Below are 121,896 nucleotides of genomic sequence, written 5' to 3'. Positions count from 1 at the left end.
AAGCAACAACACTGTTCCCTGGCTCCAGGCCAGGCCCCCAGGATGTGCGTCAGAAAAAGGTGATAAGTGAAATTCCAAAGCAATGTGAGTCACCAGGGAGGAGGAGAGGCCAGGACAGAAGTCAGAATGAGAGCCTAAGGGCAAACCAAAGGCAGGGCCCTGGGGCCAGGGGCTGGGCCGAGGTACCAAGAATGCTCACCTGTCCAAAGATGGGGATGGGGCCTCCTGCCCAGGTGGCTTATCTCTGGGCTCTGCACAGCCCTAGACAGGGAGGGAACTGACTAGGAGGCGGGCCTGCTGGCCCTACCGCTGGATACAGTAACCATGTCCCTCACCTGGCTCCCCATAGGCTGGGCTGTGGATTCCAGCCCTTCAAGTCCCTGTATTGTTTCCTCACACATTCACTCCCACTGACCTGACCCGGGACACCACTTTTGGACAGGGAATGGTGACAGCCAGCTGGGCCCCAGAGGAGAGGCAGCAGGTAAGTCTATGACTCACACCCTACCCGTCCAAGACCACCCCTGAGCCCTTTCTCTGTGCTTGGGAAAGAGAGGAAGCTCTAGCCCTGGCTGCTCCCCTGTCTTTACCTGGTCCCTCCCGGCACTAGTGCGTCATGCCATACTTCTCAGAATGCCATCTCCTCAGAAGGAGGGAGGTGTGAAGGCAGCACCAGGGATGGGTCGGGTAGGGAATCAGGTGTCTTACCCATTGCGGTGCAGCAGCCCCTCAACTGTGGCCCAGTACCCTGAGGCAGCCAGCCCCAGGGCAGGAAGTGGGGGGTTCCACCTGCAATGGGAATATCAGGGGGAGCGTCTACAGGCTCCACAGTCTACAAGCCACGAGCCAGTGGCAGGCCTGGGTTCCACTCTCTCCTGGTGAACCTGGCAGGAGGGAAGTGGAGGCAGGGGAGCAAGCAGATGACCCACCATGTCTCTCCAACAGCCCAATTCGTCCTTATGGATCAAAGCTGCTCAGGAGGGAGCCAGTAACAGCCTGTGATTCTGCTGCCACCTCGGCCCTCCTGCCTGCTCTATCTTCTGTCCCTCCCCAACCTGAAGGGCCGCTGCCAATCCCAGGGATGCCTCCACTCTGCCAGTTATCCTGCACCTGGCCTTTCCTTCCTGTGCACCCTGGGCCCTGGGCGGCCCCTTAATAGCTCCTCCCACTCCTGGAGCTCCCCAGTCCCTCAGGCAGTAGGATGCATTTCTCCAAAAAGGAACTGAGCAGCATCCCTAACCCTAATTCTCGCCCTCACAACTTGGTTCCTCTTTCTAGTCCCACCTGGCCAACCACTCTCAGGCTTGCCCAAGGCAGCAGAGTCCCCGGGCCAGCCTGCGGTCACTTCCTTGCAAAGGAGTAGCTGAATGAGAGTGCTCCTTTAGTTCTCGGAAGGGACCAGGCTGAGACTAAGGCTTCTTGGGACCTGAGGGTGTCCCTGCTAGGCTGTGATAACTCAGACAAGGGGCCAAGGCTGCGAGGTGGGTGGCCATGGGCCTTAGCAAAGGTGGAGATGGGCACAGTCCTCCCACAAGTGTCAGCCTGGCTGAGGGGCTGTGTGAAGTGACCATTTAAGGATCTATCTGACCATGTTTACAGTTAACCTTTGCCCTGGGCTCTAAGTTATATTAATTTTATGTCTTCTCCCTGTCCCCCCACATCTAGGGCATATTCCCTCATCTCCAGCTGTTAAGACCCGTCAGTTTCTCTCTTGGAGACATGTATATACATATATATATGTATATATGTCATGTCAATTGAGTTAAAAGCCTGTGCCTTGAGGCATGAAAACATTTCCACATTCCTGACTCCCTATGGGGCAAGGATTGCTGGGGTGGGTGTGGGCTGGGAGAGGACTTTGAGGCAAGTCTCAGCTGGTCCCTTCCTGCTTCTCTGCTTTCTGTCTCCCTGCGGCCACGGCCACGGAGCTCCTGTTGACCCTCTCTGATGGCAGAAAACAACATCGTAGGATAACCACATAGTCAGAAGTTCAAAACTGGGGGAGGTCATCCAACGGAACCGCCTGGTTTCATGAATGAGGAAATGGAAGCCCAGAGATAAGTCTGGTGCAGGGGCCATAGCACCAGGCCTGAAACAGCCACAGACTCCCCGTGTGAATTTGCACGGGCTGTTTTCCGCTCTGGGCCTCAGATTTCTCATCTGTAAGATAAAGAGGGTATTTTTATATGAGTTAAGAACAACACGTTAATGCTCTAAAATCAGGGCATGAGGTTGGAAGGGGCTCAGGGGCTGTGTTGTCTCTCCCGAGAGGCTCTGAGCCAGCTGCCGGATTGGAATCTGTGCTCTGTCCTGTTCGCTTTGCGACTTTCGCAAGTCACGTCACTTCTTGAAGCTTCCCTTTCCTCATCTACCAAATGGGGGTAATAATAGTGCCTCCTCAGAGGACTGTTTTGAAGTTTAAATGAAGTAGTACATGTAGCCCAATGCTGGGCATGTAGTGAACTCGCGATAAATGATCATCATCATTACTCTTAAGCTCCCCGATGACGAGGTGGCAGCATTATCATTTTATATCCCCACAAGCTCTGGCACAGTGTCTGGCACTGGTAGGAGCCTCACGTGCATGTGATAAATGAAAGAAAGGGTGGACCAGTGAGGGAGCAACCAAGTCTCACTTTTCTCCAGAGCCAGGAGGAGTGATGTGACTTGGGTTGCACGGGCAGGTCATGTGCCTTCAGCCTGGCAGGGCCACTAGTGGCCCATGCCGCCTCTGCCTGCAGCATGACACTGTGCAGGCCCTGGGGAGGTGGCGTGTGGCCAGGACTCTGACTGAAGCCTCCTGGCACCATGGCTCCCGGTCCTCTGTTCTGTGGGTATAAAATGGTGGTTGGAGGGATGTAAGCCACCGTCTGCTGGAGACCCTCTGCTGCCCCAGGGTCTCCTTGTTGGGGGTTGAGAGGGCAGTGCCCGAGTCTCCTCTTTAGGCTGTCTCCAGCTTGAGGATTGCACCCGCAGCTCAGGCTCCCACCAGCTCTCATCGGGCAAGAAAGAGTAGGTTGGGAGAAAGGTAGGGTGACCAGGGGTGAACTTTCCAGAGCATGTGGTAAGCCCCAGACTGGCAGACCAAGTTGAGGCATGCGATCAGTGGCCTTTGAGATGCCCTGAACTGTGTCTGCAAGGGGTGGAGCAGCAGCCTGCCACCCCTGCCACTTAGCCCCAGGACCTGCACCACAGGCTGTCCACTGGGCTGACCTGTGAGGCTTCCAACTCAGCACCAGCTGCTTTCCTCTCTGTGTCCCCGTGTCAGCCGCCCTGTGGTCTGGTCTGCCTCCCTTCTCCCCATCTCCCTGCAGGCCTTGCCCCCGGGGGCCAGTGAGCTGGGAACGACCACGTCCTGCAGAGCACTGCTTTGGCTGAGACAGGGTGTACTGGCCTCTGTATGAAGCCCATCCCCCTTTTCAGACATTTAAAAACCATGACCCTGGGAGGGGCTGCAATTTCCCCTGGTAGCTGGCTGCTGACTGGCTGGTGGGAGCTGAGAGAGGGCTGTCGGGTCCAGAGAAGGCCAGAGAAATACAGCTGCCCTGATAGTCCCTCACCACGGTCACCACCCCATGAAACTTCTGGCTTAGCACTCCTTGGCCCTCTGGCTGCCTGCCCCCGAGGACCATCCAGGGTTGAATAATGCCCAGGAGGGTCCCTCATGTCCTGTCTGTTTGCCTGTCTGCTGTCCTCCTCTCTGACCAAGCCAGAGCCGCGTGTGTGTATTTTTATAGAAATCTCTGCCCAGGAGGTGGGGGAAGGGAGAGGAGAGAATAGGTGGACAAAGAAAAGGCAGGAGAGGAAAGGAGGAGGAAAGGAAGCAGGCTTGTCAAGGTGGATGGAGGGGGTCCTCGATCCATCCAGAATTTTTGGGGAACACAGATTTTGGGGAGCTGGAGAACTCTCTTCCTCTGGTTATGAAAAAACAGGGCCAGAGACTCCTGGGATATCATCCAGGTCAACACCTAGTTTTTACTGAGGACGGGAAGGGGCGGGAATGCGGACTCCACTCCAGCACCTTTTACACCATTCTCTCTCTTGTGTTGTTAGAGTCCAAGTACTAAGTGGGCTCCAGGCTGGGGCCAAGGGTGCAGGGTGGCTCTGGAGGGGGTGGGTGGAGCCCTGTAAGGGGAGCCTAGGGCGCAGATGAGGACAGGTCCCTTCCTGGATTGCCCTGGACAATCCTCTGACCTGGATCACAAGCAGCTACAGCCCCAAACTCATGTCTGGTTACTGATGTGCAGCAATGCCCAAGGCTGGTCCAAGTTCAGGCTAAGCTGACCTTAACAAGAACACTGTGCCTTTAAGTGTTTACTGAACAAGCCCTGTCCTCTTGGTGGGGCAGCCTAATTTAAACCAGCCTCATTGCAAGGCGGTTTTGTTTTTAAGATGCCCTGTTCTGGGCCATGCATTCCTTTATCTGGAAGAAGTAAACAATAATACACACTCACAGAGGACCACTTCTGAGGGTCAACAAAAAACCATCTTGTCCCTTTCATTGGTTATTATCCCTGTGAGCTCTAGCAGAACCAACCACCAAGGGAGAAAAATGGGGGCTCCTGGACACACATCGTCCCTGCCCTCTCTTCCAGCCTCCTCCCTGCCCCCTCTAGAACACCACAGCCACATGGAAACCCATGGGGAACAGTTGGGGCTTTTTATCATCTTTATTTGTTAACAGTTCAGGCTATTTTTTTTTTCCATGCTGCAAGAGATGCCAATGCCTCATGAAAAAGTTGTGAAAAAAAAACCAAGTCTATTTTGGGGTGATCAGCCTCCTCAGAGCTTCTCACTTGCAGCTCTGCAGAGCTCCAGGAACGGGCCTGCCCTCTCTCTGGAGGTCTACAGCTTGTTTGAAGTGAAGGATCTTGGGCCTGGACGCACTGGCTAAGGGATACATGTTTGCCCTCCTCTTGCAACTTTTCTGCCTGTAAAACAGGGCAGAAGTAACAGCATGTAGCTTCTTTCTGCTACAGGCCTGCCTGATGGCAGTTTCTGGTGCACTGTCCTGAGAAATCAACATCCCAGAAGACTTGGGGTGGATCGTGCATTTCCCCAATGGCATCAGTGGTGGTGGTACTTGCAGCTCTTTAAAGACATAAACCAACAAATGCTCAAGTTTCTCTGCTGGACGAAGAGCTGCTTCAAAGCTGTAGTATGTTTCGTGGTGGCCTCAGCCAGCTGCGGTTTCCAGGAAGGAAGGCCAGGGTAGAGGGACTTGGGTGAGTGGGCAGAGGGGCCTGCATGCTCGGACCTCTGCCAGGGGGGCCTGGCTGTAGCCTGGGGGTGGATTCTTCAGTTCTGCTCTGAGCAGCCCTGCCAGCCCCACAGTGTGGCTGTAGGAAGGATGCAGGGGCTGGCCAGACTTTGAGGGTCCCTGGCAGAATTCTCACTCGTGTTCCTTTCACTGCCTCACCTGGCTTCTTCTTTTCCTCAGGAGACCCACAAGGCACCAGGGCCAAGGTAGGCATGGGATTTTTTGACCCTGGTGTGTTAGGCTGTCAGAATTCCACCCCCTCAGCCTTGCCCCATGCCCTCTCAGCTGTCTGCTCACCATATGTGACCCAGGTGGTGTAGGCACAAAAGGAAGTAGGGTCCCCCTTTACACAGGGGCACAAAGCATAGGTCTGTGACAGAGAACAGGCTGAAGTGGAGGAAGAGTTAGAAGGATCACACAATCTCAGATCTCAGTGCTGGAAGGGGCCACGAGAAGATATGTAGTCACCCCCTGTCTTCAGGCAAGTAATATTGTTATCCCCAATGGAAGACCAGAGAGATTAAGTTCCTCGCCCAAAGTCACACACCCAGTTCCTGGTGAGGGGAGACTAGAACCGAGGTCGGCACCAACTAGTGCAATGGCTGCTCCTTTGGTTTAGTTTCTTTTCTTTCTGGGCTCTTGGGGCTGCAGTTGCCCATATCCCTGCCCACACCGGGTTAGGGGGCCTCCTCTTCCCTTGGCTTTCTTCTGCCTTGTCGCCATCTGCCCCCGGGGGTTTGTCACCGAGATGCCCTTACATTCCCCTCTAATGACACAATGCCAACTGCTTCTAGAGGTGCCCAGCTGGCCTCTCCAAGCCCTTCCTTGATCATTCCCAATCTCTCCTGAAATTCTAGAATTTTCTTTGGCTGAACTGGTCCCAAGATTGTGATGGACCATTGAAGGAAGCTGAAGGTGGGGACAGTTGCAGAATTAGACTCTCTCTTTGTCTCTTACCATGTGTCTAATCCCTCTCCGCCCCCCAATCCCCCCAAAATAATTCCTTCTTCCATTCTTGGCCTTGGTGGCCATCAGCTGATATTTTGCTGAGTCCCAATTTGGGTCAGGAGCTGCTCCAATGAAAAGGATGACCCATAAAATACAGGCTTTCCATGCTAGAAACCCATATCAGATGTCAGTGCTGGAATGCATCTTGGAAGTCACCTGACCCAACCCTTGTACATGAGAAAGCTGAGGCCCAGGGAGGAGAAGGAATTGTCGAAGGTCATACATCTGCTTGAGGACAGAATCCAGGCCTCCTGATGGACAACAGACCACTCTTTCCAAGTTACCAAACCAGTTCAGAACGTGCAGATGCCCACAGCATAGGATGGACCCTGACCCTGGTTCTTGCCTCTTGGGTAGCCCCTTGACCCCCTGGGGTGGCCTCTGTCTTGGTCCCCAGGCTGAGTGTCTCAGCCCACTGGGCCTGGATAGCAGGAGCCATGCTCTTGCCCTGAGTAGGACTCTGTTTGGGCTGACCCACCTGGTGCTGCCTCTTTGGGTAACTCTTGCTGTGCTCATTCCTCCCCACACTGTCTTTCCCCGCCCTGCCCCATTCACTTCCATCCAGCCCAACTAGGAGCTCCGAGGGAGCACAGAGCAATGGCTGTCCGAAGGAAAGTCCAGTACGACCTGTGGAAGACCTCTCCGGACAGCATGTGAGTAGCCACCGGGTGGCGTCAACTCCTTCCCCTCTTTGGTTCCCCTCCCCAAACATTCATTCATCTGTCAAGCATTTGTTGAGCGTCCTCTGAGTGCTTGTTGCCTGACCAGCATGAAGGATACTCGTTTTTTTTTGTGTGAGGAGGACTAGCCCTGAGCTAACATCCGATGCCAATCCTCCCCTTTTTCCTTGAGGAAGATTGGCTCTGGGCTAACATCCATGCCCATCTTCCTCTATTTTATATGGGACGCTGCCCCAGCATGGCTTAACAAGCAGTGCTTCGGTGCGCGCCCAGGATGGGAACATGTGAACCCCGGGCCGCCGAAGCAGAGCCCATGCACCTAACCGCTGCACCACCGGGCCGGCCCCCTGAAGGATACTCTTTTGAATAAGCACAGTCCCTTCCCTAAAGAGTTCTCAGTATGGTGAGGGAGAGAGAGAGAGACCCAATGATAGAGCAGTGTGGTTGGTATTATTAGGGGAGAGCAAAAGAAGGAGAGAGCAAAAGAAGGGCAGGGAACCCAGATTTTGTAGAGGGTATTCATTGAAGGCTTCCTGGAGGAAGTGACATCTAGGCTGAGACTTGAAGGATGAGTAAGCACTATCCAGGTGAAGGCGGTGGGAAGAGGAGCAGTGTTCAGGCTGAGGGAACTGCTTGAGCAAGGCCCAGAAGAGTCCTGTCTCTTGTGGAGAACTGGAGGTGCCCCTCAAGCCCTGGGCAAGGAGGTTGAGAGACTCCAGGCTTCCCAGATTCGGCTCCTTCACCCTGCTGGGGCTCTGCATCTTGAGATGCCTCTGACTTTGCTCTTGGCCGCTTCTGAACTTTGTTGCAAATGCAGGGTGGTAACGCCATGTGTCTTAGACTCTGCATACCGCAGGGGAGAGGGGTGGAGCTCACATGACAAGGCCTGTTGGGTAGACTTCACAGAGGCTCGGGTGTTCCAGGACAGGGGTGGAGAGAGGAGAGGTTAGCAGCCTGCAAATAGTTGAAGGGCTGGAGCTGCCTGTGGAGCAGATGGAATGTGCAGGTTCAAGGAGGGCTCAGTGAGAGGAGTCTGCACAGTTGGGGCTGGCACTGGGGAGGGGCTTGCGGAGCAACATGGGGAGGAGGGTCTGGAGGACTGGCTGAGAGCCTGCTGCACGGGCACCTTCCTGAGAACCTTGGGTGGACAATTCTCTCCCCAGTCCAGGCCTTCTGCTCACAGGCTTCAGGAAAAAGGTGGCACATGATGTCCTTGAGGAGGGGGGTTATGGGAATAAATGGAAGGGGCACCCTTTGGGGACACGTTCAAGGAGTTTACGTCACTGGGAAGGAGGAGTCACAAGAGGGCTTTGGTAAGGGAAGAGATATTGGGGGAGGCAGGAGACTGGAAAGGAACCTGCCTCCAAGCTGCCAGGAGTCCATGCAGCCGGGCCTTGCCCCTCCAGGACGAGTAAGCCAGGCCGTGGCAGGGCATTGCCCAGGCCCACCTGCGGAAGGGCAGTGTGGAAGCCCAGCTAGCCAGTGATGTGGGGGAATCAACAGCTGGTTCTGCGGTGCTCCAAAGAACCACACCAGTGGTTGCTTGCTGCAGGAACTGGGCGGGGGGGTGGGGGCGCTGGCGTGTGTGTGCGTGCGCATGTACAACAGACGAAAGAAGGAGGCAGAGAGAGGAAGAGGCCAGGAGCCCCTCTGGAAAAACTTCCCACCAGGCCTGACATGAGAAGTTATCTGAAGCAAGGAAAATAGACTCCCCAGGGCTGGGGTCGGAGGGGTGCAAGGTGAGGGAGAGTGGGGAAGCTGCCTGTGCTGAGACGCTGCTGATGGCGGAGAGCTGGGGACTGGGATGGAGCTCAGAGTGGGCTGCTGACGTCTCTTTGGTTGCTGGCGAGGGACCCAGCCTCAGGGGTGGTCCTGTTTCCCAGAGCTCAGGCATTGGAGGGCTAGGCACAGATGAAGCAAGCATGGTAGCCAGATCACTGGCCCAGGAGCCACGATTGAGGCTGTCTTGAGTAGCTGGGAGGGGTGAGTTGAGGGTCAGAGTGAGGAGAAGGCCTGGCATTGGGGCAGAGGCTGAGGGCTGAAGCTTAATGGTGATCTGCCTCTCGTGTTGAGAATCTTCGATTGCACTGGGCGTGGGGAAAAAGCTGGGAGCTGGTGCCTGGAGACTCCGGTCACTGAGCTGGGAGTGAGAAACACCGGGGCTTCTTGTAGCTGGCCTGAGTGAGAGGTCTGGGCAGCCCCCCAGACAGCCCAGGGTGGACCATGAATGGGATGGTTTGACAGTGATAAAAGGCCTGAAGAGAATGCGGGTGGGGGAAGAGAACTGGTTTCAGAGGAGGAGGGGGTTTTGAGGAACTACGATAACAGGAGAGGGCGGAGTAGGGCTCTGACTGGGAATGCCTGAGAGATGAGGTGATTGGAAGGACTTGCATTTGAAGAAAAGCTGAAAGGGTATTGTGTGCAGAAAGCTGGCTGGGAATGAAATGACCTCCCCCAGCAGAGCAGCTGGCTCTGCCTGAGACATTTCACAGAATGTGAGCAGACCGATCTTACACCTTTGAACCCCCACAGTCCAGGCTGGCTGCCCAGTGAGGGATGCAGGCTGAGCTGGCTCTTTCTCCGAAGAGGGAAAGGGCATGGGCCCCAAAGCCACAGGGCTGGTAGCCCCATAACTTAGGGTAGAGGGCAGTTCTGTTTTCCTGCTCTGCACTGCGCTGGGGCTGCTGCTGCCAGGACCTGTGAAAGGTGAGGCCAACAGGCTGGCGCTCTGAAGCTGGGTGTGGGGAACAGGATGCTGGTGGGAGAGGCCCTGGCCCCCGCTGGCCCCTGGTGGCCCTCATGCAGAGAGCTCATGCGGTGCTTTCCTTTGGTGCAGGGACCTCTGGCACACAGAGGATGGGGTGAAGCTCTTCAACGCCAAACATTGGGGAAGAACATGCCTGTACCCAGTTTAGTTTCTTTCCTAAGCATGTATTCAAACCAATACTTTCTGTTTTATGGACAGTGAGTCCTCACCAGAAGTTTGAAGTAAGTAGCACCCTCAGTCATCCTTAACCTCTTCTTCAGCTCTAGGCAGATTCAGAAGGAGGCACTTACTGAACGTGGACCAGGCCAGGATGCATGCTTATCACAAACACCTTGATGGGCAACTTCCAATTATATACAATCACTGATGGGAAGCATGCTTCAGACCATACAAAATTCATTTTTTTATTTGGCTTTTTTTTGGCAGTGGATTTCTCTCTCTAATCATATTTTGCATAAACTAATATTAAAGTGGATTTACATTCTCAGAGCACAAGTTGGAGGTATGATGGAGAGGGTTAGGTGGAAGGCATGTCAGTCTGGGCTTTAAAAATTATCCAGAGCCAGCCCTGATGGCCTCGTGGTTAAAGTTCAGTGCGCTCCGCTTCCATGGCACGGAACCACACTACTCATCTGTCAGTAGCCATGCTGTGGCGGTGGCTCACATAGAAGAACTAGAAGGACTCGCAACTAACAACTAGAATACATAGAACTATGTACTGGGGCTTTGGGGAGAGAAAAAAAATGAGAGGAAGATTGGCAACAGATGTTAGCTCAGAGCAAATCTTTCCCAGCAAAAAAAAATTATAAAAAAATAAACATAAAAATTGTCCAGAAGTAATTGACAAGATGGATAAAACCAGACTACTGCTAATGTAATTACTAGCAGTCAAGATCATCCAAGTCAAACCAGCTTTGAACATGGAAACTTCCTTTGATGACTACTCATATTACAGATGTCATACCTTATAAACTCTCTATTTTACAGAGGAGTAAACTGAGACAGCCCAAGGGTGCATTAGGTACCGTCTCCTGGGCTAGTGTCTTCATAGCATTTCTTTCAGAGGTCAGAAGAAACTGGTGAACTCCAGGTGGCAATAGGATGGGGGCGGGATGGAAGCGGAGACAGCTGGAGAAGAGGGAGGGGGAGAAGGCCTAGATGGAAACAGGTACAGTGGTAGAGGGACCCACCCTGAAACTCATTGAGGGCCAGGCAGTTGGAGGCAGAGGCTGTAGCTGCAGGGGTGGTGATGGAGGGAGGAAGGCCCTCAAGTGCCGGGAAAACTCCCAAGCCGGCAGAAGGCTTGTATGGAAACGCTGTCTTCCTCTCCCTCTGGGCAGGTGGTGGAGGCCTGGGTTTAGAGGACAAGTAAAAAACGTCGAGTTTCCTCCCCTAAACTCGCATTCCTTCCAGGGCCGACCAGGATACCTCTCAGAGTTCTTTCTCAGCCTCCCGGAGGAAGGGGGAAAACCCCGTGGGAATCCAGCGAGGTTTTGCGCCTCGCCAGGTAGAGGGACACCACCTGCAAGCGGTGGTGAGGCGAGACCCTCCCTCCCCGCAGCGTCCCTCCGGGAGGGAGTGGGTGCGGGAGGGAGGGAGCGCGAGGCGCCGCGGGGCGGGGCCGCCGGGGCGCCCAATCCCCTTCTTACCCCGCCCCTTCCCCGTCCCCAGACCCCTTTCCACCAACCGAGCGCCGCGGTGGGCGGTGCCTGTCACGGCAGCCGGCCTGGATGCGATTGTTTCCCCCTCTTTTTTTCCTCCCTTTTTTCGTTTTTTTTCCTTTCCTTTTTTTGTGAATGAAAAAAGGAGGTCGCCAGCAGTCTCTGGGACTGCAGCGCTAGGCGTCTTGGCAGCCGCGCCTTCGGAGCGGCCCGGCGCGGAGCAGCGGCAGCCTCGCCCCTCTGCTCCGCTCCTGCGCGCCGCCTCCAGCCTCCGCAGCCAGAGGACCGGCTGTGGCGCCGCGGCCCAGCCGCCCGAGGTCGGCGCGGCCGCGCGCAGCCCGACTCCATGACACTGGGCGCCTGGGGCGCGGGGAGATGCTGATCCGGAAGAGGCAACGGCTGCAGTGCCGCGCGCGCGGCCGCTCCCGGCCCGCCGTCCGGCCTGGGCTGCCTTGTCAGAGTTTCTGATCTAACGCGACCCGGGCCCGGAGCCTGTAGCAGCAGCAGCAGCAGCGGGGCGGCGCCGGCATCGTCCTTACTTGCACGCGCGGAGTGACCCCAGACATTCCACTAAAATGAACGTGCTTAGCGGCAAGAGATGTGTTCCTTACACTAGAAATTACCCCGTCACATGTAGTGGTGTAAGTAAATGATTAATTTCTATTATGGCCGGGTTACAAACAGCCTCTGAAAACGCGCCGCTTCTCCTCCTGCGCCCTCCCGGGCCCTGTCTTCGCCCCTCCTGACTTCCCCTCGGCTCTCGCTCTCCCCTTGGCTATAGCTTAGGCTGTTGGGCTCTCAGCGCGGGGGGGACTAACCTTTTCCGGCTTTTTCTAGGGAAAGGAAGATGACTTGATTGCCTTGCGTGTCGTCGCCCTTCCCCTTACCCATTTTTTAATTTTAGTTTTAATTGTGTGTGTGTGCAGAGCAGCGTGTGAGGAAAAAAGGTCCAGAGTGGTGGAAGTGTTTCTGTTATAAACCAATGGAATTTGGGTGTTTTGCTCGCTGTTCCGGAGACGTTTCTTTCAACCCAACTCCACTGCAGTCTGTGCACCTGAGTTCTGGCAAACTGCTGGGAGAAATCCTTAGCGTTGTTTGTTGATATTTCCGCATTTTAGGTTTGAGAAGGCTTATTCTGTATTCAGGCTTATATTTTTTGTTAATATGACCATTCAAGTTCCCTTTGGGCCTTGCTGTTCAGTGGTTCTGCAGGGGAATTCATCTCTCTGCTTTTCCCTGTATTACAATGTCAGCGACCCCGTGGGAGCCTCCTTTAATTCGGAGGCCACCCCCTCTGCTCTTCTCTTCGCGATTCTCCCTTCTCTTCCCAATCCATCCTCCTTGATTTTTACCTTCATTTTCAGGATATTCCTCCCTTTTGCATTTTGTAAGATGCAGGATGTGGGATATTGGTTGCTAGGAGACAAGCCAGGCTCCCAGGGAGATTCTGTCGTTTCCTTGACAACCAGACTAGGGCAGCTACAGATGAACAAGCCTCGGATCAGCTGTGGGAGGGAAAGGGGGGCTTTTCTGGGCTCTGCAAAGAGTGTGTGTAGGGGTGTGGGGGTGGGACTTGGAGCCTGTGAGCGTTGTAGCTAATCTGAGCACGCCTTGCATTTTCACCTGGCCTGAGTACAAAGAGCTGGGAGAGCAGTGAGCAGGAGACTCTTTTTGGAGAGGGGGACAGGGATCATGGGATGGGGTGGGGAGTGAGCATCTAGGTGACTCTGGGATCATTGAGCGAGTGGAGTGTTTTGGGCATTGTGATATCCAGAGCAGGGTGGCAAGGAAGCCATAGTATATGGAGGTTAGTCAGGAGGCTCAGAAGGAATGGGGATGAGGCAATTGTGCAGAATAGTCTAGAGTCATTGAAGGAGAGTGCCAGAAGGAAAGGGGAAGTTAAGAAGCTCGTTGAATGGGTCATATCGTCATACATTAGCAATGATACAGGTAAAGTAGCAATATTCTAGAGCAAAAATTACATTACTGTTGGCACTGGCATGCTATCTTCTGTACAAGATCCTCGTTTAAGACAGGCCTGATTGGACTAAGAGTTCTCCTGGCTTAATTGGGCCAGTCTGTATCTTAAAGAGAGAGAGAATTACACATAGAGATATATAATCTAGCATTATATAATACCACATTACATAAGAAGACAAATACCTCCTTTCAGCCTAGGCTCCCTTGGCATGAATTCACCAAGCTTTAGGATACTTTCTTCCAGAGCCCTCATACCCATTTTTCAGAAGGGCAGACTGATGTCTAGAGAAGTGAAGTGATTTGCCCTTTCCTAAATATGACAATGAAGTTTGCCAGTCAGGCAGTTGGGACAGGGGTGGAGTGGGTGAGAATGATAAAAATAGGGAGGAAGTCGAAGCACAAGCAGAGGAGGCTGCAGGGGCAGCTGGGGAGTGGATAGGGAGGGCCATTCAGCCAAGCAGTAGCTGGCAGGTCTGCTGTCTCAACTCGCAGCGGTGCTATGGCTCTGCTTGTTGGTTGGCTGTCCTCTACTTAACCCTAGAGGTGTATAAGGTGTGTGTGGGTGTTTTAGTCGTAAACTCTCTGGTCTTGGACTGGCACTGCTCTGCTGGTGTTCTGGCAGCCTCCTCGCCATCAAGATACTCCTGGATTTAAGAACTGATGCCCCTCTGCGCCTCCTCATCTCCCCTTTTGCCTACATGCCTACATGCCACTAGAATCTAAATTTGAGAAAGAAGTTCTATTGGCTAGTGGGTTTTTTTCTTTCTCCTACAGCTGTACATATTTGTATTTGGGATTCTATCTGTTTTGTTCTTCAATCGATAAAACAGAAACCACAACCCAGATGATTCCTCCCAGCGCCAACACATCCTCTCAGCTGCTTGACTTGAGACCAGGAACTGTCAAAGTGGGATTCCCAGTTGGTCCTCAGCTCAGGAGAGAGAGCAGGGAGGAGGCAAGATGGTGGTTAGAATAATGGTTGCCTGTTGGGGAGGACGAGGAGGGGTGGAGGAGGGAGAAGGAACCATGCAGCCAATTGCCCTGGAGACTGGGATGGGGACCTGCGTGGAGACCCCTTGTTGTTCAGGGTCCTGATCCTGTAAAATTCTGAGAAGGAGGGGGCGCTTGTCTCATTGAAAAGTCCTTGCTGTACTTTTTGCTTAGGTTGCTGAGATGCATCCACTCGCGCAAATCCCAGTTGCCACCGTTACTTGGATATTTCAGCTCTGCATTCCTGCATGCTGGCATCCAGTCACAGCCTGGCAGGAATGGAGCAGCTCTCTTGCTGCTGGTGGTCTGGCTCTTGGGCTGGATGGCTCAGCAGTGAGGGCGTCTGGGCAGCCTCCAGGACTCTTCTGAGGTCAGCCTTCCTTGGTCTAGGAAGGATTCTTCCAGGTTGCTCCAGCCCCTAGCTGACTTCATGCACACAGGGTATATGAGCAGGGCAGGCCAACGACCCTGGTGAAACCAAGCTTCCCTATAATGCTTGCCCTGCACCTACTCTTTCCCCTTCCCCTCAACCCTTCCAGGAGGGTGGATGCCAGCTGGGAGGCTGCCAGTGAAAGCCCCCTCAGGCCTCCTAGTGACAGCTTTTTAAACACAGATATGACATTTTGACTGCAGAGGGGCCTTCTGTTTGTTAAGTTGAGGCATCCTTCTCTGTGGATGGACAAACCACTTCCTCTCTGCCCAACACAGAAGGAAACGGAGGCAAGCATTTGCCCAGGAATCCAGGCCCATGTTTGACCCCCTGCTCGCCCCAGCAACGCTGTTACCCAGGCAGTCAATTTAGCGAGCATCCTTCCAGAAGTGTCAGGTGCCTGGGGGCTTCCAGCCTGAAATCCTCCCCACTGGGAATGGGAAGTGCAGAAGCGGGGCATGTCTCACTCTTCTGAGACTGTATGCAGGATGCTTGGAGGGCAGGCCTGGGTAGGGGATGGGAAGGCCCACTGGCCATGGAGTGTATTGTCACAGGCCCATGGTTACCCCCACTGCCATCTCAGAACTGGACCTGCAACTGAGTGAACCACTCAGGCTACGTACGTGACGGACCCAGAGGAGGGGAGGGGAGGCCTGTGGGCCACTCAGGTGCACCCAGTTTCTCCTCCCCACCCCAGAGAGACTGGGAGGAGAAACTCTGGCATCTCCATAAAGGGGACTGGGGGCTGGAGCTGGAGGACAGCCACAGGCAGGGTGGGGCGTGGAAATCCACAACCAGAGAGGGAGAGAGGCAAAGGTGGAAGCCAGGAGAGCTGCGCCCAGCTCTAAGTCCATTAAATTTTAAAGTGGCCCTGCCCTCAGGCATGCTGGGAAGGGTGGGGACCTGGCCTCACTCTGCTTCTCTCAGCTGTTTGTTGTTCTGCTGCCACAGCCCTGCTGGCGGGAGGAGGCGAGCGGATGATAAGTGAGCTTCCCAGGCAGACTGTTCTCTTTCTGGGAGAGTGGGGAGAGGCCCTGGGCAGGCTCCGCCTCGGGACCTCTCACAGGCCTCCCCCGTGCAGAAGCCCAGTTGGAGGATGGTGGCAACAGGAAGGGGACAAGCGGCGCCTCCTGTGGAGCTGCTCCTCTTGGCCTGAATGGGCTCCCGCCTCAGCTGTTGCCCAGAAAGCTACTCCTCTCTCCTCCTCTCTGATCCAAGGCTTGAAGAGGGGACAGCCCTGGCTGAGGAGAGCTGCTGGCCCTGGCCCTCAGGAAGCTGGTGTGCGAAGCTTCTCTCCTCTCCCTCAGGTCCCAATTAATGGATTCTGACATGGATTATGAAAGGCCAAACGTAGAGACCATCAAGTGCGTTGTGGTGGGGGACAACGCCGTGGGCAAGACCAGGCTCATCTGTGCCCGGGCCTGCAATGCTACCCTCACCCAGTACCAGCTGCTTGCCACCCATGTGCCCACGGTTTGGGCCATCGACCAGTATCGGGTATGCCAGGAGGTAAGCTTGCAAGGCTGCCTGGCTGGGGGTCCATGCTGTGCATCTGGGCTTCTTCCCAAGCTGTAGCTCGGTGTCGCCAAATGGGGCCTGTGCTGAGCTCACGGACCCCTCCCCTGGGGTAGGGTGGGACAGCTGAAGAGGAAGGAGTCCCTGGAGGGAGGTCTGAGAGGAGCCCTCCCCAGGGGAGGGGTCCTTGCCTATTTGTCGGTTGCATGGCTGAGCTGGGGCACAGTGTCTTGTGCAGTCACAGCCCCCAATAATGGGGAGCATTGAGTGGGGGGCTTTGGAGAGCTGAGAGGGGGAAAGAAGCTGCCAGCTAATACCAAAAGATCAGAGGCTCGTAAACATACGATTTGCAGGTGAAGCTGGAACAAGGGCAGGCTCCCTAAGAGATCCCTTCCACACCTGTAAGAGTCTGCCCTCTTAGAGGCTCTTCCCTTCTGGCCAGCGGGAGGCTGCCCTGTTATTGAGTCTACAGAGATGGCCCCTGATTAAAGGTGTTGTGCATGGCACACAGAGGGACATCCTAGCTCTGTCCCTCCAGCCCCATGCTGCCTGGGACCCTGGGGGTGAGCTGGCACCACCCTGAGCTGACATGCAGGGACCCTAAGAACTGCTGGCCTTGATTCGCAACTCCACAGGTGCTGGAACGCTCCCGAGACGTGGTAGATGATGTCAGCGTCTCCCTTCGCCTCTGGGACACTTTTGGAGACCACCACAAAGACCGCCGCTTTGCTTATGGGAGGTAGGGATGGCCTCTGGCTGCCTGCAGGGAGCCAAGGAATGAGCAGCTCTGAAATGTAAACCGGGAGGAAACAGCACTGGCAGAGCCTGGCAGGGGAGGTGGCCCGGCCGTGAGAGGAGGCGGTGTGGACTCAGGAGGCCTGGTTGGTGTCCTAGCCCTGCTGCCTACTAGCTCTGTGACTTTGAGCATTTAGAACTGTTATGAGACAGTTTTTCTGAGCCGTGAGATGGTAAAAATGGTAATTTCTACTTCACAAGAAGCTATGAGGTTAAAATGAGAGTCTTTGAAAGCTCTAAAATGTTAAATTAGAGGACATAAATTAGGGGTACTCTTATTGTATGTTTTGTGCAAGCTTGTGTGAGCAGATCCACAGGACAGATATGGGACTGTGGGGGGCGGGTAGGGGTGGGTATGTGGGCTCTCCCTCATTTCAGGGGCAGGTAACCTACTGCTGCTTTCTCTGCCCATAACCTCACTCTCCCACCCCCAGATCCGATGTGGTGGTTCTGTGCTTCTCCATTGCCAATCCCAATTCCCTCCACCATGTCAAGACCATGTGGTACCCAGAAATCAAGCACTTCTGCCCCCGAGCACCTGTCATCTTGGTGGGCTGCCAGCTGGACCTGCGCTACGCCGACTTGGAGGCTGTCAATAGGGCCAGACGACCCTTGGCTAGGTAGGGGGTGCTGGTGCCTAGGGAGGGAAAGGAGGAAGATGGAGGGAGGGAAAGGAGAAAGACGAAGGGAAGTCTCCACGGCTCACTGCTCAGCCCTGAGGGAATCCACCCAGCCTTACATCTCTCCCTCCATTTGAAGCAAGCTCATGTAGAGAGCCAACAAGAGTGCTCATTCTTTCATGCACTCATCCATCCATTTATCCATTCATTCATCTGTTACACACTGTATGGGCAATACTGGGCTAAGTGCCATGAGGAGAGGAGAGCAGGAGGTAGTCTTTGCGTGAAAGGGGCTTATAATCTTGCTGGGAGAGGAACTTAATATGTGAACATGTTAAAAGCCGATGTGGAACATTGCATGCTAATTGTTAGAGAGGTAGGTAGTGCTACGACTGCTTTGAGCTGGGGAGATCACCAGGGCCTGGCACAGACATGGAAGGCTTCCTGGAAGAAGAGGGGATTGGAAGTGGGCCTTGAAGGACTGGTAGGATTTGGCCAGGCAGAAGAGAAAGGGCAGAGATTCAGTGAAAATGAGCAGGGCAGGAGTGGGGCCAGGGACGCAGACCCTGAGCAGAAACTCTCCAGCCTGGTGAAGAGTGACAGGCTCTGGAGCGCTGCTTCTCCCTGCACCCCCCGCCATCACCAACATGAGTGTGGTTTCCCTTCTTGAACCTACCAGACCTATCAAGCCCAATGAGATCCTTCCTCCGGAAAAGGGTCGGGAGGTGGCCAAGGAGCTGGGCATCCCTTACTATGAGACCAGCGTGGTGGCCCAGTTTGGCATCAAGGACGTCTTTGACAACGCCATCCGGGCAGCGCTCATCTCCCGCCGGCACCTGCAGTTCTGGAAGTCCCACCTCCGCAACGTGCAGCGGCCTCTGCTGCAGGCGCCCTTCCTGCCCCCTAAGCCACCTCCCCCCATCATCGTGGTGCCCGACCCCCCTTCCAGCAGCGAGGAGTGCCCCGCCCACCTCCTGGAGGACCCGCTGTGCGCGGATGTCATCCTGGTGCTGCAGGAGCGGGTGCGCATCTTTGCCCACAAGATCTACCTCTCCACCTCCTCCTCCAAGTTCTACGACCTGTTCCTCATGGACCTGAGTGAGGGGGAGCTGGGGGGCCCCTCAGGGCCAGGGGGCCCCTGCCCAGAGGACCACCGGGGTCACCCTGATCAACACCACCACCATCACCACCACCACCACCATGGCCGGGACTTCCTGCTTCGGGCAGCCAGCTTTGATGTGTGTGAGAGTGTGGAGGAGGGCGGGGGATCTGGTCCTGCTGGACTCCGGGCCTCAACCAGTGATGGGATCTTACGGGGCAATGGAACAGGGTACCTGCCTGGGAGGGGTCGAGTGCTGTCTTCCTGGAGCCGAGCTTTTGTGAGCATCCAGGAAGAGATGGCAGAAGATCCACTGACCTACAAATCCCGGCTGATGGTGGTGGTAAAAATGGACAACTCCATCCAGCCGGGGCCCTTCCGGGCTGTTCTCAAGTACCTGTATACAGGGGAGCTGGATGAGAAGGAACGGGACCTTATGCACATCGCCCACATTGCTGAGCTGCTCGAGGTCTTTGATCTGCGCATGATGGTGGCCAACATTCTCAACAACGAGGCCTTCATGAACCAGGAGATCACCAAGGCCTTCCACGTTCGCCGGACGAACCGGGTTAAGGAGTGCTTGGCAAAAGGCACCTTCTCAGGTATGGAATGTGCTTAGGGACTCACGGCCAGAGGGCAGGGGAGTTCCCTCGAAGTGGCCCTCTGAGGAGTCCTAGTTGGTTCAATTAGCATTCCGAGTCATCTCAGCTGCTGTGTCTGGAGGTGTGGTTGCTCTGCTCCCGAAGCCTAGTGCCCCAAGCCTGAGAGCTCGGTCACGTAGCACTCCAGTGCTTGTGGCTTCAGAAGGAAGCGGGTTGTTTGGGTGCACTGTCGCCCCTTAGGGCTGGGTGTCTCCCATTCTTTCACCACATCCTCACATGGTGCCTCTTCTCCTGGACAGATGTGACCTTCATCCTGGATGATGGCACCATCAGCGCCCACAAGCCTCTGTTGATTTCCAGCTGTGACTGGATGGCTGCCATGTTTGGGGGTCCATTTGTGGAGAGTTCTACCAGGGAGGTAAGGCTAGGGTGGGAATGGGTGGGAAGGAGAGAGACTTATACCCTTTGTGTCTGAGGCACCTGTCATTTGATGGTGCTTTCCTCAGCACTGACTATGTGCTAATCCCTGAGTGATGGGCCCAAGAGAAGTTTATGAGATGGTTCCCATAGCCAAGGATTTTACAATATACCAGGATAGGCAAATATAGCAACATCTTAACTTTATATTTTAGAAAGCACTTTCAATACATTATCTCATATCACCTCACGCATGCCTCTCACACATAACGTAGTGTTCCCACTTTATACACAGGGAAACTGAAGCCCTGAGAAGTTAAGTGACTCGCGTAAAGTTGTGTAAGTAGAAAGGAGAGGTTAGGACTTGAACTCAAGACTTCTGATTCCTTGGCTCTATACATTCTACCTTGCTTTCTTCCTGACACATGCGAAACAACTCGAAAAAATTCAGTGTGTCTCAAAGTGAATCCATCACTGTTTTAAAATGTAGGTTTTATTGTTAGTGAGGTATGGTGAAGCCAAGAGATCAGGAGAAGATTGCCATTGAAAAGATAGATTGTTATACTCACAGATCTCAATAGGAGGGGTTTGCACAGCATGAGGAGCCGCAGAGGAAAGCACCAGGGTTGGTCAGGAGGCAGAGGGAGGGAGAATGTGGACAAACCTTTACTGTGGTTTCCGTGGGAAGGAACATCCCGGCAGGGCAAGCAGGTGTAGGACAGCCTGGTTTGAATAATTTCAGTGGGCCCTGGGGCATAGCGGCTGTCCCGAGTCAGCTGGTACCTGGCCCTGAGGTGATCGTGGCAGGGAGATAGTGGCTGGAGTGTGCGAGCCCCATAAAGGAGGTGGTGGGGGTGCGGGCTCTGGATTGGTTGGTTTGCATGTGAAAGGCGTGCCCTCAGGCGGGTCCTTTACTATCCCTAGGAATTGGCTAGCCCTGGGAGGGGCAGTCGCTCTAGGGTCAGCAAGGCCCCGGATGTCAAAGCAGCAGAACACAGACAATAAAAGACATGCTTCGTGTAATCTCCTTTCCCTCTCATCAGGGCCACTCCAGTTCACCTGTTCTCTCCCTGATGCTGCCACTTTCTCAGTCACTGGGACTGGAAATGCAGAGTTGGAAGGGGCCTATCAGTGTGTCCTTAGAAACAGTCTCTTAAGTCTATTCTTTCCTTTGCATTCTCCCAGCCAAGCAAGGAGCCCGGGCCACGGGCCTTGGTGTCCTCCGTTTTCTCTGAACTCCTGTAACCTTAATTGTCCATCACTCATCCTTGCAGTTAACAAGGTACCACTTTGTGCAGCTGCTGAAAGTTCGGAGTGGCCACACACAGTTTTCCCAGATGGTCTGTGAATTCTTTTGAGTGTGTGGACCTAGGTCTTTTACTTCTGCCAAGCAGCCCCCTCCACGCTGGTCCCTTAGTAAGTGCTCACCAAATACTCTAATGGAAAACCTGACTAAGAACGATGCAGCATAGCATCCTGTAACACAGAAGAGGAGTTTCCTAAAATTTCTGGGAAGGAAGTCCCCGCAGAAGGCTAAGTGGGGTTGTTGAGCTTTGAGTCAGTCTCTGATCCTGGAAGGTGGTTGGGATTTGAATATGCAAAGTGTGAGAGAAGAACTGTCCAGAGTCCCAGGGGCCACCGGCCCAGGGCTCTCTTCAGCCCTGGAAGCCAGCTTTAAAGCCCAGGCAATTTCCAGTGCAGCTGGGGAGACTTGCATCTGATGAGAGCAGTTTTGTTGCAGTGCTGCTCTGAGGAGATCCCCGAGGCCCACAGCAGCAGCTTCGAGCAGCCAGCTTTGCTCCTTCCGTATCCCAGTTGCACTGCTCCCTGCAGGGCCAGGAGGGGCCAGGGGGTAGGTTTAGGTGACTAGAAGGGCTCTTTCAAGCATCCTCCAAGCCAGAATGGCTTTGGAATGAGGCCAGTGAGATCCAGGTCCTTTTATTTTTTATTTTTTAATTTTTTTTTTTTTGCTGAGATAGATTCACCATGAGCTAACATCTGTTGCCAATCTTCCTCTTGTTTTGCTGAGGAAGACAGACCCTGAGCTAACATCTGTGCCAGTCTTCCTCTATTTTGTATGTGGGATGCCGTGACAGCATGGCTGACTAGTGGTGTAGGTCTGCACCCGGGATCTGAACCCCCAAACCTGGGCCGCTGCAGTGGAGTGTGTGAAACTTTAACCACCTTGGGTCATGGTCATGGTCAGGGTCAGGGGTAGGTGTAGGGGTAGGATTAGGGTTAGGTCTAAGGTCAGGGGTAGGAGTAGGGCCACTGGGTCAGCCCCTCCAGGTCATTTTAAAAGCTATGAGAACCCTGCTTGCTGGTGCTGTCAGCAAATGGGCTTAGCGTAGGTTGTCGCTCTGGGAGACGAGCCGTTAGGGGGCTTCTGAGCTGGTGTAGGGGCAACACAGGGAGGGCTCCCTGTCCGGGGGAGACCAGCTCTGTGGGCCAGGGCCTTTTGAGCTTCTCAGAACTGACGGACTCTCCCTAAAGCTGGGCCTCGCTGCGGCCTGCTCTGTTCCTTCCCGCTGCAGGTGGTGTTTCCTTACACGAGCAAGAGCTGCATGAGGGCGGTGCTGGAGTACCTCTACACTGGCATGTTCACCTCCAGCCCCGACCTGGACGACATGAAGCTCATCATCCTGGCCAACCGCCTCTGCCTGCCGCACTTGGTTGCCCTCACAGGTGACTAAGCAGAGTGCTCAGGGACCTCCCCGGGAGAAGGCAGGGAAATCCTCAGGAGTCATTATTTCTTCCCTCACCTGTCTCCTCCCAGGGCACAGGCCGCCAGCACTGAGGGAATACGTTTACAAAAAGTGAAATATGTCGATGCGTATCAGGGTGTGGGTGAGGACAGAGGTGTAAAGAAGCGTGTTGAGGGAGACGCTTGCGGGAGTCACATTATGGGCTCTCTCCGAAGGTTATTTCAGTCCAACAAAGCGGTCTCCACTCGATGCCAGTGCCTGATGTTCCTGTCAGCGTGGCTTTACTCAGGCAAGCTCAAGAAGTCAAGAAGAATAGAATGCAGTTCCAGCTTCCCTACCTTTGGTTCCTTCCTCCGCCTCCTCTCCTTTTCCTTCTGCTTTTCCTTCTTCTCTTCCTGCTCCTTCTCTTCCACCTTCACTTACTTTTCTTCTTCCAGAAACAGACAACAAACAGTGACCTGCCACTCCTAATCCCTTTAAAAATTGTAAGAGCTGGAGCTCAGCTTTTAGAACGAACCAACCCCAGAGGCCCTCGGGCGGAGCAGGGACTGAGGCAGTAGGGAGACCAAGTGGTGGGCAGTCAGGGCCCAAGGGGCTGGAGAGGAGAAATGGCCATCCAGGTGACAGGGGTCTGGGCGGCGATGCAGGCAGACAGACGGCTCGTGTTGGTGTTGGAATTGGCATTTGCCTTGTGTTGATGTTAGCATTGGTACTGGTACTGGTGTTGATATCAGAGTGAATATTCTTGGGCAGGTCGTGGGGCAGAGAGCAGGGCCTCAGATATTGAGTTGAGGTTCAGGGAAGCACCCAGTGTCAGAGCCACTGGGGCCCTGGGCACATGGTAAAGATTAGGACTCAGATATGAGGGAAATAGCAATACCATGGTGAGAAATGAGTTATAAGGTGGGGCTTGGTTATAGGAGGAAGGCAGAAATTCTTGACCAGAACCAGAATACTAAGAGCTGAGCCTAGAGAGGGAGTCCAGGGGCCCCAATTGGGGACACAGAGGGCTTTAGGGCAGGAGCCAGAGAGAGGCTTCCAAAGATGACAGCTGAAACAGTGTGTCATCCACGGCTGTCTGTGGAAAGTGGTGTGGTCTTCCCAGGGCACATAAAACGGTCCAACTCTTGGACCGAGTAACTCAACTGTAGAAAGACTATCTCCAAAGAAATGACCCAAAGGAAAAAAATGTATACAGATGCTTCTCTAAGTTTATTTCACCATGGCAGGCAATCAGAAACAAGTCATATAAGCAGCATTGGTTAAGCGCACATGGTAGCCGCTAAAATTTCACAAGGTAGCCATTAAAATGTCAAATTGCACTGCTGCGTGGAAAGGCTTACAGAAAATAATGTTGAATGACTTTTCCCATGAAATGACCATACACGCTAGAAAACATAAAAAAATGTTTTGTGTATGTACTTTGAGGATCAGTGGAAAATGCAGAGCATGATATAATTGGTGATGCTTTATGTTTTGTGAGGTATACTTTCCATGAAGTTATTAATTCAAACTTAAAATTTTTTTATTGTTAAATATAACACATGTACGTGAAACATAGGTTTAGCTTAATGAGTTATTATAAGGCAAAATGACCCATATCAGGAGCTAGAACCTTGCTGGTCACAACAGAAGCCCTCTACCTGTCCCTCCCAATCACAGGTCCTTCCTCCTTCACTGGAGGAACCACTCTGCCTGTTACTCTTTTTTTTAGGGTACTTTTTATGATCTCACTTCCTTACTCTTCTTAATAGTTTTATCATCCAAATGTGCATCCTTAAGCACTATAGCGTGGTTTTATTTTTTATATATCTTTTAAGTTTCTTTTAGTCTATAGGTACCTTGTCCATTAAAAAATTTTTTTCCTTGCAATTTATTTATTGGAAAAAATCCACTAATCTTCTAGAAAATCTAGATTTTTGTTGATCACATTTCTAGATCATATTTCCTGTGATTTGATTTCTGCATCATATTTCCTGTGACCTGGTGGTTGGATCTACAGGCTAGATCAGATTCACATTCAGTGTTCTTTTGGTAAGACTACTTCTTAGGTTGTTTCTGTTTTCCATCAAGAAGCATAGATTGTCTGCTTTTGTCTCTTTTTGTGATGTCAGCAGTCATCGAGTATCGTTGCCTGGATCCGTTAATTTATGAGGTGTTGTGCAATGGTAATATTCCAGTTTAGTCATTTCCTCTTTGTTTATTGGTTGGAATACTTCTAAAAAGGGGAAACTTTCCCTCACCTACTGTTTGGTTATCCAGTGGTACAGTTCATATAGGAAAGGCAGGTGTATGCTTCATCTTTTCCTTTTATTTACCAGTTTTCAAGATAAATTTGGGGCCGGCCCCGTGGCTTAGCGGTTAAGTGCGCGCGCTCTGCTGCTGGCGGCCCGGGTTCGGATCCCGGGCGCGCACCGAGGCACCGCTTCACCGGCCATGCTGAGGCTGTGTCCCACATACAGGAACTAGAAGGATGTGCAACGATGACATACAACTATCTACTGGGGCTTTGCGGCGGGGAGAGAAGGAGGAGGATTGGCAATAGATGTTAGCTCAGAGCCGGTCTTCCTCAGCAAAAAGAGGAGGATTAGCGTGGATGTTAGCTCAGGGCTGATCTTCCTCACAAAAAAAAAAAAAATTTGTTTCCTGTCATCCTTTGAGGGTGACTAATTAGTTTTTTAAAATTTTTAAGTATTATTATGAACTGTTAGATTTGAGCATATGATTGGTTTCAATTAATTGCAATTATGTACTGAAGCTCAGGCACTGGGCTGCACCTTCAGCCAGAAGAAGTCTCTTCAGGTGGGCCCCAGAGCTGTTGAGCTTCCTGGTTATCTGCGATGACAAGATGTTCCAGGTTCTTCTGTACATTTCCTGCCCCAGACCTGGAATCAGCCATTTCTCTAAGAAGTCCTGGTTTCTTATAGTTGGAGATGGTGTTTCAAGGCTACAGTCTGTGCATTAGGGATGTTTATTGCTGCTGGGATATTGTTTCCATGGACTGAGCTGGGAAATATATTTATATTTTTAAAGATAAAATACCTCACGAGTTCATACTCATACAGGTAAAATTCAGGACTGAGAGTTTTACTTCTTCAATATAGATGTTTTAACACAGAATGCAAGGTTAGCACACAATTCGTTACAAAATTTAAATTCATACAAACAACCAGGTTTAATCCATAGTTCTAATTTGTAGTTCTCAGCAAACCGGAGACTTCATACCCTCTCCATCAGTATCAATGGCTGATTTCACTGGGGGCTTTCACCCTATGTATATCAGACTATTTGGTCCAACATGTGTAGCTTGAAAAATCCTCTTAGATGATTCTAATATCCTCCTTCACTTCCAATCCCCACTCCACTGGGAAGTCTTGCTCTAATCCCAGTTTCTTCCCTGGTGGGAGCAGATTTAAATCGCCTGTGGCCTTTCCTGGCCTGTTGGGACTTGCCCCCAGTCCTGATCTCTTTTTGCCCTGCAGCGGGCCCCACTGGGGGCTATAAGTGAGTGCATGTCCACTCATGTGGTTCTTCAGCTGATTCCTGGCTGTGTCTGTCACAGAGCAGTACACAGTGACTGGGCTGATGGAAGCAACTCAGATGATGGTGGACATTGATGGGGACGTCCTTGTGTTCCTGGAACTGGCTCAGGTATTATGGGAGGGGAAGGAATCTCTCTAACATTCTCAACTTTGCGCTCTGTCTGCCCCTTGGCAGAGAGTGGGCAGGGCTGGGAGGTGGTAGGTGGGAAGGGAACGCGTTGTCAGACTTGGTTCCAATTGGGCAGAGCCCATCTCATCCTCCATGCCAGAGGATGTACCCTGACATGACAAGAGGAAGGCCTGGCCCTGGGGGAGGGGACTGAGACTTCAGGCAATCATCGGGCAGGGAGGGAGCCCCAGTCTCCCGTGTAGACATTGTGGCCACCTGCCTGAGGTCATCTAAGGGATGTTGAGGGCTCTCCATCTAAAATTAACAGCTCACCTTCTGATTCTCAAACAAGCAAAATCTCCCACACTAGCCCTCAGAGTACCAGAAATTCTCCCACTAAAGATGAGTATATGAAGTTGAAGCAGGGCAGATTTGAGGCTTATTCACACACCTGGGAGAGTCATTGCTCCTAGCCTAGCTATCAACACCTGAGTGCAGACTGCTTTGGCTCCTGACTGGGAGGAGAAGGACATCGTCTGGGGATGATCTGAGGAGGGCGGACGTGGCAGGAAGCCATGAGTGAGGGCTATGGGTATCTGTGGATGTCAGAGCAGGACAGAGGAGATGTGATGGTGGTGGTGGTGGTGCCAAGGAGCACAGCAGTTGTTGTCTCCTCAGTTTTGTGTGGGATCACCTCTTTATGACCACAGGGCCTTTGCCCACCTTCTCCAAAGCTTTGGCTCTGAAGGTGACTGTAGGTGTCTATGCAGACCCCACCTCGGGGTTCCAGCACAGATGCTCTTCTGTCTGTCCCCAGTTCCACTGTGCATACCAGTTGGCGGACTGGTGTCTCCACCACATCTGCACCAACTACAACAACGTGTGCCGGAAGTTCCCCCGAGACATGAAGGCCATGTCCCCAGGTGAGCGTCCCCCGAGACATGAAGTCCATGTTCCCAGGTGTGCATCCCCACAGGACCTGCTGCTCCTCCTTCATGCTGAAGGGACCTTAACTTGGGTCCAAATCTCCGACTTCACCCCAGAGCACCTGGAGGCTGCAGAGATCCTTGGGCCTAACTTGACGTTGTGGGTGGGGAGCAGGAAAAGCGTTGGCCTGGAGGGCAGGGCACCTGGGGGCCTCGGGCAACTCAGTCTGCCTCTCTGGACCTGTTTCTCACAGGTACAAAGAGGATGCTGGGCTAGAGTTGGTGTTTTTCAGATTGTTTTGGATAGTACTCCACAGTAAGAAATGCATTTCATATTGTGACCCAGTACACGTATAGAAAAATATATAAATTGTTTTTAATGCTGCTTGTGACCTACTACGTTGATTTCACAGCCTAGGAAAGGGCACAAGTCACAGCTTGGACAACACAGGTCCAGATATCCTCAGGGGTCCCCGCAGCTCTGTCTCTCTTCATTAATGTCTCAGGTCCCGGGGCCAGCAGGGACTGACTGCCCGGGCTCCGGGCACAGGTGTCGCTGGCCCCTCGAGTTCCTGCCACTCAGTGTTCTTGAGGTTTTCCCCAGGTGCCCTCCACTCTGCTGGGACCCTCCTCCTGCCACCAGGGTGTCGCTGCGCGCCACCAGTGTGCTGGCCCCACTCTTTCCTTGTCACTCTTCTAGTGTTTTCCTTCTAAAGCGTAGCTCCAATTGCATCACTTCTCTGGTTTCAAACCTTGTGTGCATCCCCCACCCCCAGCCGCACCTTCCAGAATAAGTCCAACGCCCTCAGCCTAGCCTTCCTTCCGCTCTTGTCCTCCTGCAGCCCTCCCTTCTGTCTTTCCCTCAGATCCTCAGCTCTGCCAGATACCTCTACCCTCACCCCAGCCCAGCCCAGGACCTTCCTGTCCGCAGCTTTGCTCGCCGGTTCTCCCTCCCGCATTCTTGGCCTCAGCCTGGTTTATTGCCAGTATGCACTAAGCCCCTTTGAGATCTTCCCTCTGTCTTTGAAGCACAACACAGGCAGAAGTACCTCCCCAGCACTGACTGTCACCTCCTTCGCTGGGCGTTTGACTTTTGTTTTGTTTTGTGAGGAAGATCAGCCCTGAGCTAACATCCATGCCAATCCTCCTCTTTTTTTTTTTTTTTTTTTTGCTGAGGAAGACTGGCCCTGGGCTAACATCTGTGTCCATCTTCCTCCACTTTATATGGGACGCCACCACAGCATGGCCTGACAAGCGGTGCATCGGTTCACGCCCGGGATCCGAACCTGGGCCGCCAGCAGCGGAGCGCGCACTTAACCGCTAGGCCACGGGGCAGGCCCCATGTTTGACTTTCTTTAGGAGCTCTGCAGCTTGAGTCAGGGCTCTGTGCAGGCAGGGCCCCCATGGACCGGGTGTGTTCCTGCCAGACTGAAGGCCCTGCAGGTCCCCCTTGGACGCCCTCCACGTCCCAGTGCTCTCTTTCCCCTTCTTCTGCCATCGTTCTAACCAAGCACTACTGTGTTCTGCTCCAGAAAACCAAGAGTATTTTGAGAAGCACCGGTGGCCGCCCGTCTGGTACCTGAAGGAGGAAGATCACTACCAGCGGGCTCGGAAGGAGCGAGAGAAAGAGGACCATCTCCACCTGAAACGGCAACCCAAGCGGCGGTGGCTGTTCTGGAACAGTCCCTCCTCGCCGTCCGCTTCAGCGGCCTCCTCCTCATCCCCGTCTTCCTCCTCGGCTGTGGTCTGAGATGCTGCTGCCCTCTTCTGACCCTGCTGCTGTTGTCCCTACTTGCCCTTGCCCTCTGCTCTTCTGCATTGCCCCCTCCACCCTCCAGGGACAAGGGGACCCACATAAGCAGGAACCTGAGGGCGGAGCTGTTCTCACCAGCCAACACAGCGCAGCAAGAGACAACGGGCCTTGTGGATCAGAACAGGGACTCGCCGCACAGGTCCCCAGCCCAAGCAGGGCAGGAGACAGCAGCTGGGAGGTGGGGAACAGGGAAAGAGCTGAGAGCTCTGGCATCTTGTCTCTGGGCTGGAGAACTGTAGAGTACAGGGAAAACTCTCCCAGCCATGAGGCTGTGTGTCTTGGTCTGTGGAGGCAGCCCCCTCCCATTGAGCGGCAGTGTGCACGCAGGGAGTGTCCTGCCTCTATTGCCAAGTTTTTCCACCAATGGACTTGAGGGTTGCAAATGTTTTGTGGGCATTTCCACATGGAGCCTACTCAGATACCCACTGGAGAAGTCAGGGTAGAAATTAAGCCTTCAGAGCCCGACTCAAGGCTTCCACATCCTGGGCTGTAGCTGCCAGAAGCCACAGTTGGGAGGCTTGCACGCTGCCAGCCTCCCTCCAGCTTGTAGGCGTCCAGGCCTGGTAAAGGGCAGCAGAGGTGGTTCAGAGCTCTGGTCCTAGCAGCAGTGCCTCTTGGTGCAATGAGGAACTTCTCTCTCCTTCACTACTCAGATTTGGAGCTGGGAACCAAAGGAAACAGCTGGAACGGGGAGAAAGAAGAGAGTGATGGGGTCTGGGCGCAGCAATCCCGTGCTCCTCTGGGTTCTTCCCCTGCCTCTGGTTAGCACGGCTTCTTATGGAGTGGGGCAAAATTAGCAAAAAAACCCCAACAACAACAAACAAAATCATCACCAACAAAAACACTTTAGCCTCTCTTCCCTCAAAGAAAGAAAAACAGAAAAAGACCCTGTATAGCTTACATCTTTATAAAGCTAAACAGGGGCCCCCATGTTGATGAGATAAAGGTTTAGGTTGTAGAATTGATTCCAATGCCTGCCAAGAGAGAACTTGTCATCTGCTATGGCTGAGGATGCCCTGGCCCTGCTGGGGGGCTCTGGGGGCAGCACTGGCCCCACGCCTTCAGCATGAAGGATTGAGGTTTCAGGGGGCGGGGAAGGGGTGGTCTCAGGGCTCCCACATGGCATTGGACCTTTGCTCTGCCCATCATGAGAATGAGGTTATCCTCCTCACCTTCAGAGGGTGACTGCACAGGATGTGAATGTGTTGGGGGGGATTGGGGTAGGAGTCAAAGGTCAGGTAAAAGGGCCTTGACTTGGAGACGAGGAGTCCCTGTAATGAAGGATCACAGGACATGACCTTAGTGCTGGTTTGGGAAAAAAGGGAAGGAGAAAACGGGAGAATTGAGCAGGAGCGAAACCAAGGTCAGTCCACGGGGAAAAGCTGGGCCACACTGACCCTCTCCCTGCTTTCTAAACCTGATCCATATTCCACCCCCACACCCTTCTTAGACTTGAAAGACAGAGTCTCTCTGATGAGGGGTGGAGCCAGTGAGACAGTGAGCTCCTGGGCTCAGAGCTCCGGAGTCACTTCGCCTGAGAAAGATGCTTTAGGAAGTGGGGCTGGCTTTAGGTTCCAGGGCCCTGGGATGGCCTCTACCACCATGAGTCTGGCTTACATCTGGGATAGAGCACACCCAGAAACAGGAAACCTGCAACAATTCTGTGGTGCCGAGACCTAGAGATTTGATGTTACCTCCTCGTCAAGAGAAGGAGCAGGAGGTGGCAGGTCTAGAGTGACTGTGACCCACGTTGTCTGAGCCCCAGACTTCTTCAAGGCTATGGCTCCCTCCTCTCCAAGTCCTTCTCCAGGGTGGCTGGCTGGGCAGCCAGACGTGTGCTGCCCTCTCCTGACTGGTCAGCCTCCCTTCCACTGAGCCTGTAGACCATGGCTTCAGGGCAAGGCTGAGGGGGCCAATAGGCCGGGGCAGGAGGGAAGCGGCCAAGGGAAAGACCTTTGCTCTGGGGAAGCGGGGCAGAGGTGGGGCCACGGGGCCTCCCAGGAACTCTAGGTGAGAGTGAGGACCAGGTCCTAAAGAGCAAGAGGAGGGGAAATGGGTCCCCATGAGCTTGCAGGGCTGAGCCATCTGGCCCATTGATGAGGATGCAGACAGGCAGGTGGGGAGAGAGAGTGAAGGTGGCCCAGGAGGTGCAGGAAGCTACAGGAGACGGGCCACACAATGACCCCAGCAACCAGGGCCAGCTCTTCCCTCAGGGACCCACTGCCCCTTCCCAACTGCTCTGTCAGAGCCGGTCTGCACCACTCGGGGGCCCAGCAGACCCAGGTGCCACCCAGCTACACCACCTGGGGAGGCTGTGGGGGAGCCAGGCCAGGGCTGGGGTCCCTCTCCCAGGGGGAAGGGCAGGCAGGTGAGGGAAGGAAGGGACTGAATTCCAGTCCCTCAGGAACCTGGCACTTGGAAATCCAGAGTCAGAGCAGGAAACCCATCCATGCAGGGCAAGCCTGGAGGCATAGAGGGAAGAAAGGAAGGAGCAAGTCACACAGCAAGAATACACACCCTTGCACTTTTGTCACTCAGTTGCTTCAGAGGAGAATAGGGGGATGGGGAAGAAAAAAACCCTCACACCTCTTTTTATATAAGGTTCATATTTAATTTGGTCATGAATTCATAAATACGTGAGTATTTTGTAGTTAATGGTCTTTGTATTCTTTGATAATTCCAACAAATTCTTCAAAGGTGAGACTTTACACTGAAGAGAAGCTTGAAAGGATACCTAACCACTAATGAAACAATTATTAAATGCCTATCATGTGCCAGATGCTATTTGGCAGGATATAAAACAACACAAACAGTTTTCTTGAGAAATAACAAAGCTAGAGGCATCATGCTTCCTGATTTTGAACTATGTTACAAAGTAATTAATTAGTAATTAAAACAGCATAGTATTAACATAAAAGCAAACACATAGATCAATACAACAGAATAGAGAGCCCAGAAATAAACCCATCCATATATGGTCAATTTATGACAAAGGAGCTAAGAATATACAATGAGGAAAAGACTGCCTGTTCAATAAATGGTCTTGGGAAAACTGGACCATCTTATACCACACAGATGAATTAACTCAAAATGGATTAAAGACTTGAATGTAAGACCTGAAACCATTAAACTCCAAGGAGAGAACATAGCCAGTGAGCTCCTTGACATATGTCTTGGTGATGAGCTTTTTAATCTGACACCAAAAGCAAAAATAAATAAGTGGTACTATAATACACTAAAAAGCTTCTGCACAGCAAAGGAAACCATCAACAAAATCAAAAGGCAACCTACTGAATGGGAGAAACTATTTGCAAATCATATATCTGATAAGGGGCTAATATCCAAAATATAAATGGTCTCCGATTTACGATGGTTTGACTTATAATTTCTGCTTTACAATGGTGGGAAAGTGATACACATTCAGTAGAAACCATACTTTGAATTTTGAATTTTGCTTTTTCCGGGCTTGGGACATGCAGTACGATCCTTTTTCATGATGCTGGGCAGTGGCAGCTGCAGCTCCCAGTCTGCCACGTGGTCATGAGGGTGCACAGCTGACACACAGCCATTCTGTGCCCACACAACTGTTCTCTTTGTCACTTTCAGTATAGTATACATGAGACATTCAACACTTTGTTATAAAATAGGCTTTGTGTTAGATGATTTTGCCCAACTGTAGGCTAATGTAAGTGTTCTGAGCTCATTTAGGCTAAGCTAGGAAGTTCAGTAGGTTAGGAGTATTAAATGCATTTTCGACTGACGATGTTTTCAATTTGTGATGGGTTTATCTAGGACATAACCCCATCGCAAGTCAAGGAAGTTCTGTATATAAAGAACTTATAAAACTTAATAGCAAAAAACAAATAATGCAATTAAAAAATGAGCAAAAGATCTGAATAGACATTTTTTCAAAGAAGACATACAGATGGCCAACAGGTACATGAAAAGATCCTCAACATCATTAATCATCAGGGAAATGCAAATCAAAACTATAATGAGAAAGCACTTTGTACCTGTTAGAATGGCTAGTATCAAAAAGACAAGGTTCCAGTTCAAGATGGCAATGTAGGAAGATCCTGAACTCACCTCCTGCCATGGACACACTGAATTTACAGCTATACATGGAACAATTTCCTCTGAAAAAAACTAAAAACTGGCAGAACAACCGCTTCACATCAAGCAAGCGAGGGAACTCACATTGAAGCAGGTAGGAAACACTGAGACACAATCTTACCCTAAACCCCACCCCCTGGTGTGGGGACCCACAATCGGGAGGGAACTCAAAGCCCTGAGTTTCTCCCTGAGGAGTGAAACATTCGTACCCCTTTTTGGGCGCCTCAACTTTTAAGGCCAGTGCCTGAGAGAGGGGCCCCCAAAATATCTGGCTCTGAAGACCAACGGGGCTCCTGCTCATAAGACCCATGGGATTGTGGCAAACTGAGAACATCTCTTAAAAGGCTGGCACACAGACTCACCCACCCCAGGGCCCAGCACAGAAGCAGCCCTTTGAAAAGTGCCCAAACTTTGTGTGAAAGAGATTTATTTCCTAATTTTAAAGCACTGGTCTAAGGGCAAGGGATTCTCTCCGGGGATGGAGGCTAGTAGGCACCACCTTCCTGCTCTCCCTCTGCCTTGCTAAAGCTGGTAGGTGTAATCTCCCCCCGCCCCTTTTTTCTTTTTCTTCTATTTTTTTTTTGTTTCTGTTTTTGTTTTTCTTTCTTTGGTGAGTGCCATCTTCATGCTTTCCCTCTGCTGTGCTCTAGAACGCCAGTATTTCCCAGAAGGGAGCTTCTATACACATCTAGTGATCCAGTTTTTAAGTCTGCTGACCCAGCTTTGTGGCTGCCACCCAGGGGATGACCCTTGATTGCCTGGCCCTGGAGGCCAGGGGTGCTTGTGTTGCTGGGTCTCTTGGGACTGTAACAATCAGAGAGACAGTTCTTGGCAGACTACCATTCCCAGGGCACTGCACAGACAGCAGACTGAGGCAATCCCCAGTCTTTTTGAGAAAGAGGCCTCTCTGATTGTCCAGGAGCTTTGGCCTTAGGGGCAGGCTTCTGGTTTGGCACACTTATAGGGGCCTATGGAGGGGCTCTCAGGGAACATAGACCAGGGTCGCCATCCTTGCACTCTCCCTCTGCCTTGCTAGGGCTCCCTAGCATCTCTCAGAAAGGAGCTTGTACACTCATCTGGAGCCCTGATTTTTGTGAATGCTGCCCAGGGGACACCTCCAGATCACCTGGGTCTGGGGCCAGTGAGGTCCAACAGGACTGTATATATTTGATTCTTTAAAAGCTGTTTCCTGAGAGCCTGTCTTCCAATCATCCTGAATTTAGGTGCTGAGATCCCTCTCTTTGGGACACTGACTGGTCTTGGCACACCCTTTTCTACTGGGAGCTATTAAAAATAAAATAGGCTGCTTGGACAAGCACAAAGATTTGAGAGACAATCAAGAGCTAGGGCAGGGTTGAACAATAATGTTCATCTCCTACACAAGGTCAACCCTTCAAGACTGGGAGAAGTGGTTGTTTCATTTAACACACAGAAACCAACAGAGAGAGTGAAGCAAAATGAAGAAACAAAGGAGTATGTTCCAAACAAAAGAACAAAATAAAACCTCAGAAAAAACCTTAATGAAATGGAGATAAGCAATTTAACTGATAAAAAGTTCAATGTAATTGTCATAAAGATGCTCACTGAACTCAGGAGAAGAATGAATGAATGCAGTGAGAGCTTGAACAAAGAGATATAAAATAAAAGAAAGTTCTGAAAAGAAGTCATAGAGCTGAAGAATACAGTAACTGAACTGAAAAATGCACTAGAGGGGTTTAACAACAGACTAGATGAAGTAGAAAAAAGGATCAGTGAACTCGAAGACAAGGCAGAGGAACTCACCCAATTAGAGCACCAAAAAAGAAAAAAGAATGAAAAAAAGTGAAGATAGCTTAAGGGACTTATGGGACAACATCAAATGGACTAACATTCACATTATAGGAGTCCCAGAAGGAGAAGAGAGAAAGGGGCAGAAAATTTATTTGAAGAAATAATGGCTTAAAACTTCCCTAACTTGGAGAAAGAAATAGACATCCAGACCCAGGAAGCCCAGAGAGTTCCAAATAAGACAAACCCAAAGAGACCCACATCAAGATGCCTTACAATTAAAATGTCAAAAGTTAAAGACAAGGAGAGAATCTTAAAAGAAGCAAGAGAAAAACAACTTGTTTCATACAAGGGAACTCCAATAAGACTATCAGCGGATTTTTTCAGCAGAAACTTTGCAGGCCAGAAGGGGGTGGCATGATATAGTCAAAGTGCTGAAAGAAAAAAATTTCCAACCAAGAATACTCTACCTGGCAAAGTTATCATTCAGAATTGAAGGAGAGATAAAGAGTTTTCCAGATAAGCAAAAGCAAAAGGATTTCATCACCACTAAACTAGCCTTACAAGAAATGTTAAAGGGACTTCTTTAAGCTGAAATGAAAGGGTGCTAATTAATAACAAGAAAACATATGAAAGTATAAATATCACTGGTAAAGGTAAATATATAGTAAAGGTAGTGGATTAATCACTTATAAAGCTAGTAGGAAGGTTAAAAGACAAAAGTAAAAATAACTGTAACTACAATAATTAGTTAAGGGATGCACAAGATAAAAAGATGTAAAATGTGACATCAAAAACATAAAACGTGGGAGAGGAGAGTAAAAATGTAGAGCTTTAGAATGCATTCAAAATTAAGTTGTTATCAACTTAAAACAGACTGCTATAAATATAACTTGTTATATGTAAGCCTTATGGTAACCACCAAGTAAAAACCTATAGTAGACACACAAAAGATAATGAGAAAGGAATCTAAGCACACCATTAAAGAAACCACAAAGGAAGAGAGCAAGAGAAAAAGAAAGGAACAGAGGAACTACAAAACAGCCAGAAAACAATTTAAAAAATGGCAATAAGTACATATCTATCAATAATTACTTCAAATGTAAATGGACTAAATTCTCCAATGAAAAGACATACAGTGACTGAATGGATAAAAAAAACAAGAAACATCTATATGCTGCCTATAAGAGACTCACTTGAGACGTAACAACATACACAGACTAAAAGTGAAGGAATGGAAAAAGATATTCCAAGCAAACAGAAACCAAAAGAAAGCTGGAGTAGCTATACTTATATCAGACAAAATAGACTTTAAAACAAAGACTGTCATAAGAGACAAAGCAGGGCATTAGATATTGAAAAGGGGTCAATCCAACAAGAAGATAACATTTGTAAATATGCACTTAACATAGGAGCACCTAGACACATAAAGCAAATATTAACAGACCTAAAGGGAGAAATAGACAGCAATACACTAATAGTAGGGGACTTTAATACCCCATTTACATCAATGGATAGATCATCCAGACAGAAAATCAATAAGGAAACACTGGCTTTAAATGACACATTAGACCAGATGGACTTAACAGATACATAGAGAACATTCAATTCAAAAGCAACAAAATACACATTGTTCTCAAGTGGACATGGAACATTCTCCAGGATAGATCATATGTCAGGCCACAAAACAAGTCTTAACAAATTGAAGAAGACTGAAATCATATCAAACATCTTTTCTGACCACAATGGTACGAAACTGGAAATCACTTACAAGAAGAAAATGGAAAATTTACAAATATGTGGAGACTAAACAACATGCTACTGAACAACCAATGGATCAATGAAGAAATCAAAAATGAAATAAAAAAATACACTAAGACAAATGAAAATGGAAATACAACATACCAAACCTATGGGATGCAGCAAAAGTAGTTCTAAGAGGGAAGTTCATAGCAATAAATGCCTACCTGAAGAAACAAGAAAAATCTCAAATAAACAGCCTAACTTTACATCTCAAGGAACTAGAAAAAGAAGAATGAAAGAAGTCCAAGGTTATCAGAAGGAAAGAAATAACAAAGATCAGAGCAGAAATAAATGAAATAGAGACTAAAAATATAATAAAAAAGATCAATGAAACCAATAGTAGGTTCTTCGAAAGATAAGCAAAATTGACAAACCTTTAGTCATACTTACCAAGAAAAAAAGAGAGAGGGCTCCAATAAATAAAATCAGAAATGAGAGAGGAGACGTTTCAACTGATACCACAGAAATACAAAGGATCATAATAGACTACGATGAACAATTATATGTCAACAAATTGCATAACCTAGAAGAAATGGATAAATTCCTAGAAACGTATAACCTTTCAAGACTGAATCAGGAAGAAATAGAAAATCTGAATAGGCTGATTACTAATAAGGAGACTGAATCATCAATTTAAAAACTCACTACAAACAAAAGTCCAGGACCAGACGGCTTCACTAGTGAATTCTACCAAACAAAATCAAAGAAGAATATGAGTGTTCTCAAACGCTTCCAAAAAATAGAAGAGGGAATGCTTCCAAGCACAATAATTAACCCCACATGGATTAAAGACTTGAATATAAGACCTGAAACTGTAAGATTCCTAGAAGAAAACATAGGCGGTAAGCTCCTTGACATTGGTCTTGGTGAAGATTTTTTGGATTTGACACCAAAAGTAAAAGCAACAAAAGCAAAAATAAACAAGTGGGACCACATCAAACTCAAAAGCTTCTGCACAGCAAAGGAAACCATCAAGAAAATGAAAAGACAACCTACTGAATGGAAGAAAATATTTGCAAATAATGTATCTGATAAGGGGTTTATACCCAAAATATATGAAGAACTTGTGCCTAAATAAATAACTCATAAATAAATAATTAAACTCATGCTTAAATAAAGAACTCAAACAACTTAATAGCAAAAAAAATAAAACAACAACAAGCCAATTAAAAAATGGGCAGAGGATCTGAATAGACGTTTTTCTAAAGAAGGCATACAGATGGCCGACAGGTACCTAAAAAGACCCACAACATCACTAATCCTCAGGGAAATGCAAATCAAAATCACAATGAGATATTACCTCACATCTCTTGGAATGGCTATTATCAAAAAGACAAGAAATAACAAGCATTGGCAAAGAGGGAACTCTTGTCCACTGTTGGTGGGAATGTAAATTGGTGCAACCACTATGGAAAATAGTATGGAAGTTCCTCAAAAAATTAAAAATAGAACTACCATATGATCCAGCAATTCCACTTCCAGGTATTTATCCAAAGAAAATGAAAACACTAATTCTAAAAGACATCTGTACCCTCATGTTCCTTGCAGCATTATTTACAATAGCCAAGATATGGAAACTACCTAAGTGTCCACTGATTGATGAATGGATAAAGAAAAAATATATATACACACACAATCGAATATTATTCAGCCATGAAAAAGAATGAAATCTTGCCACTTGCAACAAGGAAGGACCTTGAGGGCATTATGCTAAGCAAAATAAGTCAGACAGAGAAAAACAGATACCGTATGACCTCACTTATATATGAAATCTAAAAAAAGAAAACCAAGCTCAGAGATACAGAGAACAGATTGGTGGTTGCCAGAAGCAGGGGTGGGGGTGGGAGAAATGGGTGAAGGGGATCAAAAGCAAAAAGAAAAAATAAATAAATAAATATGGTGCATTACTGAGCAGCAACAACAACAACAACAAGAAACAGTGTGGGGGCCGGCCCCGTGGTGTAGCGGTTAATTGTGTGCGCTCTGCTGCTGGTGGCCCGGGGTTCGGATCCTGGGCGCGCACCAACGCACCGCTTGTCAGGCCATGCGGTGGCAGCATCCCACATAAAGTGGAGGAAGATTGGCACGGATGTTAGCTCAGGACCAGTCTTCGTCAGCAAAAAGAGGAGGATGGGCGCAGATGTTAGCTGAGGGCTGATCTTCCTCACAAAAAAAAAAAGAAGAAGAAGAAACAGAGTGTGAAGGAACAAATCAAATATTCAATTAAAAAAACAAATTTTAATAGAAATTGGAATATATTTAGAATTAAACAACAGTAAGACATATAAAGGAAAAAATAAATACAACACAAAAAAACAACCTCATGCTCTCATGAAACTTACCTTAAATGAATAAACATGACAAACACTGATATAGCTAATACTTTAAATGGCTACTCAAGTCCTCTGAAAAAGGGACAACGGAGCTGAAACTTGATTGACAAAAATTCATGGCTCTGTCTGATGATATGAGGGCAGAGTGGCCTGCACCAAAGGAACAGTTAAGGCAAGAAATACCTGTTTTTCAGGAAAAGGAGGGACCATCAGGGCAGGACATGGAGGTTGTGCCCCCTACCAAACTCTACTAGAACCCCAACACCATGAACGTGCCTAAATGTTCAGGTAATTCTAGTTTGCTCCCAGCCACACTAGTCTTGGAACAACACAACACACAAAACTTTGACATGAAAAAGACCGAAAACCCTGAGAATTTCTATCTCCATTATCTTGTCATGACTGGAATACTAGAGATGGTTATGGTGGAAGGAAAGCCCAAGTGGTTACAAACTATTTTAAAAAAAAAGAGAGAAAGTGATACAAGAACAAAACTCCAAAGTATCAGCCATTCTAGGCCCAACTCGCACAATATTTAAGAATTGGTATTTATGTAAGTCCTTCTATGTAGACGTCAGATGCTTACAGCGGCACTAAGCTCCTCATATAGGGAATCTGCACCCAAAAAAGGTAGTCCTGGGCCTCAGATTCACAGACCATCAGAAGTGAGAGGGCCCATCTGGTGCTGAGTTAGCAAACCTTTAACACAATCCATGAGCACCATGGCAGACACCAGCAGCAGACCCATGTTCTCTCTCCCTTGAGCCCAGAGGGGGCTGAAGGTACACTAACATGACCTGAAATGGCAGATGACACAGAACCTATTTGCCACCTCAGATCTAACCCCACCCACACCCATAGATGAGGAGCAGGAGGCCCACACATGACTGCCCAGTTCAGAGACACCCAGACACGGGGCTGCATGTGATACCACTTCTCCTCACTCATCAACATCTGCCTATAAATACTATAAACATTCACACACCTATGAAACTATGCGTTGAAAAGGGGCACTTTAGAAGTTGCCGGTCTTCCAATCCTGGACAAGCTCAAAGTACATATGAGGGAGAACTGGAATCCACCAGAGCCCCACAGAGGTAGGGATTTTTCCTCCTTCTCCTTTTTTATTTCTACTTGTTTTTGATTGCCAGCTCTCATCCAGGCAACCCATGTAAACAACCAAGTGAGTACATTTCCAAAATCTTTTCCATGTTCATATAAATATAGAAAAATATAAATGTAGAAAAATGTACATCATATAGTGTTAAGCAATAGTTACACATAATTAAACGCACACATACCAACATGACATGTCTTACAGTAAAACAAATTCAAGTAAAAAGTGCAAGTCTATTAGGATAAAGAAGTGCAAAGGATGAGGTCCTAAAACACTCAGGACACAGCGGAGCCTGCCCCACCTTCCTCATAGACGAACTTTCCAGAGCCCACCAGGTGATCTTGAATTGTCTCCTTCGCATATCTTTCCCCCAGCGTTTCCAAGGCATCCAGCAGGGTGTTGACTGAGGCACCCCGCCCAGTTTTGTCGAGCCAGGTCACCAGCATTTCATACAAGGCATCCCCCGGGTCTAAGGCTCGAGCTCTGGACACGTGGATCTCGTTGTCCGTGAGACCCATCTGCCGCATTAACATGTTCCAGGAATTAATGGACACAATGCGTGGAAAGTAGTTGAAGAACAGCCTCAGGCCTAGGTGGGGAAAAAGCCACAGGGACTGTCAGGTGATTTGGGCCACCTTCAGAAAGGGCAGAGGATCCTCAGTCAGGCCTAGACCTAATGGAACCTGGTGGAACCTAGTGAGCTCCCCCTGCTGGTGAACCTGCTGCTCCGCGTCCCTTACCTGCTTCCCATCAGCAGAGAATCAGGCCACACTGCCTGGGCCTCATCTGAGCCCAAGGGACTGAGAGGAGTCAAGGTCAACAGAGAATCCTGGCCTAAGGGAGGGCTGAGAGCCCACCTGGGAGGGCAGATGGACGTCATGGGGGGAGAAAGCAGTATGTGGTAGGAGACAGATTGGGCCCTCAGAGGAGGGAACCTGCTCAGGCTGCGCTCACCATGAGAGTAAGGTCCCAGGGCTGCCACACCGGCACCCGTGGACAGAGCAAGGGCCTGGAGGGAGCAAGGTCTCTGCCTTTACACTCAGCCCGGCCTCACTCACCGACACTGTGGCAGAGCTAGTCGGGGACAAACAGACTCCAAGTAAGAATTTAACCCAGAAGATGGAGGATATACCACCCAGCTCGTGGGACTGTACTGCAGTGCACACCACAAGCCAGGACTACTTGTTTTTATTTTTCTAATAGCTGTATTTAAGAAAACAAAAAGAAACAGGTGATATTAATTTTAATACTACAGTCATGCACCGCATAACGATGTTTTGGTCAATGATGGACTGCATATACGACATCATACGGTCCCATAAGATAGCCTAGGTGTATAGTAGGCTGTACCATCTAGGTTTGTGTAAGTGTGCTCTGTGATGTTTGCACAACACCAAAATCGCCTATTTCTCAGACAATGCATTTCTCAGAACATATCCCCATCATTAAGTGATACATGACTGTATACGGTACTAACCCGATATATACAAAATATTATCATTTAACATACGGTCAATAAACAAAAAATTATCAATGGGATATTTTATATTCCTATTTTGTACTAAGATTTGAAATCTGGTTTGTAGTTTACAATTACAGCTCTTCAAATTTGGCCTACCCCAGGTCAGGTGGTCGGTAGCCTCCTGGGGCCAGTGGGTGCCGTACTGGACAGCATAACCCCTTAGGTGCCCTCAGTGTGGGTCAACCTGGCTCTGAACAACAAAGGAGAACAGAGGATGGTGAAGGAGGGAAGGACGGAGAGGTGTTAGGGGACAGAGGGATGCAGTGGGGGGAGAAGAAGAGGAGGGAGAGGAGGATTTAGGGTCCCGATGGTCCAGTGACAATCAGCATAGGAACCCCTGCTTCTAGTATCCTGCTCTGTGCTGCCCTAACAGCTATGGGGATGGCAGGTAGGACGCTGTCTGTCTTCCCTCCACTGCTCCGAACAAAATACTCACTTTCCGTGGGGTCTGCGCCGTTTGCTGGAACCAGCAGCCTCCTTCTCATCTGAGAGCCTTCAGCTCCTGCAGGTCCCTGTAAAATACAGTGGAGAAAGCCCTTAGTCAAGTCAGGATCCCAGAACTGAGCCTGACAACCAGCCAGCTGTGTGACCTGGGGCAGCCACCTCCCCTCCCGGGTCCCTATGGAGAAAGAGAGGAACCTCCTCCCCTGCTCAGCTCACGGGCTGTGTGTGCTCATGGAGGTCCACCTTACCTGCATGGCGCTCACTTCTCAAGTGTCGTTCCAGCTTTGACAATTTTATACACCCGAGTAACCATCACCCAATCAACACACAGAACATTCCCACCACTCCACACAGTTCCTTTCTGCTCCTTCTAGTCCATTCCCACCCATCCCCTCAGAAGACAGTCACTCCCCCACGAGCTTCTATGTGACTCAAATGAAGAATATATATGAGGGCACTTTGGGAAATCAAAAGTAAGAGTTTATTCCATTAATGCAAAGATGGTTTGATCAATAACAATGTGTCATATCAATAGTCTAAATAAGAGAATGAAAGCATCAGAGAGTCTCCACCGAGACTGGAAAGCATTTTATAAAATTAAACATGAATTCTGATTTTTCAAAAACACCTCAGAATAGGATAAGATCCTATTTTGCATCCATGGTGCATCCACAATGATGGGATTTCCTATATGAACACAAGAGTCAACATCATTCGTAATGCTGAAATATTCGAGGCCTTCCCAACGAAATCAAATCAAGACCGAAACACCTGCCTTCTCTAAGCGTCTTTGAACACCGTTCTGTAAGTTCTGGACTATGCAGCAAGACGTGAACCAAAAATGAGGTAGGACTTGAGGAGGCGGGCAGAAACAATCGTTATTTTAGATATGACTATGTATTTTTAAAAAACCCTATGTTTTGCACTACAATACTTAAAAATGAATGTGTGTCTTGCTGAATGTTAAAAAACATAGCAGAAACAAAACGTAAGATACAAAGAAACAACTGTGACAAGAAATAGGAGTAATTTTTTTTTTTTTTTTTGTGAGGAAGATCAGCCCTGCGCTATCATCTGTCACCAATCCTCCTCTTTTTGGTGAGGAAGATCAGCCCTGAGCTAACGCCTCTCACCAATCCTCCTCTTTTTGCTGAGGAGGATTGGCCCTGGGCTAACATCTGTGCCCATCTTCCTCTACTTTATATGGGACGCTGCCACAGCATGGCTTGACAAGTGGTACATCGGTGTGTGCCCGGGATCCGAACCCGCGAACCCTGGACCGCTGAAGCAAGTGTGCACCGGGCCAGCCCCCAAAACACAAATCTTAATTGAGTCATAACAAAGCCCTTGACTTGAAATGCTATCTTCTTTGATAAGAAAAATATTTAATGACAAGATCTCAGTTCTTCCTAGATTAATTTACGTATTTAAGGTAATAGGAAAAAAATTCTAATGAGTTTTTTGGGGTGGAGGAAATCTCATAAAATAATTCTAAATTTTATCTGGGTAAAGATAATAAATTTTGAAAAAGTAAGGAAAGAGGTATTTGCTCTCCCAGATGTTAAGACACATGAGGAAGCTTCATTTGGTAGAATATTGTATACAGAAGACATAGGCATAAAGATTTAAGCAAAGAATCAGAAACAACTCTCTCTCGTGGTTACGTGAAATAAGAGCAGGGCGCTGGAGAGAGAGTGGGGGCTCTCACTGCTCACGGAGAACCTTTCTGTGCTGTTCAAATGTGTGCACTGTGGATGTGTAGGAACTACTTTGAAAAAATGTGAAAAGTGATTAATCAGGATAAAGGGATTATTGGCCCTTTTTGTTTGTTTTCTTTTATACCTTCTCTTTATTTAAAAAGAATGTAGTATAGATGAAGAAAAGGGCACTCTAATTAGAAAGAGGACCATTGTCGATGTAAACATCTCACATGTGAGAGAGATGGGAGCACCAGCTGCTAATGGAGTTGGAGGAAGGAGAGGGGGACTCAGACTTCAGGGAGCACCTCACGTCACACCATATCACAACACAAATTCCACTTAGATAATATTGCTATATGATAAAAATCATTACTAAATAAAAAAACTGTAAGAAATTAGAAAATTTCATCTTATCTTACATTGGGAGAAACGACTTTCTAAGCTTATGAAGAATGAAACATTAAACGTTTCTACAGATTTACTACCCAGTGTTATATCAAAGCTGATGAACTGATATGAACCAAAACTGGATGTGTGTTTGTGCGTGTGTGTGTACGCGTCTCTCCAGTAAAAACTACTTCTACACATTGACCAAGAGATTCTACTTCTTCTAAGAAGCCAGCATATAATATGATCAGACCAGGACTAAGAATAATTTTCATATATGTTCAATGTAATAATCATCTTGAAATAAACTTGAAATTCCTAATGATATGAGGAGTGGCTTAAAATTATGTAACACACAGTGGAACATTATGAGGCTCTAATGCCATCATTCAACAATCACGAGAGCACCTACTCTGTGGCTGTCTTGTTCTAGAATCTGGGGATTCGGTGAGAACTGGACAGGTAAGAAGCAGCATAACGTTGTGTAAGGCTGACAGTCTACCATACCAGGGTGGCAGGGTCTCTGCACACGGAGCCCCTTCCTCTTCAGGTCCTGATCTCCCTCCATCAGCACTTCCCATGGGACAGGAGACCTGACCAGCATCAGCCTTTCCCCATTTCTACCATGGTCCTGGGCGAGCAGAGGGCCAGGGCGCCGCATGGCCCATCACCCACTCACCAGCAGACGCTCTGCTTCCCCTGGGGACTGTGTACTGACACCTTTCAGCTCCTGGCCTTCTAGTTCCTGCTCTGAGGCCAAGGTGGACGGCGATCCTCTGTTGTTCAGGATCTCGTTATAGGCATTGTCCAGAGCCCCAGGCCCTCTTGGGGGACATGAGCGCCAGAAAAAGACCTTGGGAAAGCAAAGAGCTGACTCAGGAATCCTCACCCACAGCTCCTGCAGAGTCTCAGGGGACAGGGTGGGTTCTCCGCCCCCCCCGTCCCATGCTGTCCCCCCAGAGTGGCACAGGCTCAGCACATCTAGGACTCTGCTGCTGGCACCAGGACCCTGGTGCTGTGCTACCGGGGGGCCAGCACCCTTGCCTGACACTCCCTCTGCCCCAGGGTGCAGGGCTGTGGGGTGAGGGTGTCTCAAAGGCAGCTGGAAGGACAGGGCTCAGCACTGCCAACCGGCCTGTGGGCTGCTCACAACGGGCCCGTTGGCCTCTCACAGTCAGCCCAGGCACCCAGGGCAACTCAGAGAGCCAGGGGCAGCAGTACAGGACAAATCGGGACTTGTTGTGGGCGGGAAGAGGTTCCTGAGGGCCCAATGCTGCCAGGTCCTGGAGAAACCAACTCACTCTGTTCATGCACTTGGCGTCCACTCCACAACCTAGAAGAGAAGGGACGTCTGCCTTAGCAGCGGGGAGGGCCTCATTGTAGCACCTCCCTCCCCATAGACAGTGCAGGGGCAGAGTGTGGGCTGGGGGCTCAGACATGGAACAAGGAGCCCTGGGCCTGGTGACAGGCAGGGGGCCATTCCAACTCTGGGGCACCCTCGGGGTGGGGAAATAAAAATAAACACGAATAGAATGTCTGTTGGGTTCTGCTCTGACCAAAGCTGTATAAAGCCGCTGACCCTCTCCTCCTGACTCTTGTCACCCGATTGAGGAGCTGACCACCTCTCTGCCTGGGCTGGGGGCCCTGAAGACACGAAGAACTGGCCCTGGCCCCCTGGACTTGGCCAGGGACAGGAGTTGACCATCAGACCCGAAATGGGGGCTGATGTGATCCCGGCCCTCGTGAGGTGCAGGTGAGGTGGGAGATGGGGGGTGATGCCCAGGAACAAGATCAGAGCCAGGCCAGAAAGACTGAGGATTTGGGAGAGGGAGGGGAGGGGCTTTCTGTCTGGAGAAACAAAGCAGGAGTGAGGGAGGTGGAGACTGCCAGCACCTTTCCCTCCCTCCCCCCATCTCACCTTGAAGGACTTGCTTCCTGTAATAATATGCAGTGACCACCAGCAGCAGGACAACACCCACTGCCCCGACTACAATCCCCATCACCAGCCACGGATTGCCTGAGGAGGGAGAGGAAGCGGTGGGTGGCCACGGGTGCGTGGTCACTGGCTCTCCAGGAACTGGGGCCTCCCCACTGGCCTGGATACCTGATTCTTGGTGGACACACTTGAGGTCACTCCAGGCGGTACAGGGACTGGCCTCAACCATCCCATCAGGGCACCTGGGTACAGACAGAGGGAGGACATGGAGGGGATTCATGAGGGAAAGCTGGCAAGATGGGGAGAAAGAGGGAGCAATCTCCTGCCCAATGTCCCCTGACAAGAGCGTGCAGGAAGAACAGGCTCCTCCCGTCTGCAGGGCCAGGTCCCCTCACTCCCCTGTTGGGTGGGAGAAGATCTGAGCATGCGCACTTCAGTGCCTAGGGCTCCTGCTGAGTGTTCAGAGCTGCACCTTCACGAGTGAGCCTTCTCCCCAAGGCCTGCGTGAGCTTCCCTGGGCTGCAGGGGGAGCCGCAGGTGAGGGGGCATCTCATTCCAGGTCAAGGGTCAGAAGCCCCTTTAGGCACAAGCTGAGCCTCATCCTCCGTCAACCCCTAATACAAGGAACCTCTTGTCCTCCACCTGTTGACTGTTCCTCCAATCACAGCCAACACTGGGGCTCCGAGAAGCGGAAATTACTATTGGCCCCTAAATCCCAGTAAGAGGGAAAACACACATCTTCCTGAGGGAACCAGGGCCTGCGGGAAGGCAGGCTGAGTCGGCTCAGGGCTTTATGGAGCTGTAGGCTAGGTCTCATGACTTGCCTGTGGGCTCTTTTGTGTTCATGGGCCCTGCCTGCATAAAAAAATATTAAAAATTACACTTGAAGATGGAATTGTTATAAAGAGGAATATAAGCCCAGCTGCATTCCACTCAATTTTTTCCTTCTGATTTCAAAAGGAACTAAACCTTTTCATGGGCCCCTGACAGTATCATGGGCCCTAATTAGTGGCCTGCTGGGCCCAATGGAAAACTTGACCTGGCCAAAGGGAAAACACGCTGAGGAGATGTGGGGGGAAGGGGACACTGCAGGGGCCAGTGTGGGGACACACAGATGGACAAGGAGGGGCCGCTGCCGGCTCAGAAGACCCCAGCGGCACAGGGAAGCCCTGGGGACGTGGAGGGGCTGCAAGGAAGAGGACAGAGACAGGGACAAGGGAAGTCGCATCTCCTGTGGCTTGGGAGCCACTTGTGTCGCAAGTGTCGCACCTGGTGCTGCACTTCTGGCAGACCTCGGGAGAATCTTCTCCGTGGAAAGTGCCACGTTTGCACTGGCACCGTGTGTTCTCAGTCCTGGTGCAGGGGGCGATCTGTTCTTCATCTGAAGACACAGGATAAGGTTTTGGGGACGTGTTTTCCTCACGTGTCCCTCAACCCTCCTTCACCACCCAAACCCCTCCACTCAGCTCCACTCAGGTCACTGTAGCTTTGAGGGTCAGTTTCTGCAGCACACACACGGGGCACACAAAGCACAGCCACCATTCACCTGTCACCAATACTCAGCGGTGTAAAAAAAGGACCACGATTCATTATTTAATGCATCAGGAGAGGGAGAAAAACTCTTAGCTCACAGGGTCAGTGGGAAGGGCGGGGTATAATCTGAGAGACCCTGAATGGACAGGAGCCCTTGGGTGACTTCCCAACACCTGGCCCTGCTGGAGAGGCAGAGGGGCCTCAGGCTGTGGAGGCTGAGAGATGCCGAGCACCTGCCACAAGCACAGAGCACAGGGCTAAGAGGGCCTGGCCCAGGACCAGACCCACGCCACAGCTCAGACCTTTCCACTAGGCCAGGCCTTTTCTCATGCTGCAACTATACAGCTCCCCCCATCAAGGGACCGATTATTTTCCCACTTTCATCCAGCAGTTGAAAAGATTTCCCTATCATGTGGCATGCATTATAAAAATAATATCTCTTTTTATTTTACTGACCTAAGACATAATCATGCAACAGGGTAAGAGGAAGACCAAGAAGGATTGGAATCCAGGTGTCCTGACTCCATGCTGGATACAATGCCCACCTCATCACCCCTGCACGTGGCATGTGGTCCCCATGTTCTGTACCTGATTTACATGTAGAGCATGGTAAGCAGGAAGAGACCGAATTCCGGTGACTGGTAAAATCTACTCCATTTGTACACAATGTACAATTTTTATTGTCTTCTGATACGCGGGATCCTGGGAAGGGAGAGAAAATCTGGTGAATGAATCCCCACAAGATTCCCAGGGCTGGCAGTGGTGATTGGGGGACCCTCTTTCAGCCATCAGTGAAGTCCAAACAGGGAAATCCACTCTCCCTGGCATTGGCCAGTTCATTAGTTCTGCATCTACTATACACGCTGGACCACCATTGTACAGAAATATATTATAAGGCAACATGAAATTCAAATACTATAGGAGTTACATCGAAAGAGTACAAGGATGGGGCGGCCTACTGGCGTAGCAGTTAAGTGTGCACGCTCCGCTTCGGCGGCCCGGGGTTTGCAGGTTCGGATCCCGGGTGTGGACCGACACACCGCTCAGCAAGCCATGCTGTTGCAGCGTTCCATATAAAGTAGAGGAAGAGTGGCATGGATGTTAGCCCAGGGCCAGTCTTCCTCAGCAAAAAAACAGGAGGACTGGCAACGGATGTTAGCTCCGAGTTAATCTTCCTCACCAAAAAACCCAAAAAGAGTAGAAGGAAACAGGTCAAATTAATTTTAGTAATGCATTTAATCAATATATTCAAAATAATATCACTTAAACGTGTAATAAATATAAAACATTCAGACATTTTACATTATTTTTTCGAAGTATGTCTTAGAATCCAGGGAATATGTCTCCCTTACATCACTAACGATTCAGAGTAGCCATATTTCAGGTGCTCAATAGTCTCAGGTGCCTAGTGACTGCTACATTGGACAGTGCCACCTAGGTCCCTGGAAAGTCACAGAAGAAAGTCCTAATCTCTGTCCTCAATGAGCTCCAGGTCAGTGGAAGAAACAAATGACAATCAGGGACAAGCTTCAGTTAAAGAAAATGGAAGGAAAAATGGGTCCTACGTGTAAAGAGTCAAAGACTGATCCAAAGAAAGGGGACTTTGTGCCCTGGTATGTGGAGGTGTTCTCCAGGCACTGAGCTGTACTCATTAAGCAATCGCTCCCCATTTCCCCTTCCCCCTCAGCCCCTGGTTACCACTCATCTATTTTCTGTATCTAAGAATTAGCCTAGTCTAGACATTCTTATAAGGGAATCATACAATGATTGTGTTTGGATTATTTCACTGAGCATAATGTTTTTGAGCGTCATCCATGTTGTAGCATGTCTCAGAATTTCAGTCCTTTTTAAGGCTGAATAATATTCCATTGCATGTGTATAAAACATTTTGTTTATCCATTCATCCGTTGATGCACAATTGGGCTGCTTTCACCTCTTTGCTATGCCGAATAGTTCTATGAAACTGGGTGTAAAAAATATCTCTTTGAGAACTGGCTTTCAATTCTTTTGGATATATACCGAGAAATGAGTTTGCTGGATCATATGGTATTTTTATTTTTTAATATTTTGAGGAGTCTTGATACTGTTTTCCATAAGGACTGCACTATTTTACAATCTCACCAACAGTGCATAGGATTCCAATTTCTCCAGATCCTCACTAACACTTGTTATTTTCTGTATTGTTGATAGTAGCCATCATAATGGGTGTGAGATGATAGCTCATTGTGGTTTTGATTTGCATTTCTCTTGTGATTAGTGATGGTGAGCATCTTTTCATATGCTTGTTGGCCATTTGTGGATCACCTGTGGAAAAATGTCTATTCAAGTCCTTTGCCCATTTTTAATTGGGTTCTTTGTCTTTTTGTTATTGTTATGTAGGACTGATTTATATATTCTGGATATTAAACTCTTAGTGATTTGATTCACAAATATTTTCTCACATTCTTTGGGTTGCCTTTTCATTCATTTGACTGAATCCTTTAATGCAGTTTTAAATTTTGATGTAGTTTGATTTATCAATTTTTTTCTTTAGTTGCCTATGCTTTTATTGTCATATTAAGAAACCATTGCCAAATTCAAAGTCATCAAGAATTGTCCCTATGTTTTCTTCTAAGAGTTTTATAGTTATAACTCTTTTATTTTGGTCTGATTCGAGTTAATTTTGTATATGGTATAAGGTAAGGGGCCCAACTTCATTCTTTGCATGCTGGATATCCAGTTTCTCCAGTGCTATTTGTTGAAGAGACTATCCTTTCCCCATTGAATGGTCTTAGCACACATGTCCAAAATCAATTGACATAGATGTGAAGATTTATTTCTGGATTATCAATCCATTGGTCTATATGTCTAATCCTTATGCAAGTACCACACTGTTTTGATTACTGTACCTTTGTCATAGCTTGGAAATCAGGAGGTGTGAGTCCCTCAACTTTGTTTTTCTTTTCCAACATTGTTTTGGTTATTCTGGGTTCCTTTTAACTCCACAGGAATTTGAATATGGGTTCTTCCATTTCTGAAATTATGCTGTTGGGATTTTGAGAGGGATTGCATTGAATCTGTATATTGTTGCAGTTAATACTGTCATCTTAACAATATTGTCTTCCAACTCATGAACATGGAAAGTCTTCCCGTTTATTTAGGTCTCTTTACATTTTTTTTTCAGCAATGTTTTGTAGTTTTCAGTGTAAAAGTCTTGTGCCTCCTTGTTACATTTATTCTTAAGTATTTTCTTCTTTTTGATGCCATTGTATATGGAATTGTTTTAATTTCCTTTTGGGATTGTTTATTGCTAGTGTATAGAAATATAACTTATTTTTATGTGTTGATTTTATTAGTTCTAATAGGTTAGAATTCATTTGTTAGTTCTTTTTTTTTTTTTTTTTGCTAAGGAAAACTGGCCCTGGGCTAACATCCGTGCCTATCTTCCTCCACTTTATATGGGACGCAGCCACAGCATGGCTTGCCAAATGGTGCATCGCATGCCCGGGATCTGACCCGGTGAACCCCGGGCCGCCACAGCGGAGCGCACGCACTTAACCGCTTGCACCCCTGGGCCGGCCCTCATTTGTTAGTTCTAATAGGGTTTTTTTGGATGTGCATTCTTTAGTTCTTTTACATATAAGATCATGTCATCTATAAGTAGTGATACTTCTACTTCTTCCTTTCCCATTTGGATACTTTTTTTTTTTTTTTTTTTTACATTTTTATTGATATTTTAATGGTTTCTAACATTGTGAGATTTTGGGTTGTACATTTTTGTTTGTCCTTCACCCCGTATATGACTCCCTTCACCCCTTGTGCCCACCCCCCACCCCCACTTCCCGGGTAACCACAGTCCAGTTTTCTCTGTCCATGTGTTGGTTTATATTCCACATATGAGTGAGATCATACAGTGTTTGTCTTTCTCTTTCTGGCTTATTTCACTTAACATAATACGCTCCAGGCCCATCCATGTTGTTGCAAATGGGACGATTTTGTCTTTTTTTATGGCTCAGTAGTATTCCATTGTATATATATACCACATTTTCTTAATCCAATTGTCAGTCGAGGGACACTTAGGTTGCTTCCACTTCTTGGCTATGGTGAATAATGCTGCAATGAACATAGGGGTGCATAAGCCTCTTTGGATTGTTGATTTCAGGTGCGTTGGATAGATTCCCAGTAGTGGGATGGCTGGATCATAGGGCATCTCTATTTTTAATTCTTTGAGGAATCTCCATACCGTTTTCCATAGAGGCTGCACCAATTTGCATTCCCACCAGCTGTGTATGAGGGTTCCTGTTTCTCCACATCCTCTCCAACATTTGTTGTTTTTTGTCTTGGTGATTATAGCCATTCTAACGGGCGTGAGGCGGTATCTTAGTGTTGTTTTGATTTGCATTTCCCTGATGATTAGTGATGTTGAGCATCTTTTCATGTGCCTATTGGCCATCTGTATATCTTCCTTGGAGAAGTGTCTGTTCATTTCCTCTGCCCATTTTTTGATCGGGTTGTTTGTTTTTTTGTTGTTCAATTGTGTGAGTTCTTTATATATTATGGAGATCAACCCCTTGTCAGATGTATGTTTTGCAAATATTCTCTCCCAGCTGGTTGGTTGTTTGTTCATCTTGATTCTGATTTCATTTGTCTTATAAAAGCTCTTTAGTCTGATAAAGTCCCACTTGTTTATTTTTTCTTTAGTTTCCCTAGTCTGGGTAGGCATGTCATCCGAAAAGATTCCTTTAAACCCAATGTCAAATAGTGTGTTGCCTATATTTTCTTCTATGAGTTTTATAGTTTCAGGTCTCACCTTCAGGTCTTTGATCCATTTTGAGTTAATTTTTGTGTATGGCGATAGCACATGGTCCACTTTCATTCTTTTGCATGTGGATGTCCAGTTTTCCCAACACCATTTATTGAAGAGACTTTCCTTTCTCCATTGCATGTCCTTAGCACCTTTGTCGAAAATTAGCTGTCCGTATATGTGTGGTTTTATTTCTGGGCTTTCAATTCTGTTCCATTGATCTGTGCGTCTGTTTTTGTACCAGTACCATGCTGTTTTGATTACTATTGCTTTGTAGTATGTTTTGAAGTCAGGAATTGTGATGCCTCCTGCTTTGTTCTTTTTCTTTAGGATTTCTTTAGCTATTCGGGGTCTTTTGTTGCCCCATATAAATTTTAGTATTCTTTTTTCTATTTCTGTGAAGAATGTCATTGGGATTCTGATTGGGATTGCATTGAATCTGTAGATTGCTTTAGGTAATATAGACATTTTAACTATGTTTATTCTTCCAATCCACGTGCATGGGATTTCTTTCCATTTCTTTATGTCATCGTGGATTTCCCTCAATAATGTCTTGTAGTTCTCATTGTATAGGTCCTTCACCTCCTTGGTAAGATTTATTCCTAGGTATTTTATTCTTTTTGATGCAATTGTAAATGGTATTATCTTTTTGAGCTCTCTTTCTGTTAGTTCATTATTAGCATATAGAAATGCAACTGATTTTTGTAGATTGATTTTGTACCCTGCAACTTTGCTGTAGTTGTTGATTGTTTCTAACAGTTTTCCAACAGATTCTTTAGGGTTTTCTATATATACAATCATGTCATCTGCAAATAGTGAGAGTTTCACTTCTTCGTTACCTATTTGGATTCCTTTTATTCCTTTTTCTTGCCTAATTGCTCTGGCCAAAACCTCCAGTACTATGTTGAACAGGAGTGGTGAGAGTGGGCAGCCCTGCCTCGTTCCTGTTCTCAGAGGAATGGCTTTCAGTCTTTCCCCGTTGAGTATGATGTTAGCTGTGGGTTTGTCATATATGGCCTTTATTATGTTGAGGTACTTTCCTTCTATTCCCAATTTATTGAGAGTTTTTATCATAAATGGATGTTGTATCTTGTCAAATGCCTTCTCTGCGTCTATTGAGATGATCATGTGGTTTTTATTCTTTGTTTTGTTGATGTGATGTATCACGTTGATTGATTTGCGGATGTTGAACCATCCCTGCGTCTCTGGTATAAATCCCACTTGATCATGGTGTATGATCTTTTTAATATATTGTTGTATTCGGTTTGCCAATATTTTGTTGAGGATTTTTGCATCAATGTTCATCAGCGATATTGGCCTGTAATTTTCTTTCTTTGTATTGTCTTTGTCTGGTTTCGGTATCAGGGTGATGTTGGCCTCGTAGAATGATTCAGGAAGTGTTCCATCTTCCTCTATTTTTTGGAATAGTTTGAGGAGGATGGGTATTAAATCTTCTTTGAATGTTTGGTAAAATTCACTGGAGAAGCCATCTGGTCCTGGACTTTTATTTTTTGGGAGGTTTTTGATTACTATTTCAATCTCTTTACTTGTGATTGGTCTATTCAGATTCTCCATTTCTTCTTGGTTCAATTTTGGGAGGTTGTATAAGTCTAAGAATTTATCCATTTCTTCTAGATTGTCCAATTTGTTGGCATATAATTTCTCATAGTATTCTCTTATAATCCTCTGTATTTCCATGGTATCCGTTGTAATTTCTCCTCTTTCATTTCTAATTTTATTTACTTGAGCCTTTTCTCTTTTTTTCTTAGTTAGCCTGGCTAAGGGTTTGTCTATTTTGTTTATCTTCTCGAAGAACCAACTCTTTGTTTCATTAATCCTTTCTACTGTTTTTTTGGTCTCAATATCATTTATTTCTGCTCTGATTTTTATTATTTCTCTCCTTCTGCTGGCTTTGGGCTTTGTTTGTTCTTCTTTTTCTAGTTCTGTTAGGTGTAATTTAAGGTTGCCTATTAGGGCTTTTTCTTGTTTGTTAAGGTGGGCTTGTATCGCTATGAGTTTCCCTCTCAGGACCGCTTTTGCTGCGTCCCATATGGTTTGATATGGCATGTTATCATTTTCGTTTGTTTCCAGATAGTTTTTGATTTCTCCTTTAATTTCATCAATGATCCATTGGTTGTTCAGTAGCATGTTGTTTAATCTCCACATTTTTGTCACTTTCCCAGTTTTTTTTTCCTGGTTCATTTCCAGTTTCATAGCCTTATGGTCTGAAAAGATGCTTGTTATGATTTCAATCCTCTTAAATTTATTGAGGCTTGCTTTGTTTCCCAACATATGGTCTATCCTAGAGAATGTTCCATGCGCGCTTGAGAAGAATGTGTAGTCAGCTGTTTTTGGGTGGAGTGCTCTGTATATGTCTACTAGGTCCATCTCGTCCAGTTTTTCATTTAAGTCTAATATTTCTTTATTAACTTTTTGTCTGGATGATCTATCCATTGCTGTAAGTGGGGTGTTAAGATCCCCTACTATTATTGTGTTGTTGTTGATTTCTCCTTTTAGGTTTGTTAATAGTTGTTTTATGTACATTGGTGCTCCTATGTTGGGTGCATATATATTTATAAGTGATATGTCTTCTTGATGGAGTGTCCCTTTTATCATTATATATTTCCCTTCTTTGTCTTTCTTAACCTGTTTTATCTTGAAGTCTACTTTGTCTGATATGAGTATGGCAACACCTGCTTTCTTTTGTTTGCCATTAGCTTGGAGTATTGTCTTCCATCCTTTCACTCTGAGCCTGTGCTTGTCTTTAGTGCTAAGATGTGTTTCCTGAAGGCAGCATATTGTTGGGTCTTGCTTTTTAATCCATCCTGCCACTCTGTATCTTTTGATTGGAGAGTTCAATCCATTTACATTTAGGGTAATTATTGAAATATGAGGGTTGAATGTTGCTGTTTTGTCACTTATTTTCTGGTTCTTTTGCATTTCCTTTGTTTCTTGTCCCATTTGTTTTGGACTGCCAATTCAGTTTGGTTGTTCTGTCTTATGATTCTTCTAGTTTTCTCTTTGTTTATCATATGTGGTTTTAATTTGATTATTTGTTTAGTGGTTACCTTGAGGTTTGGGCGAAAAATCTTCTGTATGAGATAGTCCATTATCTGATAGCCTCCTATTTCCTTATACTAAGTCAATTCAGTCACTTTCCTCTTCCCCTTCTAAGTTGCTCTTGTTATACCTTATTCTATCTTGTGTTGTGGCTGTGTGTTTACAGTGATGAGGTTAAATTTATTTTTGGTGAATTTCTTCCTTTGATCTTTGAGTTTAGTATTTAAGTGGTTGCTAACCTATTCCGGTAAAGATCTACTATTTCTCTGATTTTGTCTACCTACTTTTCTCCTTACTCCAAGCTTTGTGTTCCCTTTCTCTTCTTGTTTTCAGGCCTGAGGGCCTTCTTGAGTATTTCTTGTAGTGGCGGTCTCGTGGCCATGAACTCCCTTAGCTTTTGTTTATCTGGGAGAGTTACTATTTCTCCATCATATTTGAAGGATATTTTTGCTGGATAGAGTATTCTTGGCTGAAAGTTTTTGTCTTTTAGTATTTTGAATATATCATTCCAGTCTCTTCTAGCCTGAAAAGTTTCTGTTGAGAAATCCGCTGAGAGCCTGATGGGAGTTCCTTTGTACGTTATTTTTTGTTTTTGTCTAGCTGCCCTTAATATTGTTTCTTTGTCGTTGACCCTGGCTAGCCTTACCACTAGGTGTCGTGGTGAAGGCCTTTGTCTGTTAATATATATAGGAGTCCTGTTGGCTTCGCTTACTGGTATTTCCTGCTCCTTCCCCAGATTTGGGAAATTTTCAGCTATTATTTCCTTGAATAGGCTCTCTGTTCCTCTTTCCCTCTCCTCTCCCTCAGGAATACCTATAATTCTTATGTTACATTTTCTAATAGAGTCCGATATTTCTCGGAGTCTTTCTTCATTTCTTTTTAGTCTTAGTTCTCTCTCTTCTTCCATCTGGAGTATATCTGTATTCCTATCCTCTAAAGTACTAATTCTTTCCTCCATATTGTCAGCTCTGTTCTTTAAAGATTCCAGATTCTCCTTTATCTCCTCCATTGTGTTCTTCATCTCCATCAGCCCTGATAGGTTTTTCTTTATGATTTAAATCTCTTTTGTGAAGAAACTCCTAATCTCATTTAATTGTTTGTCTGTGTTGTCTCGTATTTTGTTGAGTGTTTTTATGATAGCTATTTTGAAATCTCTGTCATTTAGTTTATGGATTTCTGTGTCTTCGGGGTTGATTTCTGGTTGCTTGTCATTTTGTTTCTGGTCTGGTGATTTCATATATTTTTGCATTGTGGTTCCTGTGTTGGTTTTGGTTTTCCTCATCCTGGAAGTCTCTGGTTGCACTTTCCACCTGCCGCCACTGTGTGGTGGTGAAGGGCTGTGTAGTCTAAGCCCCCTGCGCTCTGCCCCAGTTTTTCTGCTGCGATCCGCAGTTTTGTTTTGTTTTGTTTTGTTTCTTTTCCCCACTGCGATCCACGGGTCCAGTCCAATTTATTCAGGTCTGCCTCGGACCGCTAGATCTGGTCGAGCTGCAGACTCCGGGTTGTGGGGAGGAGGGAGCTCTCTCTTTTGCCCTCTGGGTTCCTGACGTGGGAGGCTTCTCGTTTGCCCCTCTTTATCCGCTCTCTGGGTTGCTCAGATGTTGATGGTAGCCCTGTGGCTCCTCTGAGCCCTCTGTGCGGGAGTTTCCCACTGGCTGAGAGCGCCCGAAGAGCTACAGTTTCCCGCCGAGGGCCGCCCCTCCCCCCTCTCTGGGAGCCGCGCGGACCGGATCGCTGATCTGATGGGGAGGGAGCGGAGTTCTCCTTACCTCTCCCCACTTCCTCCGGGGGCCCAGCACGTTCCGCTCTCAGATGTGCGGCAGTGTGGATCCCTCCGCTCCAGCTTTTGACTGTCTGGGATTCCGTTGTTTGTCTGTGGCTGTTACTTTTGTTGTATTTTGTGGGGGAAGAATTCACGGGAAAGCTCACTCCGCCATGATGCTGACGTCACTCCTGGATACTTTTTATTTCTTTTTCTTGCCTAATTGGTCTGGCTAGAACTTCCACCACTATGTCAAATAGAAGTGGTGAAATTGCGCATCTGGTCTTGTTTCTGACCTTAAAGAAAAAGCTTTCAGTCTTCACTACTGAGTATGTTAGCTATGGGTTTTTCATAGATGACCTTTAACATGTTGAGAAAGTTCCCTTCTATTCCTAATGTGCTGAGTATTTTTATCACAAAAGTGTATTGGATTTTGTCAACTCCTTTTTCTGCATCAATTGAAATGATCATGTGGTTTTCCTCCTTCATTCAATTAATGTGGTGTATTACATTGATTGATTTTCAAATATTGAAACACTGTAGCATTTCTGGGATAAATCCCACTGAGTTATGAGGTACAGTCCTTTTAATATGTTGAATTCAATTTGCTAGTATTTTTTGATGATATTTTGCATTTATATTCATAAAGGCATACTGATCTGTAGTTTTGTTTTCTTCTAGCATCATTATCTGGCTTCAGTTTCAGGGTAACGCTGGCCTCATAGAATGAGTTAGGCAGTGTTTCCTCTTCTTAGACATTTTTGGAAGAGTTTGAGAAGGATGGGTGTCAATTCATTAAAAAATATTTCGCAGAATTCCATGGTGAAGCCATCTGGTCCTGGGCTTTTCTTTGCTGAGAGATTTTTGATTGCTAATTAAAGCTCCTTACTAGTTATAGGTCTATTTAGATTTTGCATTTCTTCTTGGGACAGTTTTGGTAGTTTGTTTTTCTAGAAATTTGTCCATATCATCTAGGTTATCCTATTTGTTGATATATAGTTGTTCATAGGATTCTGTTACAACTTTTTGATTTCTGTAAAGTCAGTAGTAATGTCCCCTCTTTCCTTTCTAATTGAATCTTCTTAGTCAATACAGCTAAAGTTTGTCAATGTTGTTGATCTTTTCAAAGAATCATCTTTTGGTTTTGTGGATTTTCGCTATTGCTTTTCTATTCACTATTTCATTTATCTTTGCTCTAATCTTTATTATTTTCATGCTTCTGCTGACTTTGTTCTTAGTTTGCTCTTCTTTTTCTATTTCTGTAAAGTGTACTGTTAGGTCATTTATTTGAGATCTTTTCTCTTTTGTTAACGGAGGGCTTTACAGTTATAAATCCTGGAGTATTGCTTTCACTGCATCACATATGGATGTTGTGTTCTTGTTTTCATTTGTCTGAAGGTATTTTCTAATTTCCCTTGTGATTTCTTCTTGACCTATTTGTTGTTTAAGAGTGTTGTTTCATTTCCACACATTGTGAGTTTTCCAACGTTCTTTCTGTTACTGATTTAAACTTCATTCCATTTTGGTCATTAAAGAAACTTTGTATGATTTCAATATTTTAAAATGTATTGAAGTTTGTTTTGTGGCCTAATATATGGTTCATCCTGGAGAATGTTCCATGTCCACCTGAGAATAATGTATATTCTGACGTGGTTGGGTGGAACATTCTGTATATGTCTTTTAAATCGAATGGATTTATAGTGTTGTTCATGTCCTCTATTTCCTTTTGATCCTCTGTCTGGATGTTCTAGGCATTTCTGAAAAGGGATATTGTAGTCTCCAACTAGTATTATTGAACTTGTCTATTTCTCTCTTCAGTGTTGTCCATTTTTGCTTCACATTTTTGGGGCTCTGTTGTTAGGCACATATATGCTTATAATTATTATATCATCTAGCTGGTTCAAAACTTTTACCAAAACATAGTGTTCTTGCGTCTCTTTTAAAATTATTGTGATTTAAAATCTATTTTGTTTGTTCAGAATGTAGCCACCTCAGCTCTCTTTTGGTTACTACTTGCATACAATATCTTTTTCCATCCTTTTCCTTTCAGCCTCTTTGCATCTTTGTATCACTAGAGGGTTAAATGGTAAATTTGAGCAGGCAGAATAAAAAATACCAGTGAACATGTAGATAAGGTATTGAAATTATCCAGTCTGAGCAGCAGAAACAAAAAAAGAATGAAAAAATACACAGAGCCTGGGGGACCTGGGGGACACCACCAAATGCACCAACATACGCACCATGGGAATTCCAGATGGAGAAAAGAGAAAGAAAGGGACAGAAAAAATATTTGAAGAAATAATGGGCAAAATTTTTCTAAATTTGTCAAAAGATTTGTCTGTATACCCAAGAAGCCCAATTAACACCAAGCAGGATAAATGTAAAGACGTCCACCCAGAGACAAAAAGTCAAATGGACAAAAGCCAAACACAAACAGAGAATCTTGAGAGCAGCAGGTGAGACATGACTCATCACCTACAAAGGATCCTCACTAAGGTAATCAACTGATTTCTCATTAGAAACCATGGAGGCCAGGAGGCAGTGGATGACATATTTAAAGCGCTGAAAGAAAATTATCTGTCAACCAAGAAGTTCTATATCCAGCATAACTATCTTCAAGGGTGAAGAAGAAATTAAGACATTCTCAGATAAACAAAAGCCAATGGAGTACATTACTAGTAGACCTGCCCTATAAAAAAGAAAGGGAGTCCTTCAGTTTGAAATGAAATGATAGACAGTCGCTCAAAGTCATATCAAGAAATAAAGATAATGGAATACAGAAATAAAGATATTGGGTACAGAAAGAAAATACTGGAAAAGGTAACTACATAGATAAATATAAATGCCAGTATGTCCTAGTCTATTTGGGCTGCTACAACAAAATACCATAGACTGGGTGGCTTAAACAACAGACATTTATTTTTCACAGTTCTGAAGGCTGGGAAGTCCAAGATCAAAGTGTCAGCAAGGTAGCTTTGATTCTGAGACCTCTCTTACCTTGTAAGCTGCCACCATCTTGCTATGTGCTCACATGACACATTCTTTGTGTGCGTGCAGACAGACAGAGAGAGAGGGAGAACAAGTTGTTCTTATAAGGGCACTAATTCCATCATGAGTGCCCTGCTTTCACGACATCATCTAAACCTAATTATGTCCCAAAGGCCCCATCTCCAAATAACATAACATAGGGGTTAGGGCTTCAACATATGAATTTTGGGGGAGCATAATTCAGTCCATAGCACAGTTTTATAGTACTTTGTCATTTCTCTTTTTTTATATATTATTTAATGGGCAAATGTATAAAACAATAATAATAGATCTATTTTAATGATCACACAATGTACAAAGATGTGATCTATGAAAACAACAATATAAAAGGATAGAGATGGACGTATAGGAGCATAGTGTTTGGATACCATTAAAATTATGTTGGTATTATTCAAACCTGGTTGTTTAAGCTTAAGATGGTAATTGTAATCTCCAAGGTAACTGTGATGTTTAATTTTAGGTGTCACCTTGGCTAGGCCATGGTACCCAGATATTTAGTCCAACAGGTCTGGGTGTTGCTTTGAAGGTATTTTTTTAGATGAAATTAACATTTAGTAGACTTTGAGTACATCAGTTTATACCAAATAATGTGGGTGGGCCTTATCCAATCAGTTGCAGGTCTTAATGAAAATGACTGATTTCCCTGGAAGAAGAGGGAATTCTGCCAGCAGACTGCCTTTGGACCCAAACTGCAGCATCAATTTTTCCCTGAGTCTCAGCCTGCTGGCCTACTTCTGGATTTTGGACTTCACAAGTGCACGAGCAATTCTTGAAAATAAATCTCTGTCTCTCTATATATACAATTTCTATTGGTTCTGTTTCTCTGGAGAATACCGACTAAACCAGCTTTTGGTACTGAGAGTGATTCTAGAAAAACAGAATGTTAAGGATGAGTTTTCTGGGGTTTCTGGAAGGGGTTCTCTAATCTATTTAGACTTAAAGGCACTAATGACTCTATTTCCTGTAGTAAAAAGTGTACCGATAGTCCATGGCATGATGTGGCAATATTGATAGGCAAAACATCACCACTGAATACTCCTAATCAAATACGTATAAGGGACAAGGTCAACCATTTATATGACTCCTTTGAACTTAAAAAATTGTGGTAAAAAATATAACTTTCAGTTTACCACCTTCACCATTTTTAAGTGTACATTTCAGCAGTGTTACGTGTATTCATATTGTTGTACAACAGATCTCCAGAACTTTCCATCTTACAAAACTGAAACTCTGTATCCATTAAGACTAATCCCCCTCCCTACTCCTTCCAGCCCTTGGCAGTCATCTTCCCACTTTCTGTTTCTATGATTTTGAGTACTTTAAATACTTATAACAGTGGAATCACACAGGATATGTCCTTTCATGACTGGCCTATTCTGCTTAGCATAATGTCTTTGAGGTTTAACTATGTCATAGCATGTGACAGTATTTCCTTCTTTTTTAAGGCTTCATAATACTCCATTCCATCTACATAACACATTTTCTTTATCCATTCATCTGTTGATGGTCATCTGGGTTGCTCCCACCTCTTGGTTATTGTGAAGAATGCCACTGTGAACATGAGTGTACAAATAGCTCTTCCAGATCCTGCTTTCAATTCTTTTGGATACCTATCCAGAAGTGGAATTGCTGCATCATATAGTAATTCTATTTTAAATTTTGAGTAACTCTCATACTGCTTTTCATAATGGCTGCATCATTTTACATTCCCACCAACAGTGCATGAGGGTTCCAAAATTTCTGCATCCTCCCTAACACTTGTTATTTCCTGTTCTTTTGGTAGTGGCCATCCTAATGAGTGTGAGATGATAGCTCATTGTGTTTTGACTTGCATTTCTCTTATGATTAATGATGTTGAATATCTTTTCATGTTTGTTGGCCATTTGTATATCTTCTTTGGAGAATTATCTACTCAAGTCCTTTGCTCATTTTTTAATCAGGTTATTTTTGATGTTGTTGAGTTGTAGCAGTTCCTTATATTCTCTGGATATTAATCCCTTATCAAATATATAACTTGCAAATACCATTCAGTAGGTTGCATTTTTACTGTTGATTGTTTCCTTTCACGCTTAGAGTTTGATCTAGTCCCATTTGTCTGTTTTTGCTTTTGTTACCTGATACCTTTGAACTTTTTTGTAAAACCAATGAACAAAATGAGATTGGCTGCCTGCTCCTAATTTTGCTGGACAAAATGGGGACAGAAAACAATGAACTTAGGGATTTGAATTCCCAGCTCAAGCTCCGCATAATGACCTGAAATCTTCTGTGTCTGCCCTGAAAGAGACTCTTATCTCCTGTAGTTGCAGATCTGAGACTGCTGAAAACCAAATCCAGTATCCAGTGGCTGAATTACAATGCAAATGGTGCACTGTACTCCAAAATAACTACTTGACTTTTCCAATTTAAACAGACAGAACCTGGGAAATATGTATGGGAATGGATATTAAGGTTGTGGCATAATGGTAGAAGGAACATAAAGCTAGGTCAGGCCAAATTTATTGATATGGGTCCACTAAGCAGAGATTCTGGACTACTGTTGCAGCTTTGGGAGTTATAAAGGGCTCTAATTGATTGGTTGCTTGGCTGAAACATGAACTAAAAGGTGGCTCATAGTAAACGAACTTGAAATGCCAGATCTGCCTTGGTATACTGTACAGGAAGGGATTCAAAGGCTGAGAGAGATTGGAATGTTAGAGTGGGTTTGACATTTAAGACCTGCTCACCCACTCTGGGCTGGTCCAGAGGACACACCTTTCACTATGACTCTGAGAAATAAACTTGTGAGGGGAAATAAATTTGTGAAGGATCCTCAGCATCCTTGAAGAGCTCTGTGATCACTCTTCTCGATAGGCCAGAAAGTACCATGGGAATTGCTGTCACTGAATTGGGAAAACTAAATGTAATGGGGGGTGACTGGGTCCCAAGGTGGCAGGAGCCAAGTGGCGGCACTCAATCGACAAAGGCAAAGTGGGTGTGGTTATTGAATGGACAGCAGACTCAAAGTAGCAATCAGAATACTCTGACTCACAGAGACCTATGGCGTTGGTGAGTTGATTGTGGTGTTCCTAGAACTGAAATAGTTGGAAAATCTACAAATTCGTACTTGATCCGTATAAGCAGAAAAGTTCTAGGTCAAGTGAACAAAAGTCTAACTTGAATCATAAAAACAGAGTCATGGTCCCTCAATCAATTCCCAGACTTGAGCCAGTTTACAGACCCAGACCCCTTGAATGAAGGGGAATCTGAGTACTCTTTGAGGAAAAACCTTAGTATACTGCCAAAAGTTTATACTGCTAATCTTTCTCCCAGCCTTCCTCAAAGGGACTTACAGCCTTTTACCAGAGTGACTGTGCATTGAGGAAAAGGAAATAATCAGACTTTTTAGAGACTGCTGGACCCTGGCTCTGAACTGACACTAATTCCAGGAGATCCAAAACATCACTGTGGTCAATGAGTCAGAATAGGGGCTTATGAAGGTCAGATGAATGACAGAGTTTTAGCTCAGGTCCACCTCATAGTGGGTCCAGTGGGTCCCCAAACACATCATGTCATGATTTCCCGAGTCCTGAATGCGTAATTGGGAGAGACATACTCAGCAACTGGCTGTTTCCCCATATTAGTTCCCTAAGATATAGAATGAAGGCTATTAGATGAAAAAGACCAAGTAGAAGCCTCTAGAACTGCCTCTAGGTAGGAAAATAGTAAATCAAAAGCAATACTGTATTCCTGGAGGGACCGCAGAGATTAGTGCCACCATTAAGGACTTGAAGGATGCAGGGGGATGATTCCCACCACATCCCCATTCAGCTGGCCTATCTGGCCTGTGCCAGAGACAGATGGATCTTGGAGAATGACAGTGGATTACTGGAAGCTTAACCATTGCAGCTGCAGTATCAGATGTGGTTTCATTGCTTGAGCAAATTAACACACACTCTGGTACCTGCTATGCAGCTATTGATCTGGCAAATGCTTTTTTCTCCACATCTGTTAGTAAGGCCACTAGCTGGCAAGGCCAGCCATATGCCTTCACTGTCCTACATCAGGGGTACATCAACTCTCCAGCCTTATGTCATAACTTAGTTCGCAGGGATCTTGATTGCCTTTCCCTTCTATGAGGTATCACACAGGTTCGTTACATTGATGACATTATGCTGATTAGACCTAATGAGCAAGAAATAGTAAGTACTCTAGACTTACTGCTAAGATATTTGCATGTCAGAGGGTGGGAAATAAATCCGACAAAAATTCAGAGGGCTTCTACCACACTGACATGTCTGGGGTCCAGTGGTGTGGGGTATGTTGAGATATCCTTTCTAAGGAAAAGGATAAGTTGTTGCATCGGCTTCTCCTACAACCAAGAAAGAGCCACAATGCCCAGTGTGCCTATTTGGTCTTAGAGGCAACATATTGCTCATTTTGATGTGTTATTCTGGCCCGTTTACTGAGTGATCCAAAAAGCTGCTAATTTTGAGTGGTGCCCACAACAAGAGAAGACTAAGCAACAGGTCAGTGCTGCTCTGCCACTTGGGACATATAGCCCAGCAGATCCAATGGTGCTTAACGTATCAGTGGCAGATAGGGATGCTGTTTGGAGCCTTCAGCCAGCTGCTATGGGTGAAGCTCAGCGCAGGTTCTTAGGATTTTGGAGCAAAACCCTACCATCCTCTGTGGATAACTACTCTCCTTTTGAGAAACAGCTTTTGGCCTGCTTCTGGGTCTGAGTAGATACTGAATGGTTAATTATAGGTTACCAAGTTACCATGTGACCTGAGCTGCCCATCATGTAGTTATCTGACCCACCAAGCCACAAAGTTGGGCATGCAAAGTAGCACCCCATTATTAAATGGAAAGGGTATATACGAGATTGAGCTCGAGCACGCCCTGAAGGCACAAGGAAGTTACATGAAGAAGTGGCCCAAATGCCCATGGTAGCCACTGCTGGTACACTGCCTTCTTTCTTCCAGCCTGTTCCTATGGCCTTTGGGGATTTCCCCAATCAGTTGCCAGAGGAAGAGAAAACTAGGGCCTGGATTACAGATAGTTCTGCATGATATACAGGCATCACCCGGAAGCGGACAGCTACAGCACTACAGCCCCTTTCCGGGACATCCTTGGACAGTGGTGAAGGGAAATCCTTCCAGGGGCAGAACCTCTGGTTATTCATTTTGCTTGGAAGAAGAAATGGCAGACGTGCTGATTCACGGACTGTGGACAATGGTTTGGCTGAATGGTCAGGGACTTTATAGGAACATGATTGGAAAACTGGTGACAAGGAAGTCTGGGGAAAAGGTATGTGGATAAACCTCTCTGAACAGGCAAAAAACGTGAAGATATTTGTGTCCCATGTCAATGCCCACCAAAGGATGACCTCAGCAGAGGAGGATTTTAATAGTCAAGAGGATAGGATGACCTGTTCTGTGGACACCAGTCAGTCCCTTTCCCCAGCCACCCCTATCATCGCTCAGTGGGCTCATAAACAAAGTGGCAATGGTGGCAGGGATAGAGGTTATACATGGGCTCAGCAACATCACCTCCACACACAAAGGCTGACCTGGCTATGGCCACAGCTGAGTGTCCAATCGGCCAGCAGCAGAGACAAACTCAGCCCCTGATATGGCACCATTCCCCAGAGTGATCAGCCAGCCACCTGGCGGCAGGTTGATTACACTGGATCACTTCCACCATGGAAAGGGGCAACATTTTGTTCTTACTGGATTAAACACTCTGGATATGGATTTACCTTCCCTCCATGCAATGCTTCTGCCAAAACTACAATCCATGGGATTACAGAATGCCTTATCCACTGTTGTGGTATGCCACACCCTGTTGTTCTGTTCAAGGAACTCACTTGACAGTAAATGAGGGGCAGCAATGAGCCCACGCTCAAAAAATTCCCTGGTTTTACTACGTTCTCCATCACCCTGAGTCAGCTGGCTTGACAGAATGGTGGAATGGCTTTTTGAAGACTTAGTTAAAATGCCAGGTAGGTGGCAATATCTTACATATCTGGGACAAGGTTCTCCAGGCGACTATATATGCTCTGAATCAGTGTCCAATATATGGTACTGTTTCTTCCACAGCCAGGATGCATGGGTCCAGGAACCAAGAGCTGGAAATGGGAGACACCACTCACTATTACCCCTAACCATCCACTAGCAAAATTTTGCTTCTTGTTCCCACGACGTTGTGCTCTGCTGGCCTAGAGGTCTTAGTTCCAGAGGGAGGAATGCTTCCACCACAGGACAACAACGATTCCACTGAACTGGAAGTTAAGACTGCCACTCAGCCACTTTGGGATCCTCACGCCTCTGAGTTATCAGGCAGAGAAGTTACTGTGCCGACTGGGCGCCTGACCCCGATTACCAAGGAGAAACGGGACTTGAAGTACACAGTGGAGGTAAGGAAGATCATGTCTGGAGTACAGGAGATCCCCCTGGGACTTTCTTAGTATTACCACGCCTGTGATCAAAGTCAATGGAAATCCATAACAACTCAATTCAGGCAGGACTCCTAATGACTCAGACCCTTCAGGAGTGAGGTTTGGGTCACCCTACCACACATAGAGCCATATCAGCTGAGGTGCTTGCTGTGCGCAGGGGAAATGCAATGGGTAGTGAAGGAGGTAGTTATAAATACCAGCTGTGACTGTGTGACCAGTTACAGAAACAAGGACTGTAATTGTTACGAATATTTCTTCTTTATTACGTTATGCCTATGTTTTTGTATGTCTATATGTTAAGCAAATATCTTTGTTTTCTTCCCTCTCTTATCCCATTATCATATTACATAAGATGTGTTGACTTCGTATCATAGTACTTAAGTGTTGTTAACTTACATCATAGTATTTAAGTTATGGGACGTCGAGGACAAGAGTAAACACAACCCAAGGACATTGCATCTTCTTCTGAGGAAAGGGTTAGTGTGCTTTCAGAGGTGTGCAGCATACATGCATCATGTCAGACAGAACTATGACCTTCTTATTGTCTTTATTTGGAGATCAAGCATGGTTAGAAAGATTTCTTTTTTTTTTTTTTTATAATTTTATTTATTTATTTATTTTTCCCCCCAAAGCCCCAGTAGATAGTTGTATGTCATAGCTGCACATCCTTCTAGTTGCTGTAAGTGGGACGCGGCCTCAGCACGGCCGGAGAAGCGGTGCGTTGGTGCGCACCTGGGATCCGAACCCGGGCCGCCAGCAGCGGAGCGCACGCACTTAACCGCTAAGCCACGGGACCGGCCCAGAAAGATTTCTAAATCTTCTAAAATTCTGTATTTGTCAGGGTTCTCCAGAGAAATAGAACCAACAGAGAGAGAGAGAGAGAGAGAGTATGTGTGTATAGAAAGAGAGAGATTTTTATTATTTTTTATTTTTTAATTTTTTTAAATTTTTTGTTTATTGCAGTAACATTGGTTTATAACATTGTAAAAATTTCAGGTGTACATCATTATACTTCTATTTCTGCATAGATTACATCATGTTCACCACCAAAATACTAATTACAACCCATCACCACACACATGTACCGAATTATCCCTTTTACCGTCCTCCCTCCCCCTTCCCCTCTGGTAACCACCAATCCAATCTCTGTCCCTATGTGTTTGTTTATTGTTGTTATTATCTACTACTTAATGAAGGAAATCATACGGTATTTGACCTTCTCCCTCTGACTTATTTCACTTTGCATTATACCCTCAATGTCCATCCATGTTGTCACAAATGGCTGGATTTCATCGTTTCTTATGGCTGAGTAGTATTCCATTGTGTATATATACCACATCTTCTTTATCCATTCGTCCCTTGATGGGCACTTAGGTTGCTTCCAAGTCTTGGCTATTGTGAATAACGCTGCAATGAACACAGGGGTGCATGTACCTTTACAAATTGGTGTTTTCAAGTTCTTTGGATAAATACCCAACAGTGGAATAGCTGGATCATATGGTAGTTCTATCCTTGATTTTTTGAGGAATCTCCATACTGTTTTCCATAGTGGCTGCACCAGTTTGTACTCCCACCAGCAGTGTATGAGAGTTCCCTTCTCGCCACATCCTCTCCAACACATGTTGTTTCCTGTCTTGTTAATTATAGCCATTCTGATGGGCGTGAGGTGATATCTCATTGTAGTTTTGATTTGCATTTCCCTGATAGTTAATGATTTTGAACATCTTTTCATGTGTCTGTTGGCCATCTGTATATCTTCTTTGGAGAAATGTCTGTTCAGGTCTTTTGCCCATTTTTTAATTGGGTTGGTAGTTTTTTTGTTGTTGAGATGCATGAGTTCTTCATATATTTTGGAGATTAGAGAGATTTTTATTTTAAAGAACTGGTTCACACAACTGTGGAGGCTAGCAAATTCAAAGTCCACAGGGTAGGCCTTCTGGCAAGAGTTGTAGTTTGAGTCTGAAGGCAGTGAGCAGGCAGAACTCCCTTTTCCTCCAGGGAAGTGAGCCTTTTTCTATGAAGACCTTCAGATGATTGGAGGAGGCCCACCCACATTAAGGAGGCTAAAATGCTTCACTCAAAGTCTACCGATTTAAATGGTAATCTCCTCCAAAAACATACCTTCACAGAAACATATAGAAAACTGTTTGACCAACTATCTGGGCACCACAACCTAACCAAGCTGACACATAAAATTAAACATCACAAGTCCCCCCTTGTAAACTTGGCACCCACACACATCTCCATAAGGTCTATGTAAATGGGCACACGCTGTACAAAGATGTGATCTATGACACAACATAAAAGAGGAGAGATGCAGATGTATAGGAGCACAGGGGTTCGGATTCCATTGAAGTTATGTCAGTTTTATAAAAAGTAAGTTTTATCAGCTTAAGATGGTAATTGTAACCTCCAAAGTAACCACTCAGAAAATAATTAAAAAATAAACACAAAAGGAAACAAGAAAGGAATCAAAATGGTACTACAAAAAATCAACTAAATAGAAAAAAAGGCACAAAGGTGGAATTGAGGAACAAAATACATAAGACGTAAGGAAAACAAATATCTAAGGGGCAGAAGTCAGTCTTACCTTATCAGTAATTGTGTTAAATATAAATAGTTTAAACTCTCCAGTTAGAAGGCAGAGATCTTCAGAATGGAGAGAAACAAACAAAAAAGCCCCCATAATCCTTCTACATACTGTCCCTGAGTTTCCTGATTTACTTTTATCAATATTGAAAGATGCTCTAAAAAACCTAACTTACACAGACTTAATAATGTATTATCATGATGCCAATTTATATCAATGATAAAAATGTGACTATTTAATAATAGTGCTGGGCATCTAGCAAGACTGCTGCAAAATAAAGTGTCTTTCTTTTTTTTTCTTTTTGTGAGGAAGATCAGCCCTGAGCTAACATCCATGCTAATCCTCCTCTTTTTGCTGAGGAAGACCGGCTCTGAGCTAACATCTATTGCCAATTCTCCTCCTTTTATTTTTTTTTCCCTAAAGCCCCAATAAATAGTTGTACGTCATAGTTGCATAGCCTTCTAGTTGCTGTATGTGGGACGTGGCCTCAGCATGGCCGTGGAAGCAGTGCATCGGTGCGCGCCCGGGATTCCAACTCGGGCCGCCAGTAGCAGAGCGCGTGCACTTAACTGCTAAGCCACGGGGCCGGCCCCTAAAGTGTCTTTCTTACTCTCTTCTTACAAGAAAATAAAGTCTGGGTGAATCAATGACTTAATTATAAAATAGGAAACCACGAAACTACTGCAAATATATAGGAGAACTCTTTCTTACCAGTTTGTAGAGGGAAAGGATGTCTATGTCCCTTGTCCTTCCTAATCTGCCCACGACTCTGCTCACCACCCTGGTCAAGCCCACCCATCTCGCCCCCGGACCACAGCAACTGGCGCCCGAAGATCTCCTGCTTCTGCAGTTTCCTTTGTGCGTTTGTCTGGGCTGGGCTCCTCCCTCTCCACATCCTGACACCTTGACGAGGTGCTGTGGAATGTGGGCTCGCCCTAACGGAAGGGCACAGGAGCCTTTCCTAGGATCACACAGTCACAGAAAGGAAATCAAATTCTTCAAGGGATTTTAAGCACCCCTAGTGCTACTCTTGCCAGCTCTGGACGCCCTTGTGCAGGAGATCAATCCTAACTCAACCAAGTGGAGAGAGGAGACAGGCACGAGGCAGAGCCCCAGCCAACCACCACGCCAGACGTGGTTCCTGCGGCCTTTCCCCACGCTCACAGAACCACAGGGAACACAGACACCCCACCAGGTAGAAAACCGAGGGGTGCGCTTCACAGACATGCCATGGAAGGTGCTCCACCGGTTCTAGTCTTGCCCCCTTTCAATCCAAGAGTGGGTGCTAAAAATACAAATCCGATCCCATCAGTCCTCTGCCTAAAACGTTTCACAGGTGTCCCTTGCTCAAAAATAAATCCCATGTTCCCTCCATGGTGTCCAGGGCCCTGTGTGATCTGCCCCTACCTGTCCCTCTGAACTCTTCACCCTCCTCTCTCCCCAGCTGCCCCCTAGCTTTGCTCAAACAAACCCCTGCACCTGCCCCCTGGGGCAATAGTTCCTGGGGGCCCTTCAGGAGCACCCACCTGGCTCTCTGCACCAAAGAAAGTGGCTCTCTGCATGAAAGTCACCCTCCCCAGGAGGTCTCACCAACCCGGTCTCTGTCCCACCCATCACTCAATTATCCTCACAGTTCCTAGCATGCCTCTCTGACTGTCACGTTCATCCTCTGTCTGGACCATCCCAAAAGGAGAGCTCCAAGGGCAGGAGCCTTGTGCCCTCTGCTAGCACAGTGCCTGGCACACAGAAGACATCCAGTAAATTCCTGTGGAATAAAGAACCAGGAATCACAGGAATAGAAGACTGGAAGGGTGTGGAGACAGAGTGAGGTAAAGAGTTAGAGATCAGTCTTAGAATGTACCTGGTGGACACTTGTCTTGCTGGGTTACCATGGCGGAGGCAGCTGGGACCTGTGGGGACAAAGCAGGGCCAGGCATGAGTGGCTTCCAGACTCTCACCTTCCCAGGATCCATTTCACATTCTCTTCACCTCACCTCGAAAACTAAGCGGAACTTCCACCTTTCTTCCAGCTCTGAACTCTCACATATTTTTTTGTACTTATGTTTGTCCCTCATGATTTGGGGCTAGGGAAGTAACATACACTTGGAAAACTCTTCTTTATCCTTTTCTCTTATTACAAAAGAAAACATGTTTATTCCAGAAAATATGAGCAAATTTTTTTTTGTGAGGAAGATCAGCCCTGAGCTAACATCTGATGCCAATCCTCCTCTTTTTTGCTGAGGAAGACCGGCCCTGAGCTAACATCTGTGCCCATCTTCCTCTGCTTTACATGGGATGCCGCCACAGCATGGCCTGACAAGCGATGTGTCGGTGCACGCCCGGGATCCGAACTTGCGAACCCCAGGCCGCCAAAGCGGACGGCGCGCTTAACCGTTGTGCCACCGGGCTGGCCTCAAGTTAAGTTTTTATAAGAATACAAAAACCACATGGTCCCCTCAACTAGAAGTAGCATCCTTTAATATTTTGTCTTACTTAGTTCCACTATATCTCCAGATGTGTGAATACTCTCTCTCTCCCTCTCTCTCTTACACAAACACACACAAAATTTTACAAGTGAGAGTTATACAACACGCAAACTTTGAAAAAATCAGGATACAAGATCAAACATTAAATAATGAATTTCTCATTTAAAAAGGTTCCTGAGACATCTAGACCAATGGAGTAGAACACACAGCCCAGAAATAAACTGTTGCATATATTGTCAAATGATTTTTAACAAACGGTACCAAAACCACTTCCCCATTGGGAAAGGAAAATTTTTTCAGCAAATGATCTTGTGAAAACTGAATATCTATATGCAAAAAAATGAACTGGGACACTTACTTTATACCATATACAAAAGCTAACCTCAAATGTGTCAAAGATCTAAACATAAGAGTGAAAACTATAAAACTCCTAGAAGATAACATAGGGGCAGTTCTTCATGACCTTGGATTTGGCAATGGTTTCTTGGATATGACACCAAAAGCACAGGCAACATATGAAAAAAATGCTCAAATTGGGCTATATCAAAATTTACAACATCTGTGCATCAAAGAATACAATCAACAGAGAGAGAGGGCAATCCACAGAATATTTGCAAATCATATATCTGATAAGGGTTTAGTATCCAGAATAAATAAAGAACTCCTACACACAACAATAAACAACCTGATGTAAAAAATGGGCAGAAGATTTGAATAGACATTTTTCCAAAGAAGATATACAAACGACTAATAAGCATATGAAAAGATGCTCAATATCTCTAATCATTAGGGAAATGTGAACCAAAACCAAAATGAGATGCCATCACACACCCATTAGGATAGCCACTTTTAAAAAAAAAAGACAAGAAAGAAACCAAGAAAACAGAATGATCAGAGAAAAACATCAGTAAAGTCATAACAGATTTGAGCAACGTGAACCACTTTGTCTTAATGGACGTTCAGAGCAGACGTGCAACATCTACTGAAGACTCATTCTCTTCTATGAACATGGTACTTTCACCAAGATAGATGCTATTCTGGGCTATAAAGTCCAAATACATTCAAAAGGAGTGAAATCATATCACATATATTCTCTGATCTCAATGATATTAAAGTGGAAATCAATAATAACATCCAGGAAGACCTTCAATGCAACTCAAACCACATAGGAATACCACCTTACACTCATTGGGATGGCTACTATCAAAAAAGAAAGAAAAAAAGGAAAGAAAGAAAATAAGTGTTGGCAAGGATGTGGAGAAACTGGAAGCCTTGTGCACTGTTGATGGAAATGTAAAATGATGCAGCTGCTATGGAAAACAGTCCGGTGGTTTCTCAAAAAATTAAAAAAGGATTACCATATGATCCAGCAATTCCACTCCTGGGTATATAAACAAAAGTATTGAAATCGTGCACTCAAAGATATTTGTACACCCATGTTCATAGAAGCATTATTCACAATAGCCAAAACGTGGGAGTGACTGAAGTGCCTATGGACGGATGAATGGATAAACAAAACGCAGTATATCCATACAATGGAATAGTATTCACTTTAAAAATGAAGGAAATTCTGACACATGCTACAACATGGATGAGCCTGGAGGACATTATGCTAAATGAAATATGCCAATCACAAAAAGAAATACTGTAGCATTCCACTCATATGAGGCACCTGGAGTAGTCAAATTCATAGAGACAGAAAGTAGAATGTGGGTTGCCACGGGCTGGGTAGAGGGGGGAACTGGAAGTTGTTTAACGGGTATAGAGTTTCAGTTTTGCAAAATGAATATAGCTCGAGAAACTGGTGGCACAACAATGTGAAGGCAGTTAATACAACTGAACTGTACACTGAAAAGTGGTAAATTTTATTTGATGTATATTTAAAATTTAAAAATTAAAAAAATTTTTTTAAAAATTTATATTTTAATTGAAAAAAATTTTAAAGGTGCCTGACAAGCTGACCCTAATAGAACCTATCAGTGTCCCACCAAATACCAGAGTCACAGAAAAGTGACAATACAGTGATTTGTATCATGATCTCTGAGCTACAGTTGACCTAAGAACAATTGGAGAAATCTGAATGGGGTCTGAGAATTAGGTAATCGTAATGTATTGACGTTATTGTTTGATGTTACCAGGGAGAATGTTCTTGTTTGTAGGGAGCACACACTAAAGCGTTGAGGAATGATGCTCATCATGTTATTATCTAGTTTTCAGATGGTTTAGAGAAAAGCTTTTCTATAGTTTTTGCAACTTTTCTGTAATATTGAGAGTGTTTTAAAATAAAAAGTTAAATTAAGAAAGCAAGTCAGAACAAAAACATTTTTTTGAGCTCAGTTCAACCGACTGTATCTAAACAAGATAAAACGCAGCTTTCTTCCACATAACGGCTGGTCAGGCATTTGCTGACAGCAAAGCTCACGTGTCCCTCACGTGAGGGACACGTGAGCCTCCCTTGTCCAGGCTGGGCCTCCTCTGAGTCCAGGCAATGTCAGTCTCCTTTCTCTGCTCTCACAACGCTATTCCCTCCTGTGTTTACTGGCTCCCTCTCTCATCGACTCTTTCCCTGAACATTTGATTATGAAATTTTTACACACTCAGTAGAATTTAAAGATTTGTACAATGAACACCCACAAACAGTGAAATGCATATTTTCTAAGTGTACCATTCAACGAGTTTACCAGTTCACACACGGGTGTAACACAAATCCTCTATGTAGATCATAGAACACAGCATTACCACAGAAAAGTCCCTCGTGCCCTTCCTTTGGTAATCCGAATGCAAAACATCATCCCAAAAGGCGACTATTTCTCCAGCATAGAATGAGTCTTCAGTAGACATAGCATGTCTGCACGTCTGCTCTACGAACGCCAATTAAGTCGGGATGGTTGACAGTGTTTGGATCTCTCATGACTTTACTGAGTTGTATTCATCTAATCATTTTATCAGTTGCTGAGAAAGGTGTGCTAAGACCTCCATTTAATCCTGTACAGGTTTGCTTCATGCATTTTGAAGTTCTATTATTAGGCACACACGCACTGATGATTATTACGACTTACTGATGAATTAACCCTTTAACACCACAAAAGGTCACTCCTTGTCTCTGGGAATATTCTTCGCCCTAAATCAATTTCATCTGATGTTAAGATAACAGAAGTTTCCTTAGGTTTACTACTTGGATGTACTTTTTTTCCATCTCCTTACCTTCAATATACCTGTGTCTTGCCTCTAAATTGCATCCCTTATTGACAGTATATAGTTGGGTCTTGCTTTTTCATTCATTCTAGCCATTTCTACTTTTGAATTATACTGATTTGGTGATAAGGCTGAAATAGATCTATAATTTTACCATTTATTTTCTGTTTGTCCAGTCCATTTTTTTCCTGTTCCTCCTTCTCTGCAAAGTTTAATATTAATGAAATATTTTTTAGAATCCCACTTTAATTGTGTGTTGTTAAATTCTTTTTATTGATGTCTTAATAGTTTATAACATTGTGAAATTTTAGTTGTACGTTATTGTTTGTCAGTCACCATATAAATGCCTCCCTTCCGTCCTGTGACTACCCCGCAACCCCTTTACCCCTGATAACCACCAAACAGTTCTCTCTGTCCGTGTGTTAGTTTATATTCCACGTATGAGTGAAATCACGCAGTCTTTGTCTCTCTGGCTTATTTCACTCAACGTAATACCCTCCAGGTCCATCCATGTTGTTGCAAATGGGACAATTTTGTCTTTTTTATGGCTGAATAGTATTCCATTGTATATGTATACCACATCTTCTTTATCCAATCATCAGTTGAGGGACACTGGGGTTGTTTCCACTTCTTGGCTATAGTGAATAATACTGCAATGAACATAGGGGTGCATAAGCCTCTCTGGATTGTTGATTTCAGGTTCATTGGATAGATTCCCAGTAGTGGGATAGCTGGATGATAGGGTATTTCTATTTTTAATTTTTTGAGGAATCTCCATACTGTTTTTCATAGAGGCTGCACCAGTTTGCATTCCCTCCAGCAGTGAAGGAGGGTTCCTGTTTCTCCATAGCCTCTCCAACATTTGTTGTTTTCTATCTTGGTGATTATAGCCATTCTAATGGGTGTAAGGTGATATCTTAGTGTAATTTTGATTTGCATTTCCCTGATGATTAGTGATGTTGAACATCTTTTCATGTGCCTGCTGGCCATCTGTATATCTTCCTTGAGAAAGTATCTGTTCATATCCTCTGCCCATTTTTTGATGAGGTTGTTTGTTTTTTGTTGTTCAATTGTGTGTGTTCTTTATATATTATGGAGATTAACCCCTTGTCAGATATACAATTTGCACCATATTTTCTCCCAGCTGGTGGGTTGTCTATTCATTTTGATCCTGGTTTCATGTGCCTGGTTTTCAGCTGTTTAATCTGATGAAGTCCCACTTGTTTACTTTTTCTTTTGTTTTCCGTGTCTGAGTAGATGTGCAATCCAAAAAGATCCCTTTATGACCGATGTCAAATAGTGTACTGCCTATATTTTCTTCCAGGAGTTTTATAGTTTCAGGTCTCACCTTCAGGTCTTTAACCATTTTGAGTTAATTTTTGTGTATGGTGAAAGAAGATGGTCTACCCTCATTCTTCTGCATGTGGCTGTCCAGTTTTCCAAGCACCATTTATTGAAGAGACTTTCCTTTCTCCATTACATGTTCTTAGCTCCTTTGTTGAAAACTAGCTGTCCATAGATGTATGGGTTTATTTCTGGGCTTTCAACTCTGTTCCATTGATCTGTGTGTCTGTTTTTGTACCAGTACCATGCTGTTTTGATTACTATCACTTTGTAGCATATTTTGAAGACTGGGATTGTGATGCCTCCAGCTTTGTTCTTTTTTCTCAGGATTGCTTTAGCTGTTCGGGACCTTTTGTTGCCCCATATGAATCTTAGTATTCTTTGTTCTATTTCCATGAAGAACGTCATTGGGATTCTGATTGAGATTGCATTGAATCTGTAGATTGCTTTAGGTAGTATGTTTATTCTTCCAATCCATGTGCATGCAATATTTTTTCATTTCTTTATGTCACCATTGATTTCTTTCAATAATGTCTTATAGTTTTCAGTGTATAGGTCTTTCACCTCCTTGGTTAAATTTATTCCTAGATATTTTATTCTTTTTGTTGCGATTGTAAATGGGATTATCTTTTTGAATTCTCTTTCTGTTAGTTTGTTATTAGCATATAGAAATGCAACTGATTTTTGTTAAGTTGATTTTGTAGCCCGCAACTTTGCTGTAGTTGTTGATTATTTCTAATAGTTTTCCAATGGATTCTCTAGGGTTTTCTATATATAAGATCATGTCATCTGCAAATAGTGAGAGTTTCACTTTTTTGTTGCCTATTTGGATTCCTTTTATTCCTTTTTCTTGCCTAATTGCTCTGGCCAAAACCTGCAGTACTATATTGAATAAGAATGGCAAGAGTGGGCACCCTTGTCTTGTTCCTGTTCTCAGAGGAATGGCTTTCAGACTTTCCCTGTTGAGTATGATGTTGGCTGTGGGTTTGTCATATATGGCCTTTATTATGTTAAGGTACTTTCCTTCTATACCCATTTATTTGAGAATTTTTATCATAAATGGATGTTGGATCTTGTTAAATGCCTTCTCTGCATCTATTGAGATGATCATGTGGTTTTTATTCCTCATTTTGTTAATGTAGTGTATCACGTTGACTGATTTGCGGATGTTGAACCATCTCTGTGTCCCTGGTATAAATCCCACTTGGTCATGGTGTATGATCTTTTTAACATATTACTATATTTGATTTGCCAATATTTTGTTTAGGATTTTTCCACCTATGTTCATCAGTGGCCTGTAATTTTTCTTCTTTGTATTGTCCTTGTCTGGCTTTGGTATCGGGGTGATCTTGGCCTCCTAGAATGTGTTAGGAAGTGTTCCATCTTCCTCTATTTTTTGGAATAGTTTGAGAAGGATAGGTATTCAGTCTTCTTTGAATGTTTGGTAAAATTCTCCAGAGAAGCCATCTGGCCCTGGATTTTTATTTTTTGGGTTTTTGATTACTGTTTCAATCTCTTTACTTGTGACTGTCTATTCAGATTCTCTATTTCTTCTTGGTTCAATTTTGGGAGATTGTATGAGTCTAAGAATTTATCCACTTCTTCTAGATTGTCCAATTTATTGGCATATAGTTTTTCATAGTATTCTCTTATAATTCTTTGTATTTCTGTGGTATCCATTGTAATTTCTCCTCTTTCATATCTAATTTTATTTATTTTAGTCTTCTCTCTTTTTTTCTCAGTGAGTCTGGCTAAGGGTTTGTCAATTTTGTTTATCTTCTCAAAGAACCAACTCTTTGTTTCATTGATCCTCTCTACTGGTTTTTTGGTTTCAATTTCACTTATTTTTGCTCTAATTTTTATTATTTCTCTCCTTCTACTGAATTTGGGCTTTGTTTGTTCTTCTTTTTCTAGTTCTGTTAGGTGTAGTTTGAGGTTGCTTATTTGGGCTTTTTCTTGTTTGTTAAGGTGGGCCTGTATTGCTATGAGTTTTCCTCTAAGGACTGCTTTCTGTGCATCCCATATGAGTTGGTATGGCGTATTTTCATTTTCATTTGTCTCCAGACAGTTTTTGATTTCTCCTTTAATTTCTTTGATGATCCATTTGTTGTTCAGTAGCATGTTGTTTAATCTCCACATCTTGGTCACTTTCCCACTTATTTTCCTGTAGTTGATTTCTAGTTTCACAGCATTATGGTCAGAAAAGATGCTTATTATGATTTCAGTCTTAAATTTATAGAGGCTTGCTTTGTTGTCCAACATATGGTCTATCTCTGAGAATGTTCCCTGCGTGCTTGAGAAGAATGTGTAGTCTGCTGTTTTTGGATAGGGTGCTCTGTATATGCCTAAGTCCATCTCATCTAGTTTTTCATTTAAGTCCACTATTTCCTTATTGACTTTTTGTCTGGATAATCTATCCACTGATGTAAGTGGGGTGTTACGATCTCCTACTATTATTGTGTTGTTGTTAATATCTCCTTTTAGGTTTGTTAATAGCTGCTTTATGTACTTTGGTGCTCCTGTGTTGGGTGCACATATATTTATAATTGATATGTCTTCTTGGTGGAGTGTCCCTTTTTTCATTATATATTGCCCCTCTTTGTCTCTCATTACCTGTTTTATCTTGAAGCCTACTTTGTCTGATATAAGTATGGCAACACCTGCTTTCTTTTGTTTGCCATTAGCTTGGAGTATTGCCTTCCATACTTTCACTCTGAGCCTGTGTTTGTCTTTTGAGCTGAGATGTGTTTCCTGGAGGCAGCATATTGTTGGGTCTTGCTTTTTAATCCATCCTGCCACTCTGTGTCTTTTGACTGGAGAATTCAATCCACTTACATTTAGAGTGCTTATCAATATATGAGGGCTTAATGTTGCTATTTTTTCGCTCATTTTCCAGTTTTTTTTGCATTTCTTTTGTTTCTCATCCCATGTATTTTGGATTGGTAGTTTGGTAGTTCTGTATGATGTCTCTTTTAGTTTTCTCTTTATTTATCATATGTGAGTCTGTTCTGATTATTTGTTTAGTGGTTACCTTGAGGTTTGTATAAAAAATCTCATGGATGAGATAGTCCATTACCTGATGACCTCTTATTTCCTTAGACTAAGCCGATTCAATCCCTTTCCACTTCCTCTTCTAAGTTATTATTGTCACAGCTGATTCCATCTTGTGTTGTGAGTGCGTGTTTAAAGTGATGAGGTTATATTCATTTTTGGTGTTTTATTTCCCTTAATCTTTGATTTTTATAATTAAGTGCTTGCTAACCTATTCTGATAGAGAGCTGCAATTTTTCTGATTTTGTCTACCTATTTTTCTCCTTACTTGAAGTTTTGTATCCCCTTTCTCTTTTCTTCAGGCATGAGGGCCTTCTTGAGCATTTCTTGTAGTGGGGGTCTCGTGGCCATGAACTCCCTTAGCTTTTGTTTATCTGGGAAAGTTATTATTTCTCCAACATACTGGAAGGATATTTTTGCTGGATAGAGTATTCTTGGCTGAAAGTTTTTGTCTTTCAGAATTTTGAATATATCATTCCAGTCTCTCTTAGCCTGTAAAGTTTCTGTTGAGAAATCTGCTGAAAGCCTGATGGGAATTCCTTTATACGTTATTTTTTGTTTTTATCTAGCTGCCCTTAATATTGTTTTTTTGTCACTGACTTTTCCCAGCTTTACTACTATATGCCTTGGAGAGGGTATTTTCATGTTGATATATTTAGGCAACCTATTGGCTTCATTCACTGGTATGTCCAGCTCCTTCCCCAGATTTGGGAAGTTCTCGGCTATTATTTCCTTGAATAAGCTCTCTGTTCCTTTTTCCCTCTCTTCTCCCTCAGGAATACCTATAATCCTTATGTTGCATTTCCTAATTGAGTTGGATATTTCTTGGAGAACTTCTTCATTTCTTTTTAGTCTTAGTTTTCTCTCCTCCCCTATCTGGAGCATTTCTGCATTCCTATTCTCAATAATGCCAATTCTTTACTCCATATTGTCAGCTCTGTTCTTTAAAGATTCCAGATTTTCCTGTATCTCCTCCATTGTGTTTTTTATCTCCAACATTACTGATTGGTTTTTCTTTATGGTTTCAATCTCTTTTGTGAAGAAATTCCTGATTTCATTGAAATGTCTATCTGTGATATCTTGTAATTTGTTGAGCTTTTTTATGATATCTATTTTGAATTCTCTGTCTCTTAGGTTATAAATTTCCGTGCCTTCAGGGTTTATTTCTGGGTGGTTGTCATTTTCCTTCTGGTCTGGAGATTTAATATATTTTTGCAGTGTGCCTGCTGATGTTGGCTTGTTTTTCCTCATCCTAAAAATATCTGGTCGCAGTTTCCACCTGCCACCACTGGGTGGGGGTCAAGAGCTGTGCATTCTGAGCCCACTGTGATCTGTGGGCACTCTGGCTGATGGGTTGTGCTGAAGCGCCAGGTGTGTTGGGGGGAGGGGCTCTCTTTCGCCTGCGTGATCCTGGGGAGCTACTCATTCTTCCCTCGTTATCTGCTTTCCTGGGGTACTCAGATGTCAATGGCATCCCTGCAACAGTTCCCTCTCCTCTGTATGGGAATTTCCCACAGGCTATTTGAAAACTTGGAGAAGGACGGTTTTCCGGCTGAGGGCACCCCCTCCCACCCCTCTTTCTGGGATCCATGTGGACCCGGAGTTGCCGATGGAAATGGGAGGGGGAGGATTTCTCCTTATCTCTCCTCGCTTCCTCCAGGGGCTCCAACACATCCACTCTCAGATGTGTGGCTGTGTGGGTCTCTCAGAGGTTTTTTTGTGTTGTGTGAGTATCTTTTGTTGGTATGCGAATGTGGTTTTTGTTGTATCTTGTCGAGGGAGAGTCTATGAGGAGAGCTCACTCCACCATGATGTTGATGTCTGTTGTTTAATTATTAAACACTTTTCTCCCCATTTACTCTTTAGTTTTGTTAATGACCTCTGCCAGCTCCCAAGTTAGGAACCTAGAATCCACCTTGAATCCTTTTCCCTCCTCTTACCAAGCCCATCGCATCGCCTGCCTTGTGTTATCATGATCATCTGCCTCAGATCCAGATCTGCTGCCACTTTCCTCTTTCAGGCTGACAGAACCTAACCATGCAACCTAACCACTAGTCCATGTGCCAAATGCTGCTCAGGCCATGTCTGAGTTGTGGAAATTAATAAAAGAAACCTTAACGAAATTAGAATTGGGAAGGCCTGTAGGGGGAGCTCTCATGCCCTATCATACATTGTCAATTACTCCAAACAAGAAGAGACATGAAATAAAACTAGTTATTACTGAAGGAAGATATCTCTCTGGCAACAGCCCAGCCAATGAGAAATGCTACAGCCCAGCCAATGAGAAGCCATGGCCACCCTGAACTGTTACTTTCCCCCAGTGGACCTTCCTTTAACAGCCCCTACCTATTCCCCCTTTTTCTATTAAAGCAAACTCCTCTTCTTTGTTTTCCGAATTTGCCTATGGTTCACCATAGAGGCACATTCCCAATGCAATTCTTTTGGCTATTCCTGAATAGAGTCATTTTGAGGGTAAAATAGAAAGTGAATTTGATTTTTAAGTTGACAGAGTTCACACATCTAATCCACCATCCCCTGGGCAAACACTTACCTATAAGTGAGCTGATTTGCCCAGGGCCCACCCAGTAAAGACTTGACACCAGGCTCTAGGAGCCTATGGACCTGGGTAATTCCTCAGTATTATATTTAGCTACCTCTGTTCTCAACCTGCCTGTCATATTTCCCACCACTCACATTAAATACACTCTAGAAAGGATGAGGAAATCATATCAGCATTAGTCCAGGCATCTTAGAACCCAAGTTATCCACTCACTCAGGAAGGGCAGGGCTGGAGCCTGGGTGGTGACACTGCACAAGGCCCTGGAGAGCGTCAGGGACAAGACATGGCCCTTCCTTTCCCCAGGACAGTTCCCAGTCACAGGGAGCTGAGCCAGAGACACAGATAACCCCAAGGTCAACAAAGGTGAAAATAGCCTGGAGGGGCTGATCAGGCAGAGGTGACAAATGCCACGGGTGGCAGGGACACTGGTGGACATAGAGGGAAGAGTCCGCATGGACAGGGTCACTGACAGGAATGGCGTCCAAGTAAAAGGGGGGAGGGGACAAAACCAAGTGGGGGGATAGAGGCTTTCCAGTGTGTGGTCACCTCTGCTTGAGGGACCGAGGGTGTGGCCAGATCTGAGAGGCTGTGTTGGTCCACGTGTGTGTGTGCACGTGTGTGTGCGCGTACGAGAGAGCGAGACAGACAGAGAGACAGAGGGAATGAGACAGTGCGGCACTCAAGCAGCGTGGTCAAAGGAGAGAAGGAAAACGAAAAGGAAGGAGGCGGTATGTTCTGGTTCCTGTCCTGCGTGGACTGCTGAGCCTGCCTCATCCCAGAAATGAGTCATTAGCTGGGGGCTTTCCTTCCCTGGCTCCTCCCCAGAAATGACGCAAGCATTAGACTGTTCTGGAGCCAAGTCCGATCCTCATACTCCCTACGATTTCCTCACCAAAAATTAACTCAATCTCCTTTTTCTTCTCTAGGTTAACACACCCTGAAAGCTACACTGTTTATCTTAAACTTAGGGGTGATTCACAGGCTAATACATCAGTATCAGATCTGACCTCAAGGTTGTCCTGTGGCCTGAGATATGCCTCTGAGGTTTATGAGTTTTTTTTTTTAACTGTAGTAGGAAACTGAACTGAAAATCAAGTCATCTGGCTTCTTGTCCAGGGCCAGCCACTAAGCAGCTGCATGATCCTGGGAAAGTCACTTCCCCTCCTCTCTAAACTCATGTTACCTTTTTTGAAATAAGGGGTGGTACTAAATGACCTCTCAGGGACCCTCCAGCAGTGACCTTGTGCTGGCCGAGCACAGGCCTCATAGACGAGCACCAAATGCTGCACTGGGTCAGCAGGGGACCCAGTGACCCAACCTTTGGTGCTGCTGCCCCTGAGGCTGTTCACTGGCCTGCCTGCCCCTCCACCAGACCACTGGGTGACCTTCAGCAAGTCACCAAATTTATCTGTGTCTCACACTGCTCATCAGAGAACAAAGATAATCATAGTTCCTACATCTCGGCATTGTTGTGAGAATTAAATGAGTTCCTTATGTCTATGAAGTGCTGAGAACAGAGCTTGGCCCACGGTAAGTGCTGTATTTAAGCACAAGATGTGGTTAGTACAATCATTACTCACAAAGCTGATTTCAATCAAAACCACATCCACCATCCACCTATACCATAACCTGGGGCTTCACCTCTGTCAGAGGAAATTTATCTCCCCCAGGGCCCAGACACTCCGAGTGAAGGGCTCATCAACTCCTTGGGGGGTCAATAACAGTGGCCCCCCACCAACAAACAGAAGGGGAGCCCAGTGCTGGCCTTGGCGTACTGCAGGAAACTGCCCACAGTTTCCAGGCTGCAGCTCAGGGAGGGGGCACTGGAAGCTCTGGGCCTCTGCTGAGGAGGCACGGAGAGGAGTCCAAGAGGCCAAATGCAGCGCAGAGAACTGGGGAAGGAGAAGCTGCACAGAGAGGGCTCTGGAGACGTGCAGAGGGGCCCGTCCAGGGTCTGGGTGAGAGCTGATCTGTGCACACACGAGAGGGACCCACCCAGGCTGAGAAGAGACCACTGGAAATCAGCAGGCTGGACAAGGACCGAGGCTCACCAGGGCTGGGAAATGTCCATGTTCCCATCCACCAGAGCAGACAGACCGCAGAAGACGGTGTTGGCTAGTTACCAGAAGTTTACTGTTAACCAACCCTTAAGAGTGAACTAAACTCCAATGACCTAATAACGAAATTCTTCCACTTTAATACTGAAATTGTCCCTGTGTCTTACTTGTAAAAGTAGTCATTCCTATTTCCCCCCTCCCTCTCAGTCCCTCTCTACAGACTGGAGGTGAATCCCAGCCGAGACACTTGCCCTCTCTGAGCTGCAGTTTCTCATCTGCAAGCTGTAATTATCTCACCTCCCGCAAAGGTCCGAGGTGGTCGTCTAAAGTGTTAGCACCCTGGGGTGTTAGGCACAAGGCAGATCCTCTCTCCCTTCCCCATTTCTCACATACAACTGAACAGGAATGGCGGGAGATGCTGTTCCCAGGCCAAAATAGAGCTGATATTATAAAGGAGATCAGGCCTAAAATGCTGGAGACCCATTCCTACTGAGTCTCATTTTCTCCATATGAAACACAGGTGAAAACCATACCAAACTCCCTGTGTTGTTAGGAAAATTACACTGAATAACGGATGCTCAGTGCAGGACACAAGCTGCCCAACAGCTCATGCTCAGTGCACGTTACTGCCCCCAGGCCCCCTCCCTCACCTGGAAGGCAGAGCCCTGCTCCTCTTCCATCCCTGGCTAAGGGAAAGTGGTCCAAGAACCGGGACTGAGGCCTTCTCAGCAGGCGCTGGGTGACCAGCCACCTGCAGCCACAGGGACTGATGCGTTTCCTGCTCACTCCTCAGACTGCGCCTGTGCGGGGCCCTCAGCACAGGGACAACTGAGTCATTTGAGGATGCCAGGCCTGTGGCCCTGCAATGTCATTATGGTCATCACTTGACATTTGGGCTCCTCTGCGTTCCTCCACGACCTCCTCCAGCATTGCTCTCCTCCCTGTTCTTCAGAAGCTCCTGCCTCCACCACAGGGAGCCGAGACCAAGGTGCCAACACGAGCAGGTGGCAGCCACTGCTGGGCTGGACACCATGTGCCCTGTGGCCCTCCCAGCACCACAGTGGTGGACACCACCCGAGGATGGGATCTGTCCTCCCACACAGCCTCCCACGGCGCCCCCACGGCTCTCAGGGGTTCACAAAGGGCCCTGCAGACTTCTCCCCACTTCACACGGGAGGAAGCGGGGGCCACACCAGGGGCCCAAAGCTGGAAAGGAGTCGAGCAGGCCCGCTGTCTCCAGCTCCCACAGCAGGACTCACACAGCCTGACTCAGCCTCTGAGCCTCTGAGCCTCACAGCTCCTACTTTGATAGAGAGGGACCTGAAATGGGGCCATACCAGCACTGCAGACAAGGACCTGGGGCCAGGAGAGGGCTCAGCACTGGGCCCCATCTGATGTCACCCTTCCAACAGCCCGAGCACATGGGCCCCATCTCATTACAGGCAGGGCTGCGGTGGTAACTGGCCCCAGGTGACACAGCTCAAGGGCAGAGCTGGGATTCCAGTCCCCCTGCCGCCCTCCCCTGCAGCCTAATCCGGGTCTCCTGGTCACCTGCTCCCAGTCTCAGAAACCTCATGGATCGTTGAAATCTCTAAGAGCACCAACGAAGCAGAACCACAACTCTGTGGTGCACCATTCTTTATCTCTTGACTAGCAAAGAGTTAAAGTTCAGTGTAGTGAGGGTGTGAGGAGAGAGGAGTACCTGTGGACTCAGTGTGAGTGTAAAATGGTACAGCCTTCTTCTGGGGGACAGCTGGTCATTATCTACACAAAACTACAAAATTATCTGACCCGCTGACACAGCAATTCCACTTCTAGGGAGCCACCCCACAGCACACATGGAATATGGCACATACAAGGGCATATACTCAGTGCTGTGGAGTTAGCAAAAACAAAAACCGGATATAATCTAAGAAGATATTCGTGAGACAAGAGTAAAATAAACTGGTTCACCCATATGTGCTTTACCCATACAATAAAATACCATGCTGTTGTTAAAAAGAATAAGATAACTCTACATGTACTGACATAAAACAAATAATGGAATTTGTCACTAGTTTCACGATATAACAAAAGGGATCATGACTGAAAATGCATAAAATAAAGGCAAGAGTTGAGAAGGGATGAGAAGAGGAGTTTGGGATGTCAGAGGCCTAGGTCTCACGTTCCCCAAACCATAAAATTCAGATTTTTTACCTGTCTACACAGGTATCCTCACATTCACCCAGAGACACACCGACCTGATTCAAGTGAGCCATTCAGAAAGTAGCCTTAAACATGGGTCTCACATAATGCAAACTAAAATGTTAAAAATAAATTCTGTGATTATTTTGTGATTATAAATGTTATTGCTTCTCCGAATTTTTTTTTTTTTTTTTTTTGCTGAGGAAGACCAGCTCTGAGCTAACATCTATTGCTAATCCTCCTCGTTTTTTTTCTCCTCAAAGCCCCAGTAGACAGTCGTATGCCATAGTTGCACATCCTTCTAGTTGCCGGATGTGGGACGCGGCCCCAGCATGGCCGGAGAAGCAGTGCATCAGTGCGCGCCCAGCATCCAAACCCAGGCCGCCAGCAATGGAGCACACACTCAACCACTAAGCCATGGGGCTGGCCCTCCGAATTTTAAATTAATTTGTTACATGAAAATATTTTAAACTTCATGATATCTGCAATGTTGATTTGGCATTTAATTTTTGTTTTTTAAACACCTAAGGAACCTGAAAAGTGGGATGGGCCAGAGTTTCATCAACCCTACGCCGAAGTACACAGTTTTCCACATGGAGCTTTTTCAGGAAGTATGCAGTTTTCCACATGGAGTTTTTTGAGGATGGCAGTACCAGTTTGTGCTTGGAAAGCTTCACACCCCTTCTGAAGAATGGGGCACGGTCTGGATCCCTGACTAAGCGATGAATGGCTGTTTACACAGAGACTTTTCTGTGCGCAGGAACGTGACTAGAAGAAAGCTAGGAAACTGCTCCCCGCGCACACACGGGGGTCAGAACCCAAACGTGGGGAAGGCAGCAGAGTGGTCTCTTCGCGGGCTGCGGTTTAACCGACTTCGGATAAGTACGTTTTAGAATTTAAACGTAAGTGTAAAAAGGAAAAACAGCCCCCCCCCCCCCCCCCCCCCCCCGCCCCAGCGGACAGGGGTTCGCCAGTTCGGATCCTGGGCGCGGACTTACGCACCGCTCATCAAGCCTGAGGCGGCGTCCCATATAGAAGAGCTACAGCTCTAGAACTGTGATACACAACTATGTACTGGGGCTTCCGCGAGAAACAAGAAAAAAAAAAGAGGCAGATTGGCAACAGATATTAGCACAGGGCCAATCTTCCTCAAAAAAAAAAAAAAACAGTAAAAAGAATGAAAGAAAAGATAGCCTGCGCTTGCCCGGGAGTTTCCAACTATTCTGGAATTTACCCCTAGGCCAGCCAAGGACGGGGCGGGGGAGGGGCAGCCGGCGCCAGCTCTTCTCCTCTCCCCCCAGGTAGGTGCCGCTCTTCTCCGGACTCTGCCCACTGTTCGATCTGCCTGGACATGCCTCGGGCAGGCACCCGGCCGTGTCCCCCCTCTCCCCCTGCTCCTTCCCGGCCACCAGGCGCGCCTTCCGGACTCACCGGCAGCAGGACACCGAAGACGACGAAGACAAGGGTCCTGGGGCCCCGGAGCCGAGGCCTGGCTCCTCGCGCCGGCCTGGGACCTGGGGCGCGCCCCGCCCGGGCGCCCGAGGCGGCCGGTGCGCTCGGCCCGCGCTGCCCGGTGAGGTCAGGGAGCGCTCCTAGTTCCCGCCGCCGCTGGCTGAAACCTGGCAGAGGCATCAGGAATTACTCGGTGTGTTTCCCGGGGCGCTGGGACGTCCTGCAGGACGCGGGGTGTTGAGGATATTTGCTTTTTGGGACTGTGGCAGCCTGTTTTCTTATCTTTGACATTGCGTCAGCATGGTGTCAGCGGGAGGGGCGAATCGGAGCCAATAAGCAAACCTTCCCACAGGTTGGCAAGACTCGTGACTTCAGTGACGTGTAGATACATCCAGGCCCCGCCTGAGTGAGAGCCACACGCCCTCTGGGAGCACCGTTCGAAAGTGAGGCGGGATGTGGAAAGAAGGGTATTGTGGCAGCGGCTACCCCGGGGCGTGCAGTTCGTTTCTGGGTCCTGTCCACGCTAGGACAGGCACAGGAGGCGGGGGTGGAGGGTGGGGGGGACCTGGGGGGTAGGGGGGCCTCATCTCCCTGACGTTGTGCCCTCTGCTGTGACCGGTGTAGTGAGGTTGAGAGTCCGCATCCAGGACCTGTCCTGATCCTGCCCTCTTTCTAGAGCCAAAGCATCTCATGTTCGTAAACCCTGTACTATCCAGTCCTGACTAGGGCCCTCTGCCCGCTTTTAACTTCTGCTCCCTGCTCCCGCCAAGGGTCTCTTTGACCTAGTGCACGGATGTCATTCATCCAGGGTCACATTGCAGCTCTGTCTCAGCCCAACGTTTCTCTGTCAGGGGCTTGGTCTTAGTACCTCCGTAGCCAGGTGCCTGGCACAGAGCAGACGCTCAATGAATGGACGGGTTGCCGGAAGGAAGGACACAGAGGCCATGATCAGCGGGTCTGAATTCTGGTCACCAATAGACTTCCACACCTCCCCCATCAACACCTTGAACATTCTGGTAATTCCAGGTCCGTCATTTGTCTCTTGTCTGAGGTCTTCATGTTATCTCATCTCAACCTGCCTGCTGCTGCTGTCAGGCAAGCCGGAGGAACCCACTTCAGCCTCTCTTCTGGATCTTCCTTCCCTGTTAGATGCTTTAAAACCCTTAGGAAACAGAACCTCAGAGACTACTGGACGCATGAAACCAGAGGGGCCTAGGTAGGGTCCTCCCCACGTGGGCCAGGCCCTTCCAGCTGTCCTACACCCCCAGCTCTGTGCTAGGCCTGTTTTATCTTCCCAGCTCTCTGAATATCTGTCAATGATAATAGGGCCCTGATTTCACAATCCAGGGTCACCATTCACATTGGGCAATGCTGTGCTTCCTGTCATCAGGCTCAGAGACATGTGTCCAAGTCACCCTCGACTGCCCCATCTCCCCAGTTTGTCAGGCCCATGTAGTTACCAAAGCCTGCCCATCCCACTCCTCACAGTTCCCGCATCTTCCTCCTCTCTCCATCTAGTCCTCCAGTGTCTGGGTAGGGCCTCTGATGTCTGTGGGTTGTTGCCACAGACTCCATAGTGCTGTTCCCAAGCCCGTGTCCCTCCCTCTTCCTCATGCCAAGGAGGATGGTGGGACACAGCTGGCTCCAGTGAAAGGAATTTGTCAGTTGGCACCGGGAGGAAAAAGCCAGCTCTGGCACTGGGTGAGTCGGTGCTGCTGGGCTCTTCATCCTACAGGGTGTGTGAGCATTTGATGACACAACGCAAGTACAAATACTTGGTTCAAAAAGCTCCATTGAAAGTCTGTTACAGTACATTTCAGATTTGATGATACAAAATAAAAAGAATGATAAAAGAACTCTTATTAGGAAACCCTTCTCCACTGAAAGGAAAAATCTACTAGTGGGTGAGCAGCAGAGCAGGGTTGCTGGTTGGCTGTGGTCCTCAGCCGGTGGCACCAAAACACACACAAAGGGGGGTCTGGTGTCCTGGGTTCAACATGTGGAGGAGAGGGACAGCTGTCAAATGGCAGACCTTTTACAGTGATTCAGCAGGGAGAGCGTGAGGTGCACTCACAAGGATAGAGAAGAAAGAGGAAACCTGAGACGTAACAGACAAGTGATGAGAGATGAATATGAGCAGTCAAGGAAAAAGGGCAAAGGTGACTCCAGACTCAGGAGGCGGGTGGGTGAGAATACTTATCACTGTTGTAGTCATCGATTCAGAAAATGTGCTTGTCCAATCTCAAGATGCTATAAGTTGTCAGTAAAACTGAAAAACGTGGAAAGCATGTAATGAAATTCCACATAGTGGGCATTTCACACCCAGGCAGCACAGCATGTGCACCCCCTGTCTTCTAGGCTACTTGGGACTAATTTTTGGCCTCTCTGATCCTCAGTTTTGCTGTTATAAATGGGCGTGGTCATATCTTTCAGACTGGCTTTCTGTTTTGGACTTAAGAGTAGGAGTAGCTCCTGGCATAAATGGAACACTGGGCTATTGAAGGTTCCAGCTGTCTTCTCTGGATGCTGTCTCCACATTCCAGAGGGAGTCTTGATAGCGGTTCCATAGCCGCACCTCTTTCTTCAGACTGGTTTGTTGTAGGGACACCAAGAGGGCCACAGAGGCAGTCTACACAGGTCCAAAGCCCTGTTGGTGTGAAGGGTGGAATGTGAGACATCTTGTCAACTGTCTACAGCAGTAGGGAGACGGTGCTTGCTCCCCTCCTTCCTTCCTTCCTTCTTTCCTTCCTTTTTTCTTTTCTTGTTTCCTCCCTTCCTCCCTCCCTTCCTTCCTGTCTTTCTTTTTAAACAGTGCATTTTTTTTGGACATACCAAAAGTTATATAAGATCATATAGTGGACTTTAATGTCCTCATAATCTTGCCTAAGAAATAAAATAATTGCAAATGCAGTCAAAGGCCCCCCAAAAACTTGTCAATCACGTTTCCCTCCCTGTAGCAAGTTCTTTTCCAGTGATTGCATGTCTAGTTTCAGGAGAACCACAGGAAAGTTTCCTTGATCAAAGGTGGCACCAGATGGAAAGAGTTTAAAACTAGGAAGTACGTTACACATTTCTAACACCTTGTTATTGGTTATATTATGACAGAGTAAAGTCTTGGCTTCCTGGTCTGACATTTAAGACCTCGCTGTGGCCTGACCTCTATTGGCCTCTCCATCCATTTCTTTCACTCTTCTTGACCTCCAGTCATGCTGGTAGCTATTGTTTCCAGCTCATCCTATGGACATCTCCTTGTTATCACATTCCTTTTGTCCCAGGACTCACTTTTTTTTTTTTTTATTTTGCATTCATTATCTTCCAGAAGAAATAGCACAAGACTAGTAATGCACTGGCAAGCAATTGTCAGGCTCTTGACAATAACGAAAAGAAACAAACAGTATGAATGTCTGAAGGCAGGGATCCATCCAAGCTTAAAGTACTAAAAATAAGCCAGTGACGACAAATGAGTAATTGCACCACATTTCCTTATACTCATGGCATTTGATACATGGGGAGTAAAAGCAGCAGCAGCCACGATTCAAGCTACCTTGAAGGTCAGGTTGGGTCTCTGCTACAGTCTAACAATTCCAAACACCAGGTAATAGGAATATTTCCCTCCCCCTCCCCCTTTTTAAAAAAAAAAAAACTATTTCTTTTTATTGAGATATAATTGACATATAACATTATACTAGTTTCAGGTGTACCGCATAATGATTCAATGTTGTATATATTGCAAAATGGTCACCACAATAAGTCTATTTAACATCTGTCACCACACATAGTTACAAATTGTTTTTTTCTTGTGATGAGAACTTTTAAGATCTATTCTCTTAGCAACTTTCAGATATGCCATACAGTATTGTTAACTATAGTCACCATGCTGTACATTACATCTCCAGCACTTATTTATTTTATAACCTGGAGGTTTATACCTTGCCCTTGAAGGGAGTGTCCTATTTTATGTTCTCTACCATGCTTATTGCAATTACCTTAGGGTTCATTCTTTATTCCATCTCATCTAAAAGATGTCTTCTTTCTTGGAAATACAGTAGCTGTTATCTCTACCACTCACTTGACACAAGCATGTCTTACCTTCTATTTTCGGGGGTTTTTTTTGCATACTGCATATGTTGTGACTCGACAATTCTGTTAACATAATAATTTTCTTATCCCCTCTGTTTTTTTTTTTAACTTCAAATGTCTCTTTGTTTTCCACATTGTGTCTTACACACATCATCTAACACAAAGAGTTTGCTCAGTTATTCTAGATCTTGATCTTAGGGAGACATAGACTTGTCCCAATACCTTTTTTCCTTACTGGGAATATTTAAGCTTTCCAAATGACTGTTGTTTCCAATTATTGAAGTCCTTGATGAAGATGGCCAGTGTGGGCAGTGGTGCAAGTGGGAGGCAGGGGCTAGCTCATTCAAGGACAAGCCAGAATAGGCAGCTTCCTACTTTTATCTTCCCTCCTCTGGTTCCTCTTTTAGGCTATTTATATTTGAATATTAGCCATGCAGAAAGTGGGTAGAACCCATCACTTATTGTCACAGTTCCCTAACTTTTCTCCTGTTTGAGAAAGTCTTTGATCATTTTATGACTAATTTTGGAGCTACCTCTTACTTGGTAACCTGGTGGCCCAAAGGAGGGCTAAAGAGGGCTACCTAGAGCCTTTCCCTCTTGGCCATACTGACCTGTGTCAGGTGGAAATCCTTTTCACCCTCCCTCTTGTACGTGAAAATGATGATAATGGTGCTGCCACAGACAGGAATTGAGGCTTCTGGAAAATCCAGAGTTGGCTTTGTTATTGCCACCTTCCTGATCAGTTACCTTACATGGAGGGCCACAGCCTCAGGACCTGCTGTCAGGGCAGGTAGATGGAGCAGGACAGCTCTGTCCTCACAGTCAAAGGGAGTTCTCAGTGTTCACAGTGACAGTGGGTAGCATCCAGGACTCTTGGCGGTGCTGTTTATGTTTCTTAAACATATTCACAATGTCAGTGCCTAAAGCTATGCAGGCAAACAGCGCCTGCCATAGACTTAAGGAATCCAGTTTTACTGGATGCCTGATATTCACCTGACGCTGATTTAGACACTTTACATTCATTGTCTTATTCAATTCTCATAGCAGTTCTGTGGGGAGGTGTTGGCAGCCCATTACTGCAGATGAGGAAAGCTGAGGCCCTGAAAGATGATGCAGCTTGCTCAGGTGAGGTCCCTACATTTAAATAATGGAACTGCAGTTTAAACCTCTCTTGTCTGATCCCAAATCCTTCTTCTCCTCTCCACTGTGGTGATGTGCTGAAAAGTTTGCTCAGAGGATGTGGCCCAGGCTGTATATGTTTACAGAAGACACTGTCCCCTCTGTGTGGGAGGTGCCCCATCTTGTTTCATTGCCTTAGTCACCAAGAGAACCTTGCCCAGTGCCTGGCTCAAAGCAGATGCTTGGTAAATGTTGGCTGCACAGTGAATGAATAAAAGAAGGGCCACGTGACAGGAGTTCATCCCTTTTGTCTATTTTCTACTTCTTGGGGACTCCTACCAGAATCCCTCTTCCACTCTAGGAGGATCACAAACATCATCGTAAATTCAGATTTTTTTTTTTTTGTGAGGAAGATCAGCCCTGAACTAACATCCATGCTAATCCTCCTCTTTTTGCTGAGGAAGACCGGCTCTGAGCTAACATCTATTGCCAATCCTCCTCCTTTTTTTTTTTTTTCCCCAAAGCCCCAGTAGATAGTTGTATGTCATAGTTGCACATTTAAATTCAGATTGATGAGAGCAAAGGCCATTTGTGCAATCGTACCAATGAGGAGCAGTTTCATTACTATCAAACAGATAGGAAGAATTGAGATCTTTTCAATATTTTTCTTATCAAAAAAGATATTTCAACTCAAGTATTCTATTATAATTCACTTGAGATTTGTGATTTTCTTCAGATAAATTATTATTATTTCTTATCAAGTCTATTTCTTTGTATTTTCTGTATTTTGTAACCCTTGTGAATTGGATTCGCCTATAAATACGGTTTTTAACTGGTTCTTTTTGCTAAATTTTTTTAACATTCATCCGGATATACATTTATTTTATTTACTGTAGTTTAAACCTAAGGGTTTTTAAAGTAGGCAATCAAGTCTAAAATAGTGATTACTTTCACTGCTCCCTTCCAAGAGTCTTGCCTTTTGTTTTCGGTTCTTGTTGCATAGGCTAGAACTTTCAGTACAATGTTCAATAGTGGTTAGAGGAGGTAAGCATTTTGGTCTTGATTTGATTTTATTGGGAAGGCCTAAGGCCTTTCACCATTAGTAGTGACATTGGCTCTTGTTTTCCTATAGAAATTATTATTATTATGTATCCTCCTATTCTGATCTGTTTTAAGAATGAGAATAGGTGTTTAAATTTTCCAAAGCCTTTTCAGCCTCCATTGAGACTATATGATTTTTATTTAGACTACTGGTATTGTACATTATTATTAATCAGAACACATTCACATTCTTGGAATAAGCTCTTACTTTAGATTTTCCAAAGTACCCTCATATATAGTCTTCTATTGAGTTTCAAAAAGTCTGTGAGGAAGTGACTGTCTCTTGTAGGGATGGGTGAGATTGACTAGAAGGGTAGAAGGGGACTTTCTGGGGTGCTGGAAATTTTCTGTCTTGATTGGGTTACACACGAGTATACAGTTGTCAAAGTTGAAATGGAATACTCAAGAAGTGGAGTTTGGAGTGACGTCAGCATCATGGTGGAGTGAGCTTCCCCCATTGAACTCTCCCCCTCTAAGACGCAACAAAAAGGACATCATATTCCAACAGAAGGTATTCACACAACACAGGGGATGTGTGAGGCACCCAGGCAGCCATACATACAAGGACTGATGTGCTGGAATCCCCGGAGGAGGTGGAAGGAGCTGCTTTGGCTTGGCTTGTGCTCAGACTCCAGCTGACTTGGCACCGGCAACTTCAGCCCACCGCACTCCAATTCCAGCTTCTTTGGCCCAGCAGCACTCCAGCTCCTGCTTCTTCCGCCCAGCAGCACTCCAGACCTTCTTGAGCTGAGTGCACTCTAATTCCAGCTTCTTTGGCCCAGCGGCATTCCAGCCCCTACTTCTTTGGGCCAGTGGCACTTCAGCTGCAGCTGCTTCAGCCCACCCACACCTGAGCCCCAGCTGCTTCGGCCTAGCTGTCCTCCAGTCTCAGCTGTTCCCATGCTCCAGCTCCAGCTGTTCCCATGGTTCCCCCTCAGCAGCCTCCACTCAGCCACGCATCAGATCAGCCAGGGGCTGAGGAGAGTGCCTGCGGGTTGAGGTGGGCCAGAATACACAGCCCTTGACCCCCACCCAGTGGCAGCAAGAGGAAACTGTGACTGTATATTTTCACTATGAGGAAAAGTACGCCAACACTGACAGGCAGTATGCAAAAATGTATTAAATCTCCAGACCAAAAGGAAAGACAAGCACCCAGAAGTCAATCCAGAAAGCACAGAAATGTATAACCTTAATGACAGAGATTTCAAAATGGCCATCATAAAAAAGCTTAATGAAATACAAGAAAACACAGACAGACAATTCAATGAAATCAGGAGTTTCTTCACAAAAGAGATTGAAACTACATAAAAAAACCCAATCAGAAATCTTAGAGATGAAAAACACAATAGAGGAGATAAAGACAAATCTGGAAGCCTTAAGCATCAGAGCTGACGATATGGAGGAAAGAATTAGCAATATTGAGGACAGCAATGCAGAAATGCTCCAGATGGAGGAGGAAAGAGAACTAAGACTAAAAAGAAATGAAGAAACTCTCCGAGAAATATCTGATTCAATTAGGAAATCCAACATAAAGATTATAGGTATTCCAGAGGGAGAAGAGAGGGAAAAAGGAGCAGAGAACTTGTTCAAAGAAATAATAGCTGAGAACTTCCCAAACCTGGGGAAGGAGCTGGAAATACCAGTGAATGAAATCAATAGATCTCCTAAATATATCAACATGAAAAGACCCTCTCCAAGGCATAGAGTAGTAAAGCTGGCAAAAGTCAATGACAAACAAAAAATATTAAGGGCAGCTAGACAAAAAGAAAAAAAAAAAATACAAAGGATTTCCTGTCAGGCTCTGAGCTGATTTCTCGACAGAAACTTTATAGGCTAGGAGAGAATGGAATGATATATTCAAAATTCTGAAGGACAAAAACTTTCAGCCAAGACTACTCTATCCAGCAAAAATATCCTTCAGCTATGATGGAGAAATAATAACTATCCCAGATAAACAAAAGCTAAGGGAGTTCATTGCCACAAGACCCCCACTACAAGAAGTGCTCCGGAAGGCCATCATGCCTGAGAAAAAAAAGAGAAGGGATTCAGAGTTTTGAACAAGGAGGAAAATAGGTCAACAAAACAAGAAAAATTGTAGTCATCTATCAAAATAGATTATCAAACACTTAATTATAAAACCAAAGATCAAGGGAAGGTAAGCACTAAGCATAAATATAACCTCATCATGTTAAACATGAACTCACAACACAAGAAGGAACAAGATGTGACAACAATAACTTAGAAGGGGAAGAGGAAAGGAATCCAATCGACTTAGTCTAAGGGAATAAGAGGCCATCAAAAAATGGACTATCACATCCATGAGATTTTTTTATACACACCTCATGGTAACCACTAACCAAATAATTAGAAAGGATCACACATGATAAAGAAAGAGAAAACTAAGAGAACCCCCATCTAGAACTACCAAACTAAATTGGTAGTCTGAAACACAGGACGAGAAACAAAAGAAATGCAAAAGAACCAGAAAAAGAGTGATAAAATAACAACAAGCCCCCATGTATCAATAATTACCCTAAATGTAAATGGACTGAACTCTCCAATCAAAAGACACAGAGTGGTGTGATGGATTAAAAAACAAGACCCAACAATATGCTGCCTCCAGGAAACACAGCTCTAAAGACAAACACAGGCTCAGAGTAAAAGGATGGAAGACAATACTCCAATCTAATGGCAAACAAAAGAAAGCAGGTGTTGCCATACTTAGACAGAGTTGACTTCAAGATAAAACAGGTAATGAGAGACAAAGAGGGGCAATATATAATGATAAAAGGGACACTCCACCAAGAAGACATATCAATTATAAATATATATGCACCCAATACAGGAGCACCAAGGTACGTAAAGCAACTATTAAAAATGTAAAAGGAGATATTAACAACAACACAATAATAGTAGGGGCTCTTAACACCCCACTCTCATCAATGGACAGATCATCCAGACAGAAAATCAATAAGGAAATAATGGACTTAAATGAAAACCTTGATGAGATGGACTAAACAGATATATAGAGAGCACTCCATCCAAACACAGCAGATTACACATTCTTCTCAAGCGCACATGGAACATTCTCAAGAATAGACCATATGTTGGGAAACAAGGCATGCTTATATAAATTTAAGAAGATTGAAATCATAACAAGCATCTTTTCCGACCATAATGCCATGAAGCTAGAAATCAACTACAAGCAAAAAACCAGAAAAGTGACAAAACTGTGGAGACTCAATAACATGCTACTAAACAAGCAATGGATCATCGATGAAATCAAAGGAGAAATCAAAGCATATCTGGAGCCAAGTGAAAATGAAAATACGCCATACCAACTCATATGGGATGCAGCAAAAGCAGTCCTGAGAGGGAAACTCATGGTAATACAGGCCCACCTTAACAAATAAGAAAAAGCCAAAATAAGCAACCTCAAACTATGCCTAACAGAATTAGAAAAAGAAGAACAAACAAAGCCTAAAGTCAAAAGAAGGAGGGAAATAATAAAAATCAGAGCAGAAATAAATGAAATTGAAATTAAAAAAACAGAAGAAAGGGTCAATGAAACAAAGAGCTGGTTGTTTGAGAAGACAAAAAAAATTGACAAACCCTTAGCCAGACTCACCAAGAAAAAAAGAGAGATGCCTCAAATAAATAAAATTAGAAATGAAAAAGGAGAAATTACAACAGATACCACAGAAATACAAAAGATTATAAGAGAATACTATGAAAAACTATATGCCAACAAATTGGACAATCTAGAAGATATGGATTAATTCTTAGACTCATACAACCTCCCAAAACAGAATCAAGAAGAAATAGAGAACCTGAATAGACCAATCACAAATAAAGAGATTGAAACAGTAATCAAAAACCTCCCCAAAATAAAAGTCCAGGACCAGATGGCTTCTCTGGAAAATTTTACCAAACGTTCAAAAAAGACTGAATACCTATCCTTCTCAAACTATTCCAAAACATACAAGAAGATGAAACACTTCCCAGCACATTCTGCGAGGCCAACATTACCCTGATACCAAAGTCAAAGACAATACTAAGAAGCAAAACTACAGACCAATATCCCTGATGAACATAGATGCAAAAATCCTCAATAAAATATTGGCAAACCAAATACAGCAACACATTAAAAAGATCATACGCTATGATAAAGTGAGATTTATACCAGGGACACAGGGATGGTTCAGCATCTGCAAATCAATCAATGTGATACACCACATTAAAAAAAACAAGGAGTAAAAACCATATGATCATCTCAATAGATGCAGAGAAGGCTTTTGACAAGATCCAGCATCCATTTATGATAAAAGCTCTCAACAAAATGGGTATAGAAGGAAAGTACCTTAACATAATAAAGGCCATATATGACAAACCCACAGCCAACATGATACTCAATGGGGAAAAACTGAATGCCATTCCTCTGAAAACAGAAACAAGACAAGGGTGCCCACTCTCACCACTCTTATTCAACACAGTACTGGAGGTTCTGGCCAGAGCAATTAGGCAAGAAAAAAGAATGAAAGGAATCCAAATAGGCAACGAAGAAGTGAAACTCTTGTTGTTTGCAGATGACATGGTCTTATATATAGAAAACCCTAAAGAATCCATTGGAAAACTATTAGAAATAATCAACAACTACAGCCAAGTGGCAGGGTACAAAATAAACTTACAAAAATCAGTTGCATTTCTGTATACCTACAACGAACTAACAGAAAGAGAACTCAAGAAGACAATCCCATTTACAATTGCAACAAAAAGAATAAAATATCTAGGAGTAAATTTAACCAAGGAAGTGAAAGGCCTATACAATGAAAACTATAAGATATTATTGAGTCAAATCAATGATGACATAAAGAAATGGAAAAATATTCCATGTACTTGGATTGGAAGAATAAACATAGTTAAAATGTCCATACTACCTAAAGCAATCTGCAGATTCAATGCAATCCCAATCAGAATCCCAAGGACATTCTTCACAGAAATGGAACAAAGTATACTAACATTCATATGGGGCAACAAAAGACCTTGAATAACTAAAACAATCCTGAAAAAGAAGAATAAGGCTGGAGGCATCACAATCCCTGACTTCAAAACATATTACAAAGCAATAGTAATTAAAAAAGCATGGTACTGGTACAAAAACAGACACACAGATCAATGGAACAGAATTGAAAGTCCAGAAATAAGACTTCATATCTACAGGCAGCTAATCTTTGACAAAGGAGCTAAGGACATACAGTGGAGAAAGGAAAGTCTCTTTAGTAAATGGTGCTGGGAAAACTGGACAGCCACAAGCAAAAGAATGAAAGTAGAACATCTTCTTTTGCCATACACAAAAATTAACTAAAAATGGATCAAAGACCTGAAGGTGAGACCTGAAACTACAAAACTCCTGCAGGAAAATATAGGTAGTACACTACTCGCTATCAGCCATAAAGGGATCTTCTTGAATTCCATGTCTACTCAGACATGGGAAACAGAAGAAAAAATAAACAAGTGGGTCTTCATCAGATTAAAAAGCTTCTACAAGGCAAATGAAACCAGTATCAAAATGAATAGGGAACCCAGCAGCTGGGAAAAAATATTTGCAAACCATATATCTGACAGGGGATTAGTCTCCATAATATATAAAGAACTCACACAACTGAACAACAAAAAAACAAACAACCTGATCAAAAAATGGGCAGAGGAAATGAACAGACACTTCTCCAAAGAAGATATACAGATGGCCGATAGGCACATGAAAAGATGCTCACCCTCACTAATCATCAGGGAAATGCAAATCAAAACCACACTAAGATATCATCTTACACCCGTTAGAATGGCTATAATCACCAAGACAAAAAACAACAAATGCTGGAGAGGCTGTGGAGAAATGGGAACCCTAATCCACTGCTGGAGGGAATGCAAACTGGTGCAGCCTCTATGGAAAACAGTATGGAGATTCCTCAAAAAACTAAAAATAGAAATACCTTATGATCCAGCTATCCCACTACTGGGTATCTACCCAATGAACCTGAAATCAACAATCCAAAGAGGCTTATGCACCCCTATGTTCATCACAGCATTATTCACTATAGCCAAGACACGGAAGCAACCCAAGTGTCCCTCGACTGATGATTGGATAAAGAATATGTCTATATATATGCCATGGAATGCTACTCAGCCATAAAAAAAGACAAAATGGTCCCATTTGCAACAATATGGATGGACCTGGAGGGTATCGTGTTAAGTGAAATGAGCCAGAAAGAGAAACATGTGAAAGACAAACCAACAAACAGACAGATAGCACTGTTTGTTGGTTACCAGGGGCTAGGGGGGTGGTGGGTGGGCACAAGAGTTGGAGGGATGCACTTATATGGCGACTGACAAACAATAATGTACAACAAAAATCTCACAATAAAAAAAAGTGAGCAGTTTACCGCATATAATTTATGCCTCAATGTACAAATAGGTACACAGACACCATGACCTACACAGAGTGGGAGGTTTTTCTCCATCTCCAGAGAGACTCAAGAGGGGAAGTGGCATGCCCCAGTTCACACAGCTGGCTGGTCATCAGGGTCAGTACTCGAATCCAGGACTCCTGACTCAGAACAATGACCTGCTCCACTGTATTTTACAATAACAGGCAAAAGATGAGAAGAATGAATGAATTACAATTGATGTCATTGCTTCCTTTTTAATTTTTTAAAAAACATACAGCCTTTAAAAAACATAAACTTGTATTCCTGACTTGACTTATATTTCTCTGAATGGTGGTGTGCAGTGCATTGCACTCATATCTCATTTAATCCTCAGTACAATCCCAAGAGTTATAGGATTTGCTCTGTTGTATAGGTTAAATTCTTGCTCAGAGTCTGTTTGCCCCATCTAGCTCTGACACAGTGTGGGTGAGGGAGGCTGAGCTGAGTATAAAGCCAGAAATCTTCCTACCCTCAGGCCCTTGCTTTTTCTCTAGATGCACATATGGCAGCCCTGGGACTTATTCTCATGATAAGTGCAGCCTGAGCAGGTTCCGTCTTCTGAGGTCCTCTTGCACCCAGTCTGTCCAACCCTCTTGCTAGTACCACTTACTTCTTTCTCTCTCCCTAACAACCATCTCCTCTCCCTAGGTGAGCTATCAGCCCTCCTTTAGGGTAGGATTCTCTGTTGACCTTGACTCTTTGCAGTGCCATGAGCACAGGTGAGGCCCAGGCAGTGTGGCCTGATTCTCTGCTGACAGGAAGCTGGTAGGGGTGCAGAGCAGCAGATTCACCAGCATAGGGAGCTCATCAGTTCTACATTTGGGTTCTAGGCATGATTTAGGGTTCTGTGCTCTTTCTGAAGGAGGTTCCAACTCACCTGACTATCTGTGTGGCTTTCCCACCATCTAGCCCTGATGCTGTTCTTTGATTTGTTTCCAAGCATTGTGCCCCTTAATTCCTGGAACCCACTCATGTGGCTGGTGGGCCTCAGGAGCAATGACATCCATGTGATCTGAGCTCGAGCCATTGGCCCATCAGATGCCTTGTATGAAATGCTCCTGACGTGGTTCAACAAAACACTCTGCTGGATGCCTTGGAAATATTGGAGGAAAGAGATGCAAAGGAGACAATTCAGGACCACCTTGTTGCCTCTGTAAAGTTCATCTATCAATGACGTGGGGCATTCTCTGCTGTATTGAGGGAGTAAAAAAATTCTCTTTAGGAAACCAGAAGTTCCCTCATAGGTATTCATATATAATATTTGTCAACTTATAATAATTATTAAATAAATACTTGAAAAGGAGTATTGCCTGTATGAGGCCCATGTGTTGTCACCTCTTTTTTCTTTAAACTGGGCAGTTTACTTGGATCTCTGTTGGTTTATTTGTCTGTTAAAAGTCTTGTTAGGGATTAGTAGAATTAAGGCAGGAGGGAAGGTTGAATGAGATGTCAGATAATCAATAGGTTTTATTTTGTGTGTTGTTTCTGATTAATATGAGTAGTTGTGCAGGATACCATGTTCAGATCAAGGTCCCATGTTGTTATGTATTGCTTCATCAGAAAGTACTGTAGAGTGGTAACATCAGCACAGTTGTGGACTAGGATGCTCCAGGTCCTCATTCTCCCACAGAAACACCAAGTAAATAACAACTTGCTGCCCAAAGTAGCTTTGTGGGAACTCTAGAAATCAGTTAATAATCTGTAGCAACCAAGCAAATGCCTAACCAAGTAAAAGTCAGACACAAAACTGTAGGGAATTTCATGGCATTTTTCTTGCCCTTATCCCACCTCTCCAGTAGGAAGTTTCCCAATTCCTGGTTCTTCCCACAGGTTGGAAAGAAACGTGTGGAACTTATTTGGAAAGTTCTGGCTTGTCTACGGGCTGCCTGAAGGACTAGTGTCTGTCTCACCTGCCTTGGAGGGCTGAAGGTAATGGTAGTTTGCATATCATATTGAAAACTGCTGAAAACAATTATGGGCATCACAGGGCAAGATAACTGCAGGGCAGCTAAGATCTGCAGGGCCTTGGGGCAAGAGATTTTGGGGAGTGAATAGAATAGACAAAATAAGGCCCTGAGAAGAAGCAGGGATGATACTGTTAGGGAAATTAAGACATTTAAAAGAAAGTATGTATAGGGGCCAGCCTGGTGGTGTAGTGGTTAAATTCGTGCATTCTGCTTTGGCTGTCCAGGGTTTGTGGGTTCGGATGCCAGGCACAGACTTATGCACTGCTCATCAAGCCATGCTGTGGCAGGCCTCCCACATATAAAATGGAGGAAGATGGGCACAGATGTTAGCCCAGGGCCAATCTTCCTCAGCAAAAGGAGGAAGATTGGCAACAGATGTTAGCTCAGGGATAATCTCACCAAAAAAAAAAAAAAAAAAAAGAAGGTATGTATTGGGATAAAAGCATACATACAGGCCCAAGGGAGATGTATGCCCAAAAAAGGCCTGAAAAGACCTTTAGCCCTTATAGCTGGACTGATTAGACTTTCATGGAGCCAGTCTGCAAAGACTGGGAGAGGTAGTTGTTTTGTCAAATGCTCAGTTTTTAACGGAAGATCACAAGGCATACAAAGTCCTTTCAAAGGAATAAAATAAATCTCCAGAAACTGACCATAAAGAAAGAAAGGCTTTGGACTTAGTTGATAAAAACTTTAAAACAACTGTCTTAAATATGCCCATGAGCCAAACGAAAACACAGACAGACGGCTATACCAATTTAATAAAAAGGTATATAAATAAAATGAGAAGCTAAACAAAGACAAATTCTGGACCTGAAAGACAACATAAAAGACTTGAAAACATCAGTGGAGATTCAACAGTAGACTTGAGAAGGCAGAAAAAAGAATCAGTGCACTAAAAAATAGGTCACTTGTAAATATCCAGACTGGAGAGCAAAAAGAAAAAAGAATGATGAAAAGTGAACAGAGACTAAGGGACTTATGGGACACACTATTAAGTGGACCAATATACACATTATGGGAGTCCCAGAAGGAAAGGAGAGAGAGAAAGTGGCAGAGAGCCTATTTGAAGAAATAATGGCCAAAAACTTCCCAAATTTGAGGAAAGACATGGATCTACATATTCAGGAATCTCAAGAAACTCCAAGTAGGATAAACCCACAGTGAACCAAACAAGACACCTTATAATCTAATGTTGAAAGTCAAAGATTAAGAGAGAAACTTGAAAGCAGCAAGATAAAAGTGATTGTCACCTACATAGTTACTCAATAAGGTTATTAATGGATTTCTCAGCAGAAGCCTTGGAGATAAGATGGCAGTGGGATAATATATTTTAAATGCGGAAAGAAAAACTCAACCAAGAATTCTATACCCAGCAAAACTATCTTCAAAAGTGCGGGAGAGGGGAGTGATGTCAGTATCATGGCATAGTGACTTGTTCCCTTTGTCTCTCCCCTCTAAATTACAACGAATTTGACATCCATTGACCAACAGAGGATTCCCTACACGGCACAACAGGACGCCTAAGAGATCCATGCATCTATACATCTGAAGGTGGGGGGACTGGACCCCTGGGAGGCAGTGGACTAGGGGAGCAGGCCCCCTTCCCTGACAGCAACAAGTCAGGGCATGGATCTTCACACTGGCCTGCATACCTGTGAGAAAATAGTTGCAGTTTGCCTGTCTCCCAGCAGATCCAGTGTGCACAGCCCCTCCTCTTTCCCTAGCAGTTACCGGGTCTTTCCAACAGTGAAGATAGTATACAAAACTTGGATTTTCCCAGCTAGGGCAGGATACCCTGACCTTAATTTTCAAAACACACCAGCTAGCATCAAAGACCAGAGACTGCACAATGAGCAGCAACCAAAACCTCACCCTGCTGAGCTCCTGCTCCCCCCTTGTGGTGGCAGATGAAAACCTGTGACCAGAGAACCTTCAGGAGCCACAGCAGAAGCAGTGAAGCAGCCCCCAGTGGTGGCATCCCTGACAGCAGCACCACCAGCAGTGGGGGCTGCATACAATTCCCTGGGTCCCCAGGCCCCTGGCAGTGACAGAGACACCCGTGAACCCAGCACCCCCAGAAGTGGTGTAACCACCATCCCCAGACAACCCAGGAGCAGCAGCACAGGTGGTGCACAGGGCAGCAGCATCTGAGCCTGTGGAGAGCCCGCAGAGAACCAGTGTAGGAACATGGGACCCAGGCAAACCCAGAAACAGTAGAAGTGCTCGCAGGCTTGTGACTCCAGTGGCGACACCTGAGACTGAAGTGACATCATAAGCAGCAAGGCACCAGCGACCCCAGAGGTACAAGTGGCACAAGGAGGGCACTGACAACACTTCTTGCAGAGGCAGTGGAGGGTGGAAAGTACAGACTCTCAAATACAACCAGAAGCAGCTCAGAACCAAAGTAACCAAAGCTATACTCAAATAAGAAAGGTATTTACTACCACAAATGCACCAGCAGAGGATCAATTCATCAAACTTCATGAAGAACTACAGTAACATGGTGGAACAGAAGGGGAATGACAGCTCTCCAGAAACCAAATTTGAAGTGACAGAAGATTACAATCTAACTGACAGAGAATTCAAAATAGCTGTCATAAAGAAACTCAATGAGTTACAAGAAAACTCAGAAAGACAGTTCAATGAGCTCAGAACTAAAATTAATGGACAGAAGTGGTACTTTACTGAAGAGATTGAAACTCTAAAATAGAACCAAGAAGAAGTTCTGGAGATGAAGAACACAATTAATGAGATGAAAAATAATGTGGAAAGCATTAAAATAGAGCAGACCATATGGAAGAGAGAATTAGTGAGATCAAAGATAGAAACCTAGAAATGATTCAGGTGGAGGAGGAGAGAGAACTAAGATTTTTTATAAAATGAATAAATTCTTCAAGAAATATTTGACTCAATTAGGAAAAGTAACATAAGGATTATAGGTATCCCAGAAGGAGAAGAGAGGGAGAAAGGAGCAGAGAGCTTATTCAGAGAAATAATAGCTGAGAACTTCCCAAATGTGGGGAAGGAAGTGGACATGCAAGTACATGAAGCTAATAGAATTCCTAATTATTTCAATGCAAAGAGACCTTCTTTAAGGCATATAATATTAAAATTCTTAAAAGTCAATGACAAAGGAAAAATATTAAGGGCAGAAAGACAGAAGAAAATAACACACAAAGGAACCTCCATCAGGCATTCAGTGGAGTTCTCAGCAGAAACCCAATAGGCTAGGAGAGAGTGGAATGACATATTCAAACAATGATATATTGATTGATATATTCAAAGACAAAATGATGTATTTTTGAATATGTTCAAAAGACAATATGTTTTTGATATATTATGTGTCAAAAATATGTCTTTGATATATTCAAAGACAAAAACTATCCGCCAAGAGGGGCCGGCCCAGTGAGGCAGGTGGTTGGGCGTGTGCACGGTGCTGTAGCAGCCCGGGGTTCACTGGTTCGGATCCCGGGCATGCACTGATGCACCGCTTGTCAAGCCAGGCTGTGGCAGCATCCCATATAAAGTGGAGGAAGATGGGCATGGATGTTAGCCCAGGGCCAGTCTTCTTCAGCAAAAAAAAGAGGATTGGCAGATGTTAGCACAGGGCTGATCTTCCTCACACACACAGAAAAACTATCAGCCAAGAATACTTTATCCAGTGAAATTATTCAGATATGACAGAGAAATAAAAGATTTCCCAGACAAACAAAAGCTCAGGGAATTCATTGCCACCCAACCTGCCTTACAAGAAATATTGAAAGGAGCCCTTCTATCTGAAAGAAAATAGCAAAAGTTTACAAAACCTTAAGCAAGGAGATAAATAGACAGAGAGAATCAGAAAATTGCAGCCGTATATCAGAATAGGTTAGTAAATCCTTAAATATAACATAAAGGATAAAGGGAAAGAAAGTATCAAAAGTAACTGTAACCACTTCAATTTGGTCACAAACTCAACACAAAAAAGAATAATTTGTGACAACAAAAACATAGAAAGGGAAGAGGAAAGGGACAGGATAGACTGCATAGACTAATGGAGATAAAAGACTCTCAGAAAAAGGACTATCTCATCTAGGAGATCTTTTACACAAAACTCATGGTAACAACAAAACAAAAAATCAAAGCAGAATCACAAATCATACATATACAGAAAACAGAGAAAAACATCACAGAAAACCACCGAACTGAAATGGCAGACAGAAATACAAGGAAAAAGAAACAATGGAAATATAGAACAACTAGAAAATAAAAGATAAAATGGCACTATTAAACTCTCATATATCAATAATCACTCTAAATGTAAGTGGATTGAATTCACCAGTAAAAAGACACAGAATTGCTGGATGGATTAAAAAACAAGACCCAACAATATGCTGCCTCCAGGAAACACATCTCAGCCCTAAAGACAAACATAGGCTCAAAGTGAAGGGATGGAAGATGATACTTCAAGCAAATGGCAAGCAAAAGAAAGAGGGTGTAGCCACACTTATATCAGATGAAACAGACTTCAAGATAAAAAAAGATAACAAGAGACAAAGATGGGCATTATATAATGATAAAAGGGACAATCCACCAAGAAGACATAACACTTATTAATATATGTGCACCTAACACAGGAGCACCAAAGTATAAAAAGCAACTATTAACAGACCTAAAGTGAAAAACTGACAGCAACACAATAATAGTAGGGGACCTTAAAATCCCACTTACATCAACGGATGGATCATCCAGAGAGAAAGTCAACAAGGAAACAGTGGACTTAAGTGAAACACTAGATCAGATGGCCTTAATAGATACATAGAGAACATTCCATCCAGAAACAGCAGAATACACATTCTTCTCAAGTGCTGTGGAACATTCTCAAAGATAGACCATATGTTGGGAAACAAAGTAATAGATTTAAGAAGATGGAAAAATATCAAGCATCTTTTCCAACCTCAATGATATGAAACTAGAAATCAACTATAGGAAGAAAGCTGGAAAAGTCACAGACATGTGGAGAGTAAACAACATGCTACTGAACAACCATTGGATCAATGAAGAAATCAAAGGGGAAATCAAAAACACATGGAGACAAATGAAAGTGAAAACATATCATACCAAAACTTATGGGACGCAGCAAACATGGTACTAAGAGGGAAGTTTATAGCATTACAGGCCTACCTCAAGAAACAAGAAAAATCTCAAATAAATACTCTTACACTATACCTAAAAGAAGTAGAAAAAGAAGAACAAAGCCCAAAGTCAGTAGAAGGAAGGAAATAATAAAAATCAAAGCAGAAACAAACAAAATAGAGATTAAAAAAAAAAAACAATAGAAATGATCACTGAAATCAAGAGCTCGTTCTTTGAGAAGATAAGCAAAATTGATAAACTCTTAGCCAGACTCACTAAGAAAAAAAGAGAGAATACTCAAATAAAATCAGAAATGAAAGAGGGGAAATTACAATGGACACTGTAGAAATATGAAGGATTATAAGAGAATACTATGAAAAGCTATATGACAACAAATTGGATAACCTAGAGGAAATGGATAAATTCTTAGAATCATACAACCTCCCAAAACTGAATCAAGAAGAAATAGAGAATCTGAATAGACCAATCACAAGTAAAGAGATTGAAACTGTAATCAAAAACTTCCCAAAAAACAAAAGTCTAGGACCAAATGGCTTCTCTGGTAAATTCTACCAAACATCCAAAGAAGATTTAATACCTATCCTTCTCAAACTATTGCAAAAAATTCAAGAGGACAGGATGCTTCCTAATTCATTCTACAAGGCTAGCATTATCCTGATACTAAAAACAGGCAAGGACAACACAAAAAAGGAAAATTACAGGCCAATATCACTGATGAACATAAATGCAAAAATCCTCAACTAAATATTAGCAAATCAAATACAACAATACATTAAAAGGATCATACACTATGATCAAGTGGGATTTATTCCAGGGATGCAGGCATGGCTCAACATCTGCAAATCAATCAATATGATACACCTCATTAACAAAATGAAGAATAAAAATAATGTGATCATCTCAATAGATACAGAGAAAACATTTGACAAGATCCAGCATTCATTTATGATAAAAACTCTGAATAAAATGGGTATAGAAGAAAAGTACCTCAACATAATAAAGGCCGTATATGACAAACCATAGCCAACATCATGCTCAACTGTGAAAAACTGAAAGCTATTACTCTGAGAAAAGGAACAAGGCAAGGATGCGCACTCTCACCATTCTTATTCAACATAGTACTGGATGTTTTAGCCAGAGCAATTAGGCAAGAAAAAGAAATAAAAGGGGTCCAAATTGGAAAGGAAGGAGTAAAACTGTCACTATTTTTAAAGGACAGGATTCTATATATAGAAAACCCTAAAGAAGCCACTAAAAAGCTATTAGAAATAATCAATGAATACAGTAAAGTTTCAGGGTACAAAATCAATGTACAAAAATCAATTGCATTTCTATATACCAGCAACAGACTAGCAGAAAGAGAAGTCAAGAATACAATCCCATTTACAATCACAGCAAAAAGAATAAAATACCTAAAAATAAATTTAACCAAGGAGGTGAAAGACCTATACACTGAAAACTGTAAGACATTATTGAAAGAAATCAGAGAAGACATAAATAAATAGAAAGATATTCCATGCTCATGGATTGGAAGAATAAACATAGTTAAAATGTCCATATTACCTAAAGCAATCTACAGATTCAATGTAATCCCAGTCAGAAACCCAATGACCTTCTTCATGGAAATAGAAGAAAGAATCCTAAAATTTATATGGGATAACAAAAGACCCTGAATAGTCAAAGCAATCCCGAGAAAAAAGAACAAAGCTGGAGGCATCACCCTCCCTGAATTCAAAATATACTACAAAGTGATAGTAATAAAAACAGCATGGTGCTGGCACAAAAACAGACACACAGATCAATGAACAAAGCTGAAAGCCCAGAAATAAAACCACACATCTATGGACAGCTAATCAAGGACAAAGGAGCCAAGAACATACAATGGAGAAAGGAAAGTCTCTTCAGCAAATGGTTTTGGGAAAACTGGACAGCTCCATGCAAAAGAATGAAAGTAGACCATTATTTTACACTGTACACAAAAATTAACTCAAAATGGATTAAAGACTTGAGTGTAAGAAGAAAATACAGGCAGTACACTCTTTGACATCAGTCTTAGCAGTATCTTTTTGAATGCCATATCTACTTAGGCAAGAGAAACAAAAGAAAAAATAAACAAATGGGACTACATCAGACTAAAATCTTCTGCACAGCAAAGGAAACCATGAGCAAAATGAAAAGACAACCCACCAACTGGGAGAAAATATTTGCAAATCATATATCCAACAAGGAGTTAATTTCCAAAATATATAAAGAACTCATACATCTCAACAACAACAAAAAATGAACATCCTGGTCAAAAAATTGGCAGAGGATATGAATACACATTTTTCCAAAGAAGATATACAGATGGCCAAGAGGCACATGGAAAGATGTGCAACATCACTAATTATTAGGGAAATGCAAATCAAAACTACAAAGAGCTATCACCTCACACCTGTCAGAATGGCTGTAATTAACAAGACAAGAAATAACCAAGTGGAGAGAATGTGGAGAAAAGGTAACACTCATACACTCCTGGGGCGTATGCAAACTGGTGTAGCCACTATGGACAACAGTATGGAGATTTCTCAGAAAATTAAAAACAGAAATACCATATGATACAGCTATTCCACCACTGGGTATTTATCCAAAGAACATGAAATCAATAATTCAAAAAGATATATGCACCCCTATGTTCATTGCAGCATTATTCACAATAACCAAGATATGGGAGCAACCCAAGTGCCCTTCAATATATGAATGGATAAAGAAGATATGGTGTATATATACAATGGAATACTACTCAGCCATAAAAAAGACAAAATTGTGCCATTTGTGACAACATGGATGGACCTTGAGGGTATTACGCTAAGTGAAATAAGTCAGACAGAGAAAGACAAATACCGTATGATTTCACTCATATGTCTAAGATAAACAAACACGTAGATAAGGAGAACAGATTAGTGGTTACCAGAGAAGGGGGTGGGGGGAGGGCGAAAGGGATAAAAGAGTACATATGTATGGGGATGGATAGAAACTGGACTGTTGGTGGTGAATACTATGCAGTCTATACAGAAACTGAAATATAGTGATGTACACCTGAAATTTACACAATGTCATAAGCCAAGATGACCTCAATAAAATAACTTAAAAAATAAAAAATTAATAAAATAAAATAAAAATAAATGAGGGAGAAATTAAGACATACACAGATAAACGAAAGCTGAGGAAGTTCATTACCACTGGACCTAACCTACAAGAAATGCCAAAGAGAGTCCTTTAAGTTGAAAGGAAAGGAAACTAGACAGTAATTTGAAGTCACAGAAAAATATAAAATTCTTTGTTAAGATAAATATATGGAAAAATATAAAACCTGTATATTATTGTAATATTGGTTTGTATCTCTACTTTTTTCTTTTTAAATTCTCTTTATTCTTTTATTCTTTTTGTTTAAATGGCAAAAGCATAAAAATAATTATAAGTCTATGTTAATGGGTACACATTATATAAAGATGTAGTTTGTAACATCAATAACATAAAGTGGAGGGAGTGAAGCTGTAAAGGAGTAGAATTTTTATATGTGACTGAACTTTTTTTTTTTTGGCAGGGAAAGATTCTCCCTGAGCTAACATCTGTTGCCAATCTTCCTCTATTTTTTTCCTCCCCAAACCCAAGTGCATGGTTGTATATCCTAGTTGTAAGTCATTCTAGTTCTTCTATGTGAGCCGCTGCCATAGCATGGCAACTGACAGATGGGTGGTGTGGTTCCATGACCAGGAAGTGAACCTGGGCCGCTGAAGTGGTGAGCACCAAACTTTAACCGCTAGGCCATCAGGGATGGCTCAGTGATTGAATTTTTTATTAATTTAAAATAGATTGTTACATCCTGAGCTGAGTCATATCAATAAAATCTTTAAAAAGGCAAAAAAAAAAAACCACATTGTTACAACTTTAGGATGTTATATATAATCCTCATGGTAACCAGGAAGAAAACATCTATGGAATATATTCAAACAGAAATGAGAAGGGAATTCTGAATGGTTTTTACTCATAACACTTCTGACACAATATGTGTGGGGTTTTTCTTCTCCACACCAATCAATTCTGATACGAGATGTAGGTCCTACAATTCAATTCAATTCAATTCTGACACTATTTACCTGAAGTTAGCATCAGATCCCACAAGTTAAGGTCTCGGTTCAAAAAAGACTGCCTCCTCTTCACATACCAAGTGCAAGTCCAGGGTCTCCTATACTTCTGTCCAACTGCTATAAATTGAGAGTTCTCATGACCCCCACCTCAGGTTTGATAATTTGCTAAAGCAGATCATAGAACTCAGGAAAACTGTTTACTTACTATTACCAGTGCATTATAAAGGACACAACTCGGGAACATCCAAATAGAAGAGACATATAGGGCATTTGAATGGGGGAAGAGGCACTGAGCTTCCATCCCCTCTCTGGATGCACCACCCTCCCATCACTTCAATATGTTAACCAACCCAGAAACTCACTGAACCCTGTCATTTAGGGTTTTTATGAAGGTTCCATTACATAGGCATGATTAAATAAATCATTGGCCATTGATGGTTGAACTCAATATCAAGCCTTTTCCCCTCTCTGAAGGTCCCTATGTGGGCTGAAAGTTCCAAACCTCTAATCCTGCAATGGGCTGAATGTTTATGTGCCCCTAAAATACATATGTTGAAATCCTAACTCCTAAGGTGACAGTATTAGGAGAGGGGCTTTGGGAGGTGATTAGGTCATGAGGGCAGAGCCCTGATGAATGGGATTAGTGCCTTATAAAGGAGGCCCCAGAAGATCCCTTGCCCCTTCTACCATGTGAGGACACAGTGAGAAGGTGCTGTCAATGAGCAAGCAGGCTCTCGTCAGACACCAAATCTGTCAGCGCCATGAACTTAGACTTTCCAGCCTCCAAAATTGTGAGAAATAAATGTTTGCTGTTCATAAGCCACCATTTTATGGTATTTTTGTTATAGCAGCCTGAATGGATTAAGACAAATCATTGTCTTAATGATTTGTTCCTCTGGCAACCAGCCCCCATCCTGAAGCTGTCTAGGGACCCACCAAGAATCATCTCATTAGCATAAATCAGGTATGTTTGAAAGGATAACATGGATAACGAAATATGCTCCTATCACTCTTATCACTGAGAAAATTACAAGAGTTTTAGGAGTTCTGTGCCAGGAACTGAAGTTGAAGACCAAATATATATTTCTTATTATATCATGATATCACAGGAATCAAAACATTTCACTATAAAAACGCCACCAACACAAAGGAAGCAGTAATAGAGGAAATGATAGACAAAAAAGCTATGAGGCATACAGAAAAAAAATAGCAAAATGGCAATAGTAAGTCCCTCCCTAGGAGTAATTACTTTATATGTATATCTCCCCAGTCAAAAGATATAGATTGGCAGAATGCATTGAAAAACAGGATCCAACTGTATGCTACCTACAATTGATTCATTTTAGATCTAAGGAACACTGTATCAGTCAGGGTTCTTCAGAGAAACAGAAACAATAGACTAAATATTGAGAGGGAAAGAGAGACAGAGAGAGATAAAGAGATATAAGAAATTGGTCAGACAATTATGGAGGCTGATAAGTTCCAACATCTGCAGCCAACAAGCTGGTGATCCAGGAGAGCCAATGGTGTAGTTTGAGTCCAAGTCCAAAGGCCTGAGAACCAGGACAGCTGATGGTACAGTTTTAGTCTGAAGGCTGGCAGGCTTGAGACACAATAAGAGCTGATGTTTCAGTTCAAGTCTGAAGGCAGGAAAAACTGATGTCCCAGCTCAAGGGCCCTCAGACAGGAGTTCCCTTTTACTCATGGGAATGTCAGCCTTTTTGTTCTATTCAGGCCTTCAACTGATTGGATGGGATTCACCCACATTGGGGAGGTCAGTATGCTTTACTCAGTCTGTCAATTCAAGTGCTAATCTCATCCAGAAACACCCTCACAGACACACCAGAATGTTTGACCAAATATCTGGGCACCCTGAGACCCAGTCAAATTGACATATAAAATTACCATCACAAACTTATATAGGTTAAAAGTAAAGGGTTAAAAAAAATTTCAAGCAAATGGTAATTGAAAGAGACCAGGGGTGGCTATACTAATATCAGACACAATAGACTTTAAGTCAAAAACCATTACAAGAGGCAAAGTAGAACTTTACATAATGGTAAAAGGGTCAATTCACCATGAAAATATAACAATTATAAACATAGATGCACTAAACATCAGGGCTCCTAAATATATAAAGTGAACATAAACAGAATTGAAGGAAGAAATAGGCAGATCTACAATGTCATCAGGACACTTCAATATCGCACTTTAAGTAATGGATAGAACAATCAGATCAAAGATCAATACGGAAATAGAAGACTTGAGCAAAATTGTAGAGCAATTGGACATAACAGATAGATATAGTACACTCCAGCAAGAAATAGCAGAATGCTCATTTCTCTCAAGTGTACATGGAATAGTCTCCAGGATAGACCATATGTTAGGCCATGAAACAATTCTCATAAATTTAAAAAGATTGAAATCAGGCAAAAGATTGAAATTATGCAAAATTTCCTTTCCAATCACAATGCAGTGAAATTAGAAATCAGTAGCAGAAGGAAAACTAAAAAACCCACAAATGTGTGGAAATAAAACAACTCTTAACCAATGGTTCAAAGAAGAAATCACATGGGAGAGAGAGTGGAAAATGAAAACATAGCATATGAATACCTATGGAATGCAGTGAAGGGAGTGCTAGAAAGGAAATTTATAGCTTTAAATGCTTACATTAAAAAGGAAGAAAGAGCTCAAATCAACAACCTAAATTTATACCTAAAGGAACTATAAAAAGAACTACAAACTAAACTCAAATCTATCAAAAAGAAGGAAATAATAGAGATTATAGCAGAGATGAACAAATAGGGGAATAGAAAAATAGAGAGAAAATCAACAAAACTGAGCGTTCATTCCTCAAAAAGAACAACAAAACTGATAAACCTTTACCTAGATTAAATAAAAAAAAAAAAGACTCAAATAACTAAAATCAGAAATGAAAGAGGGGGCATTAGAAACAATCTTACAAGTTCCAACAACATTTTTCACAGAAATAGAAAAAAGAATCCTAAAATTTATATGGGACATCAAAAGACCCCGAATAGCTAAAAGAATCCTGAGAAAAGAGAACAAAGCTGGAGGCATCACACTCCCTGATTTCAAAATATACTACAAAGCTATAGTAACCAAAACAGCATGGTACTGGCACAAAAACAGACACACAGATCAATGGAATAGAATTGAAAGCCCAGAAATAAACCCACACATCTACGGACAGCTAATCTTCGAAAAAGGAGCCAAGAACATACAATGGAGCAAGGAAAGTCTTTTTAACAAATGGTGTTGGGAAAACTGGACAGTCACATGCAAAAAAATAAATAAATAAAAGTAGACCATTACCTTACACCATACACAAAAATTAAGTCAAAAGGGATTAAACATTTGAATGTAAGACTTGAAACCATGAAACTTCTAGAAGAAAACATAGGCAGTACCCTCTTTGACATCAGTCTTAGCAACATATTTTCAAGCACATGTCTAACTGGGCAAGAGAAACAATAGAAAAAATAAACAAATGAGACTACATCAAACTAAAAACCTTCTGCACAGCAAAGGAAACCATCAACAAAACGAAAAGACAACCTAAAAATTGGGAGAAGATATTTGCAAACCATACATCTGATAAGGGATTAATCTCCAAAATATATAAAGAACTCATGCATCTCAACAAGAAAAAAACTAACAACCCAATTAAAAAATGGGCAAAAGACCTGAACAGACATTTCTCCAAAGCAGATATACAGAGGGCCAACAGGCACATGAAAAGATGTTCAACATCATTAACTATCAGGGAAATGCAAATCAAGACTACAATGAGATATCACCTCACGCCCGTCAGAATGGCTATAATTAACAAGACAGGAAACAACAAGTGTTGGAGAGGATGTGGAGAAAAGGGAACTCTCATGCACTGCTGGTGGGAATGCAAACTGGTGCAGCCACTATGGCAAACTATGGAAATTCCTCAAAAAATTAAGGATAGAACTACCATACGATCCAGCTATTCCACTGCTGGGTATTTATCCAAAGAGCGTGAAAACACCAAGGCGTAAAGGTCCATGCACCCCTGTGTTCATTGCAGCGTTATTCACAATAGCCAAGACTTGGAAGCAACCTAGGTGCCCATCAAGGGACGAATGGATAAAGAAGATGTGGTATATGTACACAATGGAATACTACTCAGCCGTAAGGAACGATGAAATCCAGCCATTTGTGACAACATGGATGGACATTGAGGGTCTTATGGAAAGTGAAATAAGTCAGAGGTAGAAGGTCAAATACCATATGATCTCACTCATTAAGTAGTAGATAATAACAACAAACAAACACATAGACACAGAGATTGGATTGGTGGTTACCAGAGGGGAAGTGGCGAGGGAGGAGGGTGAAAGGGATAATTAGACACATGTGTGTGGTAATGGATTGTAATTAGTATTTGGGTGGTGAACATGGGAACATGATGTAATCCACGCAGAAATAGAAGTATAATGATGTATACCTGAAATTTATACAATGTTATAAACCAATGTTACCACAATAAACAAACAAAAAAAAGAAACAATCTTACAGAAATAAATGACTTCAAGAGAGTACTATGAAAAATTGTATACCAATAAATTAGATAACCCAGATGAAATGGAAAAAAATTATAGAAACACACAACCTTCCAAAACTAAATCATAAAGAATAGAAAATTCGAATAGACCTATAACTTTTAAGGAGATTGAATCAGTAATCAAAAATGTCTCAACAAAAGAAAGCCCTGGGCCAGATGGATCAATGGTAAATTCTACCATGCATTTAAAGAATTAACACCAATCCTCCTCAAATACTTTAAGAAAATTGAAGAGGGAATACTTCCAAGCTCATTCTATGAAGCCAGCGTTATCCTCATGCCAAAGACACCATAAGAAAACAAATCTACAGACCAATATCTTTCGTGAATATTGATAGAAAAATCCTTAACAAAATACTAGATAACAGAATTCAACAGCACATTAAAAGTATACACCAAGACCAAATGAGATTTATTCCTGAAATGCAACAATGGTTCAAAATACAAATATTAATCAATATAATACTCCACATTAACAGGATGAAGGAAAAAATGCATGACCATCTCAATTGATGCAGAAACAGGATTTGACAAAATTCAACACCTTTTCACAAGAAAAGTACTCAAAAACTAGGAATAGAAAGAAACTATCTCTACCTAATAAAGGCCATATGTGAAAGGCCTACTGCTAACATCATACAAAATAGTGACAGACTGAAAGCTTTTCCTCTGAGATCAGGAACAAGAAAATGTTGCCCACTTTAGTCACTTCTATTCAACATAGTACTGGAAGTCCTAGGCAGACCAATTAGGCAAGAAAAAGAAATAAAAGACATTCAAATTGGAAAGGAAGAACTAAAATTATCTCTGTTGTCAGATGATGTTATCTTATGTATACAAAACTCTAACGCACACACACATGCACACACACACACCTATTAGAACTAATAAATGAATTCAGTAAAGTTGCAGTACACAAAATCAACATACAAAAATCGGTTGCATTTCTATATACTAACAATGAACAACCTGAAAAGAAAATTATGAAAACAATTCCATTGACAACAGCGTAAAAAAGAATAAAATTCTCATGAATAAACTTCACTACAGAGGTGAAAGACTTGTACACTGAAAACTATAAAACTTTGCTGAAAGAAATTAAGGACACTAATAAATGGCAGACATCCTGGGTTCGACTTTATATTGTTAGACTTATTATTGTATTGTTAGACAACTATTGCTGAGATGTCGATAATACCCAAAGCAATCTACACATTCAGTGCAATCCCAATGGTGGTTTTTGCAGAAAGAGAAAAATTTACACTGAGCCGCTAGCGATTCATCAATTACAGTTCAAGTTTTCCTACCTGGCACTCGTTCCCCCAGAGGTTCCTGATCATGGGATTCTGCTCTGGAAAGTTGTGATTGTCTGTATTAACCTATAGGTCTCTCAAATTTGGGGGCAATGATTTCTTCTCTGACCTCACTTCTCTTATGGATCTAAAAAGGTTGTTTTAATTTTTTCAGCTTCTTCATTGTTTTTAGGACCGAGAGTTAACTTCCAAGCTTCTTACATGCCAGAACAGTAACGGGAAGCTTATTTAAAACCTTTTAACAAAGAAAACTGCAGATCCAGGTGGCTTACTGGTGAATTCTACAAATATTTATGAAAGAGATAACACCAATATTTCACGTGTTCTTTCAGAAAATATGGACAGAGACAACACCTTGTAACTGTTTTGTGAGGCCAGCATAAACCTGATTTAAAAAAGAAGCCCGACAAAGACATCATACACACACAAAGAAAAAAAACTTATCAATATCCCTCCTAAACATCAATGCAAAAATCCTGAGTAAAACAATACCTAATTGAATTGAAAAGATTTGAAGTCAATATTTCATGACCAAGTAAGAATAATCTCAGGAATACACATTAGATTATATCTGAAATTAATCCGTGTTTTTCACTATATTAACAATGTGAAGAAAAAAAATATGAGCATCTTAATAGATGTAGAAAAGGCATTTGACAACATTTAACACCCTTTCATGATAAAAGCTCCCATTGTATTAGGAACAGATAGGAATTTCCACCATCTGATAAAGGGTATGTGTAAAAAAGCTACAACTAACATCACTGAAAATGGTAAAATACTGAATGCTTTCCCATGAAGTTTGGGAACAATTCCAAGGGTGCTAGCTCGTCACATCGATTCAACATTGTACTAAGGGTCCTAGCCAGTGCCGTAAGGCAGGGGAAAGACACAAGGATTGGAAAGAAAGAGATATAACTATTTTCATATGCAGAAAACTGCTACTAGACCTAGTAAGCGAATCCAGGAGGTCACAGGATTCATTGTCAAAATACAAACATCAATCATAGTTTTATACTGTTGTTGTTAGTGTGTGGAGTAGATTCTGACTCCTAGCAACCCTGTGCACAGCAGAAGGGAACCCTGCCCAGCTTTTTTGCACCATCTTCTCACTTTCTGGGGCTCTGTCAGACAATGCTCCACTGCTATTCACAGGGGTCTTCAAGGGCAAGTTTTTCAGAAGTGGATGGCCAGGTCCTTCTTCCTAGTCTTTCTTAGTCTAGAGGCTCCACTGAAACCTGTCCATCATGGGTGACCCTGCTGGTATCTGAAATACCGGTGGCATTGCTTTCAGCATCACAGCAACACACAGCTGCCACAGTATGACAATCAACAGATGGGTGGTGTGATTCCCTGACTGGGAAACGAACCTGAGCAGGGTGGTAAGAGCACCAAATCTTAACCACGGGACCACCAGGGCTGGCCAGTTCTATATACTGTTGGGAAAGCAAGCTGTTGGGAAAGGAAATTTTAAGATTCTGCTTCAAAGATCAAAAAAACATAACTCATAAAGTGTAGAGGTTTAATTTAAAAGAGTATCATGGAGCTGGTCTGGTTAAGTTCGTGCACTCTGCTTCGGCGGCCCAGGGTTCGCCGGTTTGGATCCTGGGTGCGGACCTACTCAGTGCTCATCAAGCCACGCTGAAGCGGTGTCCCACGTAGAAGAGCTACAGCTCTACAACTATGATACACAACTACGTACTGGGGCTTCGGGGAGAAAAAAGCGAAAAAAAGAGGAAGGTTGGCAACAGATGTTAGCGCAGGCCCAATCTTCCTCAAAAAATAAAATAAAATAAAATAAAATAAAATAAAATAAAATAACAAAACAGTGGTGAAAGCAAAATTGTAGTCATGCAGACCTCTAGAGAGAAAATTACAAAGCATTGCTGAAAGAAGTTAATGAAGACCTAAAATAATGGAAATTCATGGATTGGAAGACTCCATACTGTCAATTTTACCCAAACTGATGTATAAATTCAATGCAATCCTATAAAATCCCAATCCTTCCAGGTTTTTCTGTAGAAATTGGCAAGCTGATTCTAAAATTAATATGAAATTACAAAGGATCTAGAATCTCTACAACAATAATAAAAGAAAGAACATAATTAGAGGACTGACACTATCTGACTTCAGGACATATTATAAGGCAACATTAATTAAAACAGTGTGGTACTGTCAAAATATTGGAAAATTAAATCAATGGAACAGAATAGACATCTACAAAATGGACCCAAACTTGTATGTTTTTCTAATGTTTAGCCAAGGTGTCAAAACAATTCAATGGGGAAAGAAAAGTATTTTCAACAAAAGATGATAGAAAAATGGATATCCACATGGGAAAAAAGCCGTATCATCGCCTCCCTCAGACTATACTAAAACATTGATTTGAGATAGACAATTACCTACCTACAAAATCTAAACCAATGAAGATTCTTGAGGAAAGCCTAGGAGACAATATTTGCAACTTGATGTTAGGCCTAGTATTCTTTCTTTTTTTGCTAAGGAAAGCTTGCCCTGAGCTAACTTCTGTGCCAATATTTCTCTATTTTGTATGTGGGTCACTGCCTCAGCGTGGCTGCTGACGAGTGGTGTAGGTCTACACCCAGGAACCAAACCTGGGCTGCCAAAGCAGGGTGAGCTGAACTTAATCAGTAGGCCACAGGGCTGGCCCCCTGGCCAAGTATTCTTATCAAGGAAAAATTGAAAATTTATAAGAGTTTTCAAATTCTGCTCATCATATGACACCAGATAGAAAATGAATAGGCAAGCTACAACCTGGATAAAATATTTTCAAAATGTGTATCTAAAAAAGAATTGTTATCCAGAATATGTAAAGAATGCCTACAACTCATTAATATAAAGACCAGCCACCAGTGCAAAGTGTCTAAAGGTTTGAACAGATACTTCACAAGGAAGATACACAAGTGACCTGTAAGTGCAAGAAAAACTGTTCAATATAATTAATCATGAGGAAAATGCATACTAAAGTTCAATGAGGTTAACACAACTACTGTATTGGCTAAAATTAAAAAGACTAACATCACCAAATGTTGCTGAAGATGTGGAGCAACTGGAACTCTCATATGTTGGTGATGAGAGTGTAAAATGGCACAACCACTTATGAAAATATTCTGACAGTCTTCTAAAATTAAACACACACCTGCCCTTTGAACCAACAATTCCACTCCTGTGTATTTACCAAAGATAAATGAAAGCATACATCCACCAAAAAAACCTTGTAAAAAAATCCCCCATAGCAGTTTTAATCACAGTTGCCAAAAGCTGGAAATGGACCAAGGATCTATCAACCAGATAGATAAGCACATTGTGAAATTGGGGTATATTTATACAAGGAAATAGTATTTATTAATAAAAGATAACAAACTACTAATACACAAAACAACATAGACAAATCTAAAAAACAATATGCTGAGTAAAAGAAGTCTCACTTATTTATTTATAATTCCAGCATTAGCAAACCTAATCTGTGGTGGAAAAAATAATCGCCCCTTGGCTGGTGTTGTAGATTAGGATTACCTGGGAAAGGGCAAAAGAGAATGTTCTGTGGTAATGCTAATGTTCCGTAATCTAGATAGAGGATTTGGGTTACACACATGTATGCATTTATCAAAACTCATTGAATGGTACATTTAAGAATCGTGCATTTCACTGCTTCTACATTTTACCATTAAAAAAACTGTAAACAAATATTGAACTCCTGTGACATTACATAATACAACCTTCAAATCAGAACATTAACATCAACACATTACTATCTAATCCTCAGACCCATATCAAATTTCTCCAATTGTCTATGTGATTTATTGCATAGGGGTCCTCATGCACACCCCTGAATTGCTGTTTCTCTATGTCTTTTCTGTTTCTCTGTGAAACTGCTGTTTCACAGAGTCTCTTTTCTGTGACTCTGGTATTTTGTGGAACATTGACATGTTCTTTTAGGAGACAGCGTGTCAGGCACCTTTTTATTTTTTTATTTTTTGTGAGCTAACATCTGTTGCCAATCCTCCTCGTTTTTTACTGAGGAAGATTGGCCCTGGGCTAACATCCATGCCCATCTTCCTCTACTTTATATGGGATGCCGCCAGAGCAGGGCTTGACAAGCAGTGCGTTGGTGTGCCCGGGATCCAGGATCCGGGATCCGAACCTGCAAACCCCCAACCACACAAGCAGAGCGCGCAAACTTAACTGCCAGGCCGGGCCCTGTCAGGCACCTTTTGAAAGCAGCAGTTCATTACTTAACTTGTGATCCTGTGTCCTGAGATTTTAGAATTTTGCATATAATATAACCTTTATTTGTAAAAGTGACAGAGGGAGGAGGGAGAGAGAGGGAATATTCATATATATGTT

At 44.4% G+C, this 121,896-nt stretch overlaps 2 protein-coding genes across 7 annotated transcripts; one reads left to right on the top strand and one right to left on the bottom strand.

Moving 5' to 3' along the window:
- Positions 1-314: 314 nt before the first annotated feature.
- Positions 315-31,569, top strand: RHOBTB2 (Rho related BTB domain containing 2). 5 transcript variants are annotated; one of them, XM_058550528.1, is made up of 12 exons: positions 317-484; positions 5,441-5,466; positions 6,834-6,921; positions 16,084-16,285; positions 16,927-17,030; positions 17,521-17,706; positions 18,386-19,407; positions 19,707-19,825; positions 22,359-22,509; positions 26,092-26,180; positions 26,998-27,103; positions 28,639-31,569. In XM_058550528.1, the coding sequence occupies exons 3-12, from the start codon at positions 6,866-6,868 to the stop codon at positions 28,854-28,856; spliced, it is 2,253 nt and encodes a 750-aa protein (XP_058406511.1). In that variant the 5' UTR covers positions 317-484; positions 5,441-5,466; positions 6,834-6,865; the 3' UTR covers positions 28,857-31,569. The 5 variants fall into 5 exon arrangements, 4 of the variants coding, with proteins under 4 accessions (XP_058406513.1, XP_058406511.1, XP_058406510.1 ...); XM_058550527.1 differs by lacking the exon at positions 5,441-5,466; XR_009221574.1 differs by lacking the exons at positions 5,441-5,466; positions 26,998-27,103; positions 28,639-31,569 and adding an exon at positions 24,468-24,563 and having other exon boundaries at positions 315-484; positions 26,092-26,153.
- Positions 31,570-39,726: 8,157 nt separating this feature from the next.
- LOC131411548 (tumor necrosis factor receptor superfamily member 10A-like) lies at positions 39,727-87,842 on the bottom strand. 2 transcript variants are annotated; one of them, XM_058550525.1, is made up of 10 exons: positions 87,565-87,842; positions 71,118-71,166; positions 48,163-48,276; positions 47,311-47,422; positions 46,210-46,283; positions 46,024-46,122; positions 45,407-45,438; positions 44,785-44,958; positions 42,011-42,086; positions 39,727-40,641 (listed from the first exon to the last, which is right to left on the bottom strand). In XM_058550525.1, the coding sequence occupies exons 1-10, from the start codon at positions 87,763-87,765 to the stop codon at positions 40,328-40,330; spliced, it is 1,245 nt and encodes a 414-aa protein (XP_058406508.1). In that variant the 5' UTR covers positions 87,766-87,842; the 3' UTR covers positions 39,727-40,327. The 2 variants fall into 2 exon arrangements, with proteins under 2 accessions (XP_058406508.1, XP_058406509.1); XM_058550526.1 differs by lacking the exon at positions 46,024-46,122.
- Between the last annotated feature and the right edge of the window lie 34,054 nt (positions 87,843-121,896).

Source organism: Diceros bicornis, chromosome 11 (genome assembly GCF_020826845.1).
Source record: "Diceros bicornis minor isolate mBicDic1 chromosome 11, mDicBic1.mat.cur, whole genome shotgun sequence".
Lineage (NCBI taxonomy): Eukaryota > Metazoa > Chordata > Mammalia > Perissodactyla > Rhinocerotidae > Diceros > Diceros bicornis.
Note: the sequence above shows the minus strand (reverse complement) of the source record. Positions and strands in the feature narration are given on the sequence as shown.

Excerpts from the sequence above, each read along its gene's own strand:
- RHOBTB2 (XM_058550527.1), top strand. The coding sequence starts at position 6,866 with ATGGCTGTCCGAAGGAAAGTCCAGTACGACCTGTGGAAGACCTCTCCG. Across the intron at positions 16,286-16,926 it reads AGTATCGGGTATGCCAGGAG|GTGCTGGAACGCTCCCGAGA; the intron begins GTAAGCTTGCAA and ends GCAACTCCACAG. Across the intron at positions 17,707-18,385 it reads GCCAGACGACCCTTGGCTAG|ACCTATCAAGCCCAATGAGA; the intron begins GTAGGGGGTGCT and ends TGAACCTACCAG.
- LOC131411548 (XM_058550525.1), bottom strand. The coding sequence starts at position 87,765 with ATGCCTCTGCCAGGTTTCAGCCAGCGGCGGCGGGAACTAGGAGCGCTC. Across the intron at positions 48,277-71,117 it reads GCAAGACAAGTGTCCACCAG|GATCCCGCGTATCAGAAGAC; the intron begins GTACATTCTAAG and ends CTCCCTTCCCAG. Across the intron at positions 42,087-44,784 it reads GGGAAGCAGAGCGTCTGCTG|GGACCTGCAGGAGCTGAAGG; the intron begins GTGAGTGGGTGA and ends TGTATTTTACAG.